The 101067-nt window shown below is 35.3% G+C and overlaps 2 protein-coding genes across 4 annotated transcripts; one reads left to right on the top strand and one right to left on the bottom strand.

Annotated features, from left to right (window-relative positions):
* Positions 1-24818: 24818 nt before the first annotated feature.
* LOC132545887 (U5 small nuclear ribonucleoprotein 200 kDa helicase-like) lies at positions 24819-55845 on the bottom strand. The gene is made up of 45 exons (XM_060209561.1): positions 55743-55845; positions 53251-53414; positions 52825-52996; positions 50598-50787; positions 49521-49579; positions 48823-48918; positions 48273-48428; positions 48028-48127; positions 46885-47102; positions 46479-46599; positions 45877-45932; positions 45385-45522; positions 44880-45035; positions 43950-44120; positions 43685-43743; positions 43088-43346; positions 42659-42808; positions 42331-42392; positions 41688-41868; positions 41143-41247; positions 40767-40869; positions 39514-39692; positions 39025-39177; positions 38497-38577; positions 37795-37985; positions 37106-37403; positions 36727-36797; positions 36212-36486; positions 35806-35966; positions 35418-35516; positions 34880-35008; positions 34278-34472; positions 33778-34032; positions 33213-33415; positions 32891-32964; positions 31277-31353; positions 30978-31125; positions 30469-30545; positions 29740-29827; positions 28187-28308; positions 27793-27936; positions 27389-27565; positions 26535-26695; positions 26245-26326; positions 24819-25843 (listed from the first exon to the last, which is right to left on the bottom strand). The coding sequence occupies exons 1-45, from the start codon at positions 55785-55787 to the stop codon at positions 25592-25594; spliced, it is 6453 nt and encodes a 2150-aa protein (XP_060065544.1). The 5' UTR covers positions 55788-55845; the 3' UTR covers positions 24819-25591.
* Positions 55846-56160: 315 nt separating this feature from the next.
* LOC132545894 (cytosolic purine 5'-nucleotidase-like) lies at positions 56161-90954 on the top strand. Of its 3 annotated transcripts, none has more exons than XM_060209573.1 (18): positions 56161-56278; positions 68468-68648; positions 69371-69444; positions 70994-71111; positions 71319-71414; positions 71796-71884; positions 72549-72606; positions 77134-77227; positions 77491-77570; positions 79960-80020; positions 80240-80272; positions 82672-82773; positions 83901-83967; positions 84342-84564; positions 84876-84936; positions 85739-85796; positions 86442-86560; positions 87135-90954. In XM_060209573.1, exons 2-18 carry the CDS (start codon positions 68509-68511, stop codon positions 87345-87347), a joined length of 1686 nt encoding a protein of 561 aa, XP_060065556.1. In that variant the 5' UTR covers positions 56161-56278; positions 68468-68508; the 3' UTR covers positions 87348-90954. The 3 variants fall into 3 exon arrangements, with proteins under 3 accessions (XP_060065556.1, XP_060065557.1, XP_060065558.1); XM_060209574.1 differs by lacking the exon at positions 56161-56278 and adding an exon at positions 66513-66609; XM_060209575.1 differs by lacking the exons at positions 56161-56278; positions 68468-68648 and adding an exon at positions 68830-68848.
* Positions 90955-101067: the final 10113 nt, after the last annotated feature.

Raw genomic sequence — 101067 nt, 5'->3', positions numbered from 1 at the left:
TCGCAACACCCCTACTGTCACCACCCCAGTATCACAACATCCCTACTGTCACCACCCCAGTATCACAACATCCCTACTTCTTTCACCAGACCAGTATCACAACACCCCTACTGTCACCACCCCAGTATCACAACATCCCTACTGTCACCACCCCAGTATCACAACATCCCTACTGTCACCACCCCAGTATCACAACACCCCTACCGTCACCACCCCAGTAACACAACACCCCTACTGTCACCACTCCAGTATCACAACACCCCTACTGTCACCACCCCAGTATCACAACACCCTTACTGTCACCACCCCAGTATCACAACACCCTTACTGTCACCACCCCAGTATCACAAAACCCCTACTGTCACCACCCCAGTATCACAACATCCCTACTGTCACCAACCAAGTATCACAAAACCCTTACTGTCACCACCCCAGTATCACAACACCCCTACTGTAACCACCCCAGTATCACAACATCCCTACTGTCACCACCCCAGTATCACAACACCCTTACTGTCACCACCCCAGTATCACAACACCCCTACTGTCACCACCCCAGTATCACAACACCCCTACTGTCACCACCCCAGTATCACAACACCCCTACTGTCACCACCCCAGTATCACAACACCCCTATTGTCACCACCCCAGTATCACAAAACCCTTACTGTCACCACCCCAGTATCACAACACCCTTACTGTTACCACCCCAGTATCACAACACCCCTACTGTCACCACCCCAGTGTCACAACACCCCTACTGTCACCACCCCAGTATCACAACACCCCTACTGTCACCACCCCAGTATCACAACACCCCTACTGTCACCACCCCAGTATCACAACACCCCTACTGTCACCACCCCAGTATAACAACACCCCTACTGTCACCACACCAGTATCACCACACTCTTTCTGTTACCACCCCAGTATCACAACACTCTTTCTGTTACCACGTCAGTATCATAACATCCTTTCTTCTCACCTGTATGGGTGTAATCTCCACCAGGGAGGTATTAGGTCCAACTGATGACTGATCTGCCTTCCTGATAAGATTATATCAGTAATTTTATAAACCGTTGTTACCAGATCAACAATGATAAATGGGCGTTTCTGATAGTTTTAAATAAAACATTGAAATTGATCTGAAGAAATTATGTAGGAAACAGGTTCTGATGATGAATACCAGAATGAAAATGTTAAATTTTATGTGTAGAGTACATGCAAAAATCTGTTGCATGAGATGTAATGCATTCACTTTCAATTTTACTTACATGATATTTATTCAAATTTGTTTGTTTGGATTTTTTTTTTTTTTGAAAATTTGCAATGTGGAAACAATGACAATTCTATATTGTATCTATAATACATTTCTTTTGTAAGGAAAAACACATAAACAATATGTAAAAATTACAATAGGGTTGCAGTCAGTCTTTATTTTGAACACTGATAGAAATGCTTTTATTAAGCATGAGTTGGCACAATTGTAAATTGGAGTCATATTGCTACATAGCAATGATACCCGAGTCCAAATTTATGGTAAGTTTTATCACCTAATGGAGAAGGCTGGTCCTAGGACGTTTCATTAATTCTAAATAAGTGTGCAGAGAAAAAAATATTGATGTGCAAAATCTTGACATTTATCTTTGCATTAACTTCAATAACAATTGAGTTTTGAAAATATCATACAATTATTTTGTGGTTTAGGTTGAACTTCAAAGCTCTCTCCTGCACTTGAAAAGATCATTTCTGATGCAAACATCAGAAATTTATGAACATATCCTATTTCCTTGATTCTAGAATTCTTGTAAGTATTCCATCTGGGTCCCACATGTACAATGCAATCCCTAATTTGGCAGCGTTTGACACCCCGAACCCTATGTTTAAATGCGACGTAATATCCCAATGAAAGTCTTCTGAACTGAAGTCTGACACAACTGGATAGCTGATACAGCGACGTAGTAATTAATTTCAGTCGATATTTTGCATTACCTATTTTACATATGAAATACAATCTTAGATTCTATGACCATATATATTACTGGAATCTAAATGTCCCTGAAGAGAAATGTGATATACTGGTAAAAAAAAAACAAACAAAAAATGATTGTACACCGTACATAATAATAGAAGGTGTATCATTATAATCCTGATGGTTTTAAAAAAATAGCCTGCACTCCTATCCCCTGGGAAATGTGATCTGTTCGGGTGAACTGTTTGTGTTCGGTCATGCAAGACAGACATGGTTTAATCATATCTATTCCTTATATAATCTTTTGATTTACTTACAAATAACGCGTCACATGACCTGCTCTTTGCAAACTATTCAATGTCAAATTGTATGACATATTAAGATATAACAGAAACATGACTAAAATCAGCCAGGGGTTCCATTCAGTATCATTTGAATCCATAGAGATGGATGATGAGTCAATTCCTTAAAGCGTACATCAATATTTGAGGTCTGGGTTCAAATCCTTTCACTTAACATGGCCATTGCATATGATGATCCATCACAAGAAAATGCAGTCGTCATGAATCCTACCAGAGAAGAGTATGCCAGCTACCTCTAAGAGTCAGACTTCCTGTCCACGATTATGTAAATGTGGCCACAAATTATTAAATAAGTCTCACATTCTCTGTTATAGTGTTTCTTCTTATTCAAATGCTGATTAAATCATCTGAGAACCAATTCATGTCCATCTATGTGTAATTATGACATTGACGTGTATAACTACAGGGATACATTATTATATGAAGCTCCTGTGTCTTAACCTGACCCTTGACCTCCATGGTGAAATCCAGACAGCTGTAACACTCCCAGTATCACTTCCATATAAAGCCAATTGGTGACAGTGCAGGATTCATAGGTGCTATATGAGAGGTTGGTTAGGGGTTGGTATTGGGAGGGGCACAATGACATCAACTCCACAGCTGTCTATTAAGGCTGTTTGTCGATCACAGGGTGGTGCCACAGTGGTTGTCTGTAGAGACCTTGCTTATCTGGATAGTGCTACAGTTGTCAGTATCTCGGAGGCAATACAGTTGCCTGAAGACCTTGCTGTATCTGATTGATGCTACAATTGTTGTTTGTTGAGAACAAGTTTATCTGGGTTACTGCTACTGTTGTCAGTATCTGGGTGGTTCTATAATTGTTGTCTTCAGAGACTTAGCTGTATCTGGATAGTTCTACAATTGTTGTCTTCAGAGACTTAGCTGTATCTGGGTGGTTATATAGTTGTTGTCTTCAGAGACTTAGCTGTATCTGGGTGGTTCTATAGTTGTTGTCTTCAGAGACTTAGCTGTATCTGGGTGGTTCTATAGTTGTTGTCTTCAGAGACTTAGCTGTATCTGGGTGGTTCTATAGTTGTTGTCTTCAGAGACTTAGCTGTATCTGGGTGGTTCTATAGTTGTTGTCTTCAGAGACTTAGCTGTATCTGGGTGGTTCTATAGTTGTTGTCTTCAGAGACTTAGCTGTATCTGGGTGGTTCTATAGTTGTTGTCTTCAGAGACTTAGCTGTATCTGGGTGGTTCTATAGTTGTTGTCTTCAGAGACTTAGCTGTATCTGGGTAGTTCTATAGTTGCTGTCTATAGAGACTTAGCTGTATCTGGGTGGTTCTATAGTTGTTAGCTATAGAGACTTTACTGTATCTGGGTGGTTCTACAATTGTTGTCTTCAAGACTTAGCTGTATCTGGGTGGTTCTATAGTTGTTGTCTTCAGAGACTTAGCTGTATCTGGGTGGTTCTATAGTTGTTGTCTTCAGAGACTTAGCTGTATCTGGGTGGTTCTATAGTTGTTATCTATAGAGACTTAGCTGTATCTGGGTGGTTCTATAGTTGTTGTCTACAGAGACTTAGCTGTATCTGGGTGGTTCTATAGTTGTTGTTGTTGTCTATAGAGACTTAGCTGTATCTGGGTGGTTCTACAGTTGTTATCTATAGAGACTTAGCTGTATCTGGGTGGTTCTATAGTTGTTATCTATTGAGACTTAGCTGTATCTGGGTAGTTCTATAGTTGCTGTCTATAGAGACTTAGCTGTATCTGGGTGGTTCTATAGTTGTTATCTATAGAGACTTAGCTGTATCTGGGTGGTTCTATAGTTGTTGTCTACAGAGACTTAGCTGTATCTGGGTGGTGCTACAGTTTTTATCTATAGAGACTTAGCTGTATCTGGGTGGTTCTATAGTTGTTATCTATAGAGACTTAGCTGTATCTGGGTAGTTCTATAGTTGTTGTCTACAGATACTTAGCTGTATCTGGGTGGTTCTATAGTTGTTGTCTGAGACTTAGCTGTATCTGGGTGGTTCTATAGTTGTTGTCTATAGAGACTTAGCTGTATCTGGGTGGTGCTACAGTTGTTATCTACAGAGATTAAGCTGTATCTGGGTGGTTCTATAGTTGTTGTCTATAGAGACTTTACTGTATCTGGGTGGATCTATAGTTGTTGTCTATAGAGACTTAGCTGTATCTGGGTGGTTCTATGAATGTTGCCTATAGAGACTTAGCTGTTTCTAGATGGTTCTATAGTTGTTGTCTATTGAGACTTAGTTGTATCTGGGTGGTGCTACAGTTGTTGTCTACAGATACTTAGCTGTATCTGGGTGGTTCTATAGTTGTTATCTATAGAGACTTAGCTGTATCTGGGTGGTTCTATAGTTGTTGTCTATAGAGACTTAGCTGTATCTGGGTGGTTCTACAGTTGTTGTCTACAGATACTTAGCTGTATCTGGGTGGTTCTATAGTTGTTATCTATAGAGACTTAGCTGTATCTGGGTGGTTCTATAGTTGTTGTCTATTGAGACTTAGCTGTATCTGGGTGGTGCTACAGTTGTTGTCTACAGAGATTAAGCTGTATCTGGGTGGTTCTATAGTTGTTGTCTATTGAGACTTAGTTGTATCTGGGTGGTGCTACAGTTGTTGTCTACAGATACTTAGCTGTATCTGGGTGGTTCTATAGTTGTTGTCTATAGAGACTTAGCTGTATCTGGGTGGTTCTATAGTTGTTGTCTATAGAGACTTAGCTGTATCTGGGTGGTTCTATAAATGTTGCCTATAGAGACTTAGCTGTTTCTAGGTGGTTCTATAGTTGTTGTCTATAGAGACTTTACTGTATCTGGGTGGTTCTATAGTTGTTATCTATAGAGACTTAGCTGTATCTGGGTGGTTCTATAAATGTTGCCTATAGAGACTTAGCTGTTTATAGGTGGTTCTATAGTTGTTGTCTATAGAGACTTAGCTATATCTGGGTGGTTCTATAAATGTTGCTTATAGAGACTTAGCTGTTTCTAGGTGGTTCTATAGTTGTTGTCTACAGAGACTTAGCTATATCAAGGTGGTAATTGTCTGTGTAATAGAGGTCGCAAACTATTTTAAAGCCTACCATCAGGATTTGAACCCAGAACCTATTATAACCTTACTAGTCTTGTGCTCATTAGAGCTTGCTGAGCAGTACATTGTGGCTAGTATTTAGCAGGGCCACATCTGTTTTTGTCTCAATATATCTCTTACGTCAGTTCAAAGTTAACACCTGATGTCTAGATATAGTTCCAAACATTGACTACCCAGTATATGATAATTACACAGCAAGCAATACTAGACATCACTGACCTGTTCACTACATTATATACTGTATTTAATCTTATGTTTATACAGTTGTGGGATTGCACAACATTACATGAAGTGCGATGTGCGCACAATGTCTGCAAGATGTGTGCACGATGTGTGCATGATGTGTGCACGATGGGAAAATCGGATGAAATAAGCTATGGTATATTTGTGCCTACATTGTGTGGTTCTTTTGCATAGTTAGATACACTCATAATTTTATGTGTTTTGTTTACAAAGAGCCATACATGACCAGCTTTAGCATACGGATACACATTAAATATACATTATATATGTAAACATAAAATAGACGTCTCTTTATGTCACAGCAATGAATCATTTAAAATCTCCTACTATCAGACAGGAAATTTTATTTTCATTACCTTTGTATTACTCTCATCTTTCATTCATTTTGTAAACAAAAAATATATGCTCAGGTAAATCTTGAGTGTTGCGTTTGTTACACAGGGGAACCAGCCGGTACGGATGCGGACCTGTCACGAGTACACCCATATACATGTAAACTTTTCTTGCCCGAGGCAGCACTACACGCCACTTTCTGATGTGTAAACTATATACGATAAGACTAATTAATGCAGGTTCAGTGTTATTTCAAAAACAGTTGAATTAAAAATTACTTTTATAATCACTGATTAATTTTAATGTTCATGTGATCACTATTTAATAATAATTTAAGAATTTTCTGTTTAATTTTCAATCCATAATATAAGCCAACCATTTTCACCAAAATGTACAAAATGTGTGATCCTATCGCAAAGTTGTGCACACGATATTGTATTGTGCGTGTGAGCGCAAGATGTGCACACAATATATACACGATCTGCACATGATGTGCTAACAAAGTTTTAGGTGTGGTGTGCATTGCCACAACTGTATGATAATTCTTAAAGGATGTCAGCACACAAAACAACATCAAACTTGATATCTACAAATACATTTTCTTACAGAAAGACATTTTCATTTTCACTTGCAAACATACAAAAGTTATCTCTACAAGTGATTTTCTCCTACTGGCACAATAGTAACATATACCATCCTTCTATCCAAGACTCATTCACTATTAATAGGAAAGTCCAGTGTAATTACTACATTTTCAAATGACAGTCTTTGAATTAAGCAAACCTTGCTAACCATAACTTATCTGAAGAAATGAATACCAGCCATCTCTCAATTATCGTTTTCCTATCTATAGTTATCTCCCCTTTTAGAAACATTTAGATAAGGAAACAGGTCTGGATTAAATATAATGGCAACAGGATATCATGTGAAAATATGCATTTTGATCAATTTCCTATTACCCAGTACATGACAAACAGTATTATCAACAACATCTAGATCTATATCTGTTACAATGTGAACAAGTTTCTATAAAAGTAAGGAAACTAGGGCAGACATCCACATTTGCAACAATCATTTGTCAGGATAAGATTTCATCAACTTGCCATATTTCAGGACTAAGTTTCTATCCTCTAGCTATCCTCTAGTCCCAGCCCTACAGCACTGATATGATACAGCCACGTAACCCAGTGTTACATAAAGTTACATCTATACCCCCCATTATCACCAGTCCTTATCTATAGCATCTGTGCAACACAGAAGGAAAGAGAATCTTGGAAAAAAAATGTTATTTCCCACACCCAATGAACCCGTTTTGTGAGACCATTCCATCCCATGTAACCAATATATAAGGTATTAGATCTCATTTATCGTTTTTTGTTTATCAGACATCTATGTTCACAAAATTGTGAGTGATTTCCAACCATTTATAACTAATTATCTGCTTCTTGTCTACATAAGAAAAAATAAGGAATTAATAAGTAAAAGAAAACACAATATCAGGCTAAGTCAGTGTCATACCACCAACATACGAAATGATACAATTATTACAGGCAAAAGAAGCCATAATATTTACCAACAAAACTGCCAGTTTTTTTCTTTCTTGATCCCTGTGAATTACATGTTTATTTACATTTATTTAAATAAAATAAATAAATTTCAAACTTGATACTGCTCTGTCTGACTTTAAACAATTATAACGCGCCATGAAAGGCCATTATACAAGTTCTACAGTCAGTATTTGTATGTAATTGTTCAACACTCTAGATTAATTAAAACCACAAAAGTCAAGGATTTTTTATAAAGTATTGGAGAATTGATGGGACATCTTCACAGGTATTCTCACTGAGCAAAACTTTGTTGGATGATTTGAAGATCATGAAATATGTAATTCATCATCTTATTTTCAAATGAATGAAAATTGACATGAAATGGTGAAGTGAGATAAATGTGCATTACCTTGGATAGTAATCACTGTTAATACAGCCAATCAAATCATTAACGTATGTAATATCATTTATAATGACTTGTGACAGCCCAACACAGGCCTCTCAATACCATGACAGACTGGCGATACAGATACCAGACCAATCATTGTCTGTCCCACAATACATCAAAGACCTCTCCAACTGAAGTAATACATCTGTATAGTATGTCAGTTATTCATTTATCAACACAAAAATCACAATGCTCCATATCAACCGTTCTCCTACAACTGCATATTGTTGATGTTTTTTTAGGTTAAATTTTGAGGGAGTATGCAATAATCATTTTTCTTGCTCCTTTAAAAGCTTACTGGTTCTCATAAACAGAAATCAAAACACCAATAGCAAAAGAGACATTTTCTTTCAAATGTCACAAAACAATTACCTTTTTTTTCTCTCAAAGTCTGTCTTTAATTGATCGCTGAATATCAAATTTCATTATCCTTCAGAAGTTAATCTAATTAATATCAAATTTCCTTAAAAGGGCATATCTTCATTTAAGAGTGTACTAGGCCCTACTACAGACAGCAGACCAGTCTGGGTGTCTGCCAGTGCTATACCGTGTTGATCAGCATTAGAAAGTTAGGTAATAAAGTACACTACCATTATAAGAAGTTCTACAAAATTATTGGTATTACGATATCATACCATTTCACACAAGAACTGTCAAATGTTTAATGATTTCACACCAAGATTTCTAGAGACAGACCTAAATCATTATTTGGTAAAAAAATGCAATTTTATAATACATGAAAACTCATATATCATGTATATATCTAACCAATTAATCATTTTTTTATGATTATTTTTCCTTTCATAAAATCTACACAAATCTACACATTTTAATAACAGATTTTGAATATCAGCTTTCAATCGATTAGAACTAATAATAGATCATGTATTGTTCTGAGAACAAACCTTGCAATTAATGACATGTCAAATTTCTTCCTGTCGTGTTATTCTTTTAAAATGTAGGAATAATAATTCTGAAATATAATTTTTTTTCAGTTCTGATTTTTGATTCTTATTTTAAATGTCCTTTATTCTAATAAAATGTTTTTTTATTATCATCACCTTTCTGCAATGTCACATATCCATAGAGGAAGATTTTTCACAATTAGGAACAGAACTTTAGCCTATATAATTTGATGAGGAGGTCTAGGCTGCATGATTAAGGGTATTTTATATAATTCATGTCTAATATTTTTGAAGGTAAAAAACTGTAAATGAAAACCATGGCATGTGTCAAAATAATATTATCTCTATACCATAACATTATGTTATTCTACATTAAATGATAAATAGTGTATTAGAATTTCTCTTAATTTCAAATTAAATTGAATCAAACTTACAGATATACAATTTCAATCATGCAATGTTAGGATGTTGACTACTGGTGGTTAATTAGAAAACAAAATTAACTAGTGGTTAACAAGAAAACAAAATAAATTAGTGGTTAACAAAAATACAGAATTAATGCTAAAATCAATTCCTTTGTAGCTTTTTTATGCTTCTTCTAATGAATTCAAACAATCTTACTGATCTTCAGAATAATTCAGGCAATCTTATGAATCTTAAGAAGAATTAAGATAATTTCATGGATCTTCCGAATAATTCAGACAATCTTATGAATCATAAGAAAAATCAATTATGAATCTTAATAAGAATTCAGATAATTTCATGGATCTTTGAAAAATTCAGACAATCCTATAATATTCTTTTGTAGAATTCAGACAATCTTATGATTCTTCCCATGAATTCAGATAATCTTATTATTTTTCAGAAGTCTGACAATCTCTTGGTAAGACTTCTTTGAAAAAAAAACTGAAATACTATTTTCAAGCAGAAGATTTCTAAAAAGTTTTACCCACTAACATATGTTGAATTGTGACTAAAGATTAAACACTAATATTTAATGATACTAGAACACATGTATGAAAACTAAACATCAAAATATACATATTTCTCCAACTCTATCACCATTCATAGTTATTCTAAATGGGCATATAACAAGTTAGGCTGGAGACATTATTTTGCCTGATCATTTATACAACAACCTCTGTGACCAATCACTGTCCCATTTAAATCAGCCTAGCTCTACAGCATACATGTTCTACTTAAGACTTGCATGCTTTTAAAATGGGATAAATCCCTTTCTGATTCTTTTTAAAGAAGGAAAATAAAGTAGATCTGTGTGGTGTATATGAGTACATTCCATTTGAATGCACTGACTCTATACGTCTATATAACTACCACTAACTCATAAATGGCTAAACAACCTCAAAAATTCTGTCACTGAAATTTTTGATGATCATAGCTGATGTCTTCTTTGTCAAGAGAATCTCATTGGACATTAAGGTGATTTATAAGGACATCAAATTCACACTAAATGAAAACTCTGTCATGTAGAAAAGTTCCAATTTAACCATTTAATATCATAAAAGCTGGTATACTGACATCACAGGGTTTTATATCCTGGTAAATCAAGCGTGCTTGGATTTGCGACAAAGATGCTCCACAAGCACACCGATTCCCTTGCATCCAAATAGCTCTTGAATAGGTCTCGCCGTCGGTTCACGACGTCTTCAGGCGAATCAATTGTTTGGATAGGACACGAGGTGTGTTCATTTGTGGTGATACAATTGCAGAGAAGAACCTGGCCATCCAGGGATCGCAACAAAAATGGATGATTACTTATTTATACCTAGCTGGAGCTGGCTTTTATCAACTTTGTGAATCAATTAATTTGTAGATCATGGCCCAGTCTAGGTATAAACTTGGGACCTGATTGGATCACTGATCCAACAGGAATGTCATTTACTATGCGATCGGGATACAAATTGTTCAAAACAGAGGTTTTACATAAATTTTTAGATAATTGTTGCTGTTACAAGAACTATATTTGGTTTATGTGACATCTGAGTATGGAATGAATATTCTATTGTCAGTGAAATTCCTTGATAATCAATAGGCATCTCCAATGTTATATAGGTGTACATTTCCAGATACAAAATTGCCAATTGTTGCCAAATTTATTGAAGAATGTGACAACTTATGCCATGTGTAAGACAGTTAAATATTTTAATTGCAGGGTTGAGTTTTCTACAGATTTCCTATAGGAAAAGAGGTCGTGTGCACCTAGTTTTCCAAGTGCACCATTACATGTGTCTGATCTTATGAAAATAATAGAACTAAGTCCTAATGATTAAAAGTCTCCAGAGTTAAATATTGAATCTCCCATTTTTGCCATGTCTTTTCCTCCTCTGTGAAATCAGCTTGTTCAGATTCTACCTTCAATCACTCTTTTGTTTTGTTTTTGATGTCACATTCTGACTACAATATTAATATCTTGTTGAACTCAGCTTCATTTTTCTTCACATAACTGTATAAATCCAAAATATATGGTGAGCAAGGGTTTCCATATACACCCACCTTGCATATTTCCTTCTGAATTAAATATATGGTCAAGGGTGACCTTTGCCCTTTAACCTTGACAGATGACCACCAAATTCTAATCAGGTCTAGACATTGGGAGCTGATACTCAAGTCTGAATATGACTTAAATCTGTCCCTGAATTATTGAGATAAATGTTTTAACCAAGGTTATATACCTGCTTGCCAGGATGTAGTGATATTTCTATACCCCTCCCTCTTCGATAGGTATAATCAGTCTGATATTAAGCCTATCTTATATATTGTAGATTACCAAATGAGTGCTATCTCAATGCAGTAACAATAAGTAAGCCTACTTTAAAATACCCTAATACCTCTGTACATCTCTACTTCTGCCCCGACTAAGGAATGATTTAGTCCAATTTTAGACAAACCTGCAGAAATCCAACATATCCACACATGTGTTTCCTCCATCCAATCAGAAGTATTTTTATATCCTTTATTTAGGGGATAGTATCATGTTATAATTATTTAGGGGACAGTATCATGTTATAATTATTTAGGGGATAGTATCATGTTATATCCTTTATTTAGGGGATAGTATCATGTTATAATTATTTAGGGGATAGTATCATGTTATAATTATTTAGGGGACAGTATCATGTTATAATTATTTAGGGGACAGTATCATGTTATAATTATTTAGGGGATAGTATCATGTTATAATTATTTAGGGGACAGTATCATGTTATAATTATTTAGGGGATAGTATCATGTTATAATTATTTAGGGGATAGTATCATGTTATAATTATTTAGGGGATAGTATCATGTTATAATGATTTAGGGGATAGTATCATGTTATAATTATTTAGGGGATAGTATCATGTTATAATTATTTAGGGGATAGTATCATGTTATAATGATTTAGGGGATAGTATCATGTTATAATGATTTAGGGGATAGTATCATGTTATAATTATTTAGGGGATAGTATCATGTTATAATTATTTAGGGGATAGTATCATGTTATAATTATTTAGGGGATAGTATCATGTTATAATTATTTAGGGGATAGTATCATGTTATATCCTTTATTTAGGGGATAGTATCATGTTATAATTATTTAGGGGATAGTATCATGTTATAATGATTTAGGGGATAGTATCATGTTATAATTATTTAGGGGATAGTATCATGTTATAATTATTTAGGGGATAGTATCATGTTATAATTATTTAGGGGATAGTATCATGTTATAATTATTTAGGGGATAGTATCATGTTATAATGAGTTTATCTCCAGAATATGCAAAAAAAACACGCAGTTACTATCCCCATTCTTAAATACTCTGAGTCATAAAGTGATGTGATTAATGCAATAGCAAAACGATAAAACAAAAACTAAGACCTGGACAATTTTGTTTGAAATGGTCTATCACATGTTCTTAGCCAATCAAAATGCTCCTTTTAACCATCGATGATGTAGAAGTTTCTCCTTTTTCTGATTGTTGTCGATAGATTCAGATTTAGGATGCAGGTCGAGGCATATGAAATGCTTAAAATGTTTTCCTGCATGGATTATCTGTCTATATCGTTGTTTACTTGATTCCTAGTGAACATACCAGAATTTGGTTATGTCTTTCCCTGAATAGTTAAAGCATTTAATCACTGAAGAAGACCAATAAAACAATGGCCGTCGTGGAAATGTATCAACAAGAGATCATGAGGGGAGACTCATTCATGTTGTCAGTACGTTACTTTGAAATAAGGCATCATTCTGTATAGAACTATCCCGTAAAGGTAGGAGACAATACCATATGACATTTTTTATATTTAAATATGATATTATAATTGAAGACGATCCCTGGATTGAGAACATCATCTGACTGTAAGGGTTATCATCTTTATCTACATTCTGACATTATTGACAAACTTGAATAAAGCAAAAAGTTAATTAAAAATTTGTCACAAAGATTTTTATTACCATACTTTCCACTTCAAATTTCTATGATACATTTGAGGATGTCATTCTAAAACATTTCTCTAATGTCAATGTTGATCATCTGCCTCAACAGGAAAGATTGCCTCCCATCTTTGGGCTAGCAATAGAATTCATGTGTGTATTGGGAATGAGATTATGAAAATTATCCAATAAAAAAACACGTTACATAGCCATTGTTTTAAAATGAGTTGTAATGGCAGATTCTATTGAGTACGGGACATGCATATCTGTGTGGTTATATTTCCCTCTTATTACTAGACATCAATGCTAAAGTAATATCAAACTTAAAATTCTGTTGTCAATGAATGTCTTTTTAATTAATTAATTTAAAAGCAGGAATGTTGGATTTGGAACTAGTTTGAAAGGCAGCAGCAGAAAAATATATTCTTCATTTGGAATATTAGAAGACAACCCATCTTAGAAATTTTAGATCCATGACACCATCCTCTTATTCATTTAAGCACTTTCAAATTGTGAAAATTGTTCAGCTAGTTAGGTCAATGGTTTTCTAACTTTGGATCCGTAGTCTACAAGGTATTCTGTTCCTGAAGGTAAACATCTGCATAAATTGTAGATAAAAAATGTGCAGAGAATGAATCATTTTAACCCCTAAAAGCAGTTTTTGGGATTTTAACATCAGAAACGAGGTTTGTCAGTCAACAGTGGTGATATAGGCTTTAGGATTGCACTGGGTCCCCTCCCGCTGAAATGTGCACCAACATGACACTAGACATTTGGTGTAGGAGGTTCTCTATAGAGTGATATATCATTACTTATTTAAATACAGCATCCCAATTAATACTTAATCGAGCAAGTAAACAATTACATGTAATTAAAGGTTGAATGCCTGTGCACCTGTTTGCATGCAAATCGTGGCCATTTCTATCTCACACTAACAATAGCTGTGAAGCAAAGCCCTGCACACGAACACCTGGGCCCCCAAAAATACCCATGATATCAGCCCACACTATTTAATCTGGTTATTTATGATGTTATAAAAACAGTTTAAAATACAAAGAATACTTGGACTCTTTTATGAATGGAGCGACTTGATCAAGATAAAGTTCTAATTTGATTAATTTAACATGATTTTTTCAGTTAAAAAAAAATCAAAACTAAAGAAAAATGTGTAAAATTCTTGTGCATGGGACTTTTCTGTGTTAAAATTTCTAGTGTAATTGCTGTCTTGCTTTTGCTGCTGTTTTTTTTGTGGATTTGAAAAATGGGTCAAGTGACCTTCAGCTGTCCAACAGCAGAGATGTGCCCCACTGACATTTACAATTCAGTAGTTCACTGCAGTCTGTTCCAGGGATATCAACAACATCAATTATGACATTAACAGGGATATCATGTGACTGACATCAAGCATGACATTACCAGGGATATCATGTCAATGACATCAAGCATGGCATTGACAGGGATATCATGTCACTGACATCAAGCATGACATTGACAGGGATATCATGTCACTGACATCAAGCATGACATTGACAGGGATATCATGTCACTGACATCAAGCATGACATGTCACTGACATCAAGCATGACATTGACAGGGATATCATGTCACTAACATCAAGCATGACATTGACAGGGATATCATGTCACTGACACCAAGCATGAATTGATAGGGATATCATGTCACTGACATCAAGCATGACATTGACAGGGATATCATGTCAAAGACATCAAGCATGACATTACCAGGGATATCATGTCAATGACATCAAGCATGACATTAACAAGGATACTTTGTCACTGACATCAAGCATAACATTGACAGGGATATCATGTCAAAGACATCAAGCATGACATTACCAGGGATATCATGTCAATGACATCAAGCATGACATTAACAAGGATACTTTGTCACTGACATCAAGCATGACATTGACAGGGATATCATGTCAAAGACATCAAGCATGACATTACCAGGGATATCATGTCAATGACATCAAGCATGACATTGACAGGGATATCATGTCACTGACATCAAGCATGACATTGACAGGGATATCATGTCAAAGACATCAAGCATGACATTACCAGGGATATCATGTCAATGACATCAAGCATGACATTGACAGGGATATCATGTCAATGACATCAAGCATGACATTGACAGGGATATCATGTCAAAGACATCAAGCATGACATTACCGGGGATATCATGTCAATGACATCAAGCATGACATTGACAGGGATATCATGTGACTGACATCAAGCATGACATTGACAGGGATATCATGTAACTGACATCAGGCATGATATTGATGGGGATATTATGTTACTGACATCAAGCATGACAATCATAGGGATATCATGTCACTGATATCAAGCATGACATTGATAGGATATCATGTCACTGATATTAAGCACGACATTGACAGGGATATCATGTGACTGACATCAAGCATGACATTACCAGGGATATCATGTCAATGACATCAAGCATGACATTGACAGGGATATCATGTCACTGACATCAAGCATGACATTGACAGGGATATCATGTCAAAGACATCAAGCATGACATTGACAGGGATATCATGTCAAAGACATCAAGCATGACATTACCAGGGATATCATGTCAATGACATCAAGCATGACATTGACAGGGATATCATGTCAATGACATCAAGCATGACATTGACAGGGATATCATGTAACTGACATCAAGCATGATATTGATGGGGATATTATGTCACTGACATCAAGCATGACAATCATAGGGATATCATGTCACTGATATCAAGCATGACATTACCAGGGATATCATGTCAATGACATCAAGCATGACATTGACAGGGATATCATGTCAATGACATCAAGCATGACATTGACAGGGATATCATGTAACTGACATCAAGCATGATATTGATGGGGATATTATGTCACTGACATCAAGCATGACAATCATAGGGATATCATGTCACTGATATCAAGCATGACATTGATAGGATATCATGTCACTGATATTAAGCATAACATTGACAGGGATATCATGTCAATGACATCAAGCATGACATTGACAGGGATATCATGTGACTGAAATCAAGCATGACATTGACAGGGATACTTTGTCACTGACATCAAGCATGACATTGACAGGGATATCATGTCAAAGACATCAAGCATGACATTACCAGGGATATCATGTCAATGACATCAAGCATGACATTAACAAGGATACTTTGTCACTGACATCAAGCATAACATTGACAGGGATATCATGTCAAAGACATCAAGCATGACATTACCAGGGATATCATGTCAATGACATCAAGCATGACATTAACAAGGATACTTTGTCACTGACATCAAGCATGACATTGACAGGGATATCATGTCAAAGACATCAAGCATGACATTACCAGGGATATCATGTCAATGACATCAAGCATGACATTGACAGGGATATCATGTCACTGACATCAAGCATGACATTGACAGGGATATCATGTCAAAGACATCAAGCACGACATTGACAGGGATATCATGTCAATGACATCAAGCATGACATTAACAGGGATATCATGTCAAAGACATCATGCATGACATTAACAGGGATATCATTTCAATAACATCAAGCATGACATTGACAGGGATATCATGTCAATGACATCAAGCATGACATTGACAGGGATATCATGTAACTGACATCAGGCATGATATTGATGGGGATATTATGTCACTGACATCAAGCATGACAATCATAGGGATATCATGTCACTGATATCAAGCATGACATTGATAGGATATCATGTCACTGATATTAAGCACGACATTGACAGGGATATCATGCTGACATCATGACATCAAGCATGACATTGACAGGGATATCATGTGACTGACATCAAGCACGACATTGACAGGGATATCATGTCAATGACATCAAGCATGACATTGACAGGGATATCATGTCAATGACATCAAGCATGACATTACCAGGGATATCATGTCAATGACATCAAGCATGACATTGACAGGGATATCATGTCAATGACATCAAGCATGACATTGACAGGGATATCATGTCACTGATATTAAGCATGACATTGACAGGGATATCATGTCACTGATATTAAGCATGACATTGACAGGGATATCATGTCACTGACATCAAGCATGACATTGACAGGGATATCATGTCACTGAATTTTACACTAATAACATGAAGTTTGTTAGATCAAGAAAATTTCAAGCACATGTAATATTTTGTAATGTGCTTAAATTTTGTAGACGAAATAAAGCGAAAATTGGCTAGTGACACCTGGTTTTATTCTATGTATTACTAAAACACTTCGTTGTAATATATTACAGCAAAATAAAATAAACAATCAGTTACAAAGTTTTGCTTCAAGTCTAAGATTATTATTACACAATAGAAGACATATACAAGACTGCACCAAACACTATAAATTAATAAGTGCCGAAAACACTGATAACAGCTGAAGAGAATGAGTTTTCAATGGAAGACTTATTTTTGGACATCTTTTTGTGTAAACAAAAGACCCAGTTTGCATACAAGGGTTTCAGTATAGATAGATGCTTTCAAAGATATTGCTGCTATTAAGCTATTTAGGATCAGGGAAGACAACCCTTACTGATTTTTTGGAAATTTTCGCTAATTACATGAACCTTTTTACATCACAAAAATAACCCAAACATGTAGAGTTTCCCCATAAAAAAGCAGTGAAACTAGCCCTTTGCAAAAATTTCCATTGCTACAGTATAGTATGGAGAGTCATCATTGACATCAGACTGTATAGTATGGAGAGTCATCATTGACGTCAGACCTGACTGTATAGTATGGAGAGTCATCATCATTGACATCAGACCTGACTGTATAGTATGGAGAGTCATCATCATTGACATCAGACCTGACTGTATAGTATGGAGAGTCATCATCATTGACATCAGACCTGACTGTATAGTATGGAGAGTCATCATCATTGACATCAGACCTGACTGTATAGTATGGAGAGTCATCATTGACATCAGACTGTATAGTATGGAGAGACATCATCATTGACGTCAGACCTGACTGTATAGTATGGAGAGTCATCATCATTGACATCAGACTGTATAGTATGGAGAGTCATCATCATTGACATCAGACCTGACTGTATAGTATGGAGAGTCATCATCATTGACATCAGACTGTATAGTATGGAGAGTCATCATTGACGTCAGACCTGACTGTATAGTATGGAGAGTCATCATCATTGACATCAGACCTGACTGTATAGTATGGAGAGTCATCATCATTGACATCAGACCTGACTGTATAGTATGGAGAGTCATCATCATTGACATCAGACCTGACTGTATAGTATGGAGAGTCATCATTGACATCAGACTGTATAGTATGGAGAGTCATCATCATTGACGTCAGACTGTATAGTATGGAGAGTATAGTATGGAGAGTCATCATCATTGACATCAGACTGTATAGTATGGAGAGTCATCATCATTGACATCAGACCTGACAGTATAGTATGGAGAGTCATCATCATTGACATCAGACCTGACTGTATAGTATGGAGAGTCATGCATCATCATTGACATATAGTAGAGTCATCATCATTGACATCAGACTGTGTAGTATGGAGAGTCATCATCATTGACATCAGACCTGACTGTATAGTATGGAGAGTCATCATCATTGACATCAGACCTGACTGTATAGTATGGAGAGTCATCATCATTGACGTCAGACTGTATAGTATGGAGAGTCATCATCATTGATGTCAGACTGTATAGTATAGAGAGTCATCATCATTGACATCAGACCTGACTGTATAGTATGGAGAGTCATCATCATTGATGTCAGACTGTATAGTATAAAGAGTCATCATCATTGACATCAGACCTGACTGTATAGTATGGAGAGTCATCATCATTGACATCAGACCTGACTGTATAGTATGGAGAGTCATCATCATTGACATCAGACTGCATAGTATGGAGAGTCATCATCCTTGACACCAGACCTGACTGTATAGTATGGAGAGTCATCATCATTGACATCAGACCTGACTGTATAGTATGGAGAGTCATCATCCTTGACACCAGACCTGACTGTATAGTATGGAGAGTCATCATCATTGACATCAGACCTGACTTTAAAGTATGGAGAGTCATCATCATTGACATCAGACCTGACTTTATAGTATGGAGAGTCATCATCATTGTCATCAGACCTGACTTTATAGTATGGAGGGTCATCATCATTGACATCAGACCTGACTTTATAGTATGGAGAGTCATCATCATTGACATCAGACCTGACTTTATAGTATGGAGAGTCATCATCATTGACATCAGACCTGACTTTATAGTATGGAGAGTCATCAACAAACTTAACCCTACTTTTTATTTACGTTCTATCTGCCAGCTTAAGGGCAAAATCGGCAAAAATTTATAATGCGGAGAAGTCTCTCTATACAGTTGTACACATCCTCTGTATTAGCTTTTAATGTTCTGTAAGTACACATAATACAAAAAGTTTATTTTATGTTCCAGGACAAATACAGAAGTCATTAACAACAGTGTATTTGTATGTGACCTCCCTTGTTGTTGATGCTTACACTGGATTTGAACCAGATGGTTTGACACCTATAAACTTGTGTACTCATGGAGTTCAGCATTTTGTCTACATCACAATGACATTGCCTGTATGAGTCTATAGAATTGATTTAATTCAAAAGTATAACAGGACCTTGTAGGAACTAAATGGAGCGCAAGAGCCGCCAGAATTCAAACATAATAGACAAAATTGAAGCTAATGATAGTAATGGATGCCCAAAGGTCGGTGAATGGTTCAACCTATTGACAAACCATTCAACACCTTTTCCACACCTCAACCACTGAATAATGTAGGGGAGATGGTTGGGGAAGTGATCGTTAGGGACACGATTGGACAGTATCAGTTGTACATTGTGCTAAACACTGCAACTGGAAACTTCCATAATGCTATCTAGGTAGTGTCTCATTTCTAAAACCGGTCTGGCGACAGAGATTCTACGAAACTTGTATCACATGGGTCAAGGGACTCGAATGATTGAAAGGAAAAATATTAAAATCATTTCTAAGTGTTTTCCTTTTTGAAGACCAGCAATAAAGGATATGAATTACAATATTTCCAATCTGAATGCTGTGGCGACAGATAACTTCATCACAAACACCAACTGGGAAAATTGACAATGAATACAATTATCTACATGATACCAATGTATTTGTTCTCAAATCTTTTTTCTGGTTCCTTATTCTCTCCTTATTAAAATGCATTCAATTTGAGAAGTAAAAAAAACATTACCAGGACCTATTGTAGCCACAGTACATCGTCATTGAAAATGTTATAATAACTCAGAAATACCATAGGCACACAAGAGTTGTTTCCCTTTCAATTCACAACATTTTTGAAATTGTTGTATTTACAAATGTATTGAGGAGATGTAAAAGCCTAATTACATGGTAATGCAAAGTTAATTTGAATTTGACCAATGAGATAACTTCAATAATGTAAACAGAATTAACTAAAGATGTAGTGATGTTGTACTAAATAGCAAGTGTTATAGAAACTGTACTGAAGCATGAGACACTATAGTTGTAAGGAACAGCGAAATATTTCTGATGTTGTAAAAGACAGCAAGTCACTACTGATGTTGTACTGATAGAAAAGTACTACAGATGTACTGGACAATGAAACACTAAGGATGTTGTCTGGGACAATGAGGCATTAAAGATATTGTTCAGGACAGTAAGACAATATACTAACACTGTATAGTGTGACACTACATATGACCCGTGTATATTTACTGTCCAGTGAGGCAATATGGTTGTACTGGACAGTGTGACACTACATATGTTCCGTGTATATTTACTGTCCAGTGAGGCAATATGGTTGTACTGGACAGTGTGACACTACATATGATCCGTGTATATTTACTGTCCAGTGAGGCAATATGGTTGTACTGGACAGTGTGACACTACATATGTCCCGTGTATATTTACTGTCCAGTGAGGCAATATGGTTGTACTGGACAGTGTGACACTACAGACAATGTCCTAAGACAATGTGGTGATATAGATGCTACCCTGATTCTTTATCAACAATTTAAAAGCTTTAATGTAATGTAACCAGTTCAGTCATGTTTATTTGACCTTCAAGTCAACAGAAAGAACATACTTTAGTGTCAAACACAATGAATCTGATGAAATACCAAATCAGATCAGCATCAGGTATGATAATTTTTGATATGATAGAGATAAATATAGGGTTTTAACATCGAGATGTTCAAATAAAACTGCCTATAATTTACTCTTTTCCATGACATTAAAACTAAAATCAAGTTTACTTTTACCTTAATTCCTACTCAACTAATATCCGACTCAACAGTTATCTTCAACCTTCCTAGTTAATGTTCTTCCCAAACAACAGAGCCTGAGAAACAGCCAGCACACTGAAGGAGATCTGTTCTTAAGACAACAGAGCCTGAGAAACAGCCAGCACACTGAAGGAGATCTGTTCTTAAGACAACAGAGCCTGAGAAACAGCCAGCACACTGAAGGAGATCTGTTCTTAAGACAACAGAGCCTGAGAAACAGCCAGCACACTGAAGGAGATCTGTTCTTAAGACAACAGAGCCTGAGAAACAGCCAGCATACGGAAGGAGGTCCCCTCCTCAGACAACAGAGCCTGTGAAATGGCCAACACACTGAAGGAGGTCCCCTCCTCACACAACAGAGTCTGAGATACAGCCAACACACTGAAAGAGGTCCTCTCCTCAAACAACAGAGCCTATAAAATAACCAACACACTGAAGGAGGTCCTCTCCTCAGACAACAGAGCCTGTGATACAGCCAACACAGTGAAGGAGGTCCCCTCCTCACACAACAGAGTCTGAGATACAGCTAACACACTGAAGGAGGTCCTCTCCTCAAACAACAGAGCCTATAAAATAACCAACACACTGAAGGAGGTCCTCTCCTCAAACAAGAGAGCCTGAGATACAGCCAACACAGTGAAGGAGGTCCTCTCCACACACAACAGAGTCTGAGATACAGCCAACACAGTGAAGGAGGTCCTCTCCTCACACAACAGAGCCTGAGATACAGCCAACACAGTGAAGGAGGTCCTCTCCTCACACAACAGAGTCTGAGATACAGCCAACACAATGAATGTATGCTCCTCAGACAACAGAGTCTGAGACACAGAAAACACATTGAAGGAGGTCTGCTCCCCAGACAACGGAGTCTGAGACACAGAAAACACATTGAAGGAGGTCTGCTCCCCAGACAACGGAGCCTGAAACACAGAAAACACAATGAAGGAGGTCTGCTCCCCAGACAACGGAGCCTGAGACACAGAAAACACAATGAAGGAGGTCTGCTCCCCATGAGACACAGAAAACACAATGAAGGAGGTCTGCTCCCCAGACAAGGGAGCCTGCACAGAAAACACAATGAAGGAGGTCTGCTCCCCAGACAACCGAGCCTGAGACACAGAAAACACAATGAAGGAGGTCTGCTCCCCAGACAACGGAGTCTGAGACACAGAAAACACAATGAAGGAGGTCTGCTCCCCAGACAACGGAGCCTGAGATACAGCCAACACAGTGAAGGAGGTCCTCTCCTCACACAACAGAGTCTGAGATACAGCCAACACAATGCAGATGGTATGCTCCCCAACAGAGGTCCTCTCCTCAAACAACAGAGCCTGTGACACAGAAAACACATTGAAGGAGGTCCTCTCCTCAGACAACAGAGCCTGAAACACAGAAAACACAATGAAGGAGGTCTGCTCCCCAGACAACGGAGCCTGAGACACAGAAAACACAATGAAGGAGGTCTGCTCCCCAGACAACGGAGCCTGAGACACAGAAAACACAATGAAGGAGGTCTGCTCCCCAGACAAGGGAGCCTGCACAGAAAACACAATGAAGGAGGTCTGCTCCCCAGACAACAGAGTCTGAAACACAGAAAACACAATGAAGGAGGTCTGCTCCCCAGACAACGGAGCCTGAGACACAGAAAACACATTGAAGGAGGTCTGCTCCCCAGACAACGGAGTCTGAGACACAGAAAACACATTGAAGGAGGTCTGCTCCCCAGACAACGGAGCCTGAGACACAGAAAACACATTGAAGGAGGTCTGCTCCCCAGACAACGGAGCCTGAAACACAGAAAACACAATGAAGGAGGTCTGCTCCCCAGACAACGGAGCCTGAGACACAGAAAACACAATGAAGGAGGTCTGCTCCCCAGACAACGGAGCCTGAGATACAGCCAACACAGTGAAGGAACACAACAGAGTCTGAGATACAGCCAACACAATGCAGATGGTATGCTCCCCAACAGAGGTCCTCTCCTCAAACAACAGAGCCTGTGACACAGAAAACACATTGAAGGAGGTCCTCTCCTCAGACAACAGAGCCTGAAACACAGAAAACACAATGAAGGAGGTCTGCTCCCCAGACAACGGAGCCTGAGACACAGAAAACACAATGAAGGAGGTCTGCTCCCCAGACAACGGAGCCTGAGACACAGAAAACACAATGAAGGAGGTCTGCTCCCCAGACAAGGGAGCCTGCACAGAAAACACAATGAAGGAGGTCTGCTCCCCAGACAACGGAGCCTGAGACACAGAAAACACATTGAAGGAGGTCTGCTCCCCAGACAACCGAGCCTGAGACACAGAAAACACATTGAAGGAGGTCTGCTCCCCAGACAACCGAGCCTGAGACACAGAAAACACAATGAAGGAGGTCTGCTCCCCAGACAACGGAGCCTGAGACACAGAAAACACAATGAAGGAGGTCTGCTCCCCAGACAACATTCTGAAATGTCGCCATTACACTGGTGAATTTCTGCTTAAATAACAGAGCAAGGAATACAGCTAACACACAGGAGAATGTCTACTCAGACAACTGAGTCTGAGATGTAGCCAACTCATGCGAGAAATTCTGCTTTGATAGAGATATTTACTGCATAACTGGACAGTGGCAAGACTGTCTGCTTCGAAAAATTTCATATCATTTCCATACAAATGAACCATTATCAACTCAAAAACAAGAATTGAAGAGCAATTGCATAAGCCTCACCTCAAGGGGACAAGATCCATTGTTTAAAACAAATTGATGACCTTCAGCGAATCCTTTTCCCCAAATATGCAAAGCCCAATATCATTACCCTTGGCCTTTCCATTACTGAGTCAGACTTTCCCTTACTTAGAAGAATTTGTTTAAAGATTTATTAACACATTTCAACAGACTTGGTAGCACTTCTTCCCAGCATGTTACAGGCTAAATATCAGTACTCTGAGCCTTTCAGGTATTGAGAAGTTGTTTGAAGTGAAAAGTTGACGCCAGACGGACGCTGGATGCCATATCCTTTGGGCCAGGTGAGCTAATAAGATTGATTTAACATCAAGAAATAGATAGATAAATAATTCAATAATACAAAGAGCTGACATGTATAGTTTTATTGAGGTTGAAATGTAAACATGATGTTCTCAATGACAATTTTGTGACAGATACATAATATACCTAAATAGGTATAATTAGGCAGATACATGATTACTTGCACTGCTGTTATGTTTCAGAATAAAATCAGTTTCTTTAACAGTTGTGACCTTGGTCACTTGTCATCATAATAACATAGAACATCAAGAAGTCAGTTGATAACATTTTCAGATGATATGGTAAAGATGAGATAATTAATCATTTGCGTGTATGAAACAGATCTATGATGAAAGATAAAAATAAATCTTATTTTGGTTTATATACTAAGAGAACACTGTCCTTCCTCATTCAATATTTCATATTCCCTTATTTTCCTGAATGTAATTTTTTTTCAGTGGTTTAAACTACTCCAATTACTTATAGCCTTCTCTGTTATATAACTGTATTCCTACTGAGCAACACGATATCCTGTAGTATACAGGTTTTTACCATCAATCAGCCATGCCTTTTATTAGCCGCACACTGATTAGTCTCTCTTAGATTCAAATCACTCTGTGAAATCATGGTCAGAAAATGAAATGCTATGCATTTTCCACAGTCAATTAAATTCCAATTATGCTGTTCTGTTCAACACAAAGGAAATACAACAACATACAAAACAATTGTTGACAATGCCCGTTTCTACACGGCAATGCCTATACTGTGTCTGTCTCTTAAGCACATCCATTATGATCAAGCGTTGATTAAGTGTTCAACTGGATCTGAGTGACTGTTATGTTTAATCTGAGTCACTGTTACTCTCTTCACTACCACTTTCTCCCTCCAGAACATCAATAGAGAACTTGTATTCTTGATCACATCCCATGTAGGCATCACTCATAAAGAAGATGGTGTAGTTGTACTTTCCTGGAGTGGGTGCCACAAAGTCTAGTTTTACTTTGGCTTTCTGCTGCAGGGTAAGCCTCTTAATCGACAACAAGGAATTGTTTTTGCTGTCCCCAATAACAACCCACCAGCCTTCCTCTCGTTTCTGTCAGGAAAATCGATATTTGTTACGAAAATCAACAAACATGAGCAGAAAGCAACCAAATTTAACTAGAATCACTTACTTCATTTTCTTAATTTGAAATTAAGCCATGCAAACATTGTGAAATTTGAATGAAGTAAAGCAGTGCCATGCTTGTAATCTGAATGATAGTTAACATAAATTCAAACAAACACATTTTGATACTAGCTGAAGTAAGCCTGTGACTCTGCCATATGTAAAATGTCAGTTATGCTCCAAAACACAGCTGAAAATCATATATGACTTTGAAAAACTCAAATGATTTTGATTTGTTAGTTGAGAGTATTTTGAAAAATATCCTTAGCAGCACACCATGTGTGTTTATTTGAGACAGAGATCTTAGGCTCCTACAGCTAACCACTTACCTGTGGAAAGAACGGCGCGATCACTGGTCCCGTTAGTTCATCCTCTCTCTCCAAAGTAGCAACCACATTCACAGCAGAACCACTGAAATTGTACACAATATATAAATATGAATACATTTTTTACTTTGATTGTAATGATAAAACATTTATTTTAATGTATCATGAATGAAGTGAAACTATTGAGAAAGACCAAATTGAAGTTATAAACTTAGTGATAAATATTGTAATTGTGCAGAAAATCTAATAGTGTCATAGAATGAAGTTTTATCAGGACTAATTAATGGTTATACCTGTGGATGCTATCTTTTTCCATAACCTCGTAAGTGAGCTCTATGTTGGGATAACGATTACAGAAGCGAGCCACATCTGCCATCTGATCCTCTGTTAGTTGTAATAATGAAGTTCTCTCCTCATCCTCCATCTCCATCACATCAAACACACTCTCTATGTTCTGTGGAGAAAAAGAATATACATCAACACACAAAAGTCTCCATGATCTTATGAATCCAAAACATTACAAACTAAGGTGGTTGTCAGATATATCCAATATATATCATCCACACAAAGATTCTAGCAGGTCAGATCCATCAAGCAAAGGCTTAAAATGAGTAACTCTACATACAAAAAGCACTATAACAGGATGAACTTATAACCCCTTTAAAGTTTTGACAGGAAGGTTAAAACACACACACAGTTCTGTAGCTGGAAACAGCTTCAAAAAAATAATCACTGGTGCAAAGATTATCAGGCAACCAAAGAAATTGTAAAATGAAATGCATTGTATACATGTAATTTTTCAAAATTTCATAAGTATATATGATTAATCAATTTTCAATAAGCAAAATTGTTTAACTTCCTACAGAAGCTAGAAAAGGCTTTCCGTGGTCTACCTGTTTTTGTGAAAATTTTAATTCAATTTCTTGAGGAGAATGCCCTTAACTCTGGAACAAGTGAATTGACCATAACGGAATTGAAACTTGACCTGCATATAATTATTGTACAACTACATACAACAGTTCTATATCTGTATCAGTTAGAAAGTATATGAGCAAAAACAATATGACAGAACAAAAGAAAGATGGACAATGGTAACACTATAAGTCCCAGACTAAGCAATGGCAAGGGCATATTAGAGGATACTCACCTTCTCTGTACAGCGTTTGATGATATCTTGTGAGAAGTGTGGCAGTTGTTTCAGGTATGAGTCCTTACTCCACATGGCCTGGGTCACCATCTGAGCAAGCTCCATAGCAGCTAGGGCAGGAGTCAGCCAGCCATTACTGGATAGTACGTCCACACAGGCTTGAATCAGGCGGATAGCCTGGAGACAAATGAAAGTATAGAATTAAACTAATGTTTGTGATATAGAGTATCCACACAAAATTGGGCCACAAAATAATTAAATAGCTGAGCATCAAATCATGAAAGAATATACCTATAATCATTTTATGTAACACAATGGGAATAGGAGTCAAATATGTGTCAAGGAACAAATAAAGGTGAAGTTTTCTTAAACAGTACTCCAAACCTGATCTTCAGGGTAGTTACCTTGCTGAGAATGTCCTCAGTGTCAGACAGAAGCTCAGCAGACAGTTGCATGCGAGACAAATGTGCCTGGAGAAGGAGATAGGTCTTCACGTGGGGGTCATTGTATTTCTGTATGGCCAGCTTGTTCGGCAGTCTGGTTGACAGCTGAAGGTAAACAGTACAAGTGTCAACTTCATTTAATTCCTATCTGTAAACCAATCCTGATCTCTGAAGTCTTGAGACTTTAAATTTCTATTAGGAGAAAGATTGCTACACATAATGTAAATGAATTAATTTAAGCCTGTATTACATACAAAGGATCACCGTTATACCAATGAAATATATAGAGAAACTAATGGTTTGACATACAAAAATGATGGGCAGCCAATACTATAATCAGATCAATGTAGTATACCTGTTTGAGTATTGTATCTTCATGATGACGGATTGCTATATCCTCATACTCTGCAGCATTAGAGATGATCTCCAACAAGCCTTTCATCTTTGTCTTTGCGTTCAGGGAAATACTGAATGTTTCTGTTAACAAAGAGATCATCAAAAAAATTATGAAATAAAAGGAGTTTATTTAACTACAGAAAACATCAGTTCCCAGACTGAGAAGTATCATATGGATGGGATGGTATGGTGTCAGCATATGTAGGAGCTTATTTGTAGAGTTGTAGGTTGATATCATTCAATGACTGATTAGTGTTACAAGTGTGTCGGAGTGGTAAGATGTAGAAGTGTCAAGCTGTGGTGATGGTATGGTGTAGGAGTGCCATGGTGTAGGTGTATAGTGTTGAGTAGTGTTGAGTGGTGTGAGATGGTAGAAGTGTCAAGCTGTGGTGATGGTATGGTGTAGGAGTGCCATGGTGTAGGTGTAAAGGGGTATAGTGTTGAGTTTGGGTGTGAGAGTGGTATGATGTAGAAGTGTCAAGCTGTGGTGATGGTATGGTGTAGGAGTGCCATGGTGTAGGTGTAAAGGGGTATAGTGTTGAGTTTGGGTGTGAGAGTGGTATGATGTAGAAGTGTCAAGCTGTGGTGATGGTATGGTGTAGGAGTGCCATGGTGTAGGTGTAAAGGGGTATAGTGTTGAGTTTGGGTGTGAGAGTGGTATGATGTAGAAGTGTCAAGCTGTGGTGATGGTATGGTGTAGGAGTGCCATGGTGTAGGTGTAAAGGGGTATAGTGTTGAGTTTGGGTGTGAGAGTGGTATGATGTAGAAGTGTCAAGCTGTGGTGATGGTATGGTGTAGGAGTGCCATGGTGTAGGTGTAAAGGGGTATGGTGTTGAGTTTGGGTGTGAGAGTGGTATGATGTAGAAGTGTCAAGCTGTGGTGATGGTATGGTGTAGGAGTGCCATGGTGTAGGTGTAAAGGGGTATAGTGTTGAGTTTGGGTGTGAGAGTGGTATGATGTAGAACTGTCAAGCTGTGGTGATGGTATGGTGTAGGAGTGCCATGGTGTAGGTGTAATGGGGTATTGTGTTGAGTTTGGGTGTGAGAATGGTATGACGTAGAAGTGTCAAGCTGTGGTGATGGTATGGTGTAGGAGTGCCATGGTGTAGGTGTAAAGGGGTATAGTGTTGAGTTTGGGTGTGAGAGTGGTATGATGTAGAAGTGTCAAGCTGTGGTGATGGTATGGTGTAGGAGTGCCATGGTGTAGGTGTAAAGGGGTATAGTGTTGAGTTTGGGTGTGAGAGTGGTATGATGTAGAACTGTCAAGCTGTGGTGATGGTATGGTGTAGGAGTGCCATGGCGTAGATGTAAAGGAGTATAGTGTCTGATTGGTAATGATTAAGAGTGGTGTAGTGTAGGGGTAGTGTGGTGTAATTCAAGTGTTAGGTGGTTTGGCATGGGGATGGTGAGGTGGAGAGATGGGATGGTGCAGGGTTGGTGTAGTGTATGGGGTATGGTGAATGGGTGGTGTGTTGAGGTATGACATGGAGATGATGAGAGACAACAGACTTACCTATAGTTGTATAGTTGATGTAATAGTAAGCTGCAATCATTCCCAGGTTGAGCGGCGTTACATCCATCTCATCTTCTACACTGATACACTGAAAATTTACATATATACATCACATTAACACTGAAAATTTACATATATACATCACATTAACACTGAAAATTTACATATATACATCACATTAACACTGAAAATTTACATATATACATCACATTAACACTGAAAATTTACATATATACATCACATTAACACTGAGAATTTACATATATACATCACATTAACACTGAAAATTTACATATATACATCACATTAACACTGAAAATTTACATATATACATCACATTAACACTGAAAATTTACATATATACATCACATTAACACTGAAAATTTACATATATACATCACATTAACACTGAAAATTTACATATATACATCACATTAACACTGAAAATTTACATATATACATCACATTAACACTGAAAATTTACATATATACATCACATTAACACTGAAAATTTACATATATACATCACATTAACACTGAAAAGCTACATACCATATTATAGCTAATAATCACCTATACAATAATAATTGCCTGTTATCTACATAGAGGGCAAAACAAAACAGTTTTAAAATAGGCATTATTTACCCTCTACAGTGGGTTTTCATAAACATCTAATAATATCTGTCTCCCCACATTTGTTATTAACTGTGTAAACACATGACATCTCACCTTTGACTGTTCAAGGTCATTGATTGTGTTCTCCACAAGTTCTGACATGTGATCCGACAAGTGACGATGGGTAACCCCTGTAATATAAAAACATATCTCAAATGAGTCAATGTTTATCCCACATAGACCAATGTTACAGTTTTGATAAGAAAAGAATGCCTTGAATCATTCATCTCTGAATCAAACATCAAAAATATAACAATTTCCTTATGACAAGACAAAGATTTAATGATGTTTTCTAATGGTAAAACTGTTCATTACAACATCAATATTTCAATTTTCAAAACCAAAAAACACACAAAAAAACCAAACAATCAAAAATTCTACATACATTGTCCCTTGCCTAATTCTAATTACATGCATAGTTTTTATCTATTACACACAGTAAACATGTTGTCATAACCTAGTAAACATGTTGTCATAACCTAGTAAACATGTCATTATACACAAGATATCATGTCATGATATGCTAGTTGACATGTAGTTATACACCAGTTAACATGTCCTACCTTGAAGATTATAATAGTTGGGGTTTTGGGTCATGCGCCTGTACACAAAGGTCCAGGTGAGATAGTCCACAGCATCTTGTTTATTTTCCACTGTCTTTGTGACAATTTCCGCACTAAAGTGATCATGTAGACAGTGGTCTAAATGACTCTACAAGGAAAAAGTATCACATGCCAACAATTAATTAGATATCAAAATAACCAGGTCAGCTGAACATGGATTAAAGATAACATATTTGTTAAGATGTTTTTTACCAATGAGATTATACTGAAAACAGAAATTAAGGTAAACATCAACATACCTCTACTGGCAGTGGTTCGTACAAGAACTTCTTGAAGAATTCTTTCTTTGAACTCTGGCAAAGAATAACTGCTTTTCCTGAAATAAAAAAAAATAATAACTCTTATGGTTGTACTAATTTTGTTAAGTCCAATTTTTGAAGAGTTTCAAAAACTTGTCTTTTCTGACCTGTATTCTCTCTCATACAAATGTTACATCAAAAGTGATGTCAAAAATTAATTCTCGAATAACTCTTTTTTTTGAGAGAAAAATACAACAGTCCAAGTTTACACAGGCTGATCTAACAATAATTAATTTTAAGGTTTTGGTATCAATGCACAATTCAGTTGATAAATCAAATACCACACTAATTCCAAAATAACACAGAACAGTTGTTAAACTAGAGTGTAAATTAATGTCTGGAAGGGCTTTGGATTGTGTTAGACCCTAAATCTAAAAGTTACTTTGAAATCAAATTTTTATATATTACTTCACGGACACAATAATTTGCCTGTGGAATATAAAAGTTTCAAATTTGACCTCCACTTGTGACCTTCACCTCTATTCAGGCAACTTCTCATCTGATTTCAAATAATCAAGCTTTGTCATAAAAAAATTTTTACCAGTAAAGTATTAGAGTTGACTTCAATCTTAAGCCTAAAATGTTTGTCTTAAAAGTATTCTAAATTTGTGACCTTCACCTTTGACCTGATGACCCTGACTTGCAGTCAGCTTAATCAAAAATTGATTTAATTCAACAACACTTAATTAATGTCATAACCAATTATCTGCGAAGATCATATTTTGAATTTGACATTGTTATTTGACCCGATTACCTTAACTGTATTCCGGGTACTTCTCGTCTGATTTAAGCCAATCAGGCTTTACGTCATAAGTACATTTCCCAGTAACATTCAGATACATATATTTCATTGTATAAACCTATTTTTATCATACTCAGCCTTTGATCTCTAAGCAAAACTGAAAAAAAAAATCGAAAAAACAAAAAGAAAAAAAATTGAGAGCTAGCATTCCTGTGAAGAAGCAATGGAGAGAGTCGCTAAGTGTTATTGTCCAAAATGAACTGAAGATATTTTACAGAAACTAATTTTCTATTTATAGCTGTTGAGACCTTGAACATTGACCTCATGACTTCAAAATTCAATCCCACACAAGCAATTCCATCAAAGAAGCATTGGGAAAAGTTTGAGTGCAATCGGTTCAGCACAACTTGAGATATTGTACCAAAACAACAAAATGGACATACAGACAACCTGATCATTTTACGACACTCTCATCTTCAATCTGGGGCCCTAACAATTTGATATTTAACTTGCCTAAAAGCTTGTGACCTGAACATCTTTCTAATTCCATTTTGAAATTCCTTATTGACAAATATAACTGCAAAGTATTTGAGCCATTTTCTTCATTAATGGTGACAATAATCTCACTCAAAGGAAAATGTGCAAGGAGTAAGTATCCAATGGACGTAATACCTGATTACAGAAATATATAACTGGACTTGTAAAAGGAATATTATGTCACCTCTGGTGAAAAATCTGAGTAATCTTAATAATGATAATGCAACTTTTCATAGTGTCTTAAATACATATCCTCCTGAAATATGTTCTATTACCTTCCTGATCCAAGGCGGGTCTGTTAGCTCGACCAATCATCTGCAGCACATCAGTCACAGGGTAATCCTCATACCTACATGTGACCATGAAAAAAAATCACTAACTAAATCTTGTTATGTAAATCTCTAGATCAAACATTTAAATATCACAGTTTCACCACATTAACATAAAAACATGTATTTATTTCAGTGGTAAGTCTCTATCTTAGAGAGCAACTTCTTTACCTACATTTTTTCTCTACACATAGACAACAAAAAATATAAATGTAATCAATTTATAAACCATGTTGGGTATTTCATTTGCCAGTATTTTACAACTTACGAATGACTCTTTCCGTCGTAGTACTGTGTATCCATGACAACAACCAGGTGACTTGAGACATTCATACCCCAGGAGAGATTGCGGGAGGCAACAAGTACCTGTACAGCTCCACTAGAGAACAAAGTCTCCACAACCTTCTTCTCTATGTCTCCTAGCCCTTCGTGTAGGTAGCCCACCCCGTTACTCAAGGTCTCCTTCAGGGTCTGATTATCAAGTTTTACAACAGTTATAAACATTCTAAGATGATACTTATATGATAGACCCATCAAGTACATTTCCTGACCAAATCAAGTATATCAAACAGTCTCAGTTATAATCAAGATATTAGTTTCAATTCAGTCTAACAAACCTTTTTTATATGTATATATCAATCATATCTAGATGCTTATTTTCATACTTATGACATGTAACAAAATTTATTATCAGAACTTTCAATTTTAACTTCTGCAACTTAACAGAGTGGCGAAATTACACACATAACTAAGATAATTGCGTTTTTTTTTATTTCTTTTCTGATAACTTTTTCAACAACTTGTAATTGACACTTGTACACAGAACTACACACCTTGTCGGTGACTTTCTCCAGGAATGGCTGAATATCTTCCTCTTTGACATGAAGAAACCTGCTCCTTGGCATGTCACTGTCTGGTTGGATTTCTGCAGCACTGAATGTCAGGATATCTATGGCTGTCAGCCTCGTCTGTTTCCGTGATGGTACAAAGATGATCACAGGTTTTTTAGGGGCATGGCGAATGATGGCCTGGTAGGCTGGTTTAGCCATGGCAACAATACGGGACGCATTGTGACTGGTGTTGAAACCCTGGAACATATCAATTGTAGAGTTGTGTTACAAGTTTCTGTGATACACAAAGTTATGTTGTTTATTCAGATTTATAAAGATGTAACTAGGTTTATAAAGGTATAACTACAATAACACAGGACAGACATTGAGGGAATGGAGTTATACCAAACCGTTTATATAGCGATGAACCAGTATATTACTTACCCGTGTAAGTAACTCCAGAAATCAGTTATGACATTAAGGTGAGGATGTAGACAACTTACCTGTATGTGTAACTCAAGAGGTACTGGGCGTACATTTGGGTGGAAATTGAAGAATCCAGTGGCACTGCATCCTAACCACTGGGACACATCCTTTGCATTGGATAGTGAGGAGCTCAAAGCCACGATACGAATGTTGATACGCTCCAACTGAGAGGACATGTATCGCATGCGTGAACAGATTACCTCCAACACAGGCTGAAAAAAACGATAATTATCTTTGAATACAGATCACCTCCATTTGAGGCCCAGGGGTGATAATCATTATTTACATACAGATCACCAACAATACAGACTAAAACAAGCGATGATCATTATATAGCATCCAAAACAGACTGAAACAGGTGATCGTTTTCATCTAGTTACATACTGCCTCCAATACAGGCTGAAATAGGTGATAATTATCATTATATACATATAACCTACAGAGGATGAAGAGACATATGATCATAAAATTACAACCAAATTACTTCTAACACAGATATTAGTTTTATAAACTGTATTAAATATGTATATGTAGACTGAAGTAAGAGATAAATAATTTAAATCTAGTACAGGCCTAAATAACAAATCATTAATTTTCCGTTCCAGTTTGTATACCTTACCCCAACATCTACTCCAATGAGGTGAAGCTCGTCAACGATAAACAAGTTCACATTCTGAACATTCTTTCTCTGTTTCCATCGCCGTGACAACACATCCCACTTCTCGGGGGTACTGATGATAATATTACCCTAGAAACAAACATGTTTAAGGACTTAAGATAAATTACTCAAAAAGGAACATGTTTAGTTACTAGACTATATCAACCAGGAGACAACCTAGGTCTCTGTATTCAACATAAGATGTACATACACATTCTGTCTTTTTTCGTAATACAGAGTTGTCTGCTCCTGTGAGTGGGTATAGACTGTTACATCATTCATTTGAGAGAGTATCTTCATGAGAAAACGACACCATTTTCTCATGCAAACTAATGACGTAACAATCAATACCCGCTCTTTGCATTACAATAAAATGGAGTAAACTGACAACCAACTGCTTCAATTAATACATGTTCTTTCTCTATGAGCCATAAATAACACATTTTATACCAGTATTTACTTTCATATCTAGGTTTACTACAACTACTACAACTAGTACCTTGGCCAGAAGTTTCAGGTCAGTTCCTGTCTCCCCTGTCAACAGGACCACTTTCTTTCCCAGGTGTCCTCCAAATTTGGCCTGCCAATCATTGTACATCTGAAATATGAAAGGGACATCTCTTATTACTCTCAGTGTTTCAGGAATATACAATATCTCAAAAGTCTGGTACCGGATAGAAATGACAAATTCCTTTGCATTTTTCTCAATAATCATAAACCAAAATGTTTCCTACTATTTCCCAATGGAGCAATATTTGTATTTGTGTGTTCAACAATCACATCATCATTGATGAGTGTCCACTCTAATGTCCTATACTGGTTATGTGACTGATATTACATACTTAATACTTATACATCAACAAGATGATCGGAGATATATAGCTTACTTGTTGAGCCAGGGCCTCGAGTGGTGTAACATACACACAGCGGCCGTCTGGGTTCTGGGAGAACATACGTAACATAGCAAACTCTCCACAGATGGTCTTTCCACTACCAGTGGGTGCCCCGATAAACACATTGTCATCACTATTATATACCGCGTTGAACACTATAATGGAAAATAACATAATACCATAATAATTAATCAGACAAAATACTACAACAGTTACCTTGATACAGAATTTTTAAAAAATCACAATGGCTAATATTTCCCTGATCTATTTATTATAGTTAAATGGTATGGTACAGTCAAGTTTACTTTCAAGACAACAGGGTTTAAAAATTATGATAAAAATTATCTATTATCTCAAAATCTCAATGATCATAGTTTGCATATAATCTAATATTGACTACCTTGTGTCTGTATGGGGTTAAAGAATGGGAACTTGTCATTGTAGAGCCCCTCAAATGCTGCATTCCTAAGGGCAGACACTGGGAGGGGCTGGAGATCCAGAAGTTCTGTGGGAGGTGGGTACTTCTCAGGAAGGATGAGGTGACGAAAAGACACAGGAAGTTGTGTCTCTGATCCTAACCATCGATCTGATATCACTCTGATAAAATACTGTGGAGGCAGAGGCTCAAATACTGGTACAAAGAACTTCACAGTGTGTTCATCCTGCGCAAATTTACTGTAAAACAACCCAGGTAGTTTTAGTGTCATGCATCAAAGCTCCTGTAGGCAGCAAGCCTTTCATTTCTTTATATAGTTTTTTAAAGTATAATTTTAACAACCACTACGAAATATTATCTTACATTGTGTTTCAAAAATAGGTTTTTGCTTTTATGAAATATCTCTGATATTATGATGTGGAAATAGACATCACAAAGGTTCCTTTCAAGACAATATTTTCCATGTCATATAAACAAACCTTTTGAGAAGGAAGTACTCGTGATGTAAAATGACTTCACTGTCAACGTCTTCTACTAATATCCAGAATGCCTGCAAACAACACACAAAGTATGTAAATATTTTCAAAGCCTTACAATTCCAAGGCTGAATAGTTAACTAAGACAAAACATTTAACTTACTTTTACAAATTTTAGGAACAATGTTACTAATGGTTCACTTCATTGATTTACACTTGAAAGCTGACCAAATATTAATTCCTTATTCCAGTGATTACTGTTCAGCAATCTCAAATAACTAAGAAATAAAAACCAAGAAATATCAACAACAGAATCTCTCATTAAAAACCACATAGTTTCTTTTTTCGTTTTCTGTCTTGGTAAGTTGAAATCTGTATTTACCTCAGAGTTTCCATGGATCTTTTCCTCCCACTGAAAGTCTGGTGTTATGGTCAGTTCTACACGCAGTGTTGACCGCGTGATGGGCTGGACATGGACAGATAACTCCAGTTTGGGAAACTGATGTACATTCTTGTGAATGGTCTTACCGCTCTTGGGAACACGGATAAGCTCAGCAATCTCATGGGGGTTCAGATCGTACAGACGCTCAAAGGGAAAATTCTTTTTCTCAATTTTCTTTATCACTTCAATAGGCATTTTTTTGTCTGCAAATTGTCGCAGAGGGCACATGGACTGCCACCTGTATATATATAATATAACTCCATCATTACAGTGATCCATGATGAAGTTCATCAGTTATTTGTCAAACTGGTTTTCAAAAATTAAGCAGGCCACTTTTAAAATCATGTGATATCAAATGAAATGTATATTATTCACAGGAGCTGAAAATTACTAGATTTTTTTTGTTAGACAACATCAAAGGAAAGCAATCAACACTGAATTATGTTAAGTCTAATTATATGATGAATAAAAAATTCAAAGGACCCTACAGGAAGTGTTCAACATGCTCCATATAACATTCATATCCTGAACATATTAATACACTTAAAACAGATGTTCATAGATGACTTTTTTTGTTGTATGTATGTAAGTAAATGTCATGAAAATTTGATAATTAAGATAAAACTTACATCCGCTTGGTAACCATCTTACAGAGAGCTAGACACTTGTCAGCAAGCTGGGCCCAGCCTCTGTGTAGGACAATCTCAAACATAGCACGCATCAGACGGCCAGCAGACTGGGTAATGAACACCATGTCAGACATCAGGGCGAATCCCTCCAGTTTTAGTTGTGATATGTAAGCTTGTAGCAGTACGTTCACCTGAAACAAAGATGGGCCATACAAACAAGTCTGATATATCAAATATCTATAGCAATATATACTCACATTGTTGATTTACATATGCATTCCCATTAAATTTTCAAATTTAACGGAATTTTAGATTATGTCTGTTCCCCCTCAAAAATAAAGCAAAACTGTAAAAATTCTTTATAAATTTCATATCAAATAAATGGAACAAAAACACTTTTAGGTATAATCAATAAAACAATAGTTTAAGTCGAATTATTGGTTCTTTGGCATCTTAGTAGCAGATGAGGAACTTAAGCAGATTGAAGAAGTATACTAAATCAAACCGAACGCCAATTTAAAGGAATTTTATTTTCTAATTCAAAAATAACCCCTGGAAAAAAATCATGTTGATAGACAGGACCAGAAACTATGATTTCTATCATGCAAATATTTTTTGATGCAGAAAAACAATAAGAAGTGGATTCTTGACCAAAAGATCAAATTGTATCTGTTATATTCAAATAAGTATCAATAGACATACCTTTGCACTGGGTTCCTCTATACTTTCCTTGATGGGGATTGGGACTCTCTCCAACAGCTTCAGCAGCTCTAACTTCTCTTCCTGTTAGATAAAACATTTACATACAATATCTAGCCATGAGGTGTTAATGGGATTTCTTGTTCATAACCTTGTACTTTAAAAGTGGTCAAGGGTAACTTTTTAATCTCATTAGGTATTAAACTTGTACTAATACTATGGTTACAGTGTGTGTGTGCTTAAGCAGTCACCTTGCACACAGCTTTCTTTATCACTTTGTAAAGTATAGAGCAAGACCCAAAAATCCAATTGATTTGAATAAAATAGATATTAAAATCCTGTGCTTTATTTTTAATATCCTACATTAATGATCCATTCTCTGTTTTGAATTAAAAAAATAGTGCAACATTCCATTGAAAATATACATTATGCTCAGCCATTAAACCACTGTTTTGTTTAACAAACACTTACAAACTGTTAGAAGAAAATAGACAGAATTTTTCAGCACCAACTTATCTCTGCCATACCTACCTCTCTGACATTGATGTACTTGAACTCGGAGGACAATGAGAACACACGAAACAGTTCAATCTCGCTGAGTGTCGGCTTCAACAGCTGATTGTACACAGAGATTGTCTCATGTGTACAGTAATAGTGACTTGCAATACGACCAAGCTCTGTGACCTAAAAGCATCAAATTATAAATAAGATATCAATTTATAAATTTTCACTACCCAAAACCATTCCACTTTAAACTTCCAGGAACAATCACTTTTATATAAAGACATATTAATTTTATCATTTAATAGCAAAAGTATTAAATTGATATGGATTCAAATTTAATATCCAAATACAAACAAACCTCATTTGATAATTTACTAAGGTGAGCTCATATGAATAATTTGCTGATCCAATGCATACTCTTTCCTAACAGGAAACTGAAGGTAACCTTAGAATTATTTCTAAAGAGCAAAATACTACGCATGATCTTTTTAACTAGGTAACTGAAACAAATCCTACCTGGAACTGTCCTGTCTTCTTGTCATATTTAACAAGGTTGTTTTTATCTAGTAGGACAGCTGCTGTGTGGACGAGATCTTTGCGTCGTTGTTGCAATAAAGGGTCATCTCTCAGCTGATCATGGCTTATACCATATAGGGATGACGAGCGTAGCATACGAATATACAGGTAGGTATAGCCTATAACACAACACAAACACAGCACAGGTTAAACGATTACTCTCAGAAATAGTCCAAAAATTAGCTATACACACCAAGAAAGTCAACACATATACATGTCAGTCAACACATATACAAGAGCTTTACAAGCAAGTCAACACATGTTAACCAAAATCTGAAAAGTTAGTTAACTCATATATAAGAGATATACATACCCAGCTAGTCAACACATATACATATCAGTCAACACATATATATGTCAGTCAACACATATGTATGTCAGTCAACACATATACATGCTAGTCAACACATATACACGTCAGTCAACAAATATAAACACATATACATATCAGTCAACACATATACATGCTAGTCAACACATATACATGCTAGTCAACACATATACATGTCAGTCAACACATGTACATGTCAGTCAACACATATACATGTCAGTCAACACATATACATATTAGTCAACACATATACATGTCAGTCAACACATATACATATTAGTCAACACATGTACATGTCAGTTAATAAATATACATGTCAGTCAACACATATACGTGTCAGTCAACACATATATGTCAGTCAACACATATACATGTCAGTCAACACATATATATGTCAGTCAACACATATACATACCAGTCAACACATATATATGTCTGTCAGCACATGTATAAGAGATATATATATACCAATTAAACAATTGTACAGGGGAGATACACATACCCAACCATTTATATTGTACAGGGGAGATACACATACCCAACCATTTAACAATTGTACAGGGGAGATACACATACCCAACCATTTATATTGTACAGGGGAGATACACATACCCAACCATTTATATTGTACAGCGGAGATACACATACCCAACCATTTATATTGTACAGGGGAGATACACATAGCCAACCAGTCAACAATTGTACAGGAGATACACATACCCAACCATTTAACAATTGTACAGAAGATACACATACCCAACCATTTATATTGTACAGGGGAGATACACATACCCAACCATTTATATTGTACAGGGGAGATACATACTCAACCATTTAACAATTGTACAGAAGATATACATACCCAACCAGTCAACAGCCTCTTTGACATTCTGTACTGTGCCAAGTACAATTTCAGCATTCAAGCAGTCAGCTAGTTTTGAAATAAATTGGCTCTCAATAGGTAACTGGAATAAAAACACATTAGTTATGTACAGATAAAATATCCACAAAACTTCAAAGCTGAACAGCATTCCACGAACAAATCATTATTATATTTGCCATATACCATAACTATTGTTTCTGGGAAAATTATCAATTTGCTGCAAACTTCATTTTCCATATCAAGAACATTAATCTTATACCTAACAGGTTAATTAACAGAAAACTGATCAGAACTTTGAGATATTAAAGGAAACCACACCCCACCATCACTTTTTGTTTCTATATGTAAAACATACCTGCTGGTTCATTAGGGACAGGTAGTACTGTAGCTCGCTGTGATTTGTTATCATCACTCCCTCTCCCTTAGTGTCAAACTGGGGACGACCAGCTCTGCCCATCATCTACAACAGTAAGTATAAATATACAGTCACAAAGTCAAACTGGGACCAACCAGCTTCATCCATATCAACAGCAGTAAGTTTAAAATAAAGTCACAGAGTCAATCTGGGGATGACCAGCATGACCCATCATCTACAACATTACAGTCACAGGTTAATACCGGTAAGTATAAAATATATTCACTGTTAAACTGCAGATGAAGAGCTTGACCTTTTCTCTAAAACACTAAGTATAAAATATGAATTCTGACAAAGCGAAGAGAAATAAGTTGATGCATTACGAGGAAGCTAAATAACTCTATGTAATGAACAGATTTTGGAAGCTGCTGACTTCAGAACATCATATAAGCCCTAGACGAAGTGACACATTCTCTACACTGATTCAGTCTTCCCTCCTTCCCTCACAGGTAGAATTGAAGGGGAACAATTAAAGTTGTACAAACCTGCATGACATCAAGTGCACTGAGTTCTACCCAGCGTCCCTTTTCTGCACTGTAAACCTGTGTTCCCTTGATGATAACAGTGTGAGCAGGGAGATTCACTCCCCAAGCAAGTGTCGAGGTAGACACCAACACCTGTATATGACGATCCTTAAACAAGTCTTCCACCAAGATACGATCAACTCTGTGGAAGAAAATTGTTTAAACTGAAAAAAATCTAGAATATTCTTGAATGGTGTACTTTATGGATCTTGCATTGATTCTGACAAAAATTACATCTCTGTGCTTCAGAAAGTCTTTTCTGTCTGTTTACTGTGATAATGTACACCAACTTTCTTTAGAGGTTACTTCTATACCACAAGTTTGCCAGGATTAAAATATTTTGTAATGTTATATCACTATTGCAAAATCACGCTTAAGTGACATCACAGCAGTATACAAGGCAAAGTCAAAACAGACAATCAGAGAACTTCCTTTTCCTTATATTCTCATAAACATTAAATATTCACTGAACTTGGCAGATTCCATATTACATTGACTTTCATGTCAGGTTCTATAGGAATAGTTCTAAAATTTTTCTTCAGTTTAGGAAATAAAATTTCAATATGCAATGTTACGAATGTGTTTTGATCATTGTTAAACTTACTTAGTCATGCCAGCATGATGTATTGCAAACCCATAGGGCAGCAGATCTTTGAGTTCCAAGTTCTAAAAATAGAAATAGAAATTGTATCAAGGAAATGCTCCTGTTAAAGGTAGGATCAGACAAACACACTAGTTATAATTTTTATCTTTTGAATTATGGCCCTTAACACCTGTGGCTTAAAGACTGATAATCAAGCTTGATATTAGAAATCATGGCCATTGTAATCAACAGCCTCCTGACTTACGACCTTATTTTATTTGTAAAGTGTACCTTCTATAAATAGCATACCTGGAGTTCTTTCCATTTATAGCTTTAACTAACGACCTACCTTAACCTGGTCAGCCTCAGTCCTCAGTACAGCTGTAGATGCTGATCCCTCCTTGAGGAACATACCCAATGTATCCTTCTCAAGGCACATATCCCTGATTGCACGGGCAGTCTTTCCTGTCTCTTTCCTTGAGTGGACAAACACTAGAACCTAATGGTAAATTATAATAGTGTATGGAGAGGGTCAACCTCAGGTTTTGTTGTCTTAAGTATGTATCTACATAAACAGTTAACTCTAGTCTCTACAAACAAGTATCACATGTATAACGATACTTCAATAACAGAAATGGCAAAGCTCAGACAAAAAACTCAGATTCATTACTTGTCAGAAATCAGGGTTCAAAATGACTCATCATCGCAGTTACCATTTCCATAATTAACTCATCTTATCTCAAAGCATCAGGACTGAAATTTTCTACCAACAACATACCTGGTTTTTGCCAGCATTTTCCATCACTTTATCATATACAATTTCATTCATGATCTGAAATCGTTTGACAGCTTTCTTTTCTGTTATTCCAATGAACTGCTGTTCCAAGGGTACAGGTCTAATGCTGTTGTCAAAGAAGAAGAGTCCCTCTGCTGGATCAACTCGCAGAAACGTAGCCACATCCTCGTAGTTAGGCAGTGTGGCACTGAGTCCGACCAGTCTGACATCCTCCTGGGTCGTTTCTATGTTCCTAATAGTCCTATAATAATACAACATGACAGAATGGTATGTCATATACACTTCTATGTGGATACAGAGTGATTGACACTTGTCTGACAGAGAAAGGATGCAGCAGGTTAATGTAAAGAAGGGCTGTTTACTTTTTACTTTTGTACAAAAGAATGACAATACAGTATGATTAAGAAACATAAGGCATGGAGTTTATGTAACGCATGTTACAGAAGATGATAATTCTGAGTGACTGATGTGACTTATGTGAAATTTGTTAATATCATCATTATGAATAAAATCTACAATCTTAAACAATGGTTCTGGAGTCTATACAAGGATGAAGGGAGGTAACTCTAATATCCTTACCTGGCAACAAGAGCCTCCAATACTGGTCCTCTATCATCGTGGAGTAAGTGGATTTCATCCTGAAATATAAAACAGAATCTAAACATCAGAATGTGTGTACAGAGTCCTTAGAAACATAGTTAGACCATAACAAAACCCATTTGGAAAGAATAGAAGGACTAAGTCTATACTTGATATAATGTGTACATAATGTATATTGCTACCTTCCAGATATTATGTCATATGTCACCTCCCTACACACCAAAAGAGAAGCTAATTGACTTACAAATATCATAAGTCTGACAAGTTGTGTGTATGTACGTTCTCCCCCTTTTCTTGTGATGATGTCCCATTTCTCTGGAGTACACACAATGATCTGTGTAGCGGAGATCTGCTCCTTGGTCAGTTGGTGGTCACCTGTTAATTCCTCTACCTTAATGCCATACGACTTCAGGCGCTGGAACAAAAATCAAACAGTTATCTTCTTGCTTTTTCAAATATTTCGAACTCTTTCCAATTCCAATAAGTATTATTCTCTTGTTGAGAACTTTTGACATTAAAGTAGAGCCCAGACTGTCAACTTTAATAAGAGAAACACAAATTAGGATTATGTACTAATATTAATATAAATGAAAAATATGTACATCCCCAGGTTATAATTCATGGGTTTATGTCTAACTTCTCCTTATCCTTCAGTAAATTTTCTCAAAGTGAATATTTTGGTAAAACAGGCTGTGAAAATAGCACCAAAATATGATGGTGAATATTTTGGTAAAACAGGCTGTGAAAATAGCACCAAAATATGATGGTGAATATTTTGGTAAAACAGGCTGTGAAAATAGCACCAAAATATGATGGTGAATATTTTGGTAAAACAGGCTGTGAAAATAGCACCAAAATATGATGGTGAATATTTTGGTAAAACAGGCTGTGAAAATAGCACCAAAATATGATACCAATTAATTCAAGTAGTTAGCACACAAGTGAAAACATCCAATATGCAGCACAGCTTTAAAATGAAAACTTTCTTTGAAATACACAGCCATTTAACTGAATCAAATTTAAAGAAATTAATAACTTTGAAAATATCAAATTCTTATGAAATGATAAACTTGTTCATTTGAACAGAAATACTTGTCAACCTTGTAGCCCCTAAATGTATTGGCTCACCACAAGCACAGGCCTATCTGTTACAACACTTGCTGGCTGACCTTACCTCTCCAAAGCTGAAAACCATTTCCTGCACGAGAGATTTCATTGGTGCAATGTAGATGATCTTAAACTCGTCTGTGTTGATGGTGTTGTCAGCATTGATGTGTTTACTGATCTCCTTCAGCATGCACATCAATGCCACATTGGTTTTACCAGCACCCTGTAATTACAAACCAAATATTAGTAACATATTGGTCAAAATTTGCACATTTGTTCATGACTAGAAGTGTTTAAGTAACAAAATTGTTGACAGATGACTGATGGTTGACTGTAGGCTTACACAGATACACTATACTGACTGCAGGCTTACACAGATACACTATACTGACTGTAGGATCACACAGTAACTCTATACTGACTGTAGGATTACACAGATACACTGTAGTGACTGTGGGAGTACACAAGCACACAATATTGACAATGGAAGCACAGAGACACATTATACTGAAATTTGGAGCACATATGCTAATCATATTGGTAAGAGAAGTACAAAAGCCTATTATGCTTACCGTTGGAGCACATAGTAGAAGGTTTTGATCTGATTCTAGCGCTGCCTTACACAGACGACTCTGTATCCGGTTCAGGTACGTGAAACCTTCAAAAGCTGGTTGGGCATATTTTGGTAGTCTCTCAATCGGCACCAGGGACTGACAAATTCAATAAAATACTGAACAGTGAGAAACTTTTACCAGTTTTTTTTTTCGATAAGGCAAAAACAACACAACAGCTAAGAAAGTTAGTTAAAGCTGAGATTTATATTGTAATGTTTTTAAGAATTTAACACTATTTATTGGGTTGCCAAAAATAATCATTAGGGAATATTTTCTTTAAAGAAAATCATATCTATTAGCATCAATTATGCAGACTTAACACTATAAATGTAATGAAAATACTAGGTCAAATGATTTGGTTGTCAATAGATTAAAGGTTTTTTCCTTCAAGTATACGTTATAGGAACATAAACTTAGTCATTGTTACTTATATATAGCACCAATACTTACCTCATCTGAATCAAATGCCTTTGGCTTGAGAGCAGGCACATGTACTTCTTCATATCCTAATAGAAAGAAAAGATTTATTGAATTTCATAAAGGTTTGTTATAAAGCCTTATACTTGTTTTAAATAGAAATGTGGTGGAAAAGAAGAATTACTACATGTATTTGTAATAATAAAGATTCTGAGAACAATCAACAAGAGGAAATTAATTTTGAATTTATAAAGACTGGGTATAAAAGATTTTAGAGCAAACAAGAATATAGCCATTTAGATTAAACCCCTACAGAAATGTGAAAAAATGTTCTATACCAATTGTGCCTTGAAAATTATTGAAACAAAAATTCAAACATAGCCAATGACCTAACTACACTTCAAGAGTAAAGCAGCCATTAAGTTTCACAAAAATATTCTCAAGATGTCTGCTCCAGAAAATTCTGAAGAACATTCATTAAATGGGGAATAACAAGTTGTATCTGTCAATGTATAGACCAACTGTAAATTAATACAGACTAGTGTTCAGTTATAAGAAGGAAAAAAGCTGTTCACAAAGGCTGATAACAAAAGGACTTTTACAATGATAGCGTTAGGAGAAAAAATTAACAGTACCTTTTCTCTGTTTCCTGAAAGAGCCGTCAGGGAGCTGACAACGTTTGTTAGCCATTAAGTGACTGCCCAAGCCAAAGGTCAGATCCTCTAGGTCAAGATTCTGGACATTCCCAAGGGATTGCTATAAGAAAATAAAGGAAAAAAAACGATTTGTTATCAAGCAGTTTTTGTGAAGAAATATAATTTCTGTCAGCAAAGATGTGATCAAAATCCTAAAGCATTAATGAAACATATGTACATCACAATCATATATCTGTTGCATTAATATCATACAAATATTTCATTATATTCTTAATTCAGTTGCCATTGTGATATGATTTTAAGGAAATAAAACATTAACACAACAACATATATTTTCTTTTTAATTAGCTTTGCGTTCTCTGTTTAATGCTTTGTCTGACAATACCTGTTGTTGGTCGATGTCCATGGCTTGTAGGTCAGCAGCCACGCGGGACTGTCGTGCCTGGTGACGACGTGCCCGCTCCTCTGACACGATATCCTCCTTGTCCGCCACCTCTAGAGCGTGAAGATACTTTGAGAGTTCTGCATCACTTGACATCTTCTCCTCAATCTTTGTTTTCTCTGTAGCTGTCTGGGCCTGGGCCAGCATTGTACAGTAGAGGACTGAAATTTGTTCAAGTGTATAGGTTTAATTCTGTCTCCTTTTTTAACCGAAATACCACAGCGACTTCTCATAGTGTTTCGAATCATACACCATACAACATCAGAAAAAAATTAAGCCTTTATAAAGTATGATGTGCTATACTGCTGTAACACGATTATAAAATGTGAACATTTAATATCACATCATCAGCCTCTTATCAAGTCAAATTGTCCATATGATATTTTTGCATGTTACTAGAGGAATATACCCTTGATCATTTAATATTTGGCTGAGCAGATTAGAAATTGACTGTGATGTCATATGAACAATGATGTTACATCGTAACCTGAAAATGGCACAAGAAAATGTCTGTCTCCATTTCATTCATAAATTTCTTTTCATTTCAAGACTCACTGAGGCTTGCAAATACATAAATTTCCTTTGACTCATTTAACAAAATCCTATATGAAACATGAAACAAAAAGATACTGCATATCATTTTATCTTACAGTCAGTCTCTTTTAGTCACTTATGTGAAATATTTCGTAAAGTTTTAATCTTTGCTTGCTAAGCTAGCAAAAGCATAAAAAAAAATTCTGAGACTTGTTTCATTAATTCTCATATAAATTGAGAACACATACATGGTCCTTTATCTATTGTTCAAATAAACATATGTAGTAATCTACACTCTCTCCATGCTTCATAATATACAGCTAGAGATACAGCAGGCTATGTTAACTTTAGTTTGCTTTAATTTTGGGTTTGACATTATTGTCGTATAAATTTTTGTTAGAAATACTCCCATGTTTTCCTAGATATGTTAAAACCTATATGATGTTCATCTTCTATAAATATTCTGTCCAAGGGAACAGACAAGTCACTTCTGAAGTCTGGTTCTCCTGCTTCCATATATTACTGGTAGAAATGAAAAATGATTCCACTTACTCATCTGCCTGAACTGTCGCAACACTTTAATGAAGTCAAATTGTGTGAATCCAAGCAAACGTACAAGTTGATTCTCTGTTTCTCTATCGTCACTGGCACTCTGAAGAAGAGAAAACAAGAATAAGAAATTGAAATATCCAGCATCAAATATAAAAAGACAGAAGGTCTGTAAAATCTTTCTCATAGATTAAAATCTTATTTGTAAATAATATGGTAACAGAAATACTGATTGAAAATGGAATTACCTTCAGGATTTCTAAGACCTCCTGGGCGCGGGTCTGGGCAGTCGTTGGGTCATCAGGGTAGTATTTGCTCAGTTTCCTCTGTAACCAGAATGCATCAATATCCCGAGGGTGGAGACCTGAATCTGATTTACCTCCTGCCTCATCTCCTCCAGCCAACTAAAACAAAGTGAACATAAAAACATTTTATGACAGAAAATTTTATCAGGCAGAGATACATTGTGCTCGAGAAAAAGTGATAATGAGCTTAAACTATTAAAAATTGAATGGTTGTGTTGTCCATGGAACATTCAAAGGCCTATGATGAACAACTATATAATACTTGAGAGAAAGATCTATGCTTATATTTTGATGACTCATGTAAGATTTTTTTTAAATTTCAATTTCTTCTTCCTTAGAACCTCATACAGTTAATGTTGCAAATGGAGTGGCAAGTCTTATATTTTCACCATCAGACAATACTAGGCTTATAATTTTGAGTTTTTCACACTGGTTCACACTGATCCAATATGTATGACACTCTTATGAAGTATGTATCTGAACCACAACTCACATTGGCATGTAGAGTCACATCAAGGTCAGCTTCCTCACCCTCACTTTCATCATCATCATCTTCATCCTTTATTTCTCCAAATACATCTGCATCATCCTTTTGTAGAAAAGAATCAGAGGTTGCTTAGTTTTCTGAATTATAAATCTAAATACATAGCCTGCCATTAACATAAATACAGAGCAATACTACCCTTCCCTTTACAGTTCACATGTGTAGTATCATTTCTAATCGGGAAGTTATATTTAACTACACCGGGAAAAACCATCACTCATGATAGGATATAACATTAACACTTTAAACAGTACATATGGATGACAGCTACATACTTGTCACACATTTCAAGGGACATTAAGGATAGAGAAATAAAATAGTTTCACCATTACTACCTGCATATTGATGATATGAAATTAGTCTGTTGAAGAGTTCATAAGATGTCTTGAAAAATCATTTTAGTTCAATAGTGATTAAGTTTTACCTACAACCCTTTCAACATTACCAATGACTATCAGAAGCCCAGACAAAGCAATTACTAGTATTCACACACATATACTATATACAGCATCTTAGTAGCAGAAAATGTAAGGGACCATGATATATTCATTCCACTTCAGATCAGACATGCAAATAAAAGCTAATAGATATAGCATTATAACAGTGTTTATAGCACCAGGAGATGAAATAGTCTAGAATGTCCTTACCTCATCTTCAGATTCTTCAAATTGTACATTCACACCATAAGTTTCATCTATGTTCTCATCTATAGGAATGAAAAAGGGAAATATATTTAAGGCATCTGTCATTCAGAATTAGTGCATGAAGCAAGGGCCCTGTCTAGAATATGCATCCTCAACAATCACAAAGAAGACAAAGTAATCATCACAATTTCAAGCTATGGGTCATAGGTTAAACAAAATTTGACCTGCTTTTACAACCTGGAAATTTCTTGGACCCATCCACAACTGAAAATACACTTCATCATGTAAAGTCATTCTAATATCTTGGCAAACTACTACACATGCATTTATACTACTTTGTTTATCTGACTTAATACAATGCTTTGCTGCCTTTTCCTTAAAATTCAAGTGCTCAAGTGTTCAGGAGCATGATTCAAACAGCTGAACTGAATGAGAATAACTGAATCAGAAAGTAAACAAACATAACATAAATTTTTTTCCATATTTCTTTTAAATTATGAATTCTTCTAATTAATGGGTTCAAACACTTTTCAAGGATAGCTTGAGAAATACAAGACTTTTCAAGGACATCCTAGTTCTAAAACACTGTCCAGGAATCACAGAGCTTTATACACTTTTCAAGGTCTGTACAATCCATGGGCTCAAGTCAAGTCAAAATGTACCCACCAAGCAACAAATGCTACCAGATTTTCTACAAGTGGCTACATTATAGATGATCAAATGTTTTCAACAAGTAATGATGGCTTCTGAACAGAGTCCCACATAAGTAGAACAGATGTTTCTTCGTCATCTAAGAAAACCAAAATTAAATAGAGAATGTCATACAAAATATCAACTTCAAGGAATTATTAATGAACTATAGTCTTCCTGGGATTCTTGTAACATTGGTCACATATCTATCTATAAACAAGGTATTTAACATAAAAGATATAAATGGACTGTGCCACTCCCCTTATATCTTACCTCTCAGTGCCATTCCTTTCCGAGTCTCAAAGATAATCAAAACCAAAATTTGCTTTCATAACAACCAATATTAACACCAAATTTCTATTCTATATCACATAATGATCACTTTTTTACCTGTTTGCATCTTTTCTTCCTGACCCCAATCAGAGATTTTCTTGCCCAAATTAACTAACACAGCATAGCGTTCTTCTGGCATAGATCCAAGTAGTGACTCCACTTCTCTTTTTCGCTCCTTGTCTCTCATCTTGTCATTTTTAAGGACACTTAAAACTTCATCAACAGCACCACAAAGCACATCACGAGGCTGGTAACAAGAAAATATATCCAACATGAGTAAAACTACAACTGTCTATCTCTGTATATCCTGAAAACAACTGGTTCAATGTTGGTTGATTTTAATATTTTTGCTGCCAACATCCTTTTACTAATAACATTCCTAAAGGTTAAGCCATTCCCAACCTTTCAACAAGTGCTGTCCTTTCTTCATGGACTACGTCAGGTTGTCCAGGTCTTGAACTTTTAACAAATTTAGCTGCCATTAGCATTTCAACAGAACCATTCATTTACAATAGACTTATTGATAAATAAACATGATATCACAAAGTTGTAAACTGAGAATTATGTAGATAAAAATCATTCATAAAAATAATTTCATAGAGGTCATGATTATTTTATTTCAATGCTTCTGCTAGGTTTCAAACACGGGACCTCTTGTTTACTTGTCTTACGCTCAACCAATCTACCTTAAGAGAAGTTCTCTCTAGTGGAACAGTATACTGCAGATAGTATTTACCATGGTTACAGAGCTACAGTCTATCCAAATAATCAAACATAGCTGACAATGTCTATAAGACATGAATGTCCTCAATCTCATATAAACCAGAAATGAGAAATTGATCAGGTGTAAAACTTTAGGTTATGATAATATCAATGTTCCCACTAACTTTTCTATTTGGAGGTTTTCATACACTTATGGTTTTGCGGATTTTGTTTCTTGTTGATTTCACTATGTTACAAAACAATAAAGTAATATGATGACAAGAATCTGTTTATCAATAATATTTAATTGTGTTAACACATATCAATTTTACTAGGACAATCACTTCAGAGGAAAAAAACTTAATTGAGTTACTTTATTACATCACGACATGTACTGACATCGGTAAAAAAATTCACAACACATTGCCAGGTGTGATAATCTGAAGCATTTTTTCTATCTTTCTTTTGTCAAATCTATCAGGGTTGAAGCAATGTGCCCATAGGGCAGAGGGACAGTTGTGCTAAATCACCTAATTGGCTTCCTGTAGTCATGTAGTCAGATAGCTTAATTTTTTCTTTTTCTTTTTTATTTTACCCTCAGATCTTTCATAAATTGATGTTTCGATCATTTCTCTGGCTGTGGGTTATAGTCAGCGATATGATAAATCCAGGGAAACAAGAAAAAAACACCTAATTTGTTTGAAAAGACTTTGCCATGTTCAATGTCAACCAAATGTGTGACAATTCTTGGTCATCAAAATGCTCCAAATACCATCTGGGCCATTCAAATAGCTACAAGCTCTTAGGTGACATTAACAGCAATCTCTTGTGAGATTAATGAAAAAAAACCCATATCTTTCATTGTTTCAAGCTTATCACATTTGCATTAGAATGAAATGATTTTTTTATATCAATGTCATAGCAAATATTGGTGTGAGGAAGTCATGCAAGGGTGTAAAATCTGATTTATCTAATTTCTGAATGAATGGAAAGGTCACACTATATGACTCATTGAATCAAAACAGGACATATAATGGTGGGGCATATCGGATTGCTCAAAAAAAAATTGCAACTAGATCAGAGTATACATACAAGATACTTGTACATTTAGACATCTATTTTGTATGAATCAATCACTCTGTGGTTAAACAAAGCCCTAGGTGAGACTATGAAATTTTATGCTAATTTTGGGCATAAATAATCAACAAAATCTTTATTTTATTTAAAGCAATCCATTACTCCACCAGAACAAAAGCTTTGTTTTATTTAAAGCAATCCATTACTCCACCAGAACAAAAGCTTTGACTATATCCTTTTGTGATACCGATTTGTCAAAAAGAGGTATACATGTATAAATCTTCTCTTTTTTGAAAGCTAGAAAATTTTGGACTAGCAAAATCAAACAATGACCATAGAAAATTCCAAAACCTCAGCAAGTATATATTAGAGCATATGTATTTGAGATCACTGATCGACAAATTTTGTGTGGAAGCACTAACTTTTTCTCTGGCTAAGCACTGACAACAAAAATCATATCCTTCATAAGTTACTAGTCCTACTAAAGTCTTAAATCACTCCTCACCTGGTCACCAATGGCAGCTTGAATGAAACTGAGAATGACTTCATATGTCTGTCTCGTCTCCTGTGTTTTAGGACGATAGAGAATTCCCACTAACTCATCAACTCCATCTGATAGTAGAGTTGTTCCTTTCATTTTCATCATATCATGCTGTGCCTCATCTCGCTTGCGTCGCCTGAGAGAGAACAAAATTTAAGACACTATTTCAAAAGTTTGATGTTAAATATATTCCTTCAGGAATTATGTTTGCATTCACCAATATAATGGCATATACTCTTAAAGATTTTGATTGTGTCCATTAAAGGTAAATTCCTGACATCAACATGTGGCTGACTTTTGTAACACAAGGACAATTTGTTTACTTATATATAATCCTGTCACTTTTACAAATCAAAACAATGCAATAAGTGAAATCATCCATTTCCTTACTTGACTTTTCTCTCTTCCATTTGTGGTGGCTTGTTACGCTGTGCTTTATCACCCATGCGTGTACCCGTAAGTCTGCCTGATAAGGCAAGCACTTCTCCTGTAGGTTCATCTCGTGCTCTCCTGTCGATCAATGATCTGTCTGCTTGCAATACAAGATTAGAGTTCTGGGGGGAAATAAAAAGTCAAATGATAACAAATTTTCAACATCATTTATCAAAAACTTGAGAAATCTAAAGGGAAAAGGGAATGTAATTTGAATTCCAATTATGTATTGATGTTTAAAAGTTGGGAGTTTTCAGAGAACAAGCTTTAAACATATAAATAGCGATACATCAAGCTCTAAGATGTAGTATGATTGAGATTTTATACTTATATTAATTATAGCTTCAACAAACATATACTGAACTTTATGGAAAAAGAAACTTTACATATACTGGAAGAGGAACCATTACAGTGTTCATGAAATATTTTTTCAATAACAGGATAGGATAGAATTCTGTCAGACCAGTTCCCCTCCCTCCATCCTTTCTTATCTATATTGTGGTTGTAAAAGAACATATGATAATTTCAATTTCTAGAATTTTATGATAAAAGCAATAACTTCATTTTTTAAATATATTTTTAATAAAATTTTGTCACACTGTGTAAATTATTGATACAGATGAGAACTGTTTAATCAAATATTACAATATTACATTTATGATTGTTTGAAGATGTAACATATTTATATTCTTCCCTGAAAATATCACAAATTCTTTTCCACCGTTTTTTTATGTTCACTGCTGTCTGCATGCTATCAATTACTACCGAGACCTTTCTATTAAACTGCTGGTAATTAAAGCGTTCACTTTTGGACAGCTGTATTTCTCACATGACCATTCCCATAATATTTTACACTTTATCACTAAATTTTCAAAAGTTATCCATGGCTGACCCACCTGCCATGTGGATACAGAACCCTTTATTTCCAATTATGTTCATAATCTGTTACTCTGACCTTCATCTCCTCATCACATAAACATCATCTTTTCATAGTCCTCTTACTTAAAGCAGCCACAATATCATTAAGTTTGAATGTTTCAAATGACTAAAATCTGTCATCTTTAAATCATCACCAAAGACAACATAATGAATTATAAAACCTGAGCCAAAACTAGGAATTTAATATTGGACCAAATCAATTTTTGTTGGATTTCACAGACAGCCAACACTTTTGGGACACAATGAGCTATTGATTTTTTTCCTTCCCAATAATTCATAAGCAATTTACCTGATAATTTTCAGACAAAAATAATGAATCTTATATTTATAATCTATCAACTCAATTTTATTGTTAGACCTTAAATGGAGATCATGAAATGTAAATAGGGGATTTTCAGCATCCAAGGAGGACTGTTTTTCTTTACTGTTGAACAAACATTGTCAATCAAAATACCACCAGCCAGGTAATCACCCACGAATATCACAATCTTCAAAGACTTCAAGAGTGTTGGTTCTATCCCCATTTACTGGATATTAAGTGCTAACATTCAGACAATTTTAAATTTACCTTAATACATACATCACATTGATTCCACACAAAGAGCCTGACATCATTTGTCTTTGAGTTATCATTGTTATCTATGAATATTATAAAACAATACGCATGCCACAGGCACTATGATTGTGCATGCACCTTTCCAGGTAACTGAGCAAACGGTAACACAAGATGTCTGTCTAGTTATTGTTTTCTTTGGGGAAAAAAATCAAGACCTACATAGGTAAATCAAATAACTGTATCAAGTATTTGAACTATCCATAATATTTGTAATTTAATTGTATCTTAATTTTCACCTTTCATACAAAGACAGTATGACTTGGAGCTTGACAATGCACTGTCTGATACATGGCAGAGAACAACAATAATCAACTGAAAATCATACAACATCAATATGATCATATTTTAATCATGACAATTCATTTTCACAGTATATTTAAACAACCATTTTTTATACAAGCGACCGATATGTTTACAAAATTACTGTTTTAATACTTCTAAGGCAAAGATTACTTATACAGCTGTAGCACATAAATACTGTAGGATCCAAAACTTTAAACCAGAGAATGTGACAGTAGGCTACAACAGTGTCTGTGTTACGTTTAGTCTAAAAACGTAATAAATAATGGATCCGCAACAAGTATAAAATCCATGATGCGCCCAATAAAATGTAGTTTTTCGCTATCACAAGGAAAATATTAGATTCATTCATCAAAATATATAATCAAATATTTTACAAACACCTGGGTGGCTATATCACAGATTACAGTTAATGTAACAGTGTGTAAAAGTTCAAACCCCCTATATCAATAACTTGTTCAGAAACGAGCACTGTCAGAACTCTTCTGATCCTCGCCGTATATTTTTTCTTTTTTAAAATGTGGGGGGGGGGGCGGTTGATTTGACCGATTATCCATTTCAAAATGTTGCAACAGTTGTAACAATATAAACTTACAGCTTTGTACTCATATTGCAAGGACCTAGCCGCTGCGTCAGCCATGTCTTGCTAACTTGTGTTCTTATGTTCAGTTTACAGCAGTGTTCATTTGTTCACGAGCGGTTTGTCGATCGCATGGCGTTTTCACTGCGTTGTAAATAGCAGGACCGCAGTAAATGTACGAAATTTAAAAAAAATGTTAAAAAAATAGTTACCTCCACTATTTTCAATAATTAGTTTTATTAGTAGTTAATTACTTGATATGCATATTAATTTGAGCCATAAAACAACCCAGAATATTATAAACTTATATATTGGAAACACTTTCGGAATAATTTTGATGTACGTTCCACACGAAGAAGCATTCCGAGGTATACCGAATCAAACAGCTACCACAGGAAGTTGCAGACAATGAGCCTGAGATAGTCTACGTACGTTTGTTTACAGTGAAACAGCTGACTCTTAATCTAGTGCGCATAAGTGACTGTGTGACAGAAGAACGCAAATTAACGTACTGAAGGGATAAAGGCTACTTGTTGCTTAAAACAGTGAAGGTAGGTACTAAGTAACTCGATTACTAACAGTAAACATTTCCCAAACCGTTTCAGCTGTGAAAAAAAATCGGTTAAGGCTCAGCTGTCATTCCGTAAATCATGCTCTGTTGTAAGTCATTTTCACGATGATAATTTTACTTCTTTAAAATGCATTTGTAGTAACAATAAATAATAAATATGTATAATATAGATCTTCTGAATTTATTATCGTAAATTAATTTATATGAAGGAAATACATTTGTAGAAGTATTTTGACAACCGCAATTTTGAATATATAGTTCACCAACAGATGTAATTTCGTGTCGGAAATCATATGTTTGTTGTATTTAGTGTTGCAATATAACTAACAGTGTGAATAGAAAGAAAGATATATAGATAATAAGATTATACAAAAGCTGAGAATATTCACAATGGCACAACAACATCAGATGATATACCACCTGACTAGAAGCCTTGTATATTATAATCTTTTTCCAATTGTTTTCATTTAAAAGATTTGAGAGTCCACAAAAGCATTGTCAGCATGGTCAGTTTTCAAGATTAATCTGTGAGAGACTTTGAGTGGTGTTCAAAATTGTGATAATGATTACTTGTTTAAGTTTCTTTTTTATTTGTATGTGTAATTTTCTATTTGTCAATAATTCACATTCAATATGTACTTAGAAAAGTCAAGACACAAGTATTTCCCTCCAACTCAGAATTATGTTGCTCTATAATGGGATAATTTATATTCTGAATGAGTCTATGTAGGCATTGCTGCAGCAGACATTTCTGGTTGCACATGTTGATTTATGCCAAACTGGCTGTCACTGGTTACCTAAACCAATTAAATTTACAAAAATCTTATCTTCATCATCAACTCGAATACATGATAACCAGAGACCTTATAATGTTAAAAAAATAGCTAGAGTCAGATTTATCTATCTGGAAAGTTATTTTAGCATGCATATATTGTTAAATATTGTGCAGTATTTTTGAATTCCCAACTTTTTGGTGGTGTTTTAGCAATGTTCCTTTTTCCTGTGAAAGTGGTTGGAAATGCATTTGAAATTGATGTTTCAGCTGTTTTAATTGAGTTGTATTAATCCAGTAATCAAATGGCCTGTTTTTCACTTATTTAATTTTTTGTATAAAAAGCAAAGTTTGATAATTCACTAAGCCTTTACTACTATCTCCTTTTTCTTTACCAACTTTTTGATGCATGACATAATTATCTCATTCATCTTACATTGATGTGATTTGTTATTTGAGCATGTTCAATGTTTTAGTAAAAGAAATGGGATTTCTATAAGAACTTTGATTCAGAGATGTTACAGGTGATGTATGCATACTGTAATTTTGGAAAGTCCCTGTTACTAACTTCAGTTTCTTCTAGTGCCATACTGAGTTTTATGTGAATTAGAATGTGAGTTTATTGGAAAGCATGTTAGCATGGGTGAAAACCATATTAAATTTGCACATTGTCACAGTAAGGGGGTATAATGTTGGTGTTGTCTCCATATATTCTTGCAGCGATCATAGACAACACTCCTCAATACTTTTTAGTGGTCCAGCACATTTTACATGGCAGTGGTGTTGGAAGGTAAATAAAGCAAATAAATAATTAATTTTCTATCTGTTCTGTTACTAGCAACCAATTTATTAAACTAGGATATGTAATTTGTTTTAAGGTTTTATGACTAGAATGGTACAAACATCTTGATAAATGTTGTATGGAGCAAAAACAACTCTTTTGTCTTAATATGTCCTATGGTATAGGGGTTCATTCACTGAAGTGTTACACTTAAGGGAATAAGATACTAAAATATCTTATTATTCAAAGCTACTGGCATTTGAACACATGAATGTGTAATGTTGTAAAATCCCAGTACAATATATTAATTGTATCTGTATATGGTAACATTAGTGTAATCTGTGACACAGATTCTTCCTAAATTTCAATGTCACTGATGTCCACTCCCAAAAAGGATGATGACCTTGTCTATATGAATATATATAATTTGCCTTTCCCTATCTTATTAATACTTAGTAGGGACCATGATAAGCTTTGTCATCTTACCTCATGTGTATGTGCATAACAAAACCAGGGTCATCGGGCCATGTGAAGCATAATTTGGTATTTTATAATTAAATACTTTGGAACATGTAATAAATTCTTTATTAATATCATTCTGTTCAATATGTCCTAAGGATATACACATGTCACACATGTAGGTTTGTGTCTAGTTGACGATCCTATGGTAATTACCTATTTAGCCTTTGGTCATTATATGTCAAATTAACCTGGTTACCTGCATACTAAATATGTAATCCTTATTAAGTACTCCAATCTTATATTAGTACATGTTTTTTATATGTATATCTAACATGTTGGCGCGGTGCATGTAATTTCTTATATAATGTAACATTTATTTTCCTTGTCCATCTCTATAAAAGCTGGTAAGAAATTGTATTAAACAGTCGATCTCTAGGACATACATCTGTACGTCCACACACCAATAAACTTCTTAAACAGACAGTATGGGCTCAGTCATATTAACATTATGTGAGTTTTAGAGCTGAAACAGGAGAGATAAAGGGTTGGGGGGTGAGTTTTACCATTATGTTCATATATTGATATCATACTCTCTTGTGTGTCAATAGGTCAAACTTATTTTTGACTGATTATAAATAAATGCATCATTTGATTCCATTGAAATGTTCTTCACTGCTTACATGGGTAGCCCTTTTACTAGTACAATTAAGTATTAGGTCTGTAACAGGAGCGGGAAAATGCATGATCAGACCTGGGTTCAAACTCAGGACCGTCTAAACTCTAGACAGATGCTCTACCAATTGAGTTGCCTGGTTGCTGATGTTAAACAATTGACCCAGTCCAGTTCTGCTACACTTTCCATTAATTTTCACTGTTGACAAAATTACAGTGTGTATGTATGTATTTTTCATTTGTGATTTGCTGATGTTATTTTTTCCCATGATGTTTAGTAGTGTCAAATTTTAAATGGTGAAATGAAAACACACTAGAAATTATTTGTAATTCATTTGATATCTAACCCTATAGCATATAGGAGTGTGTTTACATAATGTATGGTTGGTTATGTCATTGTCAGTATAAAAGAAATAAAACACAGGAGGTAATCTACAACACTGAGTGTACGTGTAACACCATATACTTCAATTTGAGACCTGGTCAAAGATTAAATTGCCTTCCTGGTTAACAGGCTCTGATTTTAAACCTAAGAATATTAGGTAAGTTATGTTTGTGGTAAGAGTGAGATGACTCCAGTTCCTTTCATTGTTGCTAAAGGATTCCTCATATGCATGGATCTATGATCTAAATGTGGAATTTTATGGCATTCTTTTACAAGACTGGAATGTAAGCCTGTGTTTACTGCATAGATTACACCCAGAACAGCCACTTTCTTAAAGAGATGATAAAGTGGCTTATTTCATAAACATTTGCATCATAGAATATATATAAAAGATACTAGGTTGTTAGTCACATATAGAATTATAACTCGCTGTGCAGCCCAGATCTACAGGCATTACGTGCATCCTTGCACAAACCGCAGTGATGTCATATTATAGGGTATTTGCAATTTAGGCTTAAATCACAGCACTGTAGGTATTTGCAGTTTGGTAGCTAGGCAAAATTTGAATGCATTTAATCGTGTTTTGGATTAGTGTGGTGAATACTGGAGTGAAGTTGTGATAGAGAGAAACATGGAATGTTATTGAGTTTTATAGTCCCTGGAATGAATGATAAAATGTACCACCTTATATAGTTGTCAATATCAAATCCAACTTGTCTTCAAGTCACATACCAGTATATCGTTACAATTTATATTATAACCATGAAAATATTCTTGTCATTATGCATGACTCTACGTTGTGTCTGTCATCACTAATTTCTGATCTGATGACTGTTCATACTGCTACAGTCATTGTTATGATATTGTCAATTTTTCCTCTTAGACGATGCAACCTTTGACATCCTTTTATTTGATATGAAATATAAATTGCCATCAGTCATATATTATGATATAGTAAATTGTTGCAACTGGTGACAACCCCTGAAAACAGCAATTTTATCCTAGCAAAGTATTTTTTTCAAACCCGATATCATGTCCAATATTCTGTAACTGTTCTTCATTGGCATTCACAGACTTAGGTGACTCAACCATGTTTTGTGCAGACGGAAAAATGATTTGATCCATGTGAAAAAAAACTGCAATTGTCTTATGAGTAGGAAAGATATCAGGTAACATTTGTTATTACATGTAAGATGTATTTACATCCATTTAGATATGACCTTTCGTATCCAAAGTCAAGGTGCCTTATGATGTAAGATGGTGTCATTGTTTGTTTCAGTGTGATAAACACAGTGTATATACAGATCTGGGTAGCTTAGTTAGTGTATGTATGATATCATATGACGACATTTCTGGGTGATGCTGACGTTGTAGATGAAAAAAGGAAGGGCCGTGTATTCTGATACTCTAATGTGCTGCTCTCTTCTGTTCCTGTTCTTTCTCAAATGTCAAAAGATATGTAATGCCATTCTACATACAAAAATATACAAGCTGTCGTCATGAATTGAGACCAAATCATAATTTAGATTTCTCCTGTTTTGCGAGTTATTGAAATGTGAGCACCATTGTTGTTTTTACCAGAAACAAACATTTCTAGTGTATGATGATGTGGCAGGATATTTTTGTCACATGACCTGAGCCTGTTATTTATTATGTTTGACTGTTTCTGACACACTTGTTGATCATTCCATCATTAAGCCATGTGGTAGGGATTGTACATGTTACATGCCATCTGTAATCAGATACAAGTGTAAACAGGTGGAAGGAATGAAGGAGGGGGTTGTTTACTGGTACATAGAAAACCATTATAGATCTGATATTGTATGGAAGAAGGGAAAACACATTCCTTTTTATCAGTGTTTGACAGGAGTTGAACCCTGGATTTATGAACTTATATCCAGTTATACCAGAAAAAGGAGATGATTCTAAGACTTAACAATTGAATAGAGAGATATTGGCAAGGAAGTAAATGAATTTTTTATCTTTGTCATAAATACAAGAGTTTTGTCAACATATCTGTGTAATAGGGTCATGTTTTGTATATTGGTACTGATTCATGTAGTATCTATTTTTTGTATTGTAGTATATATATATATATATATGTACTGATTATGTACATGTGTAATATTTATCATTGCGAACACATCGTTAGTGTCACGTATTGGCGAGTGCGTCCCTTTGTGTAGTGTATATGTATGTACTTGTGTACATGAGTAGTGTTCACTGACCGACTGGACACAAGACATTTAACTGACTTTGATGAAGGTGTTTGATTGGTTGAAAGTTTCTCCTGGGTATACATCTTTTGTCTTTTACTATATCGTGATACAATTGAATCCTGGCTTGTGGGTTAGACGGATGTAAAATGTCAGGTTCCTCGGGGTTTGTCTTTATGTTCTACTATAAATGATGGATAAGATGATATTGTGGAAGGTTGCAAACTTATATATGACTTGTACGTTAGCGCATAATACATGTTAATGTCTATTTTACATCGATTAAACATTGAAAGAACCCAGCGGTTTTGGTTTTTTTTGGCACAACACCACCCGCTACATCTGCCTGATATGTATCCATTTTTTATTGTTCATGTAAATAACAGATGTAACAAATATCCTGTCTTTGTTATCCTCTCCAGGTTACTGTAGGAGGTATCTATCCCGTCTTTGTTGTCCTCTCCAGGTTACTGTAGGAGGTATCTATTCTGTCTTTGTTATCCTCTCCAGGTTACTGTAGGAGGTATCTATCCTGTCTTTGTTGTCCTCTCCAGGTTATTGTAGGAGGTATCTATCCCGTCTTTGTTGTCCTCTCCAGGTTGTTGTAGGAGGTATCTATTCTGTCTTTGTTATCCTCTCCAGGTTACTGTAGGAGGTATCTATTCTGTCTTTGTTGTCCTCTCCAGGTTATTGTAGGAGGTATCTATCCCGTCTTTGTTGTCCTCTCCAGGTTATTGTAGGAGGTATCTATTCTGTCTTTGTTGTCCTCTCCAGGTTATTGTAGGAGGTATCTATCCCGTCTTTGTTGTCCTCTCCAGGTTACTGTAGGAGGTATCTATCCTGTCTTTGTTATCCTCTCCAGGTTACTGTAGGAGGTATCTATTCTGTCTTTGTTATCCTCTCCAGGTTATTGTAGGAGGTATCTATTCTGTCTTTGTTGTCCTCTCCAGGTTACTGTAGGAGGTATCTATCCTGTCTTTGTTGTCCTCTCCAGGTTATTGTAGGAGGTATCTATTCCATCTTTGTTGTCCTCTCCAGGTTACTGTAGGAGGTATCTATTTTGTCTTTGTTATCCTCTCCAGGTTATTGTAGGAGGTATCTATTCTGTCTTTGTTGTCCTCTCCAGGTTACTGTAGGAGGTATCTATCCTGTCTTTGTTGTCCTCTCCAGGTTATTGTAGGAGGTATCTATTCCATCTTTGTTGTCCTCTCCAGGTTACTGTAGGAGGTATCTATTCCATCTTTGTTGTCCTCTCCAGGTTACTGTAGGAGGTATCTATCCTGTCTTTGTTGTCCTCTCCAGGTTATTGTAGGAGGTATCTATTCCATCTTTGTTGTCCTCTCCAGGTTACTGTAGGAGGTATCTATCCTCTCTTTGTTATCCTCTCCATGTTATTGTAGGAGGTATCTATTCCATCTTTGTTGTCCTCTCCAGGTTATTGTAGGAGGTATCTATTCCATCTTTGTTGTCCTCTCCAGGTTACTGTAGGAGGTATCTATCCTCTCTTTGTTATCCTCTCCATGTTATTGTAGGAGGTATCTATTCCATCTTTGTTGTCCTCTCCAGGTTACTGTAGGAGGTATCTATCCTGTCTTTGTTGTCCTCTCCAGGTTACTGTAGGAGGTATCTATCCTGTCTTTGTTGTCCTCTCCAGGTTATTGTAGGAGGTATCTATCCTGTTTTTGTTGTCCTCTCCAGGTTATTGTAGGAGGTATCTATCCTGTTTTTGTTGTCCTATACAGGTTATTACAGGAGCTAATTGCTAACAAGTGATGTTGTTTGTCTGCTGATGATTCATTTAATATCAATTACCAGGTAGTGTTGAGGAGGCCATGGGATTCCTGTCTGGCACATAGACATATTATGTATCACTTTTATAGGGGAAAGCATTGCCAATGTGACTTTCTATATTATTAGTGTGAATGTCACTGATGTCAAATCTGTTATGAAAATGATGTATGGATTGCAATGTTTTGTGATTTTTATTATCCTACAACAAGATACCAGAAATTATATTTACTATTTTATATTGGTTGTATGACCATCTTATAATTCTATACAAGATTGGTTTCATTTTTGTTTGCTATCACTCAGTAGCTTTTTCCCTGGACACAGTAGATTTTTACCCTGGACACAGTAGCTCTATTCCCTGGACACTGTAGTTTTCCCCTGGACACAATAGTTTTTTCACTGGACACAGTAGTTTTTTCCCTGGACACTGTAGCTTTTTCCCTGGACAAAGTAGCTTTTTTCCGGGACAAAGTAACATTTTCCCGAGACACAGTAGCTTTTTCCATGGACACAGTAGTTTTTTTCCCTGGACACAGTAGCTTTTTCCCTAGACACAGTAGTTTTTCCCTGGACACAGTAGCTTTTTCCCTGAACACAGTAGTTTTTTCCCTGGACACGATAGTTTTTTCACTGGACACTGTAGTTTTTCCCCTGGACAAAGTAGCTTTCTCCCGTGACACAGTAGTTTTTTTCCCTGGACACAGTAGCTTTTTCCCAAGACACAGTAGTTTTTCCCTGGACACAGTAGCTTTTTCCCTGGAGATTTTTTTCACTGGACACTGTAGTTTTTCCCCTGGACAAAGTAGCTTTCTCCCGGGACACAGTAGTTTTTTTCCCTGGACACAGTAGCTTTTTCCCCTGGACACTGTAGTTTTTCCCGGGACACAATAGTTTTTACCCTGGACACTGTAGTTTTTCCCCTGGACACAATAGTTTTTTCCATGGACACAGTAGTTTTTTCCCTGGACACTGTAACTTTTTCCCTGGACAAAGTAGCTTTTTTCCGGGACAAAGTAACTTTTTCCCGGGACACAGTAGCTTTTTCCATGGACACAGTAGCTTTTTCCCTAGACACAGTAGTTTTTCCCTTGACACAGTAGCTTTTTCCCTGAACACAGTAGTTTTTTCCCTGGACACGATAGTTTTTTCCCTGGACAAAGTAGCTTTTTCCCGGGTCACAGTAGCTTTTTCCCTGGACACTGTAGTTTTTTTTCCTGGACACAGTATTTTTTCCCTGGACACAGTAGCTCTATTCCCTGGACACGATAGTTTTTTCCCTGGACACATTAGTTTTTGCCCTAGACAAAGTAGCTTTTTCCCTGGACACTAGTTTTTTCCCTGGACACAGTATTTTTTCCCTGGACACAGTAGCTCTATTCCCTGTACACAGTAGTTTTTTTCCCTGGACGTGTGTATCCATACTTTTAACAAGGTTTCCTTGTCTCACAGAAAGGTGAAAGTAGGGGTATTCTGAATCCATATGTTATACCTGAGGTAAGAACTGTGACTTAGGTTTTGAACTCAAATTTTACACCTGGAGGCAAAATACCTGTATCACACAAACATACATAATGATGGACCAAATATGTTAAAATACAAAAAATGACAATGCAAATACAATATCAGATATACAAATCAACTAAAACCTGTTGTAGAAAGAACAGTAAAAATGTGCAATATACCTTTGGCTAAACCTTTTTTTACAACAAGTTTTGTAGTAATTTCTATAGACCAAGAGATAATAATGTGACATCATTTGATTGTGATGTCATATTAATGAGTGCACCCAAATTAACCCTTGAGGAGATATCAGAGTCCTTCAGCATACCTTTTGTTATCAACAATTCTTTAAATTTTGTAACACGGCCATCTCAGCAATGCCAACAATTTTACACATCTGAATCTACATCTACATAAATAATGGCTGCCTTCTGCTATTTGAATATCATGTAATGTAATAGCTGTGGTGCTGGAGGCGAATATAAGGAGATTAAAGATAGTAAATGAATATTCATGAGAGGATAGTTTGAAGCAGTCAGAAGAGGTAATGGAAGTCATGTCCAAATTATATAAATAAAAGGACCAACCAAGGTCATTAACCTCTGCATTGAATAGTTAAAAGAAATAAAGTTTTGGTAAAGAATATTACATTCCTGACTCTGAATGACTTGGGTGAGGCTCGATGAGAGGGGATCAGCATGATCACAGGTTATATACCCTCATAGTATTAAGTCCTCACTTTTGATTTTGTCATCTATAAATGTGGGCGAGATATTTACTGAGGTCACTGCCTTCTTATCTTAAATGATAACATTTACATGCTCCAATGATATTTGCCCATTTCTTAAGGTTTTATTTTTCATACATTGTCGATCAACTTGGGTAAATTAAAAGGAACCTAACTGAAGGTATCAATACTGAAGAAGTTAATTGTGTGTTTCATGACATATTTGTGACATGCTTCATGTGTATAGAAATATTTGTCAACAAATGGTGTATAATGTGCCTGGTATATAATCACACTTTGGTGTACTTTATGCTGATCGATCATGATAATGTCTTTATTTTCAAGATTAAATACATGATATAACATTTTAATAGACAACTTGATATAAAAGAAAGGTTTGAGGTAGCACTAATCTTATATTAAAGTTGTTGTAATCAGAGATTAACCAATCTTAACATTTTATTTGATGTATGTGCAGAATAGCTGCCGGTGCATAAAATCTGTTTACGTTTGTATAAAGTTGCTCTATTTGTAGAAATATTGGCTATTTATAGTACTACTGGGAATGTGTACAAAACATTTCTTGTGTTTATGATGAAGTAGTATTTTCCTCATGTGTGTAACTTGCACTGTAGTTCAGATTTCCCACGAGTGTAGTTGTTATAGCTACATGTGAACTACAAATATGTATGCCTGTGTATACTGGTAGTTTGATATTTTGTATGATAATATATCTGGTACATTGGAATCTAACCTGTGCATGTGCAGGACCTGTTCAGTAGGTGTTATCAGTGGACCTTACTACATTTTATACCTGTACCTGTCAGGTAGGCTGATGCAAGTGTTCCATACAAAGGAAAATATTTGAACTGTACGCTACTGAAGGAGGAGGGAGTGCCACCAGGCAAGGCTTCAGTTTTCCTAAAATCAGTCTCTATAACATCCTGGTAACAGGATCAGGTATCATTTCAGTTAGGATTTTGAATTTCCACCAAGTTAAGGAAGGTATGATATATTGTTGTGTAACTTGTGTATCAGTTTATTAACTTAATTATATCTGTATAAAAAGTTGTGTGTAATACATTTTTTGAGTGCCTGTAGTTATTCATGATTATGTCTAATTCAGTTTTATTGAAAATTTCAATTTTAGGTGATAGCTTGGAAGTCTGAAATTTGTATCACATTTGTACAAATTATGTTATGAATCAATATGTCTGGGTTTTTGTTCAGATCACTGAACAGTACAAATGTTATCAGCTATGTGTGTAATGACTGAATCAAGAGGTTACCATAGGAACAGTAGTCCTTATTGATTGTTACAAGTGAATAGTTCCTTACATGTACATATGGGACTATAGGGGTTTTGTTTCCTTGTCATTTCCCTCTCAGTATACAAATAGTTGGTCAAATTTAGACTTATCCTGTTAATGGATAAAGAGAAATACCTAATATGTAACTGTCTTTTTAGTTTTTGTTGATTTCATGATATTTTTATTCTTAATCCACCCTATGTTATATTGATTTTAAGTAATAGTGTATTTTGTGATACCATTTATCCTCAAAACTGAGTGTTCACAAAATTGTAATTTTTGAAGAAAAAAAAGTATCAAATATGACCTTTGTGTAAATAGATGATTTTACTTAGTCTGGAAACTTATCAAGTCTAATTAATGATCCATTAGTATCAAACTCTTGGTGACAAATCAAAGATCAAGAATTACTACCATGGCAGTCCATACACAGATCTAGGTTGGTAGTAATGGCTTCATTTCAGATAGCTCAAGGGGCTTGTTCATGCTGAAATGTTCAGTGAAGATACATCAAGGGGCTTGTTCATGCTGAAATGTTCAGTGAAGATACATCAAGGGGCTTGTTCATGCTGAAATGTTCAGTGAAGATACATCAAGGGGCTTGTTCATGCTGAAATGTTCAGTGAAGATACATCAAGGGGCTTGTTCAAGGGGCTTGTTCATGCTGAAATGTTCAGTGAAGATACATCAAGGGGCTTGTTCATGCTGAAATGTTCAGTGAAGATACATCAAGGGGCTTGTTCATGCTGAAATGTTCAGTGAAGATACATCAAGGGGCTTGTTCATGCTGAAATGTTCAGTGAAGATACATCAAGGGGCTTGTTCATGCTGAAATGTTCAGTGAAGATACATCAAGGGGCTTGTTCATGCTGAAATGTTCAGTGAAGATACATAAAGGGGCTTGTTCATGCTGAAATGTTCAGTGAAGATACATCAAGGGGCTTGTTCATGCTGAAATGTTCAGTGAAGATACATCAAGGGGCTTGTTCATGCTGAAATGTTCAGTGAAGATACATCAAGGGGCTTGTTCATGCTGAAATGTTCAGTGAAGATACATCAAGGGGCTTGTTCATGCTGAAATGTTCAGTGAAGATACATCAAGGGGCTTGTTCATGCTGAAATGTTCAGTGAAGATACATCAAGGGGCTTGTTCATGCTGAAATGTTCAGTGAAGATACATCAAGGGGCTTGTTCATGCTGAAATGTTCAGTGAAGATACATCAAGGGGCTTTTTCATGCTGAAATGTTCAGTGAAGATACATCAAGGGGCTTGTTCATGCTGAAATGTTCAGTGAAGATACATCAAGGGGCTTTTTCATGCTGAAACATTCACTTTGGATAAGTTAAGGGCCTTCTTGTAAATGTGCAAATGTTCAGTTCAGATAAATGAAGGGCCCTCTTGTTCATGTGCAAATGTTCAGTTCAGATGAATAAAGGGACTTGTTCTTGCTGAAGTGTTCATTTAAGATATATCAAAGGGCATTTTTATGCTGAAGTGTCTAGAGGATGCCATGTACTAAAGTGCCACCTGCCACTGTTTTGTGTATTTTCAGTGCTTTGTTGACCACCTATACAGACACCTCCCACATACACAATGCAGACAACAGAGACCTTGCCATCATCACCAATCAAGAGAGATCACTCTGGGAACTTTATCAGCATGAATGGTTCTACAACACATATAGATGGGGGAAATACCAAAATGCATGTATACAAACGTCAGCCCTCACACAGGTAATTATATCGTAATATACAAACGTCAGCCCTCACACAGGTAATTATATCGTAATATACAAACGTCAGCCCTCACACAGGTAATTATATCGTAATATACAAACGTCAGCCCTCACACAGGTAATTATATCGTAATATACAAACGTCAGCCCTCACACAGGTAATTATATCGTAATATACAAACGTCAGCCCTCACACAGGTAATTATATCGTAATATACAAACGTCAGACCTCACACAGGTAATTATATTGTAGTATACAAACGTCAGCCCTCACAAAGGTAATTATATTGTAGTATACAAACATCAGCCCTCACACAGGTAATTATACTTCATTGTACAAACAACAGTTTTGCAGTCTTGTCAGCAGTTCAATAGAATCATAGATGTTCTGGATAGCTAATTATTGAGGATAGTAAAACTGTTCTTTTTTACTCACTTTATAAATATTTTTATACAAGAAATGATTGTGGGGGTGGTGGTTCACTGATCGATGACTACATCAGATGTAATAAACACATGTTCTTTCATCATTAGATCAGTAATTTGACAGACTGCTGACTTTGTCACCTCTGACAGTCAAAGATTCACTAATTATGTTAAACATGAACTGATATAAAAAAAATAACTGATCAGTATAAAACTATATTTATAATACACAGCTTTACATTTTTTAACTATTTTATAAATACAAACACTTTCTACCATGTTTCCATTGGACAGGATATTTGTGAACAGATCCTTACATTTGGAGAAGATTTCTGTGTATGGATTTGACATGGATTACACATTGGCAGGTAAATCTCTGCTTTTAATTTGTTGATAATTGTCTAAAGATATCACTTCATGTTTTTTCTTTTTGTTTCATTATTTTAGTCTGAAGAAACACTTTATCTGATAACCACGTCTAAATATATTCTATCTGTTACATACCTTTCTTAAGGGCAAGTGAACTTACATGAGGCTTTCACGTGTTGGAAGGACTTTCTTACGTAGGGATCAAATGTGTAAAAATATACAGTGAATGGCTTCTGAATAACCAGAATCCAGAATGTTGAGCAAGTGCAATTCTAGGTCAAGGACTTTTATGTTTGTTCAAGAATATAACTTTGGCCATTTGATTTTAAATAATACTGTATTTTGTGATACCATTTATCCTCAAAACCGAGTGTTGACAAAATTGTAATTTTTGAAGAAAAAAAAGTATCAAATATGACCTCCGTGTAAATAGATGATTTTACTTAGTCTGGAAACTTATAAAGTCTAATTAATGATCCATTAGTATCAAACTCTTGGTGGCAAATCAAAGATCAAGAATTACTACCATGGCAGTCCATACACAGATCTAGGTTGGTAGTAATGGCTTCATTTCAGATAGCTCAAGGTCATGTCATGGTCACAGAGGTAAAATCTTATCAAACTTCTTCTAGATCTTCTAGATAATTTAATGGACAAGTGTCATACTGGAAAAAGGGCTATCATATGGAAATGGACTTGACCAAATTTCAAGGACCCATTGTATTAAAAAACTCAGAAATACTCAGAATTATGACATTGGGTTGGTCGATTTCTTGGTTAAGGGTTATTAAGATCTCCAAGTGAAGGACATTGACAAACTGTCAAGATCACATATTAAATGTATCAAAATTTCATTATGCATATTTTGAATAGCCAAAACATCTTGAGTCATGATACTGGGCATGTAGCATTCTTGGATAGAGCTTTCAAGTTTTTCAATTGAATGACCTTGATCTTCTCTCAAGGTCCCAATGATAAAATGTATTAGAAATTCAAATAATTTCTGTGTAATTACCAAAACCATGATATCTGGCCTGTAATATACTTGGCTGAAGTTCGAGCTGGTTTGCACAAATGAGTTACTTACCCACTTTGAGTCAAAACATTTTGATTATTTAATGGCAGCCAATTGCAAGAGACCCCAAATTGTGTCTTTCAACCAACAATTTACTGGCTCAGTTTATGTTTTGCCAAATTCAGTTTGGAAAAGTGAGTGAAGGAAATTCAGTTTTGTCAATTCTATCTGTTCTTTCAGAAATCCCACTGATTTTATTGTTAATCCTGTTTAAGTTCTAGATCTTCCTCTTCACCCCTCATGGCACTGAGGTACAAAGACCAATATTGGGAAATAGCTTAAACATAATGTATATGCTACCATAAACATAATGCTTTGCCCTGATCACTTAAAGATACATGCCCCTTGGCCTCTTGAAAGATGTGTACATATTTATTTATACTTACAAAATGAAGAAACTCCTAGCTAGTGACTAAAAGTCTTTTAACAGTAAAATTGAAATGTCTTTAATTTTGTTTAATGTTCTACTTCAGTGTACAAATCACCAGAATATGAAGCCATGGGATTTGATATGTTGAAAGAGAGGCTGGTAACTATTGGTTACCCAGAGGCCATTAAAGAGTTTGAGTATGATCCTACATTTGTATGCAGGTAATAAAATATTATATTTCTGTGAGTTTTCCTTTCCCATTTTTTATTTTTGTTGCTTCAGTCTATCAATCTACAAACAAAACATTTGAATTTAATCTTTACATTATTTATAAAATATATTGCATTTAAAGCATTCTAATATGTTCAACCAAATAACAAAGCCAGATATCTATATTTTAATGTGTGTTCAAATGGTTTCTGTTTCAGAGGGCTGTGGTTTGATAAACAATATGGAAATTTACTGAAAGTTGATGCCTATGGTAATATTTTAGTATGTGTTCATGGATTCAAATTTTTAAAAGGGTAAGTACAATATAGGATAGATTGCTGTCATTTCTTTTCTGATTAAAAGATTTAATGCTAATTTCCCTGTTATTTACTTATCAATGATTTCATTTTCAACTTTATCTTTTTCAGTGTTTAAAAAAGTTATTTATCATTGTTACTAAGTATTATCTTTTGAATTAAAGGAGATAACAGAAAATATTGGATCACATTCTGGCAATGTGGGCAATGGTTTGAATCTAGAAATGAGTACTCAGTCTTTTGTTATATTCTGTAAATCAATTTTAGAACAGTGTTTCTAATCAGCTGGGAAAAGCTTAAACAAGATTTAGTTTGAAGTAACACAGTTCCATAATCTTTCTAGAGTTGAAGGTTAAGTCATGTTTGTGGTCATTTCAGTCATGAAGTATCCAAACTTTACCCCAACAAATACATACAGCTGGATGAAAACAGGATCTATGTATTAAATACTCTCTTTAATCTACCAGGTAAGTCAGCTAAAATTTTACATTTGCTTATACACTCTATATGTATTGACAGTATATCTGTCATACTGGAAATACATTAAAAATGCCTGTCATACCCCTAACTTAGATAGGGGGTGGGGTATATAGTAATCACTTCATCTGCTTGTCTGTGCAACTGTTATAATATTGTGTTAAACATTCTATGAACCCATGAAAAGATGTGGTTATATTCACAACATATCATCATTCAATAAAGGTGACTGCACCTGAGTAGATTTTATTGGTCATCTATCAAGATTAAAGGTCAACTATTAACCACTTTTTAAATAAAAAATCCTGTGTACAAGTATCACATGAACCATGACATAGATTTAGATGAGAAGAAAAAGAAGAGGGGGTGGGGGAATATACAAATACACATATTTGTTATGGTTTTTGCCAGGATGCAAGATCATTTGTATGTTTGGAAACTTGAGACAGCTTACCCTCTCAGAAACCTGTATAATAAATATTGCTGATATCCCATAATTACCACAAATCGACTGCTTGTAAGTTTGATGTTACAGATATTGAATGATTTACTTAAAATTGTTTCAAAATTTTAAATTTTTATATGTCAGTTGTGAAAGTACAGTGCTTCACTTGATAGAAAAAATTGGATAATAAAGTTTTTATTTTACCACAGAAACTTACATGATTGCTTGTGTCATAGACTATTTCAACTCCTCCAAGGAATATGTAAGGTATGTATATGAGACTTAGTGGGATTGTTATAACTTATGGTACAGGTTTCATCTGATTTAGGAAAACAGACCCTGAGCATTGTCATAAACTGATACAAACCATCTTAATTAGTAAATATGACACTCATCATCTCAGTAGACAGCACCAGCCTCTCAGTCTGAGACTGTCTGGTTAGTCTTACTAATCAAAATCTCACTTTCAGGTAATATTGTGTCATGGTAAGTCATTGATTATAGGACTTAACTTTATTGAAGACTTTCAATATGCCACAATTTATCCCTAAAGTCATCTTCTTTGATGGCATTATGACTAGAGAGTCAATAATTTATGATTATTTTGTTTTCAATTTATCAACGTTTATTTTGTTTGCTGCCCTAAAGTTTTTGGGAGAGCCTATAGGGACACATTGTCCATCCTTTCATGTACAGATCATAGCTTTGACCACAGTTGAGCAAGTATCAGGAAACTTGGTTTATACATTGGTCATACTAAGGGGATGTGCAGTGTATTAAATTCAGGGTCCTCAACCCCTAAACTACAGAGTTACTGCCCTTCACTAAAATTTTGTGTCCAAGCATGACTTTCTTTGGATATAAACAAGGATAACAAAACTTGGTGTATACATTCATCATACTAAGATGATGTGCAGTGTACTAAATTCAGGTTGCTAGACCCTCAATTACAGAGTTATTGCCCTTTGTTAAGAATTTCTTGTCCAGATTTTAACTTTACCTAAAATTAAGCAAGGATCAGGAAATTAAATGTATACATCGATCTGACTATGACAATGTGCTGTGTACCAAATTCAGAGAGTCATTCCTTTTGTTAAAAATATTTGTCCAGTGCATTATATTGCATGCATTTATGGTAGGATAATGTATCTTGGTGTATACATTGATCATATAAAGACTAGGTACAGTGTTCCAATGTTAGGGCCTCCAACCCCATAATTACAAAGTTATTACCCTTTATTAAAATTTTCTGTATGGAGCATTACTTTGCCTGCATTTAAACTTGGATATAGAAACATGATGTATACATTAATCATACAAAAGTAAGATGCATTGTAGCAAAGGCAAGCCCATGGCCCCTCAATTACAGAGCCATTTCCTCTTGTCAGAATTTTGTGTCCTGAGCATAGCTCTGCTTGCACTACAGCTAGGATCAGGGAATGTGCAGTATACCGAATTCAGGGCGTGCAACCCCTTAATTACCGAATTATTGTCCCTTTTATAATTTTGTGTCCATTAAAGTTGTTTTTGGGGAGCATTCATCAATTTCAGTGATATTCTTGTTTTTTTAATTCTACTGATTTTAGATAAATGTAAATGTCTCATTGTTCCTCATTATCCCGGAATGAAGGTACAAACTCCTCAGAATTGTATTCAAGACTTGTACCCACAGTTTTCAGGCACTTTTCTTATATCAATATGCAGTGCCCCAGTTTGTAAATACATCTGAGAACACTGTGTTTTATCACTATTTTACTTTCTAGTCTTACAGTTTCTGCTATATTAATATTACAGTCTATATGATTACAGATATTAAATAATCTGTTACAGCTATAGTAGCAGTACATAATGTTTTATAATATGATATTTTCATAAACTTGGCAACCAATTGCAGTAAAATTATACCAAAAAATTATGAGCCAAAGGTAGATGAACAGAAAGCTTTTCTTTTTTCCTAAAAATTTATTGAATTGTGTAGCTTACCAAAGCCCATAATTTGATGCACCAGATGTTTCCAGCATTGTTACTATGGAAAACAGATATACATTGGTACTCTTTTCTAAATGTTAGTTCTCCTTTGCTTGCCATGGTAACCAAAAGAAGACCTATGATTAGACAAAGTCTTTTCCAAATTGCTTCTCCTAACCTTGTAAATTTTGACCATTTTTCAATGAAACTACACTTGAATATTATAAACCATAGGTAGATTTGCATGCAATTTTTATACCCCTGGATATCCTCAGGACAGCTGTAGTTTAGCTAATGTTGACTCATGACTTTCCATTGTTTTTTCATATCAATAACCGGAGCAGGATGATGACATCTTAAGTTGACTAGATATTGTCAGCTTTCTTCCCATCATAAACAGCCACCACACATGTTATCGCACAAAACAAGCTGTTATGTAGACAAGTCAAGTGCTAAACTTATCAGTGTACACACATAATACTTTTTCACAAATAAGGATTTCTGTTTTTGTTTATTTTCCTTAAAAAGAAAACATACAAGTGTTATACAGTCATTTTTTTTTTTGTCAATCGAAACAATTTTTTTTAATAATTATATACCAAGGCACTGAAGAGCACTACTGGTAAGGTAGGGAAATTACACCTGCCCTAAACTTTCTAGACCAAAAGATTTGACTGTATAACATATATATGATGGACTCTTTATAGTTGTATTAGGAAGGGGAAATTCTGCTATAGGTAAACTTATGTTTAATGTTACTCCAACAAGTGTCCCATAACATTACTTCGACTGGAATCTCCCCTACCTTATGCACAAATAAAAAAGCAAATCTCTTTCTTCTTCCATCTAAAAAGGAGGTAAACTGTGTTTCATTTCGCAGATTCTTATAATATGTTTTGCATCATAGAACAAAGTGTATTTGGCAGGTTGGACATTCCCTTGGCAACGAAGCCTCGCTGTTTGGGGGCGGAGCCAATTGCCAAATAAGGGCACAGATGACTGCCCTCATTAGTAAGTGATCAGGTAAGGTGTGCAGGTGTCAAGGCCAAACTTTGACCCTGAATAATAACACCCTACCCTCATCATGTTATGAGGGAAATTATCACAGATAGAAACTAAGACATTTTTGAAGGGAAATATTACAAATCGAAATAAAAATAATTCTATATGTTATTTATCTATATTTATGCAAATAGAAAATATGACACTTCTATAAGGAGTTATTATGGATAGAAACTAAAGTATTTCTATATACAGTTATTACAGATGGAAACTAAGGCACTTCTATGGGCAGTAAGTACAGAAGCTAAGACACTTTTGTAGGCAGTTAGTACAGATTTAAATCAAGACAGTCACCTTAGATCAAGTCAATTTTTACTGTTGGTTATTTTACAGCTAAATACATGTATGATTTTTGAATTTCATGAACCAAATTACATGGAAATAATACATCTGAATTAACAATGAAATTGTTTACATAAACGTTTTATGAAAAGGTATACAAAGTTGTATTATATGGGATTGCAGTTGATATTATTGAACTTAACTTCCAACCAGCAGGAAATGAACTTACAGTTCTTTCCCAGCAGACAATATAATATTGTATCTACCCTGCAATGCAATATAGAAAACTATAAAAGATTTATCAGGAATATCTCCTTACTTATTTTCTATCTGTGGTACTTTCCCTACATAAAGGTAATACACACATATATATACACACAGAACCTCCCAATCTAAACATAACGTGTCAACTCAATTACATGTGTGCCAAAAGTGCATGAGGATTTTTATGTACCGGTATTTTGTTGCATGTCATAATAGAGAATTTGGATCTGACCACAGTGAATGGGGTAATCAGACGGCTTAACCATGGCCACATTATACATGAGCTGATCTGGCCACATCAACATGGCCACAGTAAATGTCTTGATCTGGCCACATCACCATGTGGATTATGACATATTATAAATATGATGTTAATAAATCATGCTAATTTAAGTCACCTTAAATCTTTCAATGTTTTTCACATTCATAATCTACCTGGACTGGAATTTGAATCAGAACAATGCAGGTTTAATCAGAAGATTTATTTGCCAATTTAAGATTGAAATTTAAGATTTAGAAAGACCCTAGGATGCTATTTATCAGAGTTATTTCCCTTGCTACAATGTTTATGAGTATGTAACTGTTTTAAGGATATGCTTGTGATATAAAAAGAATATATGTAACTGATTTGTAATGAAAATTATGACAGCTTCCCACCACCCAGTCCCCCACCCCAACTGTTTTTGTACTTTGTCCTAAAATCCATTGTCATAAGATAAATGTGAGGTTTATTCTTTTGTAAATCATTGGTTCAGCATCCATACTGTGTAAATAAATTTTCTAGCAGATAATGGAAAAATGATACAATGGTATCAACAAACATCATCAATCACTGTCATAACATTACCTTTGATTTTCATGTTCCAATGAAATTCAGTGTTTATCTTATTAGACAGTTTGTCAAGATATCAAATTTGTACCTATTATGGTCAGGCAGCATGTCAGTAGTACATTGCATGAAATAAATCTTACAACCAGTCATCTTAAAATGAAACATTTGTTTTAAAAAAGCATGACTCTAAGTATTCAGCCAGGTTTGTAACTGACTACTCCACGCATTAGTGAGAAAATCAGTTTTTATTTGAGGTATGTACCTGGATTCAGCAGTGTAAACAAAAGCTATATTTCTGAAATTTCTGACAACATGATTCCTTATTGATAAACTAGTAATTTTTCAGTAACTCACTCATATAACAATACACTATTTTCCCCTTACAGATCTGATGACGGTGTAAAATGCAATGACTTGTTCATGTCCTATCGCTCAATATTTCAAGATCTCCGAGCCTGCGTGGACTGGGTTCATGAACACGTAAGTGCTTATATTTTCTTTTATTGCAGTAGAGGATGAAACAGTAGGCGAGGTTAAAGACACATTGATTCACAAGATTTTACACTGATCTTGGTATTGGCTGATTCAAGTTTGTTGGTATAAGAAGGTAGTTTATCTTTACAGTGTTAACTAATGATTAAATTTCCATGCCACAATTATGAATAATTCAGATTCTTATAACTCAACTAAGTCTTATAGCATGATACATTATTGATCTCTATATTCTACTTATTGGGATCCAGGGTAACTTGAAAGAAGACACAGTGAAGAATATGGAAAAGTTTGTGCATAAAGACAAAAGACTGCCACTTTTACTCAACAGGTAAATATTTATAAGAGAAAAGTACCTGATTTATTTAAATGATACTCTTACAGTCGTTACACCCTCTGTTTTATAAGGTAGGTGATTAATTTCTCAATGTACCCGTGTGGAGGATTATATCGTCTGGAATATCGAGTTTTACAGACATTCAAATTCTGATGGTCATTGGTGAAGGTTAAGGATCAAGAGTCATATTTACGGCTTTGGAAGTGAAAAAAAATCATTTTCAAAGTATTTCACGAACCTGTGAGCAGAACAGAGTTTATATTCGCACCATAATGTCATGATATTCTGTATCTGAGTTAAGAAAGGGGAAGGTGTGATTACATACTTATGTAACCTCAGGTGAAGATATGAGGTATACAGTCTGACACACATTACCCATTTGTGTTTCTCAGGGCCAGACATTTTACCCTAATTGCTCTGGATACTATGTGACCGGCCTCTTTTATGTTGTTCAGTGAGAAAGCCACCACTAACTCTAAGAAAACCCACACCTCAAAATGACCCTGGTTATTCACAATAGCAATAAACCCAACAAACTGATTTAAGGGTCTAAGATAAAATTCGCTTATGGATTTACGTTATAAGTTTGAGACATGTGTACTTAGGGTGATATATTACAGAATAAGACAGTATACCTACAGTATTATAATGATAAGGTGTTGTTTGTTACAGAATGAGACATCATGGTGCTAAGATCATCACCTACAGTATTATAATGATAAGATATTGTTTGTTACAGAATGAGACATCATGGTGCTAAGATCATCACCTACAGTATTATAATGATAAGGTGTTGTTTGTCACAGAATGAGACATCATGGTGCTAAGATCATCACCTACAGTATTATAATGATAAGGTGTTGTTTGTTACAGAATGAGACATCACGGTGCTAAGATCATCACCTACAGTATTATAATGATAAGGTGTTGTTTGTTACAGAATGAGACATCATGGTGCTAAGATCATCACCAACAGTATTATAATGATAAGATATTGTTTGTTACAGGATGAGAGAGCATGGTGCTAAGATCATCACCTACAGTATTATAATGATAAGGTGTTGTTTGTTACAGAATGAGACATCATGGTGCTAAGATCATCACCTACAGTATCATAATGATAAGGTGTTGTTTGTTACAGAATGAGACATCATGGTGCTAAGATCATCACCTACAGTATTATAATGATAAGGTGTTGTTTGTTACAGAATGAGACATCACGGTGCTAAGATCATCACCTACAGTATTATAATGATAAGATATTGTTTGTTACAGAAGGAGACATCATGGTGCTAAGATCATCACCTACAGTATCATAATGATAAGGTGTTGTTTGTTACAGAATGAGACATCATGGTGCTAAGATCATCACCTACAGTATTATAATGATAAGGTGTTGTTTGTTACAGAATGAGACATCATGGTGCTAAGATCATCACCTACAGTATTATAATGATAAGGTGTTGTTTGTTACATCACCTACAGTATCATAATGATAAGGTGTTGTTTGCTACAGAATGAGACATCATGGTGCTAAGTTCATCACCTACAGTATTATAATGATAAGGTGTCATTTGTCACAGAATGAGACATCATGGTGCTAAGATCATCACCAACAGTATTATAATGATAAGGTGTCATTTGTCACAGAATGAGACATCATGGTGCTAAGATCATCACCTACAGTATTATAATGACTGTCATTTGTCACAGATGTACATACATTGTATAACATCAAGATTTTAATGATAAGGTGTTGTTTGTGTAACATCAGTGTTCATCACAAAATTTTGATATTGACATACAAATTGCTAAGATATACCTACAGTATTATAATGATAAGGTGTTGTTTGTTACAGAATAGACATCATGGTACTAAGATCATCACCTAGAGTATCATAATGATATTGGATTAGCTACAGATAGACATCATGGTGCTAAGTTCATCACCTACAGTATTATAATGATAAGGTGTCATTTGTCACAGATAGACATCATGTGATATTGGTTTCACCAACAGTATTATAATGTGATATTGTTTGTTACAGGATGAGAGAGCATGGTGCTAAGATCATCACCTACAGTATTATAATGATAAGGTGTCATTTGTCACAGAATGAGACATCATGGTGCTAAGATCATCACCAACAGTATTATAATGATAAGGTGTTGTTTGTTACAGAATGAGACATCACGGTGCTAAGATCATCACCTACAGTATTATAATGATAAGATATTGTTTGTTACAGAATGAGACATCACGGTGCTAAGATCATCACCTACAGTATTATAATGATAAGGTGTTGTTTGTTACAGGAGGAGAGAGCATGGTGCTAAGATCATCACCAACAGTATTATAATGATAAGATATTGTTTGTTACAGGATGAGAGAGCATGGTGCTAAGACTATGATCATCACCAACAGTGACTATACCTATAGTAATGTAAGAACATTTATCAGTATTTATGATAACCTACTGCAAACCTTCTCATTTTAACGTTAATTTTACGCCAAAAGTTCCATTTTTCAAGTTCATAGAAAATACTGATGTCAAATACATGTTTTTCATTTGACTCTTGTACAGAAACAGATTTTCATTTATTCCAGGGTTTTGTATTTTGTTTAATTTTTTAATAAAAGATTCTCTCTATTTTTTGTCCAGAAAATCATGGAGTACCTTCTTGACTTCCCAGATGTAAGTACATTGTATAACATTAAGATTTTATTTGGTCTTGTGTAAATCAGTGTTTCCAAAATTTTGAATTGAATACAAATTTAAAATATATACAACTATCCACATCAGAACTTTTCCTTCAGTACCTATTTCGAGAGACCTATTGTATTGGATTAGTATGATAGACCTGTGGTATTGGTTTAGTATGATAGACCTGTGGTATTGGTATGATAGACCTGTGATATTGGTTTAGTATGGTAGACCTGTGATATTGGTTTAGTATGATAGACCTGTGGTACTGGTTTAGTATGGTAGACCTGTGATATTGGTTTAGTATGATAGACCTGTGATATTGGTTTAGTATGATAGACCTGTGATATTGGTTTAGTATGATAGACCTGTGGTATTGGTTTAGTATGATAGACCTGTGATATTGGTTTAGTATGATAGACCTGTGGTATTGGTTTAGTATGATAGACCTGTGGTATTGGTTTAGTATGATAGACCTGTGATATTGGTTTAGTATGATAGACCTGTGATATTGGTTTAGTATGATAGACCTGTGATATTGGTTTAGTATGATAGACCTGTGATATTGGTTTAGTATGATAGACCTGTGATATTGGTTTAGTATGATAGACCTGTGATATTGGTTTAGTATGATAGACCTGTGGTATTGGTTTAGTATGATAGACCTGTGATATTGGTTTAGTATGATAGACCTGTGATATTGGTTTAGTATGATAGACCTGTGATATTGGTTTAGTATGATAGACCTGTGGTATTGGTTTAGTATGATAGACATGTGATATTGGATTAGTATGATAGACCTGTGATATTGGTTTAGTATGATAGACCTGTGATATTGGTTTAGTATGATAGACCTGTGATATTGGTTTAGTATGATAGACCTGTGATATTGGTTTAGTATGATAGACCTGTGGTATTGGTTTAGTATGATAGACCTGTGATATTGGTTTAGTATGATAGACCTGTGGTATTGGTTTAGTATGATAGACCTGTGATGTTGGTTTAGTATGATAGACCTGTGGTATTGGTTTAGTATGATAGACCTGTGATATTGGTTTAGTATGATAGACCTGTGGTATTGGTTTAGTATGATAGACCTGTGATATTGGTTTAGTATGATAGACCTGTGGTATTGGTTTAGTATGATAGACCTGTGATATTGGTTTAGTATGATAGACCTGTGGTATTGGTTTAGTATGATAGACCTGTGATATTGGTTTAGTATGATAGACCTGTGGTATTGGTTTAGTATGATAGACCTGTGATATTGGTTTAGTATGATAGACCTGTGGTATTGGTTTAGTATGATAGACCTGTGATATTGGTTTAGTATGATAGACCTGTGGTATTGGTTTAGTATGATAGACCTGTGATATTGGTTTAGTATGATAGACCTGTGATATTGGTTTAGTATGATAGACCTGTGGTATTGGTATGATAGACCTGTGGTATTGGTTTAGTATGATAGACCTGTGATATTGGTTTAGTATGATAGACCTGTGGTATTGGTTTAGTATGGTAGACCTGTGATATTGGTTTAGTATGATAGACCTGTGGTATTGGTTTAGTATGATAGACCTGTGGTATTGGTATGATAGACCTGTGGTATTGGTTTAGTATGATAGACCTGTGGTATTGGTTTAGTATGATAGACCTGTGGTATTGGTTTAGTATGATAGACCTGTGGTATTGGTTTAGTATGATAGACCTGTGATACTGGTTTAGTATGATAGACCTGTGGTATTGGTTTAGTATGATAGACCTGTGATATTGGTTTAGTATGATAGACCTGTGGTATTGGTATGATAGACCTGTGATATTGGTTTAGTATGATAGACCTGTGATATTGGTTTAGTATGATAGACCTGTGGTATTGGTATGATAGACCTGTGATTTTGGTTTAGTATGATAGACCTGTGATATTGGTTTAGTATGGTAGACCTGTGATACTGGTATGATAGACCTGTGATATTGGTTTAGTATGATAGACCTGTGGTATTGGTTTAGTATGATAGACCTGTGATGTTGGACTAGTATGGTAGACCTGTGATATTGGTTTAGTATGATAGACCTGTGGTATTGGTTTAGTATGATAGACCTGTGGTATTGGTTTAGTATGATAGACCTGTGGTATTGGTTTAGTATGATAGACCTGTGGTATTGGTTTAGTATGATAGACCTGTGATATTGGTTTAGTATGATAGACCTGTGGTATTGGTTTAGTATGATAGACCTGTGGTATTGGTTTAGTATGATAGACCTATTGTATTGGTTTAGTATGATAGACCTGTGGTATTGGTTTAGTATGATAGACCTGTGGTATTGGTTTAGTATGATAGACCTGTGGTATTGGTTTAGTATGATAGATGTATATTCATTCACATTAACAGCTCCCCAAGAGAGATTGGACCTCCTACTTTGACATCGTGGTTGTGAGTGCTAAGAAGCCGCTGTTTTTCAGAGAAGGAACAATCATGCGGAAAGTTGACAGAGTAAGTGAATTTCTTTCTTACATTACTTGTTAGCTTACCTGGCCCAAAGGGCCAAGTGAGCTTATGCCATAGCGCGGTGTCCGTCGTCCGTTCGTCCGTCCGTCGTCTGTCCGTCTGGCGTCTGTCAACTTTTCATTTAAACAACTTCTTCTTTAAATACCGAAAGGTGTAGAGTTATGATATTTGGCTGGAAAGTTCCTTTGATGGTGCCAAACAAAGTTTGCAAAAATAAATGACCTTGACCAATATTCAAGGTCACAGATGTCAAATGTGTTAAAACCTTTAAAAGACTACCTCCAAAATACCAGAAGGCCTAGTATCATTATGTTTGGCTGGAAGGTTCCTTTGATGAAGCCCAACAAATTTTGCAAAAAAAATCACTTTGACCTATATCCAAGGTTACAGAGGTCAAATGTGTTAAAATATTTAAACGACTTCTTCCAAAATACCGGAAGGCCTAGAATCATTATATATGGCTGGAATGTTTCTTTGATGAAGCCCTACTAAGTTTGCAAAAAGAAATGACCTTGACCAAGATTCAAGGTCACAGAGGTCAAAAGTGTTAAAACATTTCAACGACTTCTTCCAAAATACCGGAAGGCCTAGAATTATTATATTAAGCTACTATGTTCCTCTTATGGTGTCCTACAAAGTTTGCTAAAAGAAATGACCTTGACCCATATTCAAGGTCACTGAGGTCAAATGTGTAAAAACGTTTTAAACAATTTCTTCTGAAATATCGAAAAGCCTAGAATCATTATATTTGGCCAGTATGTTCTTTTTGTCAATGTTTTAATGCTAACTCAATTTTCTGAGAGCTAGTTTAGTGTTTGTTGATATTAGAAGATCGTAATCATTATCCGGAAAAGTTTTAATAGCATTACTGCTGGCATTGACATCTATTTTACATCCATGCTGCAAGGGAAACTTTGTTTATATGAAAGCTGCCATTTTGTTATGTTAAACTCCCATTCATTTCAAACTATGTTATATTTATTTCATTGCAGCACTTTTCTATTTCAACCTGTAGAAGAAATGTTTGATTTGAAATCTGCTGCTTAATGACATTGTTGTATTTTTTCCTTGAAATAGAATTATAAATAATGAATGTCATGATTGTTTGACAGGAGACAGGTAAATTAAGTCTAGGTCACCATCTCGGACCTCTGAAGCAGGGATGTGTGTATTCTGGAGGTATGTAATAAAGTTAGATAAACAATCTAGAGTTATCTCCAAGTGTTAGACTGTAATGTTATGATGTAGTTTGTTGTCTTCAATTCTGATTCTCAATTTTATTATGATTAAAACAATGTAAATAAAAAAAATTTGTATCGCATACAAGTTGGTACAATTTATTTGAAATGAATGTGTTTTTAGTAATATTTCAGGGAAATTGCACTAGAAAAATAGTTAATATTCTGGGCTTTGTACAAATATAAGTACAAAATCATGTATAATCAAGTGCAAACACCAAGGCATGTGATATCTTATATTGTTGAATTCACTTCATTTTTAACAATTCAGTTTTAATTTTGAGTTTGCTTTAAAACCTGATTGCTGTATTTCAGGTTCCTGTGACCTTATCTCTCAGATGTTGGGTGTGAATGGTAAGAACGTCCTGTATGTAGGGGACCATATCTTCGGAGACATCCTACGATCTAAGAAGGAGTGGGGCTGGAGGACATTCCTAGTTGTTCCAGAACTTCAACAGGAGGTGCGTGTTTGGACAGAACAGAGGGACTTGTTCCATCGTCTTGAAAGCTTGGAGTGTGAAATGGGTGAGAAGTACAGGTAAGATTTAAATGAAAATCTAAATACAATTAGAATTTGAATTATCTAACTGAAGTGAAATTGATTTACAGGTAAAATATAATGTACCAGTTATTAGAAGCTGGAAATGAAAGTCACGGTACATATACTTATATTAAACTCTAGTTATATGCTCTATCATGTGTACAACGTCTATCCATCCATACTACAGCATAGAGCATTGATTAACTTTGTTATGTACTCAAGTCATCTAAGTTAGATCATTTCAAACAGAATCTATCATTTTGCTTTCTTGCGATAAAATTAAGAAACATGCAATGCTTTGTTTACAGAAATTTGGACAGCAGTCATATGGAGAAGCCAGACATTCATGGCATTCAGCGGTCGATGATGGTATTTATTCTTATGTTGAGTTAAAGAGTGACCCTCACTGTCACAAATTGAGTTTTACTGAGCCAGTCATTTTGTGACAGTGTTATTTAGTCATTACCACATGAATTTCAAAACAAGCATTGTTATTCCTATTAGGCCTGAACAAAAAGTTTGACAGAGTAGTCATGGTGTCCATTATTACAAAATTCATGGTGTAATCTCTAAGTAATGATTGTTTTCCAAAAGTAACACCTATTTCAAACTTCATGGTAAATTCAACCTATTGGATTTAGTTCCAAGTTGCATGGGACAACCTTGAGATAATCCTGACCCAGTATTATCATTTTTTGTGTTAGTCTGAAAACAAGATGGTGGAAGTGGTTGCCAATTTAAACCTATTCTCTGGTTACACTGGTGCTGTTGAGCTTAAACTTTGTGAGATTGTTTCGAAACACAAATTAAGAAAAATGGCTTTGATTCTGTCTCCTCTAAGATATGATTTTTTTTTTGCAAATTTAATGAAAGCTTAGTGAGAAAAATGGAAGGCACTTTGCTGAAATTTGAAATGGTTTTAATTATTGTAATTACTGCTATATAGTCAGGTGATCCTCAAGGTCAAAGAGCCTATTGTTTTAGATTTTATGGGTGTGATATATTTTTGAAAATGTATGTATCTAGGTCAATCAAGGTTTACATCAGAAATCTTTACCATTTCAAGTTAACATGCAAATCAGAAATTTACTAGCAGTATTTCATCATTAGACAGTTAGACTGATAATCAATGTCATTAAATTTTACAAAACAATTTGATGATTTATTTTAGGAAACAGTCCATGAGCTTGACCAATCCTATGGAATGCTGGGAAGTCTGTTCAGGAGTGGTAAGTCCTTAGATAAAATTACCAATCAAAAATGAAGTTGGATCTGATAACAACATAAACTTTTACGTATTTCCAATCAGACAATTTTTCAGCCTTTCCACTATACTGTGTAAGTGATAAGGAACCAACACTTTCATGACATACCATTCATATTATATAGGATAAATCATGAAGTGTTTCCGGACACTGGCTGTTTCACCATTTGATGAAATATGCTTTCACATATTAAGATATTAAGGTCAACTGTTTCTTTCAGTTTCATTCAAACATTAAGTATTAGATCTTGTATGGTGTGTAACTGTACTATTGCCAGCTAAACTGCCAAAAGTACAATTCAATACGTGATTGTACTGAGCCTTCATCTCTGTTGATTTATGGTGTAGATCCTGATATATTTGAAATTCAGCAAGGAACAGATAAGGTTTTCTCCAAACAGAAGTGCTACCTTTTAAATCCTATTAAATAGACACCACATCCTTACTGACTAAACAATTAACACAATAACATTACATATAGATGATTAAGTTAAAATGCTTTAAGTAAAGCTAGAGACTCTGATTTGTAGAAAGACTGGGATATCAATCATGTGACATATATGAAAAAATCAAATGAAAATGTAAAATATCTGACATGATTTTCTGACAGGTTCCAGGCCCACATTCTTCGCTGCCCAGGTCCAGCGCTACGCAGACATCTACTGTGGAGAATGGTTAAACATGCTGTATTATCCATTCACCTACATGTTCCGTGCTCCTTCAATGCTTGTAAGCAGTTTTCTGTTCATGTAGCAATGTTTTGTTAACTAAGTAACATAATGTCTCATTATATATAAACCCTCTGGAATCATAGCAATGATATCATCAATTTAAGACAAATGCTAAGTTGATGGTGTTTCCATCAATTTTTCAATTTGAATAATGATATCCAAAGTTTAGTGTAGCTGTTGACTGTCATTCTGCCAGACTGTGTCATCACTTTAAGCAGTACATTTCTGAACCATTACTTTTATGTAAATAATTAATAAAACTATGATGTTTTGTATGTGACTTTTTTCAATAAGTAATAATGAAGTAGAGATTAGCAAAATCACTCCCAAAGTTTGTGGGGTTTTTTTAGACTTATTGTTTTATTTTGTTAGAAGTTTCCAAATATAGGTTTGTGATGACTCAGAAGCTCTGACAGATTCTATAGTTGTTTTCTTAATAAAATGATTAAAGTTTCCTCATAGCTCTGGATTGATTCTGTGAATTTCAAAAAAACGAAAAAAGACCAAGACATTCCCGGGAGTTAAAAGCTTAGAATGTTAATGACTGTTATCAGTATTTTGTTTCCCTACAGATGCCACATGAGTCAACCGTCGATCACAAACTGTCCTTTGAGGTAGACAACGAAGAATTGAATAACCACAGACTTAACAGCATGTCATCTGATACAAGTTCCAAACTCACCACTAACGGCATGCATCTCCGTGCTGACAGACCAAAAAAGGTGACACATCACCATGACGATGATGATTTTGATGAGGAGACCAGCAGTACAGGAAGTGATTGAATTTCATATTCTTACCACGTTGTAATGATACAGCTCTACTTTATAAACAACAACGAACATGAATTATAGTATGACAAATCAAGGTCATTTCCTTTAGAAGTGTTGTAATAGATCCCTCATAACTGACGGGGTCAAATTTTTATTTGAACTGATGGGAATTTGGTAAAGTTTTAAATTTCATTGAGCTTCAGAAAACCAAGATGCAGAAAAAACTGTGACTTTATATTTTGCTGAACAAAGTTAATAATTTTGTGCCATATTGTTTAAGGGTACTTTTTTTCCACTGAGACAATTACCAAACCTTCTCTTTTGTGACTCCCCAGATTTTAACCAACTTCAGAACTACAGTCACAGTATGGAGTATGTAAAGATGTACCCAGGTACATATGTGTTAGATGAAGACAGGTATTAAGGAAATTAATTTTTTTTTATTGATTTTGTATCATTAAATGGTACATGTGTATTCATGTGAATTGTTCATGAAGCTGTTGGTCAGTTGGAGAATTTGTGTTCTTATTGATGGTAATTTTATTTTAAAAATTATTATTGCCAATTAGGGATGGCTTTCCAGGTGTTTTGTCTGATACTGTTATATAGATTCTTTGAATTTGATTAATTTATTTATGTTTGATGTGATTACAGTAAGTGTAACTTGTTGATAATGTTATATTCTGGGGTAGTGATACTTTGTTAAAAGGTTACTTTATCAAATCCATGTATACTGGATAAGCATTGCTGAGCTTACTCAGTGATCTCACCTTAAATCAGATTATTATGTAATGTCATTTTATATTGATATGTTTTAACCAGTTCTATACAAACTTTGGTGGTATTACCATTTGTGCAATGTGTTTTGAAATACAGAAAATTTTATCACTCGGATACAAATCAAAATATTCACCCAGCTAGTTCTTCTGCCTCCATTGCTAGTCATCTATAGCTAGAATCCACACTGACCTCACTGTATTTGTCTAATTGACCTGATTGTATTGAAGATTTTGACCAAATCGTGGCATACGGTATATGGTTGCTAAGTTACTGTCTTCACTTCATCACCTCAGATGACTGGGAGATCTGAAATCAGAGATCATAAGTTGTAAAAGACATTGATAGATTGAGGGTGTTAGGGGTGGTATAAGCTGTAGATTGAATTACTTTATATATATGACAAGTTTGATGCTGCTTAATGCAGTGCTTACAATTGATGATTATTTTTTATGTTGTGTTGAAATCAGGACTAATTTATATAAGTCATTGTTGCCCATTTATGAAGTTGATTTGTTGCTTGTGTAAGTAATATGTTGCTCCTTAATGTAAATTAATGAGTGGAATTATACATACAATATATTGTTTCATATTTGATTTTTTATTCTAGTTTTAGTTTTCTGGTGGAAATATTAATGCTTTTTCGCAGTGTAAAATGTGAAGAAAAATCTGATCTAGATGACTTCTAAACCAATATCAGAAATCTCAAGTTATTTGAACAGTATTATTTAAACGGACATCTCAGAAGTCTCATCATTAATGTAGGTAGATATGTGATAGTTTTAATTACATCTAGGGATATGTTAGATTAAAACAAGTAAAGTTGATATGAATTATTACCACACCCTTCAGATTTATCAGGACTACTGGTTTTCAGTGTCTTACACTGTTTAAACCTGAGTGACTTTTAGTGCAATATTTTACACCAATTAAAAATGCCTTTGAGGTTATTATATAGACAAATTGTAAGAACTATCAATGTCGGCTAGGTTTTTGTGAACAAATTGTAGAACCTCTCCCACAGGATCCATCTTCCTGTAACCTGTGAATGTTTTAAGGATATGTATATAACCGATTGTGAAACCTCTTTTAAATAATTTGTGTTCATATATATGTCATGGGTATTCTTAAACATTTTTTCCACAATTTTACAACAGTGTATCATGTTTACTTTCAATCATGAAAGAGTGCATGAGTGGAAAGGAATTCAATTTGAGTCGTCAATATACAAATCTGAGGTGACCATAGGAGTAGCCTTGTTCAATCAACCATGAAGTTTATATGTGCTGTTGTTTTTCAGATGTGAGGACTGTTGTTTCTTTCTGTTACACTTTGTTTTATTGGTTGTTTTGCTTATATGTTTTTGTTTAAAGGTGTTCCTTGTTCTGGGACCAATTTGTTGTAATTGATTATATTTAAGCATTTATTTTAAAATCTGGTTGGCATTTTAGTTCTACATAGGTAATTTACAGATTGCTAGATTCCTAATATCAGTTTGTATATCAATAGAACCAGAAACACACACCTGAAACATGCTAACCATATCATCTGATTGTGCCTCAAGCACATTTCTTTTTGCCATTAATATTATTGAAACGAGGGCATTAATGCTTTTCAATAATTAATAATTCATTTTGATTAATGATATGAGGCAAACAAAAATTATTTTTTTGCCTGTTTATGTAGACAAACTTGCCACATCATCTAGTTCTGTACTCTTACAGATGTACAATTATTTTACAAAGTTTACATTGAAATAATCATTGGCAGGTAATAGTCCATTGGTGTTAATTTGCATATCATTGCAGTGAAACACCAATGAAGTACTGTTCAAAGTTAAACATTGAGTTAAGATATCATTCAAATACTTAAAAAAATCAAACTCTGAAACATCAACAAAAACTTTTGATTTGAGATTCCATTTTGTTTAGGATTTATGAAACAAGTCTCTAGAATTCATCATTTTAGTAAACCTGTAAGAAACTTCATCCAACTAAGATACTGCTAATGTCACAGAAAACATGGTTTCTTTTGTCAATGTTGAAGACATCTTCACACCATATTAGGGAACTTCATGGTGACGTCATGGTGCTATGTGCCAGTGTGTAACCTTATTTTAATATCATCTAATGACACAATAGGTCACTTAACACTGTATAACAGGACTATCATTTGATAATTTATAATACATATTATACAAAATACATTTCGTATTAAAAGTTTTTATTATTTACATCATATTGAATATTTATTGCAAGGTTACAACAGTTCTGTAGTGCTACTTAAGTATTAAGAGAATAATTTTCAGTCTGATACTTGAACAAATCTAGCTCTCCTATCACTGTCAATATGTTTGCCATTAAGATCACATTATTTACATCAGACTTTAGAAAAGACTTTAACACTGGTATTATGGTGCTCAGTACATATTCAAAGGCTTCATCAATGTTGGCATGATGCTGAGGAACTTTCCATTGAAATTCATAATTCAGTGAATTGTTAGATCCATCTTTACAGAGTGTTGATTGGCTGAAGACTCCCATGGTGTCCATTGTGACATCATAATTTCATGTCATCATTTGTATTGTGATACCACCAGAGATTGATATATTGAGTGACAATATTGCCAGAATAGATCTTATTTCAATTTAATAAATCACTGTTTACATAAAGGTGGTAAAATTATCTAAGTTCTTAAGTATTTAAGAATCTTGCACCTGTAAAGTTTGTGATACTTTACAGAATTTTCAGGACTTTTTATTTCTTTATTTTGATGCTGTCACATTTTAGATTACTTATTTCTCAAATAATATCCATTTTACTGCATGCCTTACTTTAAATCAATGCCTTATTTTGTCTTTTACTATTTGTGTAAATAATACAAATATTTTAGTTATAAATGCTAAACTGTTTTATCATTATTATATACAATATTTATGTTAGTAGCTAATTGATATTTATGTGTATTATTCTGAAAGATATTTTCTTGCATGTTTTCTTATTTTATAGACCAACATTTTTACAAAATCACAACCTCCAGTATAAGAACACTGAGTGGTCACTGTGTTATGTTTAGGATTTGTAATAACTTTATGAGTTGTTCATTTGAGGATTTGTTTTAATTTTATCAAAAAATGTTTACAATTAAATAGTAACAATTTTTCTTCCTTTTTTTTCATGTGATTTTCTTGTGTACGCACATGTATAAACACATAGTTAGATGTATCTGAGTCGTGCTAGAAGTGATCATCAATTTGAATTTTGTTGAGATTGGTTCAAAACATCACCAGGTGACATTGAAGTATTATATCTTACTTCATGGTGACATATGCAATATCTAAGGTCAGTAAAGGTCACAAAGTGCTTTACTCTTAACTACCTCCATGGGTGGTCATCTAATTAGAAGTTTTGTCTGTTGGTCAATGTAAATGTTTATTAGTAGAACAAATCACTGCTACATGTACATATGGAATAAAACACTGCTACAAACTTGTTGTTTTGTTGGGGTTTTTTCTTTAGAGAAGATCAGTGTTTGGGATATGAGAGATCTACTAGTCCTGATATGCAGGAGAATTGCTTCAACGGTAAAAACAACATATTAGAGTATTTTCTGGCTAAAAAGTGTTGCCAACTCACCTGATTTTGTCAGGTCGACCTGATATTGACATTTTCTTGACCAGCTCAAATCAAGAAAAATGCTTGAATCACCTAATGTTTCTTTCCTTTTGATTTTCAAATTTTAAGTTCAATTTTGGATCAAATGTAGTCAAAATAGTGTTCATATGTAATATACAATATTGTTTAAATACCACTGTCGATAACCCAAGGTTCATAAGATGGCACACAGTGTGTGAGCATCAGGACCTTTGGGCTACGGGCGATGTCTAAATACATGCAGATGTGATAACTATAAGGTCTTTTTACCAAATGACCGTTTAAAACGCCCTGTCATCCTTGATTTTGAAGGCCATGAACAAATATTATTAGACAGGAGGTTGGAAACACAAAGTATGACTTGTTTTGCTATTTCATGGTTCATCATATATGCACCCTCAATGAAAAATACTTACCTGGTAGACATGATAATGTGACACACCATTCAGTATAAGTAACAACAAGTTATACAATAAAACTAGAAGTATTTTGCTTTTAGTAGAAGTAAATGTCACACAGATCAGTAATTGTTGTGTACATGTGAGGTTCTATGGGTATCTGAATAAAATTAAAATATTTTTCTGAAATAGTGACCTCATACTGTAAAAGCTATCAACAAAACTAATTATGGTCATCATTTTGACCCTGTTTCTGTTCTGTACATGTTGTTTTCGATATCCATGCTAATTCAGAGTGTTGTACCTACTGTTCCCATTGCCTGAGTGCGAGAGGGGACTGAGCTTTGGATCCATATACCTTTTCTTCTTTGTCTAGCTCATTGTCAGTATAATGTTACCAGATAATTGTTACTAGGACCTGTTAACCTGTTGTCAGTTTAATGTTACCAGATAATTGTTACTATAACTTGGTAGCCTGTTGTCAGTTTAATGTTACCAGATAATTGTTACTATAACTTGGTAGCCTGTTGTCAGTTTAATGTTACCATAATTGTTACTATAACTTGGTAGCCTGTTGTCAGTTTAATGTTACCAGATAATTGTTACTATAACTTGTAAGCCTGTTGTCAGTTTAATGTTACCAGATAATTGTTACTATAACTTGGTAGCCTGTTGTCAGTTTAATGTTACCAGATAATTGTTACTATAACTTGTAAGCCTGTTGTCAGTTTAATGTTACTATAACAGATAATTGTAATTGTAACTGGGACTATAACTTGGTAGCCTGTTGTCAGTTTAATGTTACCAGGTAATTGTTACTAGGACCTGTTAACCTGTTGTCAGTTTAATGTTACCAGATAATTGTAACTAGGACTTGTTAGCCAGTTGTCAGTTTAATGTTACCAGATAATTGTTAGTATAACTTGGTAGCCTGTTGTCAGTTTAATGTTACCAGATAACTGTTACTATAACTTGGTAGCCTATTGTCAGTTTAATGTTACCAGATAATTGTTACTATAACTTGGTAGCCTGTTGTCAGTTTAATGTTACCAGATAACTGTTACTATAACTTGGTAGCCTGTTATCAGTTTAATGTTACCAGATAACTGTTACTATAACTTGGTAGCCTGTTGTCAGTTTATTGTTACCAGATAATTGTTACTAGGACCTGTTAGCCTGTTGTAAGTTTAATGTTACCAGATAATTGTTACTATAACTTGGTAGCCTGTTGTCAGTTTAATGTTACCAGATAATTGTTACTATAACTTGGTAGCCTGTTGTCAGTTTAATGTTACCAGATAATTGTTACTATAACTTGGTAGCCTATTGTCAGTTTAATGTTACCAGATAATTGTTACTATAACTTGGTAGCCTATTGTCAGTTTAATGTTACCAGATAATTGTTACTATAACTTGGTAGCCTGTTGTCAGTTTAATGTTACCAGATAATTGTTACTATAACTTGGTAGCCTGTTGTCAGTTTAATGTTACCAGATAATTGTTACTATAACTTGTAAGCCTGTTGTCAGTTTATTGTTACCAGATAATTGTTACTAGGACCTGTTAGCCTGTTGTCAGTTTAATGTTACCAGATAATTGTTACTAGGACCTGTTAGCCTGTTGTCAGTTTAATGTTACCAGATAATTGTTACTATAACTTGGTAGCCTGTTGTCAGTTTAATGTTACCAGGTAATTGTTACTATAACTTGGTAGCCTGTTGTCAGTTTGATGTTACCAGATAATTGTTACTATAACTTGGTAGCCTGTTGTCAGTTTAATGTTACCAGATAATTGTTACTATAACTTGTAAGCCTGTTGTCAGTTTATTGTTACCAGATAATTGTTACTATAACTTGGTAGCCTGTTGTCAGTTTAATGTTACCAGATAATTGTTACTAGGACTTGTAAACCTATTGTCAGTTTAATGTTACTAGGACCTGTTAGCCTGTTGTCAGTTTAATGTTACCAGATAATTGTAACTAGGACTTGTTAGCCAGTTGTCAGTTTAATGTTACCAGATAATTGTTACTATAACTTGGTAGCCTGTTGTCAGTTTAATGTTACCAGATAATTGTTACTATAACTTGGTAGCCTGTTGTCAGTTTAATGTTACCAGATAATTGTTACTATAACTTGTAAGCCTGTTGTCAGTTTATTGTTACCAGATAATTGTTACTATAACTTGGTAGCCTGTTGTCAGTTTAATGTTACCAGATAATTGTTACTATAACTTGGTAGCCTGTTGTCAGTTTAATGTTACCAGATAATTGTTACTATAACTTGGTAGCCTATTGTCAGTTTAATGTTACCAGATAATTGTAACTAGGACTTGTTAGCCAGTTGTCAGTTTAATGTTACCAGATAATTGTTACTATAACTTGGTAGCCTGTTGTCAGTTTAATGTTACCAGATAATTGTTACTATAACTTGGTAGCCTGTTGTCGGTTTAATGTTACCAGATAATTGTTACTATAACTTGGTAGCCTGTTGTCAGTTTAATGTTACCAGATAATTGTTACTATAACTTGGTAGCCTATTGTCAGTTTATTGTTACCAGATAATTGTTACTAGGACCTGTTAGTCTGTTGTCAGTTTACTGTTACCAGAATTGTTTCTATAACTTGGTAGCCTGTTGTCAGTTTAATGTTACCAGATAATTGTTACTATAACTTGGTAGCCTGTTGTCAGTTTAATGTTACCAGATAATTATTACTATAACTTGGTAGCCTGTTGTCAGTTTAATGTTACCAGATAATTGTTACTATAACTTGGTAGCCTATTGTCAGTTTAATGTTACCAGATAACTGTTACTAGGACCTGTTAGCCTGTTGTCAGTTTAATGTTACCAGATAATTGTTACTAGGACTTGTAAACCTATTGTCAGTTTAATGTTACTAGGACCTGTTAGTCTGTTGTCATTTTAATGTTACCAGATAATTGTTACTAGGACTTGTTAGTCTGTTGTCAGTTTAATGTTACCAGATAATTGTTACTATAACTTGGTAGCCTATTGTCAGTTTAATGTTACCAGATAATTGTTACTATAACTTGGTAGCCTGTTGTCAGTTCAATGTTACTAGGACCTGTTAGCCTGTTGTCAGTTTAATGTTACCAGATAATTGTTACTAGGACTTGTTAGCCTATTGTCAGTTCAATGTTACTATAACTTGGTAGCCTATTGTCAGTTTATTGTTACCAGATAATTGTTACTAGGACCAGTTAGTCTGTTGTCAGTTTACTGTTACCAGAATTGTTACTATAACTTGGTAGCCTATTGTCAGTTTAATTTTACTAGGACCTGTTAGCCTGTTGTCAGTTTAATGTTACCAGATAGAGTGTGCTAGGACTAGTTATCCAGTTGTCAGTTTAATTGTGACCAGGCTGGTGTTCAATACTTGCACTTATAAGCCTGTTGTGAGCTTAATTGGATGGCGTAGGGGTGTCCTGCTACTATCATTCACATTTGTTTGTGATAGTTAATTATCTGTAACTGTTGAAGGGATGGTCTGGAAATTTATCAACATAGTCAGTATATTATGTATCACAATTTTGCATAATATCACTCCAATTTTAAAATGAATGCCAGGTGCCATTTTGACTTTTGTGGTTGGTATTTCTCAATAGCACTGAAGGGATCTTCTTAAAACACCATCAACAGAATCAATATAGGTTCTCATTGTGTATGTCTCATTTTTCTTATAGAACAATTCAGTAACCTATGCTACAGTTTTTGGCAAACTAGAAGCACAGATTGTCATCACAAATATTGATCTGTTTTCAGGTGACTAGGAGGTAATACATTTACTGTGACTGGATTCTGCCTGCGGCTTTGGGAAACTTTACCTTTCCGCGTTACTAAATATATCCACCCGAAAACAGGTCAATATTTACATGATATTTGATTGTGAAAATGTATTAATCATTCTTACTGTAGCATGTCTACTGTGCTTTATTCCTTTCCCTTTCTGTCGCTTTGTTGTTTTCTTCATCTTGAATTCTCTTCTTCCTGAACCCCCTCTTTATTTTTTTATGTAATTCTTCCCCTTTTATGCCACGTTACCTTCCTTTTATTGCTTCGCTCTGTTGCTGTCATCTTCTTCCTTATGTTTTTTCCTTAACATTATTGTTGTCATTCATGTTACTCTTTTTCTCTCTGTAACTGAAGTTGTCTTTCCTTTTGTTGTTACTTTTTGTTAGTTTGTTTGTTGTTGTTTTGTTTTTTGTAATATTGCTGCTGTTGTCTATCATCTTGTTCTGCCTTTCCATTTATTGTTGTCATTTATTTTCTTTTAATTTTGTCTTCCTCTCTATTGCTGTCGTTGTTTTCTCTTTTGTTTTGTATTTCTCTCTTTTGCTGTCATTGTCCTTCATCTAGTTTTGTCTTTCTTTCTGTTTCTGTCATTGTCCTTCATCTCGTTCTGTCATTCTCTCTTTTGCTGTCATTGTCCTTCCTCTCGTTTTGTCTTTTTTTATTGTTGTCATTGTTTTTCTTCTCGTTTTGTCTTTCTCTCTAATGCTGTTATTTTCCTTCCTCTTCTGTATTTTTCTCCGTTTCTGAATTGCCCTTCCTCTCGTTTTGTCTTCCTCTCTATTGCTGTCATTGTCCTTCATCTAGTTCTGACGTTCTCCCTATTGCTGTATTGCCCTTCCTCTCCTTTTGTCTTTCTCTCTTTTGCTGTTATTGTCCTTCCTCTCGTTTTGTCTTTCTTTCTGTTTCTGTTATTGTCCTTCCTCTCGTTTTGTCTTCCTCTCTATTGCTGTATTGTCATTCCTCTCGTTTTGTCATCCTCTCTATTGCTGTCATTGTCCTTCATCTCGTTTTGTCTTCCTCTCTATTGCTGTTATTGTCATTCCTCTCGTTTTGTCTTCCTCTCTATTGCTGTCATTGTCCTTCCTCTCGTTTTGTCTTTCTTTCTGTTTCTGTTATTGTCCTTCCTCTCGTTTTGTCTTCCTCTCTATTGCTGTATTGTCCTTCATCTCGTTTTGTCTTTCTCTCTATTGCTGTTATTGTCCTTCATCTCTTTTGTCTTTCTTTCTGTTGCTGTATTGTCCTCTCTCGTTTTGTCTTCCTCTCTATTGCTGTATTGTCCTTCATCTCGTTTTGTCTTTCTCTCTATTTCTGCCATTGTCCTTCATCTAGTTTTGTCTTTCTTTCTGTTGCTGTATTGTCCTTCATCTCGTTTTGTCTTCCTCTCTATTGCTGTATTGTCCTTCATCTCGTTTTGTCTTTCTCTCTATTTCTGCCATTGTCCTTCATCTAGTTTTGTCTTTCTTTCTGTTGCTGTATTGTCCTTCATCTCGTTTTGTCTTTCTCTCTATTGCTGTATTGTCCTTCATCTCGTTTTGTCTTTCTCTCTATTTCTGCCATTGTCCTTCATCTAGTTTTGTCTTTCTTTCTGTTGCTGTATTGTCCTTCATCTCGTTTTGTCTTTCTCTCTATTGCTGTTATTGTCATTCCTCTCGTTTTGTCTTCCTCTCTATTGCTGTTATTGTCCTTTATCTCGTTCTTCTCTCTTTTTGCTGTCATTGTCCTTCTTCTAGTTTTGTCTTTCTCTCTATTGCTGTTATTGTCCTTCCTCTCGTTTTGTCTTCTCTCTATTGCTGTATTGTCCTTCATCTCGTTTTGTCTTTCTCTCTATTTCTGCCATTGTCTTTGTCCTCTCTCGTTTTGTCTTTCTCTCTGTTGCTGTATTGTCCTTCATCTCGTTTTGTCTTCCTCTCTATTGCTGTATTGTCCTTCATCTCGTTTTGTCTTTCTCTCTATTGTTTTGTCTTCCTCTCTTTCTCTCTATTGCTGTCATTGTCCTTCATCTCGTTTTGTCTTCCTCTCTATTGCTGTTTTGTCATTCCTCTCGTTTTGTCTTCCTCTCTATTGCTGTTATTGTCCTTCATCTCGTTTTGACGTTCTCTGTGTTGATGTTTTGTTATTCATCTCGTTTTGACTTTCTCTCTATTGCTGTCATTGTCATTCCTCTCGTTTTGTCTTCCTCTCTATTGCTGTCATTGTCCTTCATCTCGTTTTGTCTTCCTCTCTATTGCTGTTATTGTCATTCCTCTCGTTTTGTCTTCCTCTCTATTGCTGTCATTGTCCTTCATCTCGTTTTGACGTCCTCTCTATTGCTGTATTGTCCTTCATCTCGTTTTGACTTTCTCTCTATTGCTGTTATTGTCATTACTTTCGTTTTGTCTTTCTCTCTATTGCTGTCATTGTCATTCCTTTCGTTTTGTCTTCCTCTCTATTGCTGTTATTGTCCTTCATCTCGTTTTGACTTTCTCTCTATTGCTGTTATTGTCATTACTTTCGTTTTGTCTTCCTCTCTATTGCTGTTATTGTCATTCCTTTCGTTTTGTCTTCTCTCTATTGCTGTTATTGTCATTCCTTTAGTTTTGTCATCCTCTCTGTTGCTGTATTGTCCTTCATCTCGTTTTGTCTTCCTCTCTATTGCTGTCATTGTCCTTCCTCTCGTTTTGTCTTTCTTTCTGTTTCTGTTATTGTCCTTCCTCTCGTTTTGTCTTCCTCTCTATTGCTGTATTGTCCTTCATCTCGTTTTGTCTTCCTCTCTATTGCTGTCATTGTCCTTCCTCTCGTTTTGTCTTCCTCTCTATTGCTGTCGTTGTCCTTCATCTCTTTTGTCTTTCTCTGTTGCTGTATTGTCCTTCATCTCGTTTTGTCTTCTCTCTATTGTTACTGTATTGTCCTTCATCTAGTTTTGTCTTTCTCTCTATTGCTGCTTATTGTCCTTCATCTCGTTTTGTCTTCTCTCTATTGCTGTCATTGTCCTTCATCTCGTTTTGTCTTTCTCTCTATTGCTGTTATTTATTGTCATTCCTCTCGTTTTGTCTTCCTCTCTATTGCTGTCATTGTCCTTCCTCTCGTTTTGTCTTTCTTTCTGTTTCTGTTATTGTCCTTCCTCTCGTTTTGTCTTCCTCTCTATTGCTGTATTGTCCTTCATCTCGTTTTGTCTTTCTCTCTATTTCTGCCATTGTCCTTCATCTAGTTTTGTCTTTCTTTCTGTTGCTGTATTGTCCTTCATCTCGTTTTGTCTTCCTCTCTATTGCTGTATTGTCCTTCATCTCGTTTTGTCTTTCTCTCTATTTCTGCCATTGTCCTTCATCTAGTTTTGTCTTTCTTTCTGTTGCTGTATTGTCCTTCATCTCGTTTTGTCTTCCTCTCTATTGCTGTATTGTCCTTCATCTCGTTTTGTCTTTCTCTCTATTTCTGCCATTGTCCTTCATCTAGTTTTGTCTTTCTTTCTGTTGCTGTATTGTCCTTCATCTCGTTTTGTCTTCCTCTCTATTGCTGTATTGTCCTTCATCTCGTTTTGTCTTTCTCTCTATTTCTGCCATTGTCCTTCATCTAGTTTTGTCTTTCTTTCTGTTGCTGTATTGTCCTTCATCTCGTTTTGACTTTCTCTCTATTGCTGTCATTGTCCTTCCTCTAGTTTTGTCTTTCTTTCTGTTGCTGTTATTGTCCTTTATCTCGTTCTGTCATTCTCTCTTTTGCTGTCATTGTCCTTCTTCTAGTTTTGTCTTCCTCTCTATTGCTTTTATTGTCATTCCTCTCGTTTTGTCTTCCTCTCTATTGCTGTCATTGTCCTTCATCTCGTTTTGTCTTCCTCTCTATTGCTGTTATTGTCATTCCTCTCGTTTTGTCTTCCTCTCTATTGCTGTTATTGTCCTTCATCTCGTTTTGACGTTCTCTCTGTTGCTGTATTGTTATTCATCTCGTTTTGACTTTCTCTCTATTGCTTTTATTGTCATTCCTCTCGTTTTGTCTTCCTCTCTATTGCTGTCATTGTCCTTCATCTCGTTTTGTCTTCCTCTCTATTGCTGTTATTGTCCTTCATCTCGTTTTGACGTCCTCTCTGTTGCTGTATTGTCCTTCATCTCGTTTTGACTTTCTCTCTATTGCTGTTATTGTCATTACTTTCGTTTTGTCTTCCTCTCTATTGCTGTTATTGTCATTCCTTTCGTTTTGTCTTCCTCTCTATTGCTGTTATTGTCATTCCTTTAGTTTTGTCTTCCTCTCTGTTGCTGTATTGTCCTTCATCTCGTTTTGTCTTCCTCTCTATTGCTGTCATTGTCCTTCCTCTCGTTTTGTCTTCCTCTCTATTGCTGTCGTTGTTTTCTCTTTTGTTTTGTCTTTCTCTCTTTTGCTGTCATTGTCCTTCATCTAGTTTTGTCTTTCTTTCTGTTGCTGTATTGTCCTTCATCTCGTTTTGACGTTCTCTCTGTTACTGTATTGTCCTTCATCTAGTTTTGACTTTCTCTCTATTGCTGTTATTGTCATTCCTTTCGTTTTGTCTTCCTCTTATGCTGTCATTGTTTCCTCTTGTTTTGTCCTCTCTCTATCGCTGTCATCGTGTTTCCTCTTGTTTTGTCTTCCGATTTTTTTGTTGGTGCCATTTATCAAAGTTCAATAATTATTGAGTCTTGTTTCATACCCGGGTATCTGTGTGATATTTCTAAGATTGGCTGTTGGTTTTTACTTGACTCCGAGCTATTTACAAATCTTGTTTGCGAACGTGAAGAAGATGGTGCATGCTATAATTAATGTTGTTTAAATAACGGCACAAGTCATACACGGAAAATTAGGAATATCTGTTATAATTTGACGTCAACGACAACTAATTATTATCTAATGAAGCAAGTTGTGGCTCAGCGGGATTCTTGTCTTGTAATGATTGGGGGATGGATCTCGGAAACAATGTCACAGAATGTTTGATATTCTCTAAAGAGCATGATGGCCATATAGAGTGACTACTAACGAGCGGTGAATTAAGTGATAATAGCACGAGGGCCTTGGCCCTGTGGGAGGTCGTTGATACTGGGAGGGGCGGTCAGTGCCGGGGGATTGACAGAATCTGAGGCAGATGGGACATGCCCGATCAGAAATGTAAAG

The sequence above is a fragment of the Ylistrum balloti genome, unplaced genomic scaffold (genome assembly GCF_031769215.1).
Source record: "Ylistrum balloti isolate Yb309-2 unplaced genomic scaffold, AGI_CSIRO_Ybal_v1 Utg369862, whole genome shotgun sequence".
Classification (NCBI taxonomy): Eukaryota; Metazoa; Mollusca; class Bivalvia; order Pectinida; family Pectinidae; genus Ylistrum; species Ylistrum balloti.
Note: the sequence above shows the minus strand (reverse complement) of the source record. Positions and strands in the feature narration are given on the sequence as shown.

What these genes read in the sequence shown, in the direction of transcription:
- LOC132545887 (XM_060209561.1), bottom strand. Translation starts at nt 55,787, where the DNA reads ATGGCTGACGCAGCGGCTAGGTCCTTGCAATATGAGTACAAAGCT. An exon ending in AAGCTGCCATTGGTGACCAG is followed by an intron (nt 50,788 to 52,824) that starts GTGAGGAGTGAT and finishes TCTTGTTACCAG; the next exon opens with CCTCGTGATGTGCTTTGTGG. An exon ending in TTGTCAGACTTATGATATTT is followed by an intron (nt 43,744 to 43,949) that starts GTAAGTCAATTA and finishes TTTATATTTCAG; the next exon opens with GATGAAATCCACTTACTCCA.
- LOC132545894 (XM_060209573.1), top strand. Translation starts at nt 68,509, where the DNA reads ATGCAGACAACAGAGACCTTGCCATCATCACCAATCAAGAGAGATCAC. An exon ending in GAAATGGGTGAGAAGTACAG is followed by an intron (nt 84,565 to 84,875) that starts GTAAGATTTAAA and finishes CTTTGTTTACAG; the next exon opens with AAATTTGGACAGCAGTCATA. An exon ending in TCCGTGCTCCTTCAATGCTT is followed by an intron (nt 86,561 to 87,134) that starts GTAAGCAGTTTT and finishes GTTTCCCTACAG; the next exon opens with ATGCCACATGAGTCAACCGT.